The following is a 139,442-nucleotide window of genomic DNA, read 5'->3' on the forward strand; positions in this document are numbered from 1 at the left end:
TTTGAATTTCTTCTCCAAAACTACATAGTGCCCCTGTATGTACAATTTTGAGGTATTTGTACTTCCACTTGTATTTTTTACTTCACTATAATTATTTTGAAAACTTTAGTTACTAGTTAATTTGCAGATTACATGCTGCATCGAGCCAAAGAAGTGCATTTTTAAATTAATTTATTTCATCAGCAGTCGGATAAAAAAAAAACACGTCTGACAATCAGAAAAATGCTGAATATCAGATCTGATAATCAACCCAGTTGATAATCAGTCGACCCCAGTATGCAGTGTTTACATACTTGCAAGTATATGTATAATTTAAGAACATTTAATTTCAGATACTTTAAGACTTTCACTCAAGTCTCTTTCGTATGTGTGGCTTTTACCAAAGTAATGATTTAACAAGACATCTTTACTTTAACTCAAGTATGACTTGTGGGTACTTTATACAACACTGCACATTAGATATAGGTTTGAAATACTGTACTTGAATGTAAAATTGCAGCCCACTTAGGCATAATAACTATAATCAAGCATAATGTGAAAATAATGCAAATATGATCTGAACAAATAACCATACATATTATGCTAATATTATCTGCTGTTACACAGGAGGGTAGTGTAGTAATTCTGTAATTAATAATTAGCTGTCATACGATCAGTTTTGTAGCCTATCAAGGTGATAATGTTGCATTTGTAGCTTTATTTCTTTTAGAAAAAATGGTTTGAAATAACTAACTTATTTTAAAAAAATCAAAATAGTCAGATGGCTTTGGTTGTGGAGCCCTGATGAAAACCTGAGGGTCAAAACATGTTGGCTCTTTTAATGATTTAGCCTCGACAATAAAGGCTTTTTAATATTTCCTTCCTCGTTTCTTTATATTTTCTTTTTTGGAGCCGCTTTTCTCCTGTTTTCCAAGAGCACCCGACACAACTTTTGCCTACATTGTGTTAAATAGAGCAACTAGTCATCTTCTCCTTTTTCTAGTCAGATGGCAGGTTGAAATATCTTTTAAAAACATCATATATTCAATATAATCATATAATCAATATGGCAATTTCATACTTTACAAACCAAACATGTTGCCACCAACAAAGACATAAGCTCAAAGATACAGTATACATCTCTATAAGTTTGTAATGACTCTAATGACCCAATTCTCTACCGAATTATAGTAATAGTGAAAGGAGCAAGCTCACTTAATGCCTTGCTGCGTTGGTAATACATTTATGGATAACAAAGGAATATTTACATTTGTCTCTTGCCCACTTATAACTACAAACCGAACAATACAACGCTATATGGCAGCATTTGTTATCATTCAGTATTTGCTGCAACTGAAAATTACTGCAAAGGAGAAACTAAAAAAGGATTTAGTGTGAAATGAGCCCATCTATTGATTGGGGAAATGTAATCTAGCAGTATTTGCTTTTCACATAAACTTAGCAGTAATCAAGCCTTAATAGGCTAGATGCATTGCGTGGAATTCCTGCTCTTATGGTAAATATTATGAAATAGGCTATAGTTAATATTATATTATAAATAAAATGTGCATGTATCCTGCCTTCTCCCTGCAGAAAACAGAGCTGCGTCAAATCTAATCAGACCACAGCCCCAGAGCACTTTAATGGTGTATAGCATTTTATTATTGGCCATTCTGGAGTTGCATATGAGGTCGGTAATTAGATTACCTTTGAGCAACTTTCAAGTCTCTGCAAGATGATTTTCAAAGCATACAGAATTGTACAGAAAGCAATTGGTGCCTAGAAGGAAAACGATTAAACAAAGTGTAAGCCACTCCTTTGCTTTGAAAAATAATTGGCAACACTGTGTACATAATTTGTTGGCTGGTTAATGGTCCTAAAGTGCAAAACCACTAAGTAATTGCTGTATAAACTTTTGAAACAGAATAATCCAATAAAGAGGTCCAGCTACATGTATACGAAAGGTGGGACATTAAGAAGACATAACAGTGACATGCATGAAAACATATCACAGGTTACTTTTCATCAAGTGGTCCAGTGTCATCAAAATGAAGTTTTAAAGATCTTTTTTTTAATTTAAAGTAAATATAGCAACATGACAACAATGTTTAACAAACACAATACTGAAGTAAATATCATAAATATGTGTGTGTGCTGTTTAGTTTGCATGCTCATACAGAAAAGGGCAGTATAGTATCATAAAATGATGACACCTGGTGGTGACTTATATTTACTGCAACGTCTGTCCTATACGGTCATACCATCATTAGTTTTAGTCTTTTTGTGGTGCAAATAATCAAAACCATTGCATGAGAAAAACATGGAATGATAATCAGCTCTTAAGCAGTTTTAAGCTCTTTTGAGGTCCATGAACACTTGGATGGGAAGATATAAATAGACATGCAGCTTAAAGAATGAAACAGAGCTGAGAAAAGACATAAACACAGAACTATAATGTGCATACAAGTAGGTGGAAAAATGGGTGTATGTTGTACCCTGTGTGTTTCTGCGATTGTAAAGAATACATTAGCACCAGGGGCGCAGAGTGCAAGGAGTGCTGGAATAAATGTAAATAATTAATGTAATAGGTTACTTAATACACATGAAGTAGGTGGATACGTACAATATAAACATGTAAAACTGGCTGTATGCAGTATACAGGCCTACAGCATGCTTAGATTTAGATTTGAAATGGCTCAAAATGGTGAGATTTGACAATGATGATGATTATTTAGTATGTATAATAGTGACTTTTTAAAATATAACACATATAATTTATAACTGTTAGGTATGATGGATGCTTTGATGTTACAGGATTATTGCATGAGGATTGTGTTCTGACACTATATGACTAATTTAACTGTTCATCAGAGAAAGAAACACATGTAGGCCTGCTACTACCGGTATAACTATCCCAACATTTTACACCAATTAATCTACATGAAGATATTGTAAAAGTGAATATTACAACTTCATATACATGTGCTGGAAAACATGCACTGCGTATGAAATTAAATGAGATGCTGTAACTACTCCAAGCACATTTACTCAAGTACTATTAAGTATTAAGTACAATTAAGTACAATTTTGAGGAACTTGTACTTTGACTGAGTATTTTTATTTTCTGTTGCTTTATACATTTACATAACCATATCACCAGGGGACTATAATACCATACAAAGGCTGAGTAGATGCATTGAACAAATCAATGATGGAAATAATTATTTTTTTTTGTAGCCAAGGAAGAATGACTAAAAGTTTCTTATGTTGAAAAATACAAACCGAGCCAGAAATCTTGGTGTAATCATGGACTCAGACCCTAATTTCAGCAGCCCCACTAAGACAATTACAAAGACAGCCTACTATCACCTTAAGAATACATCAAGGCTTAAAGGACTTATGTCTCAGCAGGATTTGGAAAAAAGGCCATTCATTTATCTTCAGCAGACTCGACTACTGTAACGGTGTCTTTACAGGACTATCTAAAAAATTCATCAGGCAGCTGCAGCTGATTCAGAACGCTGCTGCTCGAGTCCCAACAAGAACCAAAAAAGTAGATCACATCACTCCAGTTCTTAGATCTTTAGACTGGCTTCCTGTCAGTCCAAGAATAGATTTCAAAAACCTGCTGTTGGTTTATAAAGCACTGAATGGTTTCGGGCCAAAATACATTTCTGATCTGCTGCTACGTTATGAACCATCCAGACCTCTGAGGTTGTCAGGTACAGGTCTACTTTCAGTCCCTAAAGTTGAAACTAAACATGGAGAAGCAGCGTTCAGTTATTGTGCGCCACATATCTGGAACAAACTCCCAGAAAACTGCAGGTCCGCTCCAACTCTCACTTTTCATAAGTCTAGGCTGAAGACCTTTCTGTTTGCTACTGCCTTTCATTGAAGCAATTTATTTCCCTATTTTCTAACTTGTTTGAATGTCACATTTCTTGATGTCTTCCTACTTGTTTTTAATGTATTTTAAATGCAATGTTTAATGTCTTTTAAGGTAATTTTATGCCCCTTTAAAGCACTTTGAGTTGCCTCGTGTCTGAACTGTGCTATACAAATAAACTTGCCTTGCAGATAACATGCTGCAAATTTACTGCCAGAAAATCACTTTACTGAAGTACTATTCGTATGTGTGACTTTCCTCTTCCTCTATATCCTCTATAAGTAATGATTTAACAAGATATCCTTACTTTAACTCAAGTATGACTTGTGGGTACTTTATACAACACTGCACATTGAATATAGGTTTGAAACACTGTACTTGAAAATAAAACTGTAGCCCATTTAGGCATTATAACTATAATCAAGCATGATGTGACAATAATGAATACAAGTGAAATGCTGTAACTACTCCGATCCGCCAGGTGGCGCTGTGCTGACATCATCACCGGCTGCGGACCAATCATCGGTGTGCATCAGTTTGAACAAGAAGCGGGGACAGCGGCTCGAGTCATGTCGGATTGAACGAGAAGCATAAAAGATAAAAGACAAAACTGGCAATTATGGACATTGGTTGAAACAGCTATTTAAATGGAGCCTCGACGTGTTTAAGTGATCGTTGTTAATAAGTTATAAAGGCGCTGATATAGTTAATTTCCTTCTTTGTTGTTAACGGTTAGCAAACGGTGTCCTCATCTGGGTTCAGCGCCCCTCCGCTCGTTGACGTTAGCTTAGTGTGGCTCGTTGCAGCTGTGTTGTCAAACATGAAGCCATTTAAGTCGTTATATATGAAGACATACGGTAAGCAGGGTCGAAAGGTTTCCGCCTGGATCTCTCCTGAAAACCGCAAGCAGGTCTTCGACAGCACAACTTCAACGGACGGTGACATCTCTGTGTTTGAACCATCGAAACCTGCGAGGCCGAGGTAAGGATGTGTTCAGGTCGACAGGAGAGAGAAGTCTCATGATTATGGTTGTCATTCTTCTCTCTGTCACCGTCTTCTGTCTTTAATGTTATATTGCGATGGTTTTCCTTTCCTTAGGCTTTACAGTTACTTAAGCTAAGTTTTAAAGGTGCACTATGTAGTATTTTTTAATCAGATGAGAAAGATCTTCATTGACTGCTTTTTTATGCCTAAACAAACCAAATTCTTTGTTTTGTATGAATAAACAACCCTTGGCGGACCCTGCCACCTTTCTAGCTTCAAACAGTGTTCTGGGGACCTTATTTTCCTCTGAGAACAGCTTGTTTATTCAGTCATGGAAAAGATAAATAGATTTTTATTATTACGTCATTAATATTGTAAATAAGAAAAATCTGAGTTTGAATTTATTCTCCAAGAACTACATAGTGCCCCTTTAACTGTACATGGCATTATATAGCAAAAGCATATAGTAGATCAAAGTTGATTGTAACATTTTGCGTTTACAAAAGCAGGGAAAGTATGTCAATAAAAAAAAAATGTCATAAAAAGGGAACTAATAATTGCATAACATTTTCCATGCAGGGATGTCAGAACTTGCTCACTAGATACCTCTTCATTCAGAAAGATTTTGGCTAAAGTTCATTGCTGACTGATACATAAGCAAGACTGATGGTATGATCTGATTTTTGCCTATTACTGATAACAGCCAAACTAGCACTGTATGTCAGCTGATAAGCCACACACAACTGCAGAACAGAAATGTCATGGATCTGTTTGTGGTCATTTAGAAACAGCAGCTTTAACAAAGGTTGCCCACCAGCATTGACAAGTCGGCTGATATATCGTTATCTAGATTTGATAGCTGTCAAAAATCAATGCAATTATCAGTATCTGCTCCTGGTGTTTTCATCTGTTTTTCATGTTGCAGAGGAAGGAAGAGAAGTGTTGCTTGTCACAGAGCGGCGCATCCTGCAAAGAGAAAGGCCCTGAGTGAGTGGACCATTGATGAGGACAATATCCCCTCTCCTCCCTGTCCTCAGCCTGCTCTGCAGAGCAAGACAAAAAGGTCTGTGAACAAACATGCAGCTGCTAATTTTAAGTGATGCTATTATTTTATTAATATGCATTTTAATGGATTTAACCATTTCTTTATTATTAGAGAGAAGAAGACTGGTGGGTCCAGTGGTAAAGCAGCCCGTCCTGCTAAGAGAAAAGCCACGTTACCTATGACAGATATCAGCAGTGATGACGAGAATGTCAGCAGGCCCTCTCCTCCTCGTCCTCAGCCTGCTCAGCGGAGCAAGACAACAAGGTGTGTTCACCAAATGAGCATGAGCAGAACACGTTATGAAAGCACAAAGCAGGTACATAGTTTTGTGGTTCTGGGTTTTATTACCACAAAAGGGTCTGATTTGGCATCATTGGCCTTAACAGAGATTTTTGAAAGCAAAACACAGCCTTTAAAACATTTAGTTTTCAATTATTTAGACAATGTTGTGTTGTACAACAATAATAGCATGATAATATATATCGTGAAACAATTATATCTCGTTTATCCTGTCATTATCTGTTGTTAATTGGATTCTATTTCAGACCAGATTTTCATAGCTGAGCTTTGAACTAATGGCACTTAAGTGTTTGCCTGGTATAACACATTTTCAGAAGTACGTTTTATATCAATGTATTTCTGAAATGATTGTTGTCTTTTTGCTTCAACAGGAAGAGCCGGGTTGTGTCTGTGCCAGGAACCTTAATGAGGCAGAGAGGTGAGCAGGTTCCAAGGACCAGCGAGAGTGAAGGAGACTCCAAGTCCACTGCAAAATGTCACAAAAGCTCGGTTAAAATGAAGACAGACTCAAAGTAAGTATTCAGCCAGTGAGTTTGTAGCTCCCCTTATTAATGAGCTGACGAGTGTCTCCTACCTAAGACCGACTTTGGCTCTGCATTTAAAAAAACAAAGCCCTCTCATTCATTTGGAAAGAGCCAGTCTGGTGGCACAGCAGGCGGTGAAAACACACGGTTGTCTAGCAAAAAAAGTTATTGGCTCAACTTTTATCTGCAAGGTGCTGCCTTGACCAGTTTAACATCTGATGGATTACTTTCTAACCTGAACAGTATTTCTACTGTTTACCTTGCAGTCGTTGTGACAAAAGATGAAACCGTTGCCCCTGTGATAAACGTCCTGCAGTTTTTGGCATCAGTTAGGTGTCTTGTTTTAACGTTGGGCTGTTTTCAGTCTGAATGCCTGCTAAATGTCCTCAATAATTACTGTAATCACCTGTCTTCCTCCTCCTCTTGTTCTTTTTTCTCAGTGTTCATCTTCCTTCTGCGGGACGATTTGTAACCCGCCGCAGACGTGCTGTTACCGCCAAACCCAAACTCCCGAAAGCGACATTCAGTATACTCGACTCTTCTGATGACTTTGCTTCTGGAGCCTTTGGTTCCAGTAAAATTCTTCAGCCTTCCAGGAGAAGGAGGGTCCCCCCACTATTTATGGTGTCAAGTGCAGAGAACTCATTGAATGCTGCAGGTGCTGCCAGCTTTGCCACCATCCCATTCCGAGAGATATCTCTCAATGAGTCGGCAGATCGCAGCCTTGCACTCTGCCCCAAAAAACCCATTTTTTGCTCTACACCATCAGCAGGCCCTTTCAGCAAACGACCACGCCTGAAACCCTTGTCTATCAATGATCAATCTGCTACCCCTCCGTCCATGTCAGTAAGCAGTATTGGCGTCTTGAGCACGTTCCAAGAGGACCTGAATTCACCAGGGCAGCCCTTCTCTCCGCCAACTTCTGCACCACCCGTTGGGCTTCATTCTGAGGAGAAATCACAGTCATGCCTTGCTGAGCAAGAACCTTCTGGTGATTTATTTATGGAAGCCAAGAGCAGCAGCGAGGAAGCCAAAAACCACAGTGAAGACATACAAACCAAAAATGTTGGGGAATTACCAAGTCTAAATCTGCTCTCTACAGAGGACAGTAATAGCAGCAGTCATTTTGTGTCAGCGGCAGGAGGTTTAGAGTGGCTGATAGAGGCTCTGAAGGAGAAATGTTTGACCGAGCGCTGCACTGTGCAGCTGGAAAGATTGTGTAGCCTCACTGTGACTCAGCTGTGCAGTCAAACAACTTACTCATCCTGTTTGGGACTTTCAAGCTCTGTCTACAGCTGGCAAGCAAATGAACATCCACCTTCTGTTGACCTTTCGCAGTCTTCAGAACCGTCATTTAGTCTTAATCTATTTGTGACTAACAATAAAACCAGTGGTTGTTTTGAGTCGGCAAATAGCTCTGAGTCTCCTGAACATGTAAGTTTAGTGACTGCCAGTCAAAGAATGACCAACAATTCACCGTCTTTTGACTGTACAAACTCAGCTGAACTGTCATCCTCAAAGGAACCAACAGAGCAGTCAGCATCAGTACTGCATGTTGAATCTACTCACAGCACAGACAGCAGCATTGAGTTTGTTATGGGTACGCAGTTACCAGCCACCAGCTTCCTGCCAGTGTTATTTACTGACGAGGAGGCTGCAGCATTAAAGGACGAAATCCTTACTAAGAAATGCAAACTCCAGCTCAAAAAACTAAAATGGTCCATACAGCAGAAAGAAGCGGATGCAAACAGGTCTGAAAATGACTGCACACAAGACATTGAAAACTCGGAAGATCTCACACATTCAGGAGAAATCGCTGAGAGAACGTCGGCGTCTGTGAGACAGCCAATAAACAACAGTAGTCCAGTAGCTCAGACACGGTCTAATGAGTCAGAAACCGAGGAAAAGGCAGCGCTGCTCACAACAATGCTGAAGGAGAAATGTCTAACTGACAAAGTCATTGTTGCGATAAAGAGAGTAACTTTATCCCAGTTGAAAGAAATTCTGCAACTCAGAGACAGAAAACGCAAAGTATCTACAGATGTATCAGCCAGTGAGGACCAGACTAAGAAGCCCCACCAGTCTGACAGTGACACTAATCACCGTTATAAAGACACATCTGTCATAGAATTCAATATGAGAAAAAGAGGCTCAATTAGCTCTGAAGAAAAGACTGCTTCAGACAAAGAAGAAGCTGTAAAGAATTCTTGCAACGTTCCCCACAAAAGAATAAAGACATCTCTGGCTCCTAAAGAAAAGAAAAGGAGGAGCACGTCCACAGACCGACCCGGGACCACCAGGAAGGCGTGTGTGAGCGGTCTGAGCGTGAGCCGCTGGAAAAACAAAGACGCCGCCAGCACACACGCGTTCAGGGGCAGGACTGCGCTGACGGGCAGCAACAAGGCCGTGGACTGCAGCATCAACGAGCTGATCTCTACAAAACACAAACAGCCAAGGGTGAGAGCAACATGCACACAAACGCACAGTGCTACTGAAACATTTTGGTTATTTACTTAATGTCTGTTGGCAGCTTTGATTATTGATGAGCCATTGTCAGAAAAAGTAAGCAACATGAAGACTTTTTATTAATGATGACATTTCTGAAATATTTTGATATTTTTGGTGATATTTTTGAGATATTCCTGGTTGAAGAGGACATTTAGCATCCCTTTCAAAAATGTATCACGAAATGAGAATGTTTCCTCTTTTGGCTTTCTTCAGGCTTCATGACATAAGAACATGTTTCAGCCTTACCTGATCTGTCCAGTAATTATTATTTGAGATAGTCCAGGGCTCCAGACAGACTTAATAATGGTTGCACTGGTGCGCCTTACATTTTCATTTAGGTGCACCAGCACATAATTTAGGTGAACCCAATAATGCCTTCTAATTTAATTTCTTAACACATTATGTAAATGATTGTGAACAGGAAAAAGGTGCAAACACTTATTTTTTTGAACAACAGCACACACAACAAATGCTGATAATTGTTTTTTTATTGCAGCCTCGAGCCCTTCAATCTTGATGTCTGTCCACTCTGTGCAACTGAAAGTTTTATCATATATCGTATATTGAGCCAATATTATCAACCTGTGGTACGAGCTCCCTCCAAGTTCATTTAAAAACATAATACTATTAAAATATTGCAAAATTTGAAATTAGAATACTTAAACTGTAAAGATATTTAAATAAGTTCTGCCTTTCCTGTAAGGTTTTTTTTTTTCCAGCCTGCTATGTAGTCGAGTTCATGTTGTTTATATGTTTATAAACCAACTTGAATGTCGAACACTTTTCTTTAAAGTGTGTGTTTTTGCTTCTACTGCAGTCACCTGTGATTCAGTGTTTATTGTGAGGAAGGATTTTAAATGACTGCAGTTGCAGCTGTGGCATTTTTGATGAACTATGATATCCATCCTGTGTGTAGGAGCTGTTGGGAACCACCATGAATTTCTCCACCCCGGTGAGAGTGAGTCGAGTCAACCTGTCATCTCTCTTGGCTGACTTCACTCCTAACACACACACCTGGAGCCGACTCAAAGCTGCCCTCTCTGTTCATCGCAAAGGCCTGGGTAAAACACATGGGCAACACTAATTTATCTTTTGTCCCCCAATTCTTCAGAACTACTTACATTTTTTCATTATTTTAATGCTTTGATCCACATCTTCCCTTCTATTGTTTAATGTTCCCCGTCTGTGTTTTCTTTAGTGCTACGCACGCCGGGGGGTTCAAGTCCGTGGGTGTCGGGTTCTCCTGCAAGAGTGGAGTTAACAGATGTCAGCCAGGATCTCTTTGCCACAACCTTGCGGACCCCGCTCCCAAAACACCTCCGGTCACAGTTGCTGAGCAGCAGTTCTCATGTACAGTATACACAGTCAGCCATGAAAGAATCACACGAGTGCACACACTGCCACATGTCTTTTGATAAGCTCCCATCAAGTCCTAGATTAATGGTTTTCAAGTTTGTACTACCTTTTCATCTTTATTTTGACTGTGACTGTTTTATTACACCCCTGAATGTGTATGTGTCACCTCGTCCATGGCCGCCACGTGGCGTTTTTGCAATGGCTCTATATCAGAAAATGTTCGGTTTACCTCACATTTTATCTCCTGGACAATTACAGGTCGAGTGTGAGGATGCAGATCTGTCGGACGCAGAGAAGGTGTATGCTGAGTGTGGCCAGCAGTGCCCTCTGCCATGGGAGGAGTGTATTCTCCCTCAGCGCATGAAGCAGTGTGTGAAGATTGGGGAGGGGACCTTTGGCGAGGTCTTCTCCACCACCAATGCCTCCGGAGACACTGTTGCACTGAAAGTATGTGTGTTTTGCATTGTTTCTCCTAAGATTTAACAAAGTGATGTAAACTGTATTTCATCTCAAGTGTACTGTTTTCAGTGGGAGTGACTTCCCTGCTGGACAAAAATACTTTGTGACAGAATCATGGTTCACTCACTAGCTTTTTCAGGAGGTTTTGAGTGTTTTTTATGGTCTTCTTTCAGTGATTGACACTTGCTCAGGTATCATTACATGATCTTAGTAGGGAATTTCAATTACATGATAACAAGTAGTTATAGTCAACATCCTGTGACGGTGTCATTTGTTGAAGAAGGCTGTGGGAAATAGTCGAAAGCCAGTGCATGTACCTTGACTTGAAAACATTTGAGCACATTTTCTGTTTACTGTTCAAGAGTGAGTCTCCACACTCAGCAATATTATGTTAAATTTAAAATGAGGCATGTCAGATTCCAATGAACCATGTAGTTGCTCAGTATGAATGATTTGTCATAAATCTTCAGTGTAAATTCTGCAGTGATTCAGTGGATTCCTGTCTTGACAGATCATTCCAGTAGAGGGCAGTGAGGAGGTAAATGGAGAGGACCAGAAGACCTTTGGAGAGATTCTCCATGAGATTATTATCTCAAAGTAAGTAGTACAAACAAACACTGCACATCAGAGTACTGCCTCACTGTGGTACTATGACATAGCCTGCCTCAAGTAAAATATATGCATTAAAGAAGTGACATGACAACCTTACGTTGGCTCATAAGGTCTGATAGTTTCAATTCAGTGACACTTAATGATGAGTTTTTTTGTCAGGGAGCTGAGCAGCCTGAAGGAGAAGAAGCAGAATCAGACTCGCGGTTTTATTGGACTCAACGAGTAAGTGCTCTTTCTGGTTGCTCTTTTTTTTGTCTGCTGGCATCTGTTCAGCAGTTTGAGCATTACTTTTACTTGACTTATTCCCTCGCAGCCTCCACTGCGTTCAAGGCGGCTACCCTCCAGATTTCCTCAACGCTTGGGACGCCTTTGACCAGCGGAAAGGCTCTGAGAATGACAGACCAGGTCAGTGAGAGAAAAGTTTAACTTTAACATTAAATATGAGAGAATTGCAGCGCAGCATGTAATTCAGGTTGCAGTGGATGACTGAACTTTTCTTTGTATAATCTCGTCTTTTTACCAGATGGTCTGCCTTTAACGGGACATAAATCTATCATCTACTAGGCTATGTATGTGTCTGTTTCATTAGGTATTTCTTTGTGTGTCTTTTCCTAGATTTCTTTGAAAAGGATCAGTTATTCATAATCCTGGAGTTTGAGTTTGGAGGCATAGACCTAGAGAACAGCAATGGAACGGTAAGCACTCCACATCAGAGTGATGGCAGCTCGATACCTCCCCTCTGCGCCATAGCGTGTTCTGTAGTGATGTCGAGTATTCATCAATCGTGTCAGTGACTGCTCAAAACATCAAACTCAGCACACTCAGACACACTTGAGTTATAAATTCACAGCCTCAAGTGCTACTTCGAGTTTTCTTTTCTATGGCCTGATATTCTTCTTAATAAAGTGCCGTCGAGTGCGTCTGCTCCTTAGCTTTTATGACTTTAAGTTGAAGTTTTTGCCAGTTTCTTTACCGTAGCCAGAGTCTGAATTACTCAGAACAGAAGTAAAACACTGTTATTACAGGAGCTGGCGTTCATTATATTTGCACAGTAGCTGTAAAAATATGCTCAATAAATAAATGAAGAGACTACATGCATAAAAACAGTAGTCTCCTGAATTGAGTCATTACAACTTAAATGCCAGTTTGATCTTTAATATTTATGCTGGAATTAATGCTAAAAGAAGACTGAAGAAAGAGCTGAGCATTTGCAAATGCAGTTCATTAAATGAATAATATAGATATATATATTTTCTAATCAATAGCCTATAAATTGATTGTTTTTGTGTTGTCAAGCTGACGTCTTTGGGGGTAGCGAAGAGCATCCTTCATCAGGTTACTGCTGCCTTGGCTGTTGCTGAGCATGAGCTACACTTTGAACACAGGTAGAGTAAACTCTCTCACACACCCTCACAAATGATTGCATATTTAATTATGGATGTGTATCAGGCCTTGAGCACACAGACGCCATGAAGATATAGTCTGAAAAATGTCAGGAAACAGAAGAAATGTCCCACAAACTATCTTGTTCGTCCGACAAAAAGTCCAAAATGTAAATATATTCAATTTACATAAAACAAGATAACAAGATATTCAGGCTTAAGGAGGTGGAATCAGATGATTTTGGTGTTTTTACGGTAGAAATGACCAAAATGAATAAATGGTTTGTCAAAATCATTTCTGGATAATTTCCCTGGTCAACTAATCAATTAATGACTAATACTGTAGTTTGAGTCCTAGTTTCCATCAAGGCAAAGCTCGTGATGGCCACCACAGGATTTCTATGTTTTAAGTAGACCTACAGAGCTGCCATGAGATATTGTCACCACACCTTTGTATATTTGTTGAATAAATACATACAAACAGCTTCCATAACACTGTTTTTTAGTGTTGGCTCAATTTAGCTCAAATGCATAAACAGATATATTAGACCTAGCAGCAGAACAAATACTTTTTCCTGTAGCAGGGTGCCTACAGGTCCTTATAAAGTCTTAAATTCAATTGAATAAGTATTAGGCCTTAAAAGTAATTAAAAGGGTCTTAAATTTGAAGGTGTGAGGTCCACAAATCAAAAACATAATACCTAATTACATTTATCCATTTTTAATTTCTTTTTTGTTGAGATGAGTTCTCTCTGCTTGAAAGTCCACATTTCTCTGCTTAGCATTTAGGCATTATGTCATAACAATGTTATGTGTTGAAAACTTGCATCATGAAGTAAACATGTATGTAGGCTGTGATCCTGCCCTCTCACTGAAGATACATAGTGCAGAAACAAGTGATGGGGGGCGGAGTGGCTGAGACAGAGACACCATTCACCCTATTTCAAGACACTACCATCAACATGATTTTGAAGCTGTTATTTTAAGGTAAAAAAGTTACATAATGTTGCTTTAAACCTTCAGCTGAATACTGAATTTACTTTATACTTGCACTTTCATTGCTACATAAAACCTGCACACGTATACCATTTACCTTTCTACTTGCCTTCCAAAAACCGGTTTTAAATTCAAATTACCAGAAAGCATCATAAAAAGCATCACATTTAAGTGTGTGATACCTGTAGACACCCTGTTTACTTGCGCACATTAAATTTGATGCCTGAGGAACTTAACCTGCCACATCATGTGTGAAATGTGGCATGCAGACTGGTGGTGTGAGGCGGCTGAGTGACGCAGTTGGTGTGTAAGTACTGTCAGTGTGATGGATGATTTGTTGGTGTCTTGTAACAGCAACTTAACCTGCTGTGCTGTTTACTGCAGGGACCTCCACTGGGGCAATGTGCTGGTCAAAACAACCAAGCAAAAGAAGGGGAGCTTCCTCCTGAACGGAGCGGCCCACTCTCTGGAAACCAAAGGGGTGCTGGTCCGCATCATTGACTACTCTCTTTCCAGACTAGAAATCGGTCAGACATGAATATATTTTTTACATTTTTTACCTCCCCACAAATGTTTCACTTTGTTAGAATCATAAACTGAGAAGCATGTTTTGTTCTCTCCAGATGATCTGACGGTGTCCTGTGATATCTCGAAGGATGAGGCGCTGTTCATGGGCCAGGGGGATTACCAGTTTGATATCTACAGGCTGATGAGACAAGAGAACGGGTCAGTGCATTTATGTGTCAGTGGCCAAATTCAGAAACAGCCAGTGTGCCCTGTAACCAGAGTTTGTGTGCAATGCAGGCGTCATGTGGAGAAGTTTAACAGTCACCTATCAAAAAAGCTCTTTCCTATTATAAACCTATAATAGATAGAAAGTGTAGGATAGCAGAGCCACCATAAGACTACTTATTGATTTGACTTTGACAAATCAATACGTCGTCTAGAAAAAAGTCAGCTGATTAGAAATTCTAAACACCAAGGTTATTCTTCTTTTACATCCTTAAAAAGATAGAGCCTACCATACATATCTTGTTTATATTACCATGAATGCATGCAGAGAAAAGGTTGAAGGAAGTTGTCAGTTTGGCAGTAAATGTACAGTGTAGGTTACAGGTAGCAAATAAAGGCTGCAGCTTTTTAAGATCAGAGTAAAGATCCCATGTGTTGTTTCCCAACTGCTTGAAAAGTGACAGGGCACGGCATCGCTGTGACAATCAGCTGAGAATGCCTCTGTTGATGGCTGCTATCTTCAGCATAAAATGAAGAAGGGAAAAGTGTTGAGCAGAAACCTCTTTGGAAAAATGACTTCAGCTAAGCTAACTGCCTCTCGGCTTTAGCTTCATATTTATTGGTCATGCAGTAAATGAATGCGGTAGTGATCTTCTAAATCTTCTAATTTTAATTTTTATAACAAGAGGATACTCAAAAATTTTAAACTATGGGGTATAATCCTGACCATTTACACTCTCAAACCAACATCTCAGAGGTATTGTGTCACTTATTCATTAATCTTCCACTGCTCGCTTTGTCCATCTCAGAAACAACTGGACTGAGTACCACCCCCACACCAACGTGCTGTGGCTCCACTACCTCTGCTCCAAGCTGCTTTCTATGAAGTACCGTGGCTCGGGAGGGAGGGGTGCCAAGGACACACGAGCGGAGCTCACTCGTTTCTATGGCAACGTCCTTCAGTACAGCTCTGCCACCGAGGCGCTGCAAAACTGCCCCATGTTTCAGTAGTACCACATGAAGTGTGAGGATGCTCACGCAGACAGTTTAGTTAGTATGAAGAAGATGCAGCGTGTCAGCCATCACTGATGACCTCTGACATGAAGAGACGGTTATTGATTTCCATTAGAGATGAAGCTCCTAAAGTTACCTGATGTACAGAACTGTCACTAACAAAGGTTATTAAAGTGACCATTTGAAAATGATTTATTTGTATTTGTCTCTTAACATTGTTGAGTTAGGTTTAATTAAGCCTCTTCTTGCTGCTTATTTTTAAATTTGATTAAGTCCACTGGTCATTTTTATGCATCCTAAATATTTATGCAGAAAATAATATTCTTAATAAATTTCTGATTTTGAACATTGAGGATTTTATGCATTTCACCCACCTCCGACATGTAGTCCATCTTGAGAAGGGACCAACTGTAATTTTTCTTTTCCGTTTGATACATCAGCACACAAAGAAGCACATACAAAAACAAAATATTTTATTCAATTTCTTCATTAAGATTATCATACATTTTTGCATTGAAACAAGCTTCATTTTGGTATGGTGAGTCGCGTGTGTCCGTTTTGACGAGGATCTTGATTGAATACGTCGAATGATTCCATACTCGAAGAGACACTTGGTTCGTTGATTTTAAGAAATGTACAGTTGCCTGGGGTAATCGTGTGATGAGATTTGTTGCATTTTTAAAAAAAGGAAGACTGCTTTAAAAAAAGATATGGAGACATTCCAAACTATACAAACAAGATCCGGCAGGCCTATGTTCTGAGAAGAGGTCAGGCATGTGTTTGAGAAGCACTTTTTGGTTGAGCTTTGAGGCAATGTTTGAGACGGCCTTGCTGGTGATGAGCCCATATGTCTGTTGATGTCGTCATGTCTGTTTTGTGTGTTTGTGTGTGTATGTTGGAAGCAAACGGATGTGTATAAGAAGCAATGAACTGTATATGAGGAAATGTACTTGCAGCTGCTGCAAGTGTGTGTGTGTGTGTTTGTGTGTGTTAATGTGTGTTTTTGTGCTCAGAAGGAGAAGTATTTGGTGAACCACTCCTGTTTTAGCCCCTCTGTCCCCCTCTGCTCCAGATATGGGCCCCTACAAAACACAAGAGACACGTGCATTTATTTACACACGGCTATCTCTCATAACTCAGATTCAACTTCTAAAGATTGACATTTCTTCAGAGGAAGATACTGACTGGTGTCTTTAAGACACATTTACATTTTAATTAGAAAAATAATCAAATAATACACAAAATAAAAACATAATGCTTCAAGAACAGTAGTAGGAAGGTAACTAAGTCCTTTTACTCAAGAACTGTCCTCAACTACAATTTTGAGGGACCTGTTGGGATTTGTATTAACTACAGTGGTGTTGCACTCAGAAACTGTGGGGATTAACAATACAAGATATAATCCAAAAAATAATAATATATTATTATAGGTTAAGCTCCCCAGCAGTATATGAAGTAGATAAAATTCGCTCCACCTTTACCAGCTACAACAGTAAAGAGATGATTACAATCAAGTAATATCAGTGATGGAATGTAACTAGATACATTTCCTCATGTACAGTACTTAAATACTGTTTTGAGGCACTTGTACTTGAGTATTTCCATTTTCAGCTATATTTATACTTCCACCCTACTACATTTATGTGATAGCTTTAGTTACTAGTTACTTTGCAGATTGCTGCATTTCAGCCAAAGGAGCAAATATTTAAATGAATTTGTTTTATCTGCAACTGCATTAAAAAAACACAGATTCTGATAAATTGAATATGAACATCGGATCAGATAATCGGGCAATCCATACATATATAGTATACCTGATTGATTGGGCCTGCAGGTGTGCATGTGGCTCCTGGCAGGAAGGCGACACGTAGCGGATGCCCGTCTGCGGTGAGGGGCAGACGGGGAGGGGGGCAGTGGGCGCTGGGGTCGGAGGGATGCAGGAGGTCCGGGATCTGGTGGAGCGAGGGACGGAGGGGGAGGACTGTTGGCTGAGGGAGAGGGAGGTGTGCTTGTGTGGAAGAGAGGAGGTGGAGTAATGGGGGGAGACCTGGGGGTGGGAGGTGGACTGGTGGGGCAGGGTTGAGGAGGAGTGCTGATGGACAGAGGAGGAGGAGGAAGACGATGAGGAGGACTGGGGTAGGAAGATGCTCCTGTCGTAAGTACCGGCGCTCGGGATGCTGGTGACACGAGGAGGAGACTCCACACGCTTCCTCTGTTGGGAGAAATCAGCAGAGTTTAGGTTATTGTTCCAAAAAAAGAGTTTTGTCCATTTTGATTTTTTTTTACTTATTAGTCTACAAAATGAGAATTTGTACCATGTCTCTAAAATTCTAGCCATATCATACAAATTGCCCCTTTAAACACGACATAAATTAAAGTCCATACTATGAAATTACTGATATTTTTCCACTTAAGGCTCGCAGATATGCTCCAAATGTTCTGCTACCAAACAATTAAAAAAAAACACTTACACTTCCATTTATTCAAAAGATAAGATTGTTGATATTTTTCTACTTCCACTTCCACTTCTAATTCCACAAAAACACAGAAACAAACAAGTATTGTCTGCACTCAAACCCTGATATCGCTTAATCCTCTGAGTGGAACAGTAGAGTTCCATTGTTGTCCGGATTCTGTTAAAAATTCATTAATGAGCCGCAGTTCCTTCATTGTGATGAAAATGGGCACTGTAGTTTATATTGAGTCAATCCCACAATCATTGTTCTGCTACTGTGAATACTAACTGGGGCACAAAATGTGTATAAATCCACAACTGAAAATAGTCCCCAGCAAATGCACCATTAACTCTTGTCTGAGCAACTTCATCTGAAACCTACAGTGCCGTGACTTCGTAAAGAATAACAACACAGAAACTGCCAATCTTCTTGCTGGTGGTCTCGTTTGTTTAAGTACATCATATAGAGACATCAGTTCAAAGTGCCTTGTAGTACGTTTATGCATGACTTTTACTTGTAAGAGAATATTTGGCCTTAGCTGCAGCAAGTGGCAGTGAGGGATGGACTGGAGATTTAAAGTGATACTCTGCCCAAAATACTTTAAAGTTGAGTATCAAAAATCACCCACTCTGTGCTGTAAAATGGAGAACAGCAGCTGCAGTCAGCTTGAATTCATAACAGTTACAATATCATTATAGAGACGCAGCATCGAAACGCTCACAGAGACATCTGAAAACCCTCAGCAGCATAATGACCGTATGCTCAAAACCTTTTTATGTGCCAAAAGTGTTTAAATGCACAACCTAAAGTTGAGTGTTCAGAAGATAGTGAACATAACTGAGGGGTAGGTTACACTGCAGGAGTGGTTTGTGATGTTTAAATAGATTTATTCCACTCTCAAAACTCACCGCCATGAATCCAAGCTGACCACAGCGTCCATTAACTGTCAAAACATCAATTACAAAGTTTTCGACAACCATCTTTGAAGGAGCATGTTTGTTATTAAAAAGACTTTGGGTGGAGTATCGGTTGAGTACTATGCTTAGATTCAGCAGCCCAGATGGTCTGTGATCACTTATCCATAGCTGACTGACAGCGAAAATGAACGCCGGCAAGTTAATCCACTCTGGATCCTTCGCCCAGCGGCAGCCTCAAATTATGATTAAAGATGCTTTTAGTTTTTGACATGAAAATCCTTCTCATTAAAGCTCCTATAAAATCTGCAGCTTACAAAAAAACCACAACAAACTTCAAGTGACTTTACTGCAGGTGAATAGGGTCAGAATATTACCATGAAACCCACGTTTAAATATGCAAATTAAGCATTATCTTATTAAAAATGTACTAATTTAAATTGATTTCCATTAAAGGAATCTGAAGTACCAAAACTAGAAAATGCTCCCCTGAACATTTATTACCTCCAGATGTGAGCTATTAAGCTCAACGCTAAGCGTGGGAAGCTTGAAGGCTGTGATAACGTTGTGCTGCTGTCTTCCAGGTTTAAAGTTATATAAACAAAGTGAATCTGTAACATTGTTATCACTTCATCACTTTCTCATTGATCTCATTTCTCATTGATTGAACTTCCTGCAAGGTAGGAATCTGAACATTGGATGAAGCCAGGTTCAAAATTACTGTTTGATTTTGTTGACAGAATGAGAGTCACTCCATAAATCAAAATAAAAAAAATACTGTTAGCAGCCTTAAAAAATAGTGTTTTTTTGCTACTATTTTTGCCTTGTTGTAAGGAATAAAGTGTTATAATACAGACAGGAGTAAAACTGGAACGTTTGGTGTAGTCTTACTGTCAGTGCGACTGAAGTGAAGATAAAAATACAATACTTTTTTAGGCAAAAAATTAATTATATCACCATGAAACTTCCCCAGTTCATTACTTACATTAAGACAATTCTTTTTTTATATGACAAGTTTTCTGATATTTTGTGTTTCAAGCCTTAAAATGTAACTTCCTGGAGACAGACTGTTGAGCTGCCAACACTTTGGCTTGGCAGCTCAAGTCGAACACCAACTCAGAGCATCGGCATTTGACCTGAGGATGAGACAGCAATCGACTATCCTTCTCCAGGAAGTGACTTGTTGTTGCTTTAAACATGCAAATAAGGCTATCTAATTAAATATGCAAGTATCTGCACACATTTCCAGAAAGAAATCTGAACTAGAATAAACACCTAAATGTGAATTTTAGACATTTTCTTTCTTGTCAGAGTAACAAAACATATTTGACAAGCGCATTGAGAAAATTGTTGTTTCCACCTGCAGTGATCAATATCCAAAGTCAAACATCATTAAACTCTTTTGTGTTTTGAAGGAGCCACATTTTTATTCCTTCTCACATGGCTGCATCTCTGCTGGCCAAATGTAATTTAAAGCAGAGTGATGGACACAGAGAGGTCGTGTCTTTACAACAGACTGGTGATCTGTCGGCTGAGAAGTTGGCCTCAGCCCAGTGAGCACTTTTGGCTGGAAGGAGGCTCGTTTCTGATGAATACATTACGTGCCTCGGCAGTGCAGACAAACTCACCCTCATGGTTGGCGTGACGCTCCCGGGGCGGGACTTGCTGTCACGGAGCCTGAGGGTGCTGTTGTCCCCGGAAACAGGAGGGTGGAGCTGCAGCTGATGCCTCTCTTCCTGGAGGGAAGGAGGATGAAGAAGGACTTTCATTGGCCTTATTCACAGTTGGTGTTGTGGCTGTTGTGTGAGCGTCGTGTCCGGAGGGTGTACTTGTTTGCTAAGCTGCCTCGTGCCACACAGATGGCAGACGCAGCACTACGGCGGGGGACACTTTAAAAAACGTTATTTTCTCCCACGCATGTGTGACCGCAGATGATTAATGAAGATCTGTTTTGAGTGGTTAAAGTCTTTATGTTTCAGTCTCTTACTTGGCTCCGAGAATCTCCACCTGTCAGGTCATTTTGCACCCTGACAGCTGACTACTGTTGGATCTATTCAGCAGCTTTTCCTTATTTTTAGCAGGGTTTAATATATTTGTTTGATCTCAACTCCAAGTCCACCTACTCGCTTGTTCGGGCCCATATCTGAACAAGCGCCAAGACTGTTTTTTGGTTTTTTTGGGGGCATTTTGCCTCCACTGAATAGCAACAGTTGACATTCAGACAGAAGCATGTGGGAGAGAGGAGTTCAACAACAAAATATTGCGTAGGGAATCAAACCAGGGATATTTTAGTCACCTATGCATCCTAACCTGGACACCTTTAGCATCCACATGCATTAGAAGATTAGTGGAAAGTTTCCCTGCATGATTTGGTTGAAAGCTGCACAGTAAGTGGATCTTGGTGGAGATTGCTTCGTCTAGAATGAACTTAAATGCCTGTTGGGCTTATGTGAGCATAATGTTTTCGAAGTTGGAACAACAAGGAGGAAAAGTTGGATGTTTTGATTGATTGTAACTTATAGTGATCCTTCTTTGATCATTCATTGACTGTGAAGACTATCTTTAAGCCTAAAAATAAGAAATTCTTGAAGGGGGATTCCTTCAGACAAAATCCTCTCAAAATTAGGTGTCAGTGCATCTATTGTTGGGGTCCACATTCATCGTATCGCAGGAACATATCAGCATTACTGATGACAGACTAGATCAGACTCAGTATAAGGGAGTAACTAGTTACACATCACTAGTTAAATGTAATTAAATAAAAAAAGGGTATTAATAATATTTTAAACACATTGAGAAAAAAGTAATTATATTACATTGACTAATCAAAATGTTGCCGATTACCAAGTGGTTAAATCTGAATATATTATTTTCAGTTGAAAGCTTGCATGTAAAATCAAACAATATTTCTTTGGCTTTGCATCTTTTTGCTAAGAAGGAAAGACAACTTTTTTCATATTTCCGGACAACGTGGGTCAGCAAAGGTCTTTTATTTGGGATTTATCGACAATAAGAACGATATTAAATATCTTCAGACTTATCCTTTAAAGGGGATCGTGTGATTATTAGAGTCTGTAGAGTGTGTGTGTGCGTGCGTGTGTGTGTGTGTGTGTGTGCGCGCGCTCTCACCACTAATCGTTTGATGAGCTGGTCTCTCTCGCTCAGCCTCTCCTGAAGTCTCCCCAGCTGCTGGTCGTCACACCGAGGCTCCCTCCTCCTGCACCGCTCCTCCCGCTCACGCAGCCTGCAGTTAAATCATATACACAAACACACACACTTTTCTCACATACCTGTCCTGTGTTTAACTATTTCTGAGTCTATCACTACTCTACTCACTCGTTCTCCAGGGCCACGATGCGAGCCTGCAGGTGCGTCTGGGCGCTGCTGTACTCGGACACCAAACTCTGCATCTCCCTCTTGTGCTCCCTCTTGATCTCCTCCACCTCCTCCCTCCTCTTCTCCTCCTCCCGCTCCTTCCTCTTCTCCTCGTCCACCTCCTCTTCTTTCACGTCCTCCTCCTTCCTCTCCTCCCAGTGTTTCTGCGACTCCTCCAGCTTCTCCATCTCCACCCTCAGTTTCTCCACTTCCTCCTTCAGACGGTTTGCTTCTTCCTCCAGCTGGGCGTCTCTCTTCTTCTGCAAGTCTATGCTCTCCTCTTCTTTCTCTTCAGGTGCAGGGTTCTTCTGTACTGACCTGGGACCAGACAGTAGATACAAGAAGAAGGAAATAATGGAAGTGGCTTGTTAAATACAATAAAACAATAATGATAAATTGTAAACACTTATTGCTTTTTGCATTTGATCTACTGGACGTCAGGGATCCTGAAAATGGCTAATTGAGCATGCTTCTTTCTGTGTAGTGTGTGTGCATGTAAGCAAAATAATACTGCAGTGAGCCTGCAAACTCATTGTAGTCTAGATCTGTATCTTTATATATTTTAATTAATTTTGATCAATCCTCGGCTTCTGAAATGGGAGGATTTAATGCTTTTCTTTGTCATTCAAAATATATTTAGTTTTGGACTGTTGATCGGATGAAACAATCAGTTTGAGTATTGTGTACCTTCAGCTTAGGGACACTGTGATGATTTTGCACTATTTTTAGACATTAAATCAATAAAAATGATCGACAGATTAACTGATAATGAAGCTAATCATTATTTGCATCCCTGAAGGATCTCATTCATTTTTAAAATGAATGGGCAAATGGACCATTTTTATAAAGCACCTTTCTAGGCTTACCGACCACTCAAAGTGCTTTACAACACAAGTCAGCATTCACCCATCAGCCACACATTCATACACTGTAGGCAGAAGCTACCACACAAGGCGCCACCCGTATTTTAACCAAGGACACTTTGACACATAGACCACAGAGGCCAGAGATCGAACCATCGATCCTCCGATTGGTGGACGACCGCTCTGCCTCCTGAGCCACAGCCGCACAAAAGAACTTGTTTTTTTTCATTTGTCCATTTCTTTCCTCACCGATCCTTTAACTGCTTCTTCAGCGCTGCATTTTCTCTCTGCAGCTCCATCATGGCACAGCGACTCTCATCCAGCTGTCGCTCAAACACCTGATACTGGTTCTGCTGCTTCAGATCCTTCACGCGCGCACACACACACACACACACACACACACACAGGCATGAAAACATTAGATAAGGATGTGCCATGTTATATTATTCACAATAACCCCGGCATCATTTTTAATAAGAAAAAAAATCATAGTGGGATAATGGCTGAAGATCAAAAGTAAAATGATCTTTTAAATTTGTGGCACAACTCAAACGGGATCAAAATATTATATATAATATTGTCTCTCCTCTTTGACGACTGTACAAATTTTCTCCATAGTAAGATCCCATGGGGCACCGGACAGAGCGGGACTTAGACAGTAGATACACATCATCAACATCTGCACTCATTACAAGATTCAGACTTCAGTTCTTGAAAAAGACGGTGCGGCTACAGACGGTAATGTCTCTATGTGTGTGTGTTGATGAATCCCAGAACCACACAGGATTTTATTCATGTGAACGGTAATGATCAGTTATGAAAAGACTGTGAGAGAGAGAGAGAGAGAGAGAGAGAGAGTGTGTGTGTGTGTGCACATATCTATGTGCTTGTTTATGTGTGTGTCAGAGAGGATTATATAAGTGAAAGACAGACCGCACAACACACAAAGACAAAGAGACTGAGGGGTGTGTTTCCTTGAGCACACTTATCCCAGTGAGACCGATACGTGCGCTTGTGTGTGTTACCTGTTGTAGAGCCATCATCTGTGTGTGTGCCTGTAGTTGAGCCTGTAGGTCTTCTATCTGCTGCATGTGTCTCTGGGTCATCTGTCTGCTCCACTCTGTGTGCTGCTGGGTCAACTCTGCACGCTGCTTATCTGATATCACACACACACACACACACACAGAGAAAACCACATACGGAAAACAAAATCAATTCGGCCCACTGTTACAGGTACCCTTCTGCTGTTGCCATGGTGAAGTGTATCCATGGCAATAGCAACTTCACTGTTGAATTTATAATCTCAATGTGTATATATCGCTCTATGTGTGAGAGTGAGTGTGTGCTCTCTTTGTCCATGCAGCTATGTGTTATACATGACATGCTGCTGTCTGCATGTGCTGTTTAGGCGAATGTGTGTATGTTCATGTGTGCATGTGCGTGTGTGTGTGTGTGATACCTAGCTCCAGGTGGTGCATCGTCTGTAGTCTGTTCCTCTCAGACAGCACGTCTTCCTTCGCCTGTCTCTCTAACGCCTGCAGAGCCATGGTGTGACTGTGTCTGTCCGCGGCTGAAGACTGGGTTTGTGGCTCCTCCAACACATCACAACACATGTTTTGTCCCTTAACAACAGCTGCACAAGCCTGTTTTCACTCTGCAGATACACTCTACTTAACTGTTTGTATGTTACAAGTATGAAAGCATGAACACTTCACTGCAGCGCCATCATCAAAGCTGTTTAATTATTCATCACAGAGACGAACGAGTTGATTTTTAAGAATACCTGCAGCAGCTCCCTCATTTTCTTGTTTATCTCCTTGGTGTCTTGGACCTCTTTCCTCAGCCGTTCAATTTCGGGGTTGACGTGGCCGTCGTCTCCGGGGCCCGCCTTCTTTTTCTCCGCCTGCATTGGCAAAAAAAGGGATTTTAAAGGCTTCGTATGCCGTCAAAGTAATCCTGAGTTGATGAATTTGCAGCAAGCACCGCATTAAATTTCGCTTTTGTTTTAAAATTCGCAGACTCAGACAGCTTCCTTAAAATAAATGAACAAAACACTGCAGGCTTCATTGTGCTCTCAAAACAGGCTTATGGAACTAATTAAAAGAGTACTCCAGTGATTTAGTATTGCACTTGTTTTGGGATGCAACTAAGGGCAAAATATCCAGACTTTTAGTCTCTGGTGAGGCTCAAGCTTCTAAAACGCTGGATCCTGCCACATGTTTAAAACTCCACCTCTCGGTTTGTAACGCAGGCTTTCTGTCAAAGTCAAGGCAATGCTGAGACGACCAGGTGACACCATCACGGTGATGTTTTTGCAGAATTGTCAAAGCTCACTTAGAGCGACAAAGGTCTTGGCACAATTGTAATTATCATGACTAGTAAACTGATCTCAATGAGTCAAGTTTAGCTAGGAATAACCTGATAACCCCATCGAAATGTGACACAGTAAATGTGATTAAGAAGGCAGCTGAAGGCTGTTTGAGATTGAGATTTATTGCCAAATATCTTGTTAATCCGTTAAAAAAGTCACCTCCAAAATACATTTAAAAGAATAAATACAAGGTGATTTTTTTGCTTGTAATAAGTGATCAGCCAGTGGAACAAGAGAAAATTCACTTATTTAAGGAACAAAAAATAACACTAAGTCATTATCTTCTCAACCTCATGCTGATCGAAAGTCGGCTAAGGTTTTGAAGTCCACAAAACATTAATGGAGCTTCACAACAAATGAAGTGTATAGGGACTTGTTTTAAAACGTTAACGAAAACAACAAAAGCAAACATGAAATAACTCCACACAGCTCGGCAAGTCCATCAAATATGATAAAAAATGTGAATATATCTGGGTTTTGGACTGTCATCATGGAGCTCTTGAGGGGTGTATTTCACTATTTTCTAACATTATTTTCAATTCAATTTGCGAACTCTGGGCTTCTGCAGACTTGGATTGCACTAGATGAGCTGTATGAAGCCATTTTATAAATAATTTACTAAAGTCAGTCAGATAATCAGATATTTATGGTGAAAACACAGAGAGGATCACAGATGGTCGCTGTGACTCACCTGTGAAGTCTCCTTGCTCAGTTCACTCTGCAGCTCGGAGATCTGGGTCTGCAGCTCCTGCTCTCTGTTCTGCCATCTCTGTTCGCTCTCAGCCACAGCAGCGTTCATCTCTATCCTGAACTCCGCTCTGAGACGATCCTCGCACTCTGCCCTGGAGGCATGCGGCAGAACAAGAAGTGAGGCAGAGTTAACCTACATGCAGAATTACCTTTTATTTCCTCTCACTACGCCCCCTAAGAGGACTATTGTTTTAAGTTTCTAGGTTTAGTAGATATAGTAGTAACCTGATTATTTCTCACTTCTCTTAATAACTTTATTTTAGAAACAACCATTTGAAGAGATGAGCTATTCCCTGGTTGTATTTCTCAAGCAGAAACCTGTAGACCTTCAGCTAACAGGTTTTGTAAATGTGTGCCTTAGTTTGGAAAATAACATCATGCAGAGGGGTGCTAATGATAGGAGAACACACTATTGTTTGTCGATTTAACTACAACAATGTCATGTCATGGTTAATTTTACTAAAAAATACCAGCTAATTCAACATTTAACTGGTATTGTAGAGTAATTAAACACACTTTCACCCTCATCCTACCAATTTATTTACATACAAGGACTAGTGACTGTAAACTACTGGGAGAACAACCATCATGGCAAAATGTTAACATATTTTTTCTCACTAATTATTATTATTTACAGTTAATTTGCATATTGTGTGAAACAAAATATATACTTAATATGAACTATCCACAGAAACAGAGACTCCACCTACTAAAATTGCATAGATGCTGCTTTTGACTCCTCCAGGACCACAACACACTTGTATTTTTCAAAAGCAGCTAGTAATACAGAAACAGAGAGCAAAGCTATGAAATCATTCAGATTAAATATGCTCGCTGTGTTTCTACCTTAGCCGTGCCGGTGGTTTTGTAACCACAGCAGTGCTGGGGTAAGTGGCTGATGGCAGTGACTGACATCACAACCCTACGGCAGTCCTGACGGCTCGTTCACTTAAGCTGCACTTAAACACACCACAAAGACTACAGCCAACAGCCAACTGGTTTGTATGTTCTGCACCTGCGTGAGAGGTAACAACTCTCCAAACCACCGGGTGGCGGTAGTCTGTATTTGTCATTCAAAAAGGGAAAGTGCAGATATACAATCTATCGTTATGATAAAGCAGCATTTTCCCATCATTTTCACATCACTCTTGCTAATATGGCCACTTCTAATCTGGAATATGTCTGATTAAAAAGTTGCTAATTGCACTGGCGTTGTCAGCGTGCACTCATCCACTTAGCTGAGCAGCCAATCAGTGTGATTTATCTCACAGAGAGGCTCTGCCGTCAATTCAACAGGCTCAGTCGGCTGAAAAGACGCCGACAAGAGGCAACCAGTGCCACTGGTCAGGCTGACAGCCAACCAAAGGTTACAGAAAAGTAATCAGCTGTTTTCACTGTACAGTAATCATAGTCAGTATATAACGAAAAGAAGCTGCTGAAGATGTTGTAAGACAGAACAGAAAACCATTACTGCTAATGCGTATTTGGATTGTAATATTGATTGAATTTTGATGTACTGACACTGTTTACTGTATCGGTTGTATCATCATGTCTTGTTTTCATAGCTGCAGCTTATTTCTTGCATGTTTTGTTCTGGTAAACATGTCGATAAAGCTCATTAAAGCTTCAACTCCGACAAATTGAAGGGAGGAAAAAAGTCGCTGTAGCTCGACTCAACTTTGATCTCCCCCAGTGATCTTTTAACCGGAGGGCACAGGAGGCGATTACAAGACTTTGTGTTGTCATCCTGATCAGTTCTGGCAGGTCGTGTTTATTCTGCTACCTGATCCGGTCCTCAGTGTGCCGCTGGCCCTGATCGAGAAGACTCCTCTCTGTGTTCAGTCGGCTCTGCTCCAGGACTTTCTCCTCCAGTCTGTGTTTGTCAGCTCTCAGGGAGGCGATCTCTCTCTGCTGCCTGTCCCGCTGCCTGTCTGCCTCCTCCTGCACCCGAGCCAGCCGACTGCGAGTCTGCTGGAGCTCTTCCTCCAGACGAGAGCACTGCGGCCCACACGAGGGTGCAGCGTCAGGGGCCACCTTCTCTTTCTTGTCTTGCTGCTGGATCACTGACTCCAGCCTACAGATCTGAGAGCACACAGACTTTTCACTTCACATTTAACATGTCTTATATATTAGAAATTTTTACTCACTCCACTAATTGACCTCTGACCTCATTGGTAGCGTCTCTCAGCTTTGTCCTCAGCTCTTCTTGTTCCTTCTCCAGCCCGCCGCGGAGCTCCTCGCCGCCTCTCCGCTCTTCATCCAAACGGGCACACACCTTCCAAGAAAATGAATTAACAATTTATCGTCTTCGTAGCACTTTAACCCGACCATACTATTATCTCCTTATTACTAAGCCTAATTAATAATTAGTCATGATTAAGTGCACATTATAAGAGGGCTCAAAGGGCAGGCAATTATGTGATAAAATCTCTTTGTATTTCTACATTTACTCTTCGTTCAAATATTCATTAAACATGCTCCTTTAGACCAGCCGATCCCGACCAGGGGGTGCCAACCCCTCAGAGAGATAATAAAGAGGACAGCAGATCAGACAAGAACATTTATGTTACACAAAATAGTTTTGATTCTCTTCCGATCTTTGCCTTTTTATGATAAAATATTGTATCATTTAATCTCTTCAGTCCTCTAATAAAACAGGATAAAAATCTTGGTTGACCTGGTTATACGTCGATGACATATACGTATTTATTTCCTATCAACTTAATTATAATGTAATTACTTCAGATATTTGCTTCCAAAGCTCTCAGCTTTTGAATGATGCGTACAATTGAATACAATTTAAAGTTGCACGTAATCTGATAAATTACCTCCAGTGATGTCACCTAGCTTAGTTGCATTGTGGGTAATGTAGGCACCAGGTTTTCCAAAGGAAGAAGAATGCGTGGAATAAAACAGGCGATATCTCTCGTTCTGCTGTATCGTTTTATATCATTTGTTTTTAAATTGTCCATTGGAGTCCAACAGTGTAGGAGTGAAATGTTAGACCAGTGGACTGCTTTTCAAAACCTACATCACCCACAATGCAACTAAGCCTCTTGAGGCAATTTATCAGATGACAATCAGCTTCCTCTGGAGCCACAAAAGACTTTATAAACTGAGTATCTTTGGGTTGTGGACAGAACATTTGAGGATGTCATCTTGAGCTTTGGGAAACACATCGACATTTTCCACCATTTTATAGACCAAAATAATCGACAGATTCATCAAAGATGAAAATAGTTGTTGGTTTCAGCCCTAAACAATAACAACCTTTATCACATTAAGAAAAATACAGTTGCAGAACAGCTAGCGAATCTTGATTTCTGTGTCTGCATAACAGAGTTTCTACTGTAAGCGCACATGTGCATCACACACAGCAGGGAGAGCATTACTGTTGCAGTTGTGTGAGGGGATGAAAGGGAAAAGGATTTCTCATAGCCGTTCGTCCTTGAATCCAAAATAATTAAATCCCAAGTCTGACTGAAAGTGAAACTAAAATAATTAAGCCTATATGAGCTGGCTGCCAGAGCTGAACAGCATGCTATTTTTAAAATTCAGATATATAAGTGCATGTTATGAAAACCTGGGTCCTCTTTTACTACAGAGCCTCGCCTCATGCTGCACTATCAGTCCAAACACTCTGACAAAACAAGAAGAGAAAAGGGAAGACATACACTAAAAACATGGTAGTAAAAAGTATTAAATGCTGGTTTTAGAGCAGTCAGCATGTAATCACATTCTCCCTGTAATCTGGTCTCTTGTCTGCAGGTAAACATCTCAATACTTGACTTATCTGTGCCTCAAACTGAATACTTCTAGTCATCACTGACCTCTTGGTTGGTCTTCTTCTCGGAGCTCAGAGCTTCCTGGACGCTGTGAAGTTCGGCTGCGTGCCTCCTCATCACCTCCTCGATGGCCTTCCGCACCTGCTCCTTCAACCGTTTCCTATCTTCCTCAGCCTTCTCCACCAGTCTCCTCTTCTCCTCCTCCAGCTTCTGCTGCACGTTGACTCTCTCTGCCTCTACCTGCTCGATGCTCTTGTCCAACTGCGAACGGACACGAACCCTCTCGACCTCCAGCTCCTTCCTCTCCCGCTCCACCTCCTCCTCCTTCTCTCTCCTCAGGCGCTCTCTGATCTCCTCCACTTCTTTGTGCAGCGCCCCCTTCTCCTCCTCTTTCTCTCTGCGCAGCCTGTTTCTTTCCTTCTCCAACTGATCCTTCTCTTGTTCTCTTTCCCTCTGGAGGTTTTCCCTCTCCTTTTCGATCTCCTTCTGCAGTTTGTCCCTTTCGTCGTCCGCATGTTTTTGGATGCGTCGCAGCTCTTCTGTCTGAGCTCTCACCATCTCAGAGCGCAGACTGGACAGGGCCTCCGCATGCTGTCGACACACACAATCAGCACTCAGTACTCTCTTCATTAGGTACACCAGTACAATCTAACGGTGCAGGACCACTGTATGCAACCAGTGCATATAAACTCGTGTCTGTCCTGCCTCGTTGGTAGCTTGTGGGCATGGGTGGGAGAATTAAACACTGAGTTGAGACCAACTGGAAATGGTTTGATTCACTTGAGCAAAATGATTGGACCTAAGACATTTGCTGAAAAAAATGTGGAAAAGTCTCACTTTCTTAATTGTACACACAGCTGCTCAGAAAGTTGCTAGAGCTGCAGCCTGATTCGCTGTCTTGGTGTGAGCAGTGTTTAATTCCCAGCATGCTTTCTGCAACGAATCAGCGGCTTCCCATTGACAATGAATGAGTGTGGGCATGTACCGTAATGCAATTTAATGCAACAAACAAATAAATACATTGTACTTTTATGACACTTTTAATGATCAGTTTGTTTGATCAGGTAGTTTGTACTGGACTACATTATATGGACAGGTGTTTGTTTTGCTTACCTGTAGTGCTTTTAATTAACCTAGATTGTTTTGCTACGAGTAGGAAGCATTCATCTACTCATGAAAGAGGCTAGCTAACTAGACTACATCTTAGCCAGACAGACAGACTCCATTAATGTTTACATCCTGTGCTGTAACAAGCACAAGCCTCTCATCCATGAGTAGGTGTGCGCTTCCCTCTGCACGGTGATTTGTTTGGCGGGTGTAGAACAGTCGAAAGAGATGAAACTGCTCTCAGCGAGGTCTCTGGACTATCTTGAGTAACTGGGTCACGACGCCTGGAAAGAGACACTCCTGTTGAGTTTTTCAAATGTAGTTTTTTGTGATTACTCACATGGACTCTAGTTAACTTCACTTCCTGGTTTATGTTGTACATTCATGCATTCCAGTTTGTTTGACTTCCTGCCATTGTTCAATTCCCCACCAGTTAATTCATCACTTGTTTTCAATTATCCAATCAGTCAAAATCAGATCAAAATCAATTTTATTTCTATCGCACAAAATCAGTCCTTTGCGTACTTACTTCTAGTTGTTCACTACCTGTTTGCCGGAAATTTCTCTGTCAATTCTCTCCATAGACTTCTATGTTCAGACGGCAGGAAAATATACGATTTGCATCTCAAATCTGATCGGAAATATCGAGTGTCAGCACTATTTTTTCTTTTTTTTTTTTGAGTGATCAGATCGGATTTTGGGGTCCAAGACATCACCAGCATATCTGCATGGGTTGCTATGGTAACAACAAATTCTTCAGTAACGCTGTGCGCTTGTGATTTTGGCTTCCCGACACAGACGCACGATCAATCATCTCGCTCTACAAACAATCAAACAAGTTGCTCTCTGTGTTGTCTTCCGTACCGCTCTGCTGGTATCAGTCTGGGTTCTGCTCAGCTGCTCTGATTCACTCTGCTCTGTGGATGCTGCCTTTCTGCCTGCTTCTCTTCTGCCTCGTCTGTTCTGCTGACTGTCACTTCTGTGAATTACTTCGAGCTGCTAAGTAAACTTCTGCATTTTATTTATTCAGACTTTATTTTGTGATCTTTGCATTTGAGTCAATTTTTTTTTGCTCTTGCCATCATGTTTTTCTTTGAGCACCACAAGCCGAGTGCCATCTAGTTCCATTATATTCAAGAGAAGGCAAACATCTCTACAGCCATTATCTCCCGAACTCAGTAACTCAGACCAAAACGATCTACATGGATAAACAGCACTACAGGTAAGATGAAAAATATGTATTTTTGAATTTGGGCTGAACTGTCCCTTTAATATATATATACGCACATGTCACTTCTCAGTATGATGTGTGTTTACCTGGCGTATCTGCCGGGCGTGGTCACTGTTGCGGCCACTGCTCTGCAGCTCCAGCTCTCTGTTCCTGCTCTGCAGACGGCTCACCTGGCTCCTCAGCTCCTCCACCTCAGCACACACACACACCTCGCAGCCTCCACGGTTCAGCAGCTCCTCTGATACACACACACACACACACACACACACACACACACACAAGCATGCACACACACAATCGTATTGATTGATTAAGCATAATAGAAACAAAATGGACTCACAGCAGGCCGACAGTGAACGAGGAAGCGCCTAAAACAAAAATCGTTCTCGTGCAATAAATAAAATTTCGAGGCGTTTCTGCTGACTGGGTATGATGACACTTTGATGAAACTGTTTGCCTTTGTGGAGGATGAATAATGTTGCAATTCCTGTATATATTATAATGGCGTGAGGTGAAAACTTAATTAACGCTGAGTCAGAGTGAAAATGCACTGAGCTCAGCTGATTTCCACCGATGTGAGCGTTCCTCCAGCAGACAGGTGAGACAACAGAAGGACTACCTGCTCGGCTCTGCAGCTCGTCCTCCTGCAGCAGCAGCCTCTCCTTGGCCACAGCCAGCTCCTCCTCCGCCCTCTTAGCCACGCCCTCGGCCTCGGACACACGCCTCCGATCCAGCTCCAGTTCCTCCTCGAGGTCCTGGATGAGGAGAGGCAAGAGGGAGTTTTAACGAGTGAGGAGGGCAGATGCGGAGGAGTGTAGTGGGATGGCAAAGAGGATTACGGGGGAATAGAAAAGCAAAAAAAAGATGAAGGAGAGAAGGAGAAAGCCGGCGGCGAATATGACACAGATAAGGAGGAAGGAGAGGGAGAACAGAAGTCAGAGAGAGAGGGAGAAAAGAGAATGGGATGAGATGTGGTGAGTCAGGGAGCTCTCTCGCCCAGCTGTGAGGCTTTAATGGTCTGCTGTGAGAGCTTATGTCAGCTCTGTGCCAGCTCTCGTAGGGTTTCTTAATGCTCATCCACGAGGTGGTAATGGTGGTGGTGCAGCGAATCTATCCTGCTCAAACTACTCATTAGCAGATAGCTGGCAGTGGGAATAGCACTCAGGGAGGGCAGCCTGTGGTTAGACAGGCAAAATCCCCCCTCTCGCTCCCCCTCTGCTCCCACCTCGCTCCCTCCTTTCCCATCAACACCATCATTAGCCCGGTGCATCAGAGACAGGAAGCTGCAACATTTCAATTTCCTTTCACCTCCCGTTTCACAGCATCGGATTATAGTTATAGTATGAATGGAAGGATTACGTGTGTGTGTGTGTGTGTGTGTGTGTACCTGTATTCGCTCCTGCAGTTTCATCGTGCTCCTCTTGCTCTCCGCCAGCCTCTCCAGGTGACCTTCCACCTCCGCCTCAGCCCTCTTCACTCTCTCCCTCAGAGCGCTGTGCATCCCTTTCTTCTCCTCTTCCTCCCTCTCCTCCCACCTCTGCTGCTCCTCCCTCCACTCTGCCTCCATCCTCTTCCTCATCTCCTCTTTCTCATCGTTCACTTCATTCAGCGTCTCCTCCCATCGCTCCCTCTCCTCTTTCACAGCTCGCCTCTTCTCCTCCTCCGCCCGATCCCTCTCCTCCTTCAGTGCCTTCACCTCCTCCGAGAGCGCTTTCACCCTTTCCAAGTCCTCCCGCTCCTCCGTTTCTCTCTCCTCCTCCTCTTTCTTCTTCACCTCGTCTTCTCTCTGCCTCTGCTCCTCATTGCTCCGTCTCTCCTCGTTGGCAGCTTCCTGCAGCTCCTCACATTTGGCGCCCAGCTCCTGGACCTGCTCCTCGGCCTTCTCCAGTTGTTTGCTCAGCCGCAGGCTCTCCTCCTGGGCATCACTGATCTGGGCCTTGGCCTCCTGGAGCTCTTCCTCTGCAGCCTGCAGCCTCTCCTCAAACTCTTTCCGCAGCTCTGCCTCAGTTTCACGCTCCCTCTCCTCTGCCTGGATGCGGAAGCACTCAAAGTCTGCCTGCACCTAGAGGCACAGAGGATAACACGTTACACAATGCACTTTCACATAAAGATTCAGTTTCCTTCATAACTGTATAAATTTCCATCTTTTCTTGGAGTAAATGTTGTGCCTGTATTTTCACGTGTTATTATTTGTTTTTGTTTTTTAGATGTTTACGTATTTGGAGTGCATATTTATGTTTTTTATGTTTTATTTGCTTAAAGGTCCAGTGTCTAGGATTTAGTGACATCTAGCGGTGTGGTTTCAGTCTCGTCCTCCCCCACAGTGGCAGCTAAAAAACCTAAAGACGTTAAATGCCCTCTCTAGAACCAGTGTTTAGTTTGTCTGTTCTGGGCTACTGTAGAAACATGGCAGTGCAACATGGCGGCAGTGTCATAAAACGTACCCAGAAGTCAAACTTGAGTAAGATATTGTGTTAAAATATTACTTTGGTAAAAGTAAAAGTCACCGATAATAATAGTACCTGAGTAAAAGTCTTACAGAATCTGATATTAAGTGTGCAATATGTAAGAATTTCAATTTAAAACATTCAAAATTTAAATAAAAGAATCTGACAAAATAAGAGTTCTGACATCATGTCAAAGACATCTATATATATCTGCTGAAGTTAGCATGCTAACTAGCTACCCCCGTAAAAGTATATCATACGTATATTTACATTTTCTGATTATCAGAATCAGATTTTTTTTTTTCCTCTTGCCGATAAATTATTTATTTAAAATTAATTTAAAAATGCACTACTTTGGCTCTGATGCAGCATGTAATCTGCAAAGTAACTAGTATGTGTAGTGTAGTAGAGCATAAAGTAGCAGAAATGGGATACTCAACTTAAATACAAATACCTCAGAATTGTACAATAGTACAGTACTTGAGTAAATGTACTCAGTTACATTTCATCACTGCATGGTGGAGTCTGTGGAAGAGGACTCGCTCCCTCTGTAATTATAAAGGGCTCATTCTTACAGACTGTGTTTGCAAAAACATTTTAAAAAAGGCGAGACTGTGTGCGTAACGGCCAATTAGCAGCAGTGTTTTGCGATATGAGACAAAACATCATCACCAGCACTGTTGAGATCTTTTATTCATCTTGTCACAAAACTAACCAGGATTCATAAGTAAATTATAATCTGCACTGAGGCGTCCTGAAAATGAAAGACAATTCTGTTACGCTTTATTTTGTAGGTGTGTAATCTCTTAATAACTTTGCAGGGAGTTTCCCTCGAAGGAACTCTGTGTTTAGGTAATTACAGGGAAAATATGAATTTCCTTGCAAGAGAAGCCTCATTTAATCCAAAGCGGATATTCATTTATGATTCAGTCAGAAAACTCCGTACGTGTAACATTATTTGTATGTTATTGTAATTTCTTGGCAATTTCAGGCAAAAAAAATAAATAAATACCTTTGTGATTAATAAAGTTCTGTCTGGTCTTGTCTTATCTTGTCTTGTCTTGTCTTGTCCTTTCTTTTCTTAAATTTGTTGGACTGTATCCTCTTCTGTTGACAAATTCCTTGCATATTGAACAGGCCTGCTCAGCACTGAGTACAAGACAAAGAATTTGTGTCTAATTAATGAATTGGAAGTGTACCAATTCAACGCTGTCTCTACTGGACCTTTAATTAGCACCTCATTACGTCGTTCTCTCCTCTTTTTTTCCTGGAAACATCTTGGAAATAATTACAAACTTACTTAGAAATCACAACCCATGAAATAAACAATTATACATTACCTGTGACAAGTATATCACTTTCTTTATCTGGTGTATTATTGTGCTTATACTGTGGGGAAGTGTGCAGAATAAAGAAAGAATGTCTGCCAGCAGTTTTATCATGTTACAGTGTTATAATATTAGAGTATATCAGATTATCCAGACTGAACGGTGGTTAAACTGTTCACTGGAACTGCTGTAGCAGTTTGGGTCAGTGGTTCTTGGTTGATGTAGCTTTGTTGGCATAGCACAAAACACACAGCTACACATGCCTGAGGTTTTCCACAACGCTTGTCATTTATCACTTACACATTAACCTGACAAAGCCCAGCTGTACGGCCACTACTCTATCATGCATGAACAAAACAGTGGCCTCACGTAATTTTAACATTATACCTGAATAAGAGGTAAAAGACAACAGGAGCTCGATAACAGGCATCTGTCCGACTAACTCAATGAATAACAAGGTGCTGTCTGGTGACGTTGCTCTAACTAATCAACCCAGTATGTCTTAAAGGTACATTTCACAATGCACAATTAGCTGTTAGGTTGTGTTTGAGTTTTGTTGATAAATGATTTTAACAGATGATGTTTACTGTACCCACTGAGGCAATGTGATTGATATTTTGGGTTATATAAATAAAATTGTCTTGACTTTCTGTAGACACAGCATCAATCCAAATTAAATTTAACTCTACAGTCTCTTTTTAAGCTTACTGCATTCTTGTAATATACTATCAGCAGCACCTTGGCACCACTCTGCTCCAGTTCTGACAACACGTTCCTCCTACAAACCTAACATTCATCGTGTTGTAGCCCTCGGATTGTGCTTATTCCTCTGATCACCAAAAACAGCTGTAAGTTGTGAAATGGTTTTCGCGTAGGGATGTATTTCCTGTCCACACTCCTGAGATAACATTCTCCTGAACCGGTAGCAAAAAAAAAACATCCCACAGCTAAAAATAGGAAAACATATGGCAGACGACAAGCAAACCAGACAGATGTGGTCACACATTTCAAAATAAAAGTTTAAAGTCCACATTAATGTTTCATCTTTTTAGTCGTTAAGATCTTTCCTTTTCCAAGGAGCTCACAACAAAGTCATGTGGGGTATTAAGGATTCATGTTGTGAAGTTTTATTGTGGAGCAGAGCATGTAAATTAGGCATGAAGTCGTTGGAGTAACGGGCTTTCTGAACGAGGTTGACTGTTGTAGGTCACATGAGGGGCGGCTTTGATTTGCTGCTCCCGCTGGGAGTTTACACATTAAATCACTGCGATACAACGCGCCCTTGAATGAGGTCGGTTTATCTCGTGATCAGGAGGGTAAGAGTGCACCCAACACACACACAAACACACACACACACACCTGGGCTCCGACTCTATGCTGCTCCTCCAGAGAGTCCTGCAACTCGAGGAGGCGTGACCTCAGTGCTGACCCCTCCCCTTCGTGACACGTCTCCATCAGGATGCGGTGCAGCTCCTCGTGGTGTGCGTGGCTCAAGGCCTGCAGAGCCGCCTCCTGCTCCTCATTCTTCATGTTCAGAGAGTAAATCACCTGGAGGATGTCAACAACAGACATTTAATGAGTCTTCATTAAATAAAAAATGTTGAGTAAAAATGCTTTAAGAAATGGCAAAGGGCGCCTTTTCTTTGCAGCTAAACAGGAACTGATCACCACCACTCGACTGTAAATTGATTTTATGTTCAGCAGCTATTCTTGTTGTTCACTGTGGCATGTGATGTCTGACACGGACATAATTACTGTTAATGTTTTTGTCATAATTGTCTTTTTTCTTTTTCTTTTACAGTAGCTCAAAAGTTGAGTCTTTGGGTTTTCTGTCCCTGAAGTGACGTGATTGAGGAAAAAGCTCTTTCGTGTCCTCTTCCTCCTATTTTTGGAAGGGACTGCAGAATAATTTAAAACAGAAACAGACAGTTATTGTTTAAGCAGCTGACACTGAAAGATTTCATTGCATACTGAGTAATAGATATTTCTCTTTTGATACGAAAAGATTCAAATTGGCCTCTCAGCCTTCTTATTTGATCTGTAAGCACACATAGAGTATAAAACTGTTCTTACGTATTTTGATTTTATTCACTGTTGTATTTTTCCTTACTGGACCAACAAGATTAAAATCTGTTTATTATTCTTTGATAATAATTTAGTTTTCAGCTCTTAAGGGTGAGATACATTGCTGCTTGAGTCTTCACGGCATTAAAGTCCAGTAAAAAACATGTCATTGTTTGTTAACAGTTAAATACCTATTAAGTAAAGTTTAACTGTAAATTTACCATTTATTAATGATGGTTATTATGAAGTGTTAGCAAGAGTCCTTATTTTAATTTGAGCTGAACTGGTTATAGTGTAACAATTAAATTATTATGTAATTAATTGATTAAATAGAGTTTAAAAAATATTAATTTATCAAAAAATACAGATTCTGAATATTTGAAACTGATTTAATACTTCTGCATAGATGTATAGATCATGGTATCGAATATCTATATTTTTTCAAAGTATTGTATCAAAGCTAGAAATTCCAGTATCGTGACAACACTCTATTACACTATTGTCTGAGACTGTCATGGTTTTTGGTTTAGTTATTTCCTGTTTTATTGTGTAGTCATTGTCTCTTTCCTCCCCTTGTTCTGTGTAAACCTGCATTTCTGAATTTTGTTTTTGTAGTTCTGCTCTTCGTTAGGTCTCAGATTTGCCCGTGCCTGTGTCTTTGGTTTTTGCTGTCTGCCATTTTTATTTTTGAATTACAGCAGCTTCCTTAATAAAGCTCTTTTTTTTTTCCCTGCATGGTGTTTCTGCCTTTGGGTCCTCTTTTGCCAAACTTTACAGAGATGATTATCATACCATGACAATCTCATACAGTTGCAACCCTACACATCACAAACAGCAGGAAACTGACACCAACACTGGTCCACAAACACAGACATTATGGGGCCACGATTGTTTGCTGGCACCTTTACGATAGCAAATATTAAACATCCGGAAACATCCCCAAACACAAATAAGAGAGGTTAAACAGCAGCACCGACAAACTGTGTGTATTCACTGTAAACAAAGTCCGGTGAGTTAATATCATCCAGGCATTACAGTGATTCTCTTGCCTGCCAGCGTGCGAGGAGTCTCTCCCCCCTCGTCCCGATATAGACTGTGACTAACACCTGAAATATGGCCCGTTTCTCCCCACTATTCACTTTACCCTCTATGCCATGTCTACAGTGTCATCATCTGCTCTTACATGACCCTGATGTCTCACTTACCCCCCTGCAGAGGTGTGTGTGCTTGTTTGTGTGAGTGCATGTGCATGGGTGTATGGTGGGGACACATAGGCTCATATTTTACTCAGACGCCTCCCTGTCTGCAGCACACAGCTGGCACAGCACTGCCGGACATTCCCTCTATGTGTGTGTGGGCATGTCACCACCTCACACTTGCACACACACTGACATGGTCCCAACACTGTCCATTAATCTGTGACGTATTTATTATAATTCGGCGTCGGACATCGATGATGGATGTGGCATCTTTCCAAATCTTGATCACAAAACCGACCCTTCTCTCCCCTGTCAGTCACTCGGACAGTATGTGACGCTGCCGGCTTTTCAATCACATCATAGTGCCTGAACTTTGGCTCACGAACTATAACTCATGACTCAGAGGAATGGAGGGGACTCGAAACGAGGGCAGGCTCTGAGGGTAGTTTGTGTGCGTGCTGTTCTTGGCCGACCTTAGTGGCCAGTTTGACAGTGAGAGGGAAGGAGGAAGATAATAAGATATATCAGAGGAGTGGGAGATTTAGCGAGGGTTCTCTTAAAGGATGAGTTCATTATCTACTCACCCTCATGCTGATGGAAAGTTAAGTGAAGTTTTGTAGTCCACAATACATTTCTGGAGCTTTACAGCAAAACAGAATGGCACCATTCTTCTTGCATTCTGACTTGTTAAAAAAACAAAAAAAGAAATCATAAAATGGCTCCGTACAGCTAATCCTGCAAGTCTATGTGAGCCCTAAGTTCCCAAACTGATTTGAAAAGATGTTGTTTACACCCTTTTTGAGCCAAAATCTTCACCGTAGCTGCGAAGCTAAAAGCGTTAGCTCACAGCCCATCTGAAGTGGGTTCACAAGCTCGACCACGTATCAAATATGTAAATAACTTCAGAGTCTTGACCTCGGACAAGCTGTATTGAGCCATTTTATTTTTCTTCATTGTTTTATTACTTTTTAAAGCAAGTCTCCAGCTACTTCAGTTATTTAGCAGAATGCTGCAACGCTGCTTTGCTGTGAAGCTCCAGAGCTGTTTTGTGGACTACAAAACTTCACCCAACTTTCCATTGACATGAGGGTGAGAAGAAAATGACTGAATTTTCATTTTTGCATGAAATTATCCCTTGTTTCGATCTAAACCAAACCTGGAGGTCTGGACTCTGGACCAACTAAGGGATAGCAAAATATCCAAACATTGTGGACATTGTCTCTCTGTCCCCCGCTCATGCAGTGAAAGAGAAAGATTTTCTGGTATCCCTGTCCACTTTATCCAATCAGGACGGATAACTCCATAATGAGGCAATCCTGTCTGCTCATCAACGCGCAGAGAGCAGGATCCTTCTGTTTGCTGCTGTGTCTGGTGATTACCGCTGCACATTCATGTGGCGTTGTAGGGAGGAGGGAGGGAAGTTAACTCAAACAACAACAACGCTTGCAGCTGCTTACAGCCTCCACTCTTCTGTAAAGGCTCTCCTCATGTTTGTAACTCGGCTGCAGAGATTTACTCACATTAATCTACAGGCGCATCAGTGAAGCTGGGCAAGAAGATGCTGGGAAAGAAGGCCAGGCTTGTAGTCAATGTCCAAACTCATCCCAAATGTGATGGATGGGGGTTAAGGTTGTGTGACCTGTTTTTTTTTTGCAAGGTAACGTTCACATTTTGAAAGACAGTTCCCAAAACTTTTGCCACAGCCATGTTTGCCTTTTGTCTAATATATAATTGCATGCTGTAGAGTTAAGATTCCCCGTAGTTTGAACAAAGGGACTTAAAACCATGAGACACGGTAGAAACGGTACATTTAACCCTATGATGTAAACTAGTGGGGCTTATTAAATGATACAAGATAGAAAAAATACGCTACATAAAATTCAGATTTATCTCCAAGCCTCTTTTTTTTTTTTAAATGTTGGATGGTTTCACATCTTCAGACCTCTAAAAATCATTTAAATGACACAATCGGAGAAAATAAAAATGATCACTTCAAAGTCGTGACAAGAAGTCCCCAGCCAGTCATTGCGTCATCTTAAGGAGTCACGAAACAGAGAGGTTGAGAACCACAGATCAAGTCATTTAATTATTCCTGCATTTTCACACCTAATGGCAAATGAAACGCTTTTTATGTCTGTCTGAGAGCAATCCTATCTTTACCAGTTAAACTTAAAGTGAGACTATGTGATATTTGAAAGAATAAATCACACACTGTCACTCTTAGAAAAGAAAAGTTGAAATGATAAGCTCCCGTTCAGCAGCCTTATTAGTTTGGTTATGCCCAGTAGGTTATGGTGGCTATAAGCTAAATAAAATAATAAAAAGATATGCTGAAATAGAGTAGGTCACCAAATGGCAGACGTTCACACACCTTGGCTCCCTATGTGTGCGTGCATGTGTGTGCGCGTATGACGGGGCATCGACTGACTGGAAGTGAAAGACGCTTGCTGAAGCAACGCCGCGAAACATTACAGATCTTTATGGCTATAACAAGTGGTGAAAAAAACATGGTGCAACAAATTAGACTATGGCAGGTTTCCAGAATCTCGTCAATTAATGGGAAACACCGGATGTATGTACATGACCGCTGTCATTTTGCGTGTTGTGTTTACATGCATGTTTAGCCAACATCCTGTTAGTATTTTTCCATACCATGATGAGACTTGCGTGCAGCGTCCAAGAATTTCTCCACATTTATTTATTGTTTTAGTCGTGTGGTCTTATTTTATTCATGTTTTATTTATTTAGGATATTTACTTTTTTTTTCAGATAGTGCATTGCTCTTCTCAAGGGTGTACTTGCATTATTATGCTATTATTACGTCATGTTTTCACCCGCGTCCGTTAGTTCGTTGGTTTGTCAGAAGGATTATATGAAAACTACAGGACAGATTTCCACGAAACTTGGATGGAGGATGGGTTTCAGCCCAGAATAGACCCCATACACGTTTAGAGTGTTTTCTCTCTTTCTTTAACATCGTGAGATGGGAACATTTTTGTCAATTTCCCAGAATAATGTATGGATCTTGATGGAAAAAATGAAGCGTATTTAGGTGGCTGGTTTCTACGAATGAGTACACAAGGGGTCTTGGTGGAGGTATGCGCTCTACTGAGTGCCATTCTAGTATAAATATCTGGCATAAACAGTCTTTAAAAGGCCAATACTATTATATATCTCAATTAATGATGAAACAATAAATCGTCTAACATAAAGCAGTTATCATGACAGGCCTCCCTCTGAAGTCTTAGCTTCCAGATTGCAGTGTAACAAGGTGTCACACTTTGATTCAGCATGTCGGGTGTAAATTCTGAAGACTCTTGGCATGGCGGCTTGGTCAGAGAGTGGCGAGGGCCTCTCGCTACTGTAAATCCTGTCTCCAGATCCCCATATTGATCCTGCCAGTCGATAATGTTATTCATGTAGCCTCGCGAGCCTTTGCTTATTGACAATAACTTCATAGTCAGCAAAGCATGAAATTAATATTCTGTCTACGGTGTAAAGAGGGGCCGAGACGAGGCTGTTGGAACAGGAGTGAGATGTAGAGCGAGTGGTTGGTGCACAGAGGAGAGGTTAGGCAAAGAGACAAGCGAGCGTGCACACAACACTTTTCTCTTACATCAGCCCCCCTCTCCCACACACACACACACACACATACCTCCACACATATCAAAGAGGGTACCGGGTGTGCTGGATTACAAAGCAGGGAACATTGTGACAGTGTAAGCTAGATAAGTACAGGAAATCACACAGACAGAATTAGAGCTGCCAATCAAAAGTGTGGGTGCATATGTGCACACAAACACACACTTTAATATGCTTTCTGTTGATCTCTGAGTCACATCAAGAGACTGCTCTCCTCTCTGTGTCGGTGTGGGGGGTGTGGGCGTGTGTGTGTGTGCACGTCTGTTCACGCACAAGCTTATGTGAACATTCACAACAGCTGGCCTGGTCAGCTCTCGCCTTCTTCCCATTGGCTCGTTCCGCCATGTAAACACACTCCGACGTGCTACTGGTTTATATTAAGCAGCACCCATTCAACCAGGACAGAGGGGAGGAGGGAGGGAGGGAGGGAGGGGGGAAGGGAGCTGTGGTGGAAGTCAAGCAGAAGTATGGATGGAGGCGTGAGGAGGTGTGTTGAGTACGTGTGTGTGTGTGTGTGTGTGTGTGTGTGTGTCAGCCTCCATGCACGCAGAGAGCAGGGGTTATTAAATATATAAGGTTACCACAGCTGACCCACTTCCTCTCCTCTCCACACCCCCCACCCCAAAACACTCAAATAAACCATGTGTCACATGCCCAGCATCCCAAAGCTCAGAGAAAACGCTTACGCCAAATATCCGATTTGATGATTCTTCTTATATTTCATCAGCTCGCCGGGTTTCGGATTTATTTACTGTGGTCATCAAACGGCTAAAGCACTCTGACAGGGCTTGCATAAAGTTTCAAGAGAGGGAGAGAGAGAGAGAGAAGAAGTCCAGGCTTCTTCTTTTTTTTTTTTTTATGAGGATGGAAGGAGCAGAGAGGCATGAGAGGTGGAGGAACTAGGCTCGCAAATTCCCCTAACAAGCACAGACACAAGTGCTGACCCCTCATCTGTGTCATCTTTGTTTGTGAGTCTGAAGAAGAAGCTCTCAGAACAACACACACAAACTGCAGCACTCATTGCATCCAACACACACACACACACACACACATACCTACAGTACAGGCTGCACAGAGGTGAAGCCGTAGAGGAGGAGTGGAACTGCACAGTCATCAGTAATTGTCATAGCTCAACAAGCGATGGGTCATGCCCTGCCTCTGTAAGCATTATTGTGCACAAGAGATAGAGAGGGAGAATCCCCATATAGCAACGCTTACTGTATGAAAAGCAGAGCGGCTGCTGGTGCTGCTGCAGCTGTCAGGCATCCCTGCTGCACACTGATGGAGGAAGATACAGCACTACATGTTTTTATAATAAAGAAATAACTGTAATTGTTGACAAGAATGCTTTTAATTGTTGCATTTTCATCACAAATGTGCTTCTTCAGTGAAGGATTCTGCTGCCTTTCACTTGATCAATTTCATTATATTTTCCATCTCTTGGTCAGACAAAGAAACATCACTTTGGGCTGAGATGTGCAATTTATTTATTTATATATTTTTACATTTAACAGTCTGAACTACAAATCGATGCATGTCGAAGATAATCCATTAGTTGGCTGATAATTACAGCGCTCCTAATTGCAGCTCGTCTAATAGATTTGTCTCTGAAACTGCTGTAGATCTGCAGCCTACACCTACTGATGTCTGATTACTGTGTCAGTCACGAAGACGAATGAACCCTGATCCAAGTTTTCCAATCATTATCCCAAGAGATGATGATGATTTATAACACAGTGCTCGTCTGTTATGCGGGTTTGTATCTCATTTTTTTTTACTCTTTGGTTAAAATCTTTTACTGATCATGTTTTATATTTTTGATATGTGTGCACTGATATCTGTCGGTATAAGGCATCTATGATCAACATGATCCCAGGTCGCCTCCTCAGTATAATCATGTTTCGATGGCAGCCATCAGATCATCCAATCAGCCGGAGACGCATTCAGTGGCAGTGCGTCCGGCGGCGGCGCGCCTCTCTCGGTGTCACCGGCGGGTCTTACCTTGGTGAGCTGGGCGATCTTCTTGCACATCTTGCTGTGCATCTGGTAGTCGTACAGCTCCTGTTCGATGTTCGCGAACTCTGCCGCAGTCCCGTTGACGGCGGAGCCCGGCCCGGGGGGCTGTGCAGCCTTCCCGGCGCCTGAAGCCATAATGAACCCCCCTCCGAAGGGAACTTTCCAGACCGGGAGGATAGTCACAAATGATCCCGCCGCCTCTCTCCCTCTCTCTCTCTCTCTCAAATGTGAATTCCCCACCAGAATCGTGTCAACTTTTTACTCGTGCATCTCATTCCTCTGTCGGTAGACCCCCTCCCGTGAACAGCAGCTCGCGCGATTCGCTGGAGAACATTTGGTAGTAGATCGGCGGGGCTCTCCTCGTGCGTTCCGGTTGTCGCCCCCCTCTCCCGCTATCCGCCCGGTGATCGCGGAGGTCACACGCTGGAAGTCCATCGGGGACGCGCTCGCGTCAGCCGACCCTTCCCCGCTGTCTACAGATATGTTGTTGTTGGGTTTTTTTTTATTATAAGAGGGAGCGCTCGAGGATGAAGGCGTACAGTCCAACCACCTGTCTCGCGGCAGGGGCGGAGAGGGGCGTGCGTATCCTGTGGTACATTACCGGAGACAGCTGGAGAGAGAGGCGCACTGCTGCAGTGCTGCCCCGCCCCTACCGGCGCTGCTGTATCAATGCCGATCACCGGGTGGAGGGGGGAGGAGGAGGAGGAGGGGAGGAGGAGAGGGGAGGAGGAGAGGGGAGGAGGGGGTCTCTGGGGTCCAGTCGTGTGATTTTTACTCCATCAGCCAGATACCGTAAACACAAGCCACTGAGAGTATAGGAGCTCCACACTGAACAGCAACACATTACAGGCCTGTAGGATACTCCTGATGAAGTACATCTTGTACAGTGATGGAATGTAACTAAGTACATTTACTCGAGTACTCTTTTGAGGTACTTGTACTTGAGTAAGTCCATTTTCTGCTACTTTATACTTGCATTTCACCACATCTTGGAGTCAAATGCTGTACATTTTACTCTATCACACTTGATTACTTTAGTTACTAGTTACTAAAGTAGCACCTTTAATTTTATTCATTTTTTAAATTATAATTTGTTTTTGGCAATCTGGCTCGTTGGCCTTTATGGATGCAGTCTATGAGGTACTTGTGCTTCACGTGATCGTTTTCATTTTCTGCTACTTTATACTTTAACTTTTTTATTTTTACTCTATTACATTTGATAACTTTAGTTACTAGTTACTTTGCAGATTTCAAGCTTCATCAGGGCCAAAGTTTGTATCTTTTTCAGCAGTCTGGCTCGTTGGCCTGTATGGATGAAGTCTCACCTATTTCAAATGTGGTCTGCACAGTTCCTCCATCTTAACACAGCCTCTGAGATGTAATGAACAGGATATTTGCAGTTTGAATGTGTCGCCCCAAACCAGATGTTGTTGTTTTTTTTAAATATAATTTGTATCTAGTTACTACTGCATAACTGCTTGTGGTGTTAACTTCTTTGATTAAACAGTTGTTATTGAGCCATCCTTCATTTTAACATTTTAACATTAATTACTGTAACTGTTCTGCTTCCTGGCAATTCAATCTTTGATGCCACACATGGACGTTGACATGTTGCAGTCAGTGTTTGTGTTGAAGTGAGAGGCATTAGGACTCCATATACTTTTTTTGTGTATTGTTTCATCTCAGTTCATGTCAAATGAAACTCTGATGCCACACTGTAGTGCCGTGCTACTGTTATCGTAGGCAACGCACATCATGAATGGCATTGTTTTGTGAGTTACTCTGTGAACTTCTTTTCTTGAGAACTTCTTTTTTCATTCTTCCATCAGTTTTCATTTATCCAACTGAGTGCAACACCATGAATGCCTTCGAGGAGGGACTGTCCAAAAGTGTGTGCTGTAGTGCCCATTTGTACGATTCATTGCATTCGTGACTAAAGACACTGAGTTCTTGGAGAGAGATTAGGGAGGCAGAGGGGTGCAGGGTGTTGTCTTTTGGAAGAGCTATAAACAGTTTTATCTCTAGATGTGGTCTGATGGCCCATCTTTTGACCTACTTTGTGTAAAGTATACTGAGGCCTTAGGACAGGACCACAGGACAAAGCAGGACCAGCCTTAGTATGTGTTCTTTAGTGGGGCATTTGCCCAAACTAATTTGCAGTTACTCAAATGATCACAAATTAAATGGTACATTGTGAACCTGCAGCTTCAGGGGACCTCTGTGGTGTCTGGGGCCCCTGGGCATTTGCCTACTTTGCCCAGTGTGTAATCCAGCCTTTGTCACAGCAAGATGTACAGCATATTATATGACTTTAAACGTCTTTAATATGTACATCGGCCTCTGTGTTTAATGGAGCAATCCAAACTATAAATATTGGGCTGTAAATGAGTGCAGGATAATGGATAATGAACTTTGATGATTGAATGTTTAAGCAGTTTAACACAGGGCGGTGTTTCTCTCTGGAAAGCATTTGGATGTTTTAGGTGCACCCAGTGTGTGTGTCCGTGGATTTACAGAAGCACTCAAGGCCGTCCTTTCACATTTTTTGGCTCATAACATTGCAGGTGTATAGACTAATGGAGAGACTTTTAGCCCCTGCTTCCACCAGCATAAATATTTAATATGATAATACACCTCTCAGATAATCCTACGCCCACAGGCACGCAGGTCTAGAGCAGAAGCCTGACAGAGTACCCTCTATATTAAATTGATTTCCAGAGATAGATGGCTCCTGTTGACATAAAACAAGGTGCTCTGGATGCCTGTGGAAATGGTTTCTTCTGGCCTTCCCATGGGTGAGCTGCTGTGAGTGCTCCACAGCTGCCTGGCAGCTGCTACCTTGGACATTACAGCACAGACAAAGGGGTTGTACACTAGTTCTCTATATGGCTGAAATATAGGACATGAAATATAAGCAGTATTGTGATTGCTGACTTCATTCATCCAATCAAAATGAAGCCACACAATTACCCGATTCTATGCTTTAAGATAACATATCACAATTACCCGACCAAAGCCAGTATATGTCTAATGTGAGCGTTGTAAACTACATGTTAATATAAGATCTCACGCGCGCGCTCTGTGCCGTTTCAGTGCCTTCATATAGTGGGCAAGCTTTTCCCTCAATTGATCCCCGTAGGCAACACTAACGCGTAAGCTGCAAGCAAACCATACATTGTTTTAAAAAATTATTTAAAAATATATTTTAGCAGTAAACAGTAGAATGAAAAAGCTTAAAAGAATCCATTTGAACCTTTTTAAAAAATAGGATATGGTTTTTAGGCTTGGGTTAATTCTTCTCATTTCTTTTCATTATCGATTAATCTCTCAATTGATATAGTGATCATTTAATAAATGAAAAGTCAGAAAATCGTAAAATCAGTAGTTTTCTGGTTTTGAGTGACCGAACCTATTAGCTATCCTGTTCACAATTATTTAAAAAAACAGAGACAGACAGTAGTACATCTTCAGTTGTAAAAATCATGGTAATAAAAGTACTAACACGATTAATTAATCAATTATCAGAACGGCTGATTAGTTTTTTTGTTGATCGGCTGACTGATAAATCAATGTTATGTTTCAGCTCCACTACATTTGCAGTACATTAATCAACCCGATCGATAAAGCCGCCTGGCAGGCTAAACTCAGGGCGAAACATAAATGTGAAACGTACACGTCATTACGTATACCCGTTTCAGTTCTCGCGAGAACACACTGCAGTTGAATTTGAAAACAGGCGGCAGTTGCGAGAAGAAAACAGGAAAAGGTATTTAAAACTTAAATTAAAACTGATAATAAATTGTATTATTCTGTATATTACAACGTCTGCTTTAATTCAGACAAGTTAAAGTGTCTCTAGGCAACTTAATCCAACACGACTTTGCTAGGTTACGTTGTTTTCCTGCTCGTTTCTGTGGGAGTTGGGTCGAGGTGGGGCTGGTTAGCTAATGAGGCTCCAGAGACCAGCAGGCTGCCGTCGTTAGCGTTTAGTGAACACGTTACTGGAAGTGTGTTTAAGTGACTGTGAGGGAAGTTTATACGACTGTTTGAGTGATTCTGTCTTTTATCTTGGTTCTGTGTGAAGGAAAGATGACTGCGGACAATGAAATAGACATTAAAGAGGCGTTTCAGCGCGCTCAGAAGGGCCACAATAACAAGGCAAAGCTGGTGGCGAGCCTGAAGAGCCGCTACATCAAGGTAAGTCCTGATGTATGAAGCTGATATGTCCTGTCTCTACAGTGTTTATCTTTTCCATACCATACTCACTCAGGGTTTAAATCCATGTATCTTAGATGTCTTGTTTAAATAGTCTTTTGTAGGTGTGGATGGCCTCACATTCCTCTAAAAGTTGGTTTATGTAGGGCAAATCTTTTTTTATTATAACATCATCATTCAAGAGGAAAAACAAGTTTATTTTTAGAGCATCTTTCAACAACAGGGCAATAAAAACATCAGACATGGTATGTCTTAAAGAGTAATAAGAAGAAGAAGTAGCACAACGTGTTATGGAAGGACACAAGTATGATTTAAAAGCAATCAAGAAGGAATAAACAGAAGAATATAAAATAAGGTTTGGGTTTGAATATGTTTCCCTAAATATAGCTAAATTACAATGGATGCCAAATGGAAAAGTTTTAAGCCACAATTTAAAGAACTTTAAGTTGGAGCAGACTTTAAATATCTTTATCATAAAATATAAATATTTATATCATGTGAAATATTATTTTCTCCTGTTCAGTATCATTTACAATACTAGGTTGAAAATATCAGGTGCAATATTTCTAAGATCATGTACAATATTACCTTTCATTACTCTTCTCAATATAATTGTATATATACTATCTCTTCTATTTTATTTTTGTTGTTACTGATGACATCCTCCTTCTCTTCTATCAGCTTGAGGACAAGACCCTGTTCCATGATGAGTTTGTCCACTACCTGAAGTACGCCATGATTGTCTACAAGCGTGAACCTACAGTTGAAAATGTCATTGAGTTTGTTGCGAGGTTCGCCACTAGTTTCCAGTCTCCACCTAAAACAGATGAGGAGGAGGAACAGCAAGAGAACGGAGAGGAAGAGGACGAAGAAGACGATGAAGAGGATGATCATCCATTTCTGAGTTTCATCTTCAACTTCCTGTTGGAGGTATAAACATTAATACACAAGTGTATGCATGCAAATTAGACTTTGTTTGTATGTGTGCTAAATGGTTACAGGTCAACTTTGTGACACATAAATATTTATCATTTGCGGCAAAGGTTTTTAAAAGAAATCTGTTAAGCTCAATATTTTTTCGACAGCAAAAACCTCTCGTGAACATTCGCTGTGCAGAGAAGCTCTGTTGTGATTGATGTCTCTGCTGCGCCTTAATCTTGTTTTGTCCTGTCCCATCTGTCTCCTCTCTCTTCATGTTTAACTCCATCTGTTTCTCACTCCTACACTCTCCTGTGGTATGCAACTAATTTTTCTCTTCTGCTCATCCTCTTTCCTTTGATTCATGTCTGCTCTTCTTCCTCTATTTTCTCCCCAATCTTCTGTCTCACTCCACTTCCGCTCCAAAACTGTTTGGGTTATTTCTGCCATCCTTTCGTCTCAGTCTCATAAAGCCAACAGCCATGCAGTGCGTTTCCGTGTGTGCCAGCTGATCAACAAGTTGCTGGGCAGCATGGCGGAGAATGCCCAGATCGACGACGACCTTTTTGATCGCATCCACCAAGCTATGCTGGTCCGTGTAACTGACAAGTTCCCTAATGTGAGGATTCAGGCTGCTCTGGCCATGACGCGCCTACAGCAGCCAAAGGATCCTGACTGTCCAACCATCAATGGTTTGTTTTCATTTTCCATCCTTCATACTTTTCTTTTAAAGTGACATAAAACACTCAACATTTTGTGTCTGTTAAGAATATGTTTATCATTGTTCAACTGTAAATACGCTGCTAAAATATGCTTATATTTCTTTGAAACTACTCTTTCATCCCATCATTGTTTAAACTTGTGTGTTCCAACCCAAATATCCATTATGTGTTGTGTTATATCTACTTTAAGACACTTGACCAGTGTGAGAAGGACTGTATTCTTGCAAAGGCACAGTGGCCTTGTATTGTTAGTATAATCTTTAATTAACAGTTTTTGAAGTAGTTTTTGTTTTGTGTTATTTGATATGCATGTTTTTCTATCCTTCTCCTTTTTATAGACCCTCTAACTGTTTAATGATCTTTCTTTCCACTGTTCAGCCTATATGTTGATACTGGAAAACGATACAAATGCTGAGGTACGACGTGCCGTTCTTTCCTGCATCGCAATGTCTCCTCGCACCCTCCCTAAAGTAATCAAGCGCACCCGGGACATCAAAGAGAACGTCCGCAAACTAGCCTACCAGGTAGCCACTGTTAAATGATCTGATACAAATATATGCATACGCATGCCCAGTATGTCAACATAATGAAGTTGCTGTCTTGATTTGACCTTCAACTCCTAAAAACTCACTTCCTTTGTTTTCAATTTCAGGTTCTGGCTGACAAGGTTCACATTAAAGCTTTGACCATCGCACAGAGAGTTAGTCTGCTGCAGCAGGGCCTCCGTGACACCTCAGGTAATAGTGGTTTCTGTGCCTTTGTGTGTGAGACTTTACATTTACACTGACAAACGAAATATTTGTAAGCAAAATTTAAAGCAACATAGGCTTATTTTTCCTATCATTGAATCCGTTATTTTCTTGATTAATTGTTTAGTCTATGAAACGGCATAAAATTGTTCGAATTTCATCACAATTTTCAGAGCCTACATCTTCATATGTTGTTGTCAGCAGTCCAGAATTTAATGATATTAAAACATATGGGCAAATTCTCACATTTGAATAGTATGACGCAGTGATTTCTGTCATTTTTGCTTCAAAAACAACAGAAATTACGACAATTATAAACATTAGGGTGGCAAATTGCAGAGCACATTTTGTTTCATATAAATAAAATGCATCTCTGTTTTAAATGAAGCATTGTGGTGCCACAGAAGACTGCCTAAGAAAACATGCTTGTTTGGTACAGACCCCAGCAAAAATCACATCATCATATATATATATTTTTTAATGTCTAAAATAGTGACTCACATAGCAATCAGTCAGAGTAATTGCAATATGATTCTTTCTTTTCTTTTCTGCATATCCTTCATTCCTAAACCAAATAGCTTCAGATTAGATTGTTTAAGCTCTAAATTCCATTGTGCCCATTCAACATGTCTGACTGGCTGTGTGTATATGTGTGTGTGTTGTAGAGGCGGTGAGGGAGGTGCTTTGTTCTCGTCTGCTGCCGGCCTGGCTGGTTCGGCTGGACGGTAACGTCATAGAGATGCTCCACAGGTTGGATGTAGAGAACTGTTCAGAAACGGCTCTTGACACACTGAAAGCCATCTTCAAAGGCACAGCCACTGAAGAACTTCTGCAGAACAGAGTGCAGCTCGACAACAGGTACACCTCACACTCTGTCTCTGGCTCTCACAGGTGACATGATTAATTAAATAAGCTGACGTGAGAGATTTTGTGTGTTTTTTCAACAGGAAGCTGATCCCAGTGGACTCACTTTCCTGTGAGAATGTGCTTTACTGGAGAGCTCTGTGCGAGTTCATCAAGGCTAAAGGAGACGATGGTGATGAAATGCTGGAGCAAGTGTTACCGGATGCTGCCACGTACGCCGACTACCTCTACGGGTAGGAGATAAAACTGGATTACACATGTAGTGTGATTGCTGTCAGCTGTTCTTTGTACAAGTTCATGTGATGCTCAGTTTTAACCGTCATCTATTCAAGGTTACGAATATGCTTGAATTTGATCCCAATTGCAGAGACAAGTTATCAGTTGCAACCTGCTCTACGGAATGATTTATTCTGGTAGTGAAAAGATGGGTTCACCATTTTCTTTAAAACTATCAGGCGCCCATTTGAACACTGAAACAGGGTTTTCTTGCTATAATCATAATGCTCTTTTAAAGTAAATGATGGGGGACAAAATCCTTAGCCCTTCTTCCTTACAAAAACACATTCTGACCTTTAAACAAAGTCAGTATGAGACTTTCGTAGACGGTCCAGATATTTAATGTCCAGTATAAACCGGAGGAATTATTACAGCAAGAAAACCGTGTTTCATAGATCACATGGGCAACTGACTATTGTTTTGAGACCAACTTATACAATTGTGAACCTACTCTTTAATATTAAGTTAGTATAGTTACTTTGTGATGCTCAAAATATTTGCACACACCTAATACGGTTGCCATAACGACCATGTTGTCACTCAGGTATCTGAAGGCAGGTCCGGTGTTCTCAGAGGAGCTCTTTCTGTATGTAACTGTGTGGCCAACTTACTGCTTCTAACCTGGCGAGATATATAAACTGAGATATAAGTGTGACGTTTATATTAATAGAAGAATATGCCAGCAAAAAAGGTAAAACAACAGCAGCTGATGCTCATTGCTCTTGTAAGTCTGTTGTTTTTCTTTACATGATCAGAGTCAGATACAGATCATATATTAGTACTATGAGGACTTTGAAATTTAGCTGCAGACTTTCACACTCAAACTACTTGTCTGCTCTTATTACACACTAACACATTTTGAATTTATTGTATCTGTGCTTTGTCAATGTTTTAATCTTAGAGATCTAGTTTTGCTTTTGATGACGAGACCATAATATTGATCTGATCATTGTGACTGAGATTAGGATGATTCTGCAAAGCTTTCTTTCATCTTCAAATTATTACCTTTCGAATAAATCCAAACTCCTCATTCTTACGTTTAAATCCCAGGGCTCAAATATTGTCCTTTTTATACGTCAGTGTTGGAGCATTCTGCTGTTTTACCACCTGCCTAATGTGTGTGATGCTGTTGTGTGAAATTTGCTGTAACTGAGTGGCACGCTCAACATTAATCTGCTCTTAAAACACAGTTTTAATTTGTTTCTAATAGGTTGCAGGTTTGTATAAATCCCTCTGGCAAGCTGATAGCCGTGTGTCGCTGTGGCTTGTGATAGTGCTCATGCCTACGCTGTTGCAGTATTTGCATTTAAATATAATTTTGTTATATATGCTGAGTTGTACCACTGTGATTCTGGCATCAGTCGACAGCCTGAATTTGGCCTTTGCTGTTATTGAGTGTGTAGCTGCATTATCTAATCTGACTGTGCTCTCAGAGCTGTCGTTATCTCTGACTCTTGTCTCTGACTGTTGTAGATATCTGAAGGCAGTGCCTCTTCTGTCAGAGGAACAGAGGGCTGACTTCAACCAGCTGGAGCTGGTCATGACGAAGGAGTTCATCTCCCAACAGCTCATTCATCTCATCGGATGTCTGGACACCAATGAGGAGGGCGGACGGTAAGACAAGAAGAGGAGTTGTGTCAGTATGTTTGTCATTTTTACTCATTTACTTATTATACTGTGTGTTTTTTAGAAAGCGTGTGTTGGCCGTTCTGCAGGAGATGTTGGCTCTTCCCCAGACTCCCTCCTCCCTGGTTTCCCTTCTCACTGAGAAACTCCTCAGCCTCATTCCTGATGACCACAGACGCATCCAGACTGTAAGTTACATCTTACACCTAAATTAGAAGTCTCTCACTGCTGCAAACTCAGTGTTCAATTAATCCAAACTGGGCTTTTTCCTCACATATCAATTATACCCTTTCATAAATTCAATTGTCAGTACAGTTCGGCGGGAATGGAAATATAAAAAGTTAAATCATTATTCATTGAATTGTCCTATGCTACTGAAGGTCTTTTGTGTGAGATCAAAATGAAACAGATTTTCCATTCAGTGCTGCTTTCATTACCACAGAGACGGGTGTCTGAATCAGCTGGCTTTGTGTTAAACAGGTGGCAGAAATCATCTCTGATGTGCGAGAGCCCATCATGGAGGCCAGTCAGCCGGTGGACCAGAACGAGAGCCGTCGGCAGCAGGTCCAGGTGGGGAACACTCTGCCAGCCGAAAGCACCCACGAGCAATTAGATCCCTTCCAACTACCTTTTGGATGGAGGAAAATATCACATATTGGCACATTACTAGGATTTCTATTTGGGTGAAAAGTTAAAATGATTACAAGGCTGCAGAAAGATTAATTCCTCCAAAAGGATATTCAGGTTTCCTGTATTAGGATCCAAATAACTAAACTGATGAAAGGTTCACATTAGGGCTGCAACTAACCAATTTTTCCTTTTTTGTTAAACATCTCTTGATTACTTTAAATAGCTCTACACATGAAATTCATGGATTATAATTATGTGAAGAAGAAACAACAACACATTAACTAACAAAAAAGAAAAGAAAAGAAAAAACTGAATAAATACATTACAAACAGGCAGATGGGACAGCGGTTTTCTGTATTTTTTTAGCTCTTTACATTCCCTCTGTCTACTTCTATTTGTCTCTGTACCTCCAGCTGGCAGATGGTTTGTATGTGGAGGCAAAGCATGTTTATGCACTCAGGTGGAAGGTGCATATTATGTAAGCCAATCTGGTCTTTGCCTGGTGTGTCCAGGTCCAATAGTTTTCCATTTGTTTATCTGTTTTCTTCCACACATTTAGTCCTGATTTAACCTCAAGTGAAACAAAAATAGTCACAGAAGGATTGCTCACAACAACGTTTGGCCTCAGAAGTGAATCTCAATCCATATAATAGCTCCATCTTTCAACAACCACTGAAATTATGTAAGGTACCCACAGCTACAGGGGAGTTTGATCCTAGCCCATCCATTCTGTGCACCTGCTCTCTGTCGCTCCCTTTTTCAGTAGGGAAAGTGACCTCTAGAGGGTTGTAACCTGTCCCAGAGCCTCAGGTGTTGTCGTTGTTGTTGTTGTTATTGGAAGTGCAGTTTTCCGTCTCAACAAGAATCCTCTGGAGTAAACTTTACCTGAGGAATGACTTTCCTCTTCTGTTTATGTCTCCACCTCCACTCCAGCTCGCTGAGGTGAAGGTGCGGATCATGGAGGCCAAACAAACACTGGAGGACTGTATCACCGCCCAGGAGTTCAACCGTGCTGCAGATATTAAGAACACGATCGCAGAGCTCGAGAACCGCAGGAACCAAATTATTCAGGAAATCGCAGAGAGCAGCCAGCCGGCCGACAAGGACATCCGCACCGAGAAGGTGCATAACAACACAGGAAGCACCACTGCTGTGTCTTCAATGACATTCAATACAATTTACCCTGAAAAGTTCAGAGATTTACCTCCTGGAGTCAAAAAGTAAAGGTCTTAACATGCCTTGTGTTTTTTCAGAATGACCCAGAGACTCTTCTGAGGTGTCTAACGATGTGTGCAGAGCTGCTGAAGCAGATGAGCATCAAGACACGAATTGGTCCCACCATAAGCGCCTTAATGTCCTCTTTGGTAGGAACCCACACTGCACACATCATATATTTCACAAGGGCTGAAATCGCAATATGGCCATGTGCATTATTTGTTTTGATTCACTTGCATTTTCTAACTTTGCATGATGTTTTCAAAAGCCTCTTTTACCCACTGATGAAATCTTTGAATCATCTATGATTATTTGCTTATTATTTGTATATGTCATCACATGTTGGATGCACAGACTGAAGCAAAGTCAGTCAAAGGTTGACCGATATCGCTGCTTTTCTCCATCTCAATCAGGTCCTGCCCAGTATAGCAAACGCTCACCCTGCTGTCCGTAACATGGCCGTGGTGTGTCTGGGAACGTGTACTCTGCACAGCAAAGAGCTGGCTAAAACACACATGGTCCTGCTGCTACAGGTAAATGTTACACGTGTGTTTAATCTACCTAAAATTCATCACATTCAAATTCAAGTTGCTGAGGTTTTGAGTTTCCTGCTGCTCCAATACAGCGGTGGTCAATTAACTTTCATTTGTGGTATTTAAAAACATATAAAACTATTAAACTCAACAGCAACAAGTCTTACTAGTAACGGCACCCTGAAGATAATCCACAGATCTGCGGCTAAACTGTAGCTAATTAAACAAATTAGATACTACTAGGGTTAAAAAGGGAAACATTTTTGTAATTTTGGTCCACTGACCCAAAAACACACATGAATCACAGATCACCAGTTCTAAAAATGGCCTGTGTGTGTATTTTATTTTCAGATTGCCCAGCTGGACGAGGTGAAGATCCGTATCAGTGCTCTGCGGGCCATCATCGACCTGCTGCTGCTGTTCGGCTTCCAGCTGCTCTCTGAAGCAGCTGCCAGTCAGACGGCCCCGCCCTCCCAGTCACCAGACAGACAGGAGGAGGACACACCGGTGACAGAGGAGAAGGGAGATGCCCCTGAAGACAGCGCACAGAGTATACTTGTGATGCTTTCAGAGTTCCTGGACAGTGAGGTGAGGGTTGAGGGTGAAAAAGTCATGCCATAAACAGAAGTATACATGTAGTTTTCTTAGTGAAACAGTTGAAGACAGTTTGATGGAATAATCTGTGTGTTCAACATGTTCAGGTGTCAGACCTGCGCACAGAGACAGCAGAGGGCCTGGCCAAACTCATGTACACCGGCCGTATCTCCAGTGCCAAGATGCTCTCCCGTCTGGTGCTCCTGTGGTACAATCCTGTCACTGAGGACGACATGCGGCTGCGGCACTGTCTCGGCGTCTTCTTCCAGCTCTACGCCCGCGAGAGCAGGTCACACAAGAACACAATGAGCACCCTTCTGTTATTAGTATGGTTACTTGCCTCGGTGAAGATATTAGTCATGCAATATAAACTAATAAGTAGCGTATCTTTGTGTGTATCAGGGTCCACCAGGAGGTAGTGGAGGAGAGTTTTCTGCCGACAGTTCGAACTCTGATGAATGCCCCAGCCACCTCTCCACTAGCTGAGGTGGATATTAGCAATGTGGTCGAGCTACTTGTGGAGCTGACCCGTCCAAGTGCACTTATTAAGCCCTCAACTAACACAGAGGTAAGCAACATCACTGATTAATCTGGGTTATCTCCATTGAGAAATTCCTCATTAGTGTTATGTTTTTATTGGTGCGCTGAGCTTTCCATCATATTGTTTTCTTCCCACAAATTAATTGCTTCAGCACAGATGAAGTCTGCAAAACAGATGAAGTCTGCAAAACAGATGAAGTCTCCAAATTGTCTTGAAGGCCTCAGTTCCAGTTTTAAATCAAATGTGTTTAATCTTAATTTGCTAAGAGCTCAGTCCATACTTCTTACAAATGTCCTTAGGAGGTGTGTGTCCATGACTACTTGGCGGTGCGTATTTGTGGGGAGATGCTGAAGGACCCCACAGCCCCTGAGGTGCGTCTCTATGCCAAGACTCTCAGCAACCTGGAGCTCAGCAGAGATGAGACTGTCAGGAAAGACCTGTTGACGCTGCTGCAGCAGCTTGTACAGGTACACACACACACACACACACACACACACACACACACACACACACACACACACACACACACACACACACACACACACTCTCAACAAGACTTAAGAATCCTCAGAAATGCTAACAGCTATGTGAGGCTGAACTGAGGCACAGCAATGCTATAAGCTCAATGCTAACATCAGCATGACAACATATGTAAGCTAATTCAGTGTTTACCTTATTCACTAAATAAATGATCTGTATCTGAAATGACCAGGGCTTGAGCCAGATGTGGTTGGTTCCTCAATCAGGAGTTGGGCATGACCAACCAGATGTTGACAATTTAAGCCTGAAACAGAGTGATGTAGGGATTACGCATTGTTGTTGACCAACCTGGAAGTTAGCCTCTTGGTGCTATATGAAAAGTTAGGGATTGCCAAACTTATTCCAATTCTTGCTGAGGGGTTGTGTCCCCCTCGGGAAGAACGTATGTACCAAATTTCACAAGAATTCATCAAATAGTAGTTCAGAGATTTCACTCCAAACCACAAATGCGAACTTGATTGTGACACTACAGAGAAAGTTGGGATCACCACAGTCAGTGGCATTCATGAATGGGCTCATTAATGTCTACAAAATGTCATGGCAATCCATCAAACCGTTGCTGAGATATTTCAGTCTGAACCAGAGACGACAGAACCAGAGATTTCCATTCTTAATAGAACCACATCACTAGTGTGTCTAAGAACAAAAAAAAAAAAAAACCACTCTTTCATGCATCTATACATCTGCCTCTCGAGTGTTTTCCAGTAACTTTTCTTCTTTCTATCTTCATTTTCTTCAGGTGGTGAAGGATCGTGTCTGTCTCCGCGCTCTGGAGAAGATGGTTTATCAGCTGTTGGACTCCAAAGAACAGGCCGAGCTTCTCAGTGCCAGTGCGCTACAGCCGTTGGATGTCAATGCAGATGGTAAACATTCAAACCCAGTGACAGCCTATATAAAAGGCCACCTGACATCCTACTGTGCATTCATAACAAATGTTACCTGCTCAGCGCCTGTGTCTTACTGGATTTACTCTACACATTTGTCACAACTCTTCCTGTAAAAGGATTATGTCTCATTACCTGAATGCTGCTAAGTGGATTAAAAATGACGTACTGCATCCTATTTGGTGTCTGTCAAGACAAAAATAGACGTAACAGAGAAACTATGAAAATATGAATTTCGGTGCCATGTTTCCACAGAGGCTGCAGCAGACGATCCATCTAAATCTGCCAAGAGAGCCAAAAGAGGTACTGCAGGTTCTGTTTACTCATCTAAAACTGCAGTTGTTCATATCGCCAATATATTTTTAGAGCTCTTCTTGTCTACCTGAGTCAAAGAATCGACTCAGCAATCTGAGTGTGTGTGTGTGTGTGTGTGTTTGTGTTTGTGTTTGTGTGTGTGCAGGTCAGAGGAAAGTCTGCACAGCCAAAGGGGGCAGAAAGGCGAGCAGGAGGTCAGAGTCATCAGAGGAGAGGTGAGTGTTTTCAGTCAGTTTATACCTATGTATAATATATGCTTCGATACCATCACCATTTTCTTGTCTCACATTTGTGTTGTTCTGCTGCTTTTTGCTTTGGCTATAGTGATGGAGAAAATGTTCCAGAGTCAGTTCCTGTGGTGCGTCCATCACGGAGAGCCAAGACTGCAGCTCTCGAGAAGACAAAGCTAGACCTCAACACCCTCATTAACCAGGAGGCCAATGTGTCGTAGAAGTCAGGTTATGAACAGTTCATGCAAAACTTATTTTTAACTAGTGTTCAAGTGCTCCAGTCTAATACTATTCAGATACTTTTCTTTTAGTACAGTTGAGGTCACCTCTTTGTATGTAGTCATATTTCCTCTGCAGCTTTGTTTCTATGTTTCAAGTTCTGTCATTTTAATCATTAAAGTGAAATATATACGTCAAAGTCTGTCCTCCTTTTGGCTCAGTGTGGTCATTACAGTACATGTTCCTTCTCAGATTGTTTTAATTTTACTTAACTAAGCTGCAGCTGTGTTTCCTAACCTGAAGTTGCCCATGTCAAATACAAAATCAGATAATCCTGAATGTGATCGTCTCAATGTCAAGTACAAGTATACATGTAGCAGGACCTTCTGTGGTTTGCATTTCACTGTATAATATAAATCATATTACTCAGTGGTTAATTCAAAAGACTTTTTATTGTTCCAATCAGACACCTCTTTGTTGCATCTGTAATGGACAGTATAAAAACACATGATAAAGAAAATATACAACAGATGTTTAGCACCAGGTTCTTCAACAGTGGGCTGATGGTTATTTTTCACAAGACTGAGCCACCTCTTCTCCATCGTGTTGAAATGGCAACCATAGTGACATACAAGGAGAGTCAGACACACAATACACTACAGGTTTAAGTTTTGACCTACAGCCAGACATCTTGGATCTTCAGAGGGCAGGAAAACATGAAATTGATCCAAGATTAGTGTTTATCGATCATCTGTCTGGCCTTGTCTATTTCACGGTTGATTAAGCAGAAGAGGAGTAGACCTAGCTGAGTCCCAGTGGAGGTAGGCGTCTCTCGCTCCAACTTGAGAAAAACAGAAACTCTAAGGAAACCTTAACAACATCACATTCCCACCTGCATTTAAACAGTAAGTAATGCTAGTACATTTATGATAAAACAATTTTTAATGCTATTATAACAAATAAGGATCTGTTATTTTCCTGCTTCATTGAGAAGAACAAAGCAGGTGGGAAAAACAGTTTGTAGAGCAATATCCTTTAAGATCACATTACATGGCTATGGAAACAAAACTGAAGTAACATCCCAGGCCATTGGTACTTGCGTACATCCATTCGTCTGTCAGCAATAAAATAATTACTACATACTGATAAATCATCTGGGTTTGTATTGCACCAAATATATTCTCTAGTTTTACAGTAGGGTTTGGTAGTGGGACATGGGATGTGCAAAATATGGGGGAGGAATCTGTGTAGTGGGATTAATAATCTCAGCTGGAATAGTGCAAGAAGTAGATCTGACACCAACATACAGTATATGCTTTGGGTGAAAACAAGACAATCACATAAAGGTAACTGAATTAAAACAAGACAGATCCCACAAACCGACAGATTAATCAGAATCTACCGTCTACAACTGCATAATGCCATTTTCTTCATCACTTCACATGTATCTCTGCACTTTGTTGGTGTTGGGACTGGATATGTAGTCTGCTAATTGCAGTTTGATGCAAATAATTGCTAAGTGCCAATTTAAAGAATTGTTTGAAAAATACTTGAAATGACAATGACAAAAATTATTTGGTTTAGTAAAGGCTGATGGCCAATTACCGTAGTTCACAACAATTTTTACAGACGGGGCCCATACAGAGAGTGATAGGGGGAAAAAAATACAAAAAAAATCCTTCATTTGAACCATGATTTTGGCAACTGATTCACAATACAACAGTGACTGCAGAAGAATGTTGCAAACCAGGCTGGGATTGTGAGAATGTCATTAAATTTCAATAAACTTTTCTCAAATCTAAAATAAAAAAACAGCTAATCATTAAATTAGAAATTTGGAGGTTTAACAGTGCCAAAGTATCTATAAATAAAAATCTTACTAGCATGGGGGATTTTACAACTGTACATTTTCAATGTTGAAGCAATAACTTAAAGTATTTAAATTTTTTTTTTTTTTTTTTACTGTTTTCAGATTAAGTTTTACAAAGAAAAGGTCATTGTCTGAAAGAAGTGGTGGCTTGATAATGAGGTATGTTATGGGGGAGATGGCACTGTCTAATGCAGTCAAGCTTCATCTTTCCTTCCAAGAAAACCTCTCTGACAGGGCTCATTGTATAAGCACTTATCCCATTAAAACTCTGTTCGACATAATGATTTGATCTACTATACACTTTCAGATAGACAAAGGCAAGTTGACCAAAAAAAAATCAAAAAAAAAAATCAAACATTCTGTACATACATATCCAAGGATAAAAATAGTGCAACATCAAGCTTTTGTTAAGTTAGACTGCTACATAATTGCTGAGTGTAAGACTGAACCATAGCGGGATGGTCAGTCCACGTGGTCAGCTCAATGTCCAAAGGCACCACGTTAAAACCACAGTCCCTTATCCAGGTCCGAGGAGGCCTCATGCTTCATTTAGTTTTCTGTCAGAAAAAAAAAGAGGGCACACAAGGACATTGTAGTGATTTGAAGCCTAATAAAAGTTGATGTGCTAAATGATATTACAGAAAAGATGCAGATAGTTACCAAATACAAAGTCGCACCACCTTGGCCCAGTCAGGCCCCTCATTCGCGATTGTCTCAACATTTTCGCTGGTGGAGGTTGTGGTGGTTCAGTAGACACAGCTCCAGGACTTTTGTATTTGACTTTCTGCCTCCCCACTGGCATCTCATCCTGCTCCTGAACTGATTCAGGTGCAGAACCTGCTAGCTCTCTTGAGGCAGTGCTATTCATTCTCCTTTTTCTCGCACTTTTCACAGCTTTAACAACTCCTACCAGTTTTCTCTCCCTTCCTGCAAATAGGTATGCAGAAGGTGACCCGTCATCCAGTGTCACAGTGCAGGAGTCCCACTCTTCCTCAGTTGATTCATTGTCTGGAGAGTTGATCTTCCTTAGAAACACCCGGCATTCCTTTAGCGTCTCAGGACTCCAGGCTTTAGAGCAGAGGTTCTGCTCTTTGTTAACATCCACAGGCTCCTGAGTTTGGTCAACAGAATTGGTGGCAGAACTGTTCTCCAAACAGTCAGATAACTGATATTGTGTTGATCTTCGTAATGCCTCACGTTTTGGTTGTAGCCCAGTCGCTACACATCCATTTGAAAAACTTGTAGCTACTTTTCTGTATTTTTTATTCCTCTGCCTCTTTTGCCACCTCTCCCTTTCCTTACGGTTTAGGAACCTTGTCCTTGCTCTTAATAGAGTGGCTTGGTATTTGCCAAATGCTCTGCTTCTCCTCCATTGGGCTCCCTGATTGAGCCTGCCTGTTGCAAACCTGGGAGTGAAAAGCTGACGCCTAATATCATGTGTTGATCGAGGTGCCTCATTTCTCTTGCTCAACCTTCTTTGAGCCTGTTGATGTTGCAAGGGACTTTTTGGCACCATTTTGGCAAATTTCTTGATGTGTTTGCGGAGTCGCTCTGCCTGAGGACTGTGGCAAGCACTTTTTTTATTGGCAGTACGAGGGAAGTGCATAAGTTCGTAAGGATTACGGGAGCTTGCCTTCTTGACAATAGCCAGAGACTGTGTCTCTGTGGTCTGCATAAACCAGGAGCAGAGCTGCTGCATGCTACAGGACCTTGGTTTGTTAGGAGGACAGTCGAATAGCGTTCTAACTGCAGAGGAATGTTTAGACTTCCTGTTGCCTTTAGTGCCTAGTTTAGAATCAAAAGCAATTTCTTTTCCTTGGTTCCCAACAGTATCTGAGACCCAAGTGTCAGAGATGACTCGTATTCGCCTGGCAAGCTCCTGGTTCATAGTCTTTTCCTCAGCTGATGCTGCCCACCACCTTAGCGTCTCTTTTGGGGTAAGGATTGAGTCTACAGACACCCCTGCCACTCTGCTCAGGTCCTGAGAGATGTTTTTCCTCTCTTGTCCACAGAGCTGTCTTTTCTCCCGTGAAGTTTCTACACTACTCTGTTGCTCTGCCTGTTTCCTTTCATTGCTGGCCTTGTTCAGCAGAAGTTGTTTAGAGCGCCGCAGAAGAGCATTACTGTGGCTATAGGATCTAGCGGTAGAGGTAGCAACAGCATGCAGAAAGTGGATTGAGGGCTTCCTCACTCTCATTGAGTGACGCACTGCTACAGGCTGATTTGGTAGTTTGTCCTTGCTTGCGTCATTTCTTTCTATCCCTTCTTCTGTAAGACTGCCTTTGCTTGTTGATTGATGACTGATTGTCCGCGGCTCTTTGGCAGATTTGAACTCTTGTAGAAGTACTTTCTTATGAATTTGTGTTTCAGGAGACTGCCGAGTATCCTTATTTATCTGAATTTTACGTTGCCGAGGTGAAACTGTGGTTACTGTAACTGAGATTCCAGAGATTTTAACCTTTGCAGGTCTACCTGGTTTCCTTGAGCGTATAGAGTCATCCCGAATCTGACATTTAATGTTACTGGTAGATTGAGGGGCAGACTCTTTCACAGGGCTGACAAATTTTAAGTCCTCTGACAATTCTGTAGCGGTTTTAATACTACCTGAGCTGATGTTGGAGTTGGGCATTAAAATGCCCAAGTCACTTTTAAGGCCCACTGCCTGCCAAGCATCATGAAATTCTGTTTGTAGCTTGTCAAATCCCTCAGACACTGTCCGTTTAATTTTCCTTGAACGGCCATATACTACTGTTATTTTGAGGTTCTTATTGACTTTCTCCTCTAGGTCAGATGGTACATTAGATTTTCCATTTACCGTTTTATCCCCCATTACTGGATCCACAGCCTTCTGCTTGCGTGGTCGACCAATGGGCCTCTTTACTTTTTGCTCCAGTTGTGGTCCCATCTTCTTTGGCCGACCAGGTCGCCTTTTTGGAGGAGTGGTTTCATGGAAAGATAGTAAGTCACCTGGTGATCTCTGGCCTTCAGTTCCAGCTACACGTTTCGTTGGAGTACCTTCATTCGACCTTCTGGGACTTATTTTAGGTGGTGAGGAAGCCGACTTGGCTGGCGAAGATTTGGCTGACGAAGACTTGGCTGGCGAAGAAGCAGACTTGGCTGGCGAAGACTTGGCTGGCGAAGACTTGGCTGGCGAAGACTTGGCTGGCGAAGACTTGGCTGGCGAAGACTTGGCTGGCGAAGACTTGGCTGGCGAAGAAGCAGACTTGGGTGATGAAGAAGCAGACTTGGGTGATGAAGAAGCAGACTTGGGTGATGAAGAAGCAGACTTGGGTGATGAAGAAGCAGACTTGGCTGGCGAAGAAGCAGACTTGGCTGGCGAAGAAGCAGACTTGGCTGGCGAAGAAGCAGACTTGGCTGGCGAAGAAGCAGACTTGGGCGATGAAGAAGCAGACTTGCGTGGTGAAGAAGCAGACTTGCGTGGTGAATAAGCAGATCTTGCAGGTGAGGTAGCTGACTTTAGTGGTGAAGAAACAGATTTTACTTGTGAAGAGGTGGACTCAGTCCGCTGGCTTATGTGTTTCTGAATTGTCCCTGACCATGAAGACTCTTCACATGGGTCAAAAGGTTGCTCTGCTTGTCCACTAGAGCCAGAGCCTGCTGATTTGAGACTATATCTGACTCCATCCTTATCCCTTACTGGTGATACAAACATGAGCTTAATTGGACTAGTGTACTGGACTTGGGAGTTGGGAGGACTCTCAACACAGGTAGCAGACGCAACGGTGACATCTATATTTGATGTGTTTTTGGGAGTTCCTGAAGCGGTCTTTGAGTCCTGTAGTCTTTGTAGTCTTTTTGGAGATGATCGTAGCCTTCCAAGAGGTTTGGCACCACAGTCACTGCCATCTGTCCCATTGTCTGAGCTTTGTTTTTCAGAACTCTTCTCTTTGGCAGCCACATTTTGTGGAAATACCTGGTTAGTGGAAACACTGTTTGACTCTTTGTCGGATGGTCCACATTGGTCTCTATGTGTTGATTCAAAGGCAAGCTTCTGTGTGTGCTCAGCTGAGGACAGGGATGTTTCACTTTTTGATTCAAGCTGGGTGTCCTTAGCATCTGGGTCTTTGGATAAGGCATCCAGTGTACTTGATGTCAATGCCTTGTCATTTCGTGTTCTCTGGTTAACGATGCTGTCAGGGAAACATGCATGAATAAACATGGGCTCTGTGACATAGGAGGAGAACCACTGTGGTAGGACTTTATTTCTCCTGGATCTCCTTGCCTCCTTGGAATGATGGGATTGACATTTCTGCCTTTCTCTTACAGGACAACGGCAATCTTTACCTTTACTGGGTCTATTGTCACTGTCAGAACTTTGACTTGATTGTGCATTTTCATGATTTCCATCACTTCCAGCACCATTACCCATTCCATCTTTACAGGGCTTGCTACACTGTTTTGCTGAGGCTGCAGTCACTGTCATCACCTGTGTTTGAACACTGTCACCATTTGAGCCTTGTTTACCACGTTTGCTCTGCAGCTCAGGGGTGGTAATTTCAGTGCCTGAGAGAGTAAAATCCTTTTCCTCACTAGATATCTCCTTTTCTTTCTCCTCTGCTTTAATGATCTGAATGTCTTCTGTTACTATAACTGTCTGTATCTCCTCTTTCACTTCATCCCTGTCACTTTCTTCTTGGAGAATGTTCAGTGGTCCCTCCTTAACTTTATGATTCTCTACAGGTTCCACATCTACCTCCAGCTCTCTTTTGGACTCCTCTTTAACTAGGTTTGAATCTGATGAAGTGTTTGATGTAGTTACAGTAACATTTTCATCTTTCAATCTTGCCTTCTTTGCTGGTGGCCCCTTTTTCCTGCTGTAAGACTGGTCAAGCATGGCAAGTTCTCGTTTAATCTGTAAAGTATGCCTTCTGGTTGAAGCATCATCAGTGGGTGTTGCCAGAGCAGTAAGGACTTCTTGGCGACGGCGAGAGCGTGTATTAGGTGACTTGGACTCTTTGCTATCCTGTCGATTGAACAGCTCACTGAGATTGTAGTCACTAGCACTGCCTGTATGAAGCACTGTGGTGATGATTTCAGTCAGATGGGCATCAGCAGGATACTTCAAGTTCTGACTGGTTGAGGGAGACTGCAGCTGCTCCTTTTCAGAGACATAAAGGGCTGTGGAAACCAAAGGTGGGTCTTTCTCTATTGGTCTGATTGTCTCCAGTTTCTCACTGAAGCGATCCACAACATCTTGCAGTAAAGTCCCACTTGGGTTCTGCTCAGCCTGACTACTACTTGGGGTCCTACACTCTTGCTTCTCTTCTGCAGCTGTATCCATATCTGCTTCCTGGTGGCTTGCACTCAAAAGACCATCTTTAACTATAAGGTCAGCTTCCTCCTCTTGTCTGTGGTGAAGGAGGGAAGGTGGCTTGTCATCAGTTTTCTTATTGATGTCTGAGGGGATAGGGGACAGAGGGGGAGGAGAGGGGCTCTGCTCTCTCTTCAAGATAGGAGGATCTCCATCTCCAACCCCTGTTTCTATTGTGTTCCTGACCTGCGTCAGACAGGCATGGTTTGAATAACAGGGACAAGAGTGGGGGTTGTGTTGGTTACAGCAGATCGATGAGGAAGGGCATAAACTAGAGGAGGGAGTGCACAGTGAAGGGGATTTGGATGATGAGGGAGAGGATACAAATGAGCATGAGTTGACACGACCTACAGCCAGGCTTTGGCAGGAAATGCAGCGCAGCCTCTTGGGGCAAAGAACAGTATAGGTTTCTATCCTGGACCTCTGCAAGCAGCAGTAGCATGAGCCCCTAGGAGCTTCACCTTTACAGTCTGTTAAAGGGTAGTGATGGACACTACACCTGGACTTGCAGTCTCCTGGATGATACATTGTGCTGCCATGACCTTGATGATCACAGTCAGTTAAAGGGCAGTATGGGCTGCTGTTATGGTCTTTACATTCACTAAAAAGGACTGCATCATGGGTAATATTATCCTGTGGGTTTACACCACAGTGACAGCAGTTAGATTCAATTTGACCCACAGGTCTGTGATTAAGAAACAACAGCATTTTTTCCTGGTGCATCAGCTTCAGGATCTGGTAGAGTAAGGAACTGTGTGATGGGCAGAGTGAGCTGAGAACAGCATCCAGCGCAGAGCTCTGACGACACTTAGTCCCTCTTTGTCCAATATCCCCTGGTTCTTTTGTAAGAGATGGCAGCAGGGAGCTAGATGCAAAAATATAAAGATTGGAGGTTTAACTTGTAGCTGAGCTCAGTTTTACATGACAAACAATAAATATGTACTCACCCAGAGTCTGATTATGTTTTAAGTAACACCATTATAAACATTTTGTGTTGATTCCATTACGGTCTGTTATACGATTTTCCACTTCACCCGTTTTTTATCATAAAAACTCAGAAATATATATATATTTTTTTTCAATAACTGAATAAACAAGTTGTTCTCAGAGGAAAATAAGGTCAGAACACAGTTTCAAGCTAGAAAGGTGGCAGGGTCCACCACATATAAACAAAGTGAAACAGTATGAAATTGTCTTGTCCCTTAAGTTTGTTTATCCAGTTTATTTAGCCATGAAAACGTTTAGTTTGTTTAGGCACCAACAAAGTCAATACAGATCTTTCTCTTCTGATTAAAATGTCTTCCCCAAAACTACATATAGTGCCTTTAAAGTGAGCAATATTATGGTCCTATCCATTTTTATTATTGCTGTAGTATTAAAGTTGTTTGTAGCCTGCAGCTTACTTACATAATTAGAAACACATTGTGATTCCTTATAACACGCACTTGTAATTAAATTAAAAATTAACTACAATAAAATCGTTCTCAGATATGATAGGTATCCTGTCTGTACTCATCATAAAATCAATGTTTAACATCAACAAGGAACAATAAAGGTTTTGAAATCCACATGTTGTAACTGCCTTTTACTGAACACACAGCTGTGAACTGGTGAAGGAAGTTTAGTGTTGGACAGAGCAAGTTGAACTTTGAACCATATTCTAGCCTGATTTGCCATTGTTAGGTTTGTCATGCCAGCTTTTGTCAAACCAGCATTTAAGACAGGTCCATGAAAACAGTAACAGTGAAAAAAAGTTGTTCTAGTAAACTGTTTCTAATATGCACTGGCACCCTGAACAAAGCATTATGTCAGCAAAAGAATTATAGCAGGCAACTGATTAGAGAACTGTTTTATTGATGAGTTGCTCAAGGCAAATGATAACATTCTGCTAAAAGCAGAAGGAACGATTGTAGAAACGCCTCAACCAAAATGTTTTTTGTTTTTTTTAAAATCAACAGCATTTTCTCCAACAAACTAACAGCTCAAAAAAACCCTCATGTTCAAATCATCTAACAGTTAAATCAGGGCCATGAGTGATTTATTTCAATATAAAAGCAGGTCATCAATTTAAATAACATTAAAATTGCTTCAGTGTTTGATAAGGGATCGCATTTCCAACAATTTAAGTACTGTATGTATCCAGACCTGTTTGACTGGGCTGGATGCAGTGTAAGAGTCTTACATTCTGTAGTGTTACCTTTAAGTTTGTTATGATAATCAAGTTATTATTTTTTTAAATCACTTAAATAATTTAATCTTAACAAAAGCACTAAACAATCACAATAACCAGGGGTGTCATTTCAGGACTAAATAAATTAGATAGGCTAACATTTAAAAGCGGTCATGCAATTGTAGCAATACACATTTCACATTGCATCAAAGTGCCCCAATACAAATCAAGAACTACAACAATCAAACTAGTAAAATCACAGTTTTGAAGCACAATCAATAAATAAGTATGCAGCAACAACACAAAACAGGTTTCTACAGTAAAATGCTTCTTGTAAATCATAGTGCAATAATTGATTTATGCATAAATAGCAGATTTCTGTTAAGTCGTTTTTAAAATTTGCCAGCAGTTCAGTCCAAAAAAGAAAAAGAGAAAAAAAAAGCCCTAAGCTCCATTTGAAAACAAGCCAAAGTTTGTTCGCAGAATATACTGCAATTAAACATACACAATGAAAAAACTGTCTTTTTCTATTTCTTAAAAGGTCTTCAGGCTTGTTTACAAACTGGCCTTTTGATATAAATCGCAGATACTTCCCAGAGTAGAGACATCATGCTGCACTATGCTGTAGCCCCAGACACAGGCACTGTGTACTGTTATGATCAGAAACATTCAGGAGCGGAGACATCAGTGTTTGTATAGTTTCCAAAGTTAGAAAAGTTGAAATGCCAAACAAGAAATTGAACAGGTTTACAATTAGCTTTAAAATCACAAATAACACAAAGATAACCAACAAGGACAAATGGCAGATCTCCTGTAAATGCCAACGGGCAGAATTTTATCCTTTTTAAAAAAAATTATTTCTCATTTAACGACCAAATAACTGTATAATAATTTACTTGAAGTTAAATGTTGTTGAGTGTTCCTAACCTAATAAGAGCTCATACCCCAGCAGATTCAGCATCGTAACACTGAGGCCTTGATGTGAAAACAGACATTGGAATATAGGCAGATAAAGTTCAGAGGTATATGTGGCAGAGAGGTTAGAAAGAGAGAAAGAGAGGCAGGCTGACATCACAGCAAAACAAAACGAAGCAGCTTTTTGTGGGTAACCCTGAACTGCTGCTTTGGTAGTAGCACTGTTAATGGAAATAGGCCCATCTCAAAGACAGACATGAGTGTAGACGCAACATTTAGCATTTCCCCAGACACAGACAAACAAGCCTGTGCGCCTTACACTGAATCAAGTCATTGTCACACTACTGTAGCCTCCAGTAGCCTTCACAATCATAAATAACCATATCCATGCACTAAAGTCTAGTTGAAATGAGCTTCTTTGTTGTATCTACCCTTCTTTGTGCTAGGGAAATGGTCCAGTAGCGTAAAGTTTTAAGCAGCAGTCATGTATGAGGTTTACAGTAATACAGCTACAGTAGCAGAGTTAGTAAATATCTGTGATAATAAAAGAACATCTTTCACAAACAGTACACATACACAATAACATACAGTTCCCAAGCTTATCAGTGCACATTTTAAAACATGCTGCACAGTTGCATTCCAACTACACTCAATACAATGTTCAGACTAGCTTGCACAAATGAAGCGGGGAAACTATGAGGACACAAAATGGCTTTCTTAAGCTAATCTCTTCAACAAAAACTCATAATGACAATGTAGCCACAACAGCAGTTTGTACTGTACAATCTCCCTGTTTGTAGAGGTGTCTACCCATAGCAATGAGTTTTTAATCTGTTATAATGGCTCTAAGTCACTTCAGTAGCCTGGGTGAAATACCCAGAGAGAGATAGAAAGCTGCAAATGACAATCATCAACGCTCCATTAACAAGGAGCTTTAAGAATTGAATCAAACCTGAATAACCTAATAACCTAACAGCTAGGAAACATGAGAGTCACACTTTATTTCTTAGCTCTAAGAGGTCCGCAACTGCATTTCTCACACTCGATCCTGGGCAATCTGGTTGACAATCAAATGTCAGTTTACTCCTTGAAGAAAAACCACATCATATGAATATGAAAACAATGTTTACTTCCTGAAGCTCTTAAAGGATAGTTCTGGTGTTATTTCATTCTGTTCCGACCAATAGATCACCTATGAAGACCAAAACCAACAATTGATTTATCCTTAAAAGTATAGTCTTTTTAGTCACAGACTGATACCAATGTGCTGTAAAACTCTACTGCTATCCAGAAAATACTGTGTATACTGTATAATCTGATGCAGGCCAGTGAAGACAAAAAGATCCATCCAAAAGGTAGTGAACCACAGCAAAAATGTCTCAGCCATGGCAGATGAAAGTTTAAGACAAAAACCACCCTTCTTTAAAACATTTTGTAGTTTGCACATCTGCCACTTTTCCATCAAAAGAAGTATTAAATAAATGAGGCCACTGATGATTTGAATACAGCAGGTTTCGGCCACACAGACAACACATTCTAGCAGGATAAAATTAATTCCTTAGTTTTGGTCTTTTCATTTGTTGATTTACGTCAACAGATAATATAATGCAAGTCATATCCTTTAAGATCTTTTAGCTTTACTGATAAAAAACTGAATCTATGACATGTTTGTTTAGTTTATCAGCCCCTGTGAAAAAAAGCTGCAATGAGGACCACTGCCTCTTGAAAAATGCTGAACCTTGTAGCTGCTTAGATCAAAGCCCAGGACAAAGCTTGAGAAATACAGCTTGAAGTATGACCATCACATTACAGACATAGTTGAAAGACCTGAATATCGATATCCATATATTTTATAAAGGCATGTGTTGTGTTTTAACAAGTGTCTCCAGAAAACATTTATCTTGTACGAGGTGATGAGTTCAAGTGTTGAGGAGTTCTGGAGGCGTTTCGTGGTCTAGAACCTCTTTGCGTCAGCAGCTGAGGAAAGAGTCCCTGAGTTGGTGGTACTGGTAATGGTACCAGAACCGGACGAGTTGGAATTGGATGAACAAAAGTTGGCAGATTTCTTCTTGGGCGGGTTCTTCAGTGTACCGGTACGCTCCTTGACTTTATATTCCAGTGTGCTATGGGGCACCCCATAAACCCCCTGGGCCTTGGACACACTCATGCGACCTCCCATAACCATGGTGATGGCCTCTTCCAGCAGATCATGGTCGTACTGGCGGTATCTCCCGCGTTTCTTCCTAGGTTGCTTGTCTTTATCCCGGCCACTTGCCCCCTCTTCTGAATCATCCAGCGATGACCCTCGTGGTCCCAGGCGATGAGGTGACTGGTTGGCAATGCCCGGACCGCCTTGTGGTAAGAAAGGAGGTCTGAGTTTGAAGAGAGATGAAGGTCTAGCACTAGCGGTCGATGAACTGGCAGTACCTTCTGTTGTTGAGGTTCGTTGGTGTAGGTTTTCAGCCATGCTGCAATTCTCAGCTTGGATCGACCTGTTATGGTCGGACATGGAACGGACCTGAGGAATACGCAGGGGTGTGGGCGGTTCCAGACTGGGGGTGGGGCTTGGTGAGGGTTGGAGAGCATCCCTGAGCTGGGGAAAGGAGTGTGGGAGGGTTTTCTGTAGACCACTCGGCTGATAAAAGCTAAGACAGGATGAAGGGAAACTCAAGTCTCCATTCTCCTCTGCAGCTCCTCCGATTTCTGCCCGCTCTGCCCACGCCGCCACCTTCTGCAGAACAAGGCGGGCTTCACCACCCAGCATTGATGACATCACGTTGTATGATGTCACTTCATCCCTGAAATCTCTGCTTCCTGGTGCGAGTTGATGTGGCCTCCCCTCAGCCCAGCCGTCCAGACCTCGCCTCAGAATGTGAAGAGGTATTCCATAAAGCAACGCAGCCCGCTGCTCCTGCAGCCTCCCTGAACGTATATCCTTCAAGGCCTTGGACAGCAACCCCTCAGACAGCTCCAAGCTCCTCTCAATGTACTCCTCCTTCTGCCTGCGCTGCCTCCTAGGGATGTGAGGACCAAACAGCAGGGTCAGGATGGAGGTGATGGAGGGGGTTTGATTTTGGCATAGGGGACAGGGGGGTTGCAGAGCGAGGGGTCCACTCCTTTATGCCTTGTGTTGGTAACATCACTGCGCCTGTTATGTTTCATGTCTGTCTGTTCTCAGTCTGTTTCTGCGCCCTCACACACACACATATTCTGTGTGTGTGGCAAAGCCTCTTCACGTCCAGGTGGGACAGTCTGTGAATGGCTGGGGTTACTTTGGCGTGCACACACAACCCCTGTAGTTTTGAGATATCCTTCAGTGACAGTCCTACATGCTTGAAGGTTGAAATAATCAAACTCATTACTGGATCAGTAAAAAAGGAGGTAAAATCGTTGTGAGGCACTGCAATATTCTCCTCAATGTACAATCCTGAGCTGTTGGCAAATGTTATAATAGGGTTATAATTGCTGTGACGTTACCGCTCAAGAGATAAAAGAGTCAACCCCATAGAATCAAAACACCAAACACAAGCTATCTCTTCATAATAACTACCAATGAAGTGACCCAAAGGACTGCCAAACAAAGGAGTACGCATTATCATTCAGGCCACAGAAGTGTTAAATCAAGCAGTGCTGGTGAAAATGACAGTAACACAACACAGTATTGATGCTAACCTTCCAATCGTAGCCATGCTATACACCATGAAGGAAATGCAGTAGACAATAGTACTGAAATGGGGATTTCCTCACATGCAAATAAAGTTTCAGTCATTGTGGGTTTGGACAAAAATGCCGTGGTCATATAAATGTATTACCATCTTTAAGAAGAACCCCCAGTTTTAACCAATAGTAATGACAGGGCGTCTTTGTGCATTTTGCTGCAAGGCTGAATACCAGTTAAATGTATAAACAGAGGAAATCCATGAATTAAAAAAAGACTCTTACCCTGAGGCTTTGTGATTAGATGAAGATGTTGATGAAGTTGCTGAGCAGGCAGAGTTCCTGTTAGAGAGGTCGAGCACGCCATCTGTTACAAGAGGAATTTATTTAAACTGGTTAGGGATTGAGTTGCAGTACTTAGGTAAAACTTAGAAAGCTCAAAAGATGCATTTATCAGCTTTGTATTCACAATATACCCGATGCCTTCCCCACCTGGTTCGCTTTCACCCTCTTTCTCCTCCTGGGTTCGGCTCACTGTGAGATCCAGAGGGGCATCTGATGTGTCTGACAGAGGTGATGAGGTCCTTGTTGTAACACCATTTGTATTGGTGTGGAGCAGGCACTTGGACGCGTACTCCAAGGCAAACTGATGTATCATCTTCTTCATCAGCTCCTGGGCAACCAGAGGGATGTTGGAATCACAGCCTGGGGGCACATCTGACGAAGAAGGCACAGATAGGAGTCAAAACGAGAGGATCTGACTTGTAACATTACAAACAAAGATTCCCATTAAACGTATAGGACAACAGAAGCGGAAGTTTTGGGGTGTTTGGTTCTCATGGAAAGGTTTACCTGATATCTTGCCATAAATACATCAGCGTGTGAGCAGCAAAAGTGTGTCCAAAATGTGTACAAGAAACTCTATTTAGGCTTTATATCAGGTAGTTAAGTATTGGTAAGTGTGAAACATAGTTTTAACTTAAAAATCTGCTTTTTGTTGTTCAGGCAGTGTGAGAATTTATACGGTCAGACTCTATAAATGCGCCTACTGGCAGAACATGAACAATGATGTAATTTAATGACCATGGCTGTTTATGGCACCATTGTCTGGTTATTTCCCACAATTTCCCAATTGGTGTTCCAGAAATTATTACCATTATTATGAAATCACACTGTCAAAATCGCCCCCTCCTACCTCTTAGGCTGAGGCTGAGCTGAAAATATGAAACTTAGCACTGAACTGAACTAAGATGAGTCATTTCCTCATAAATCCACTTTGGAAACAGTTCGCTGGTAATCACAATGAATTTTCTCTGAAACCGTTGGGATGACTTCAAGGACCACTTGAGGAGCCCCAACCACATTTTTGGTAGTGCTGACCAATAAATCACATTTTTATAGTCACTGCGATCTGAACATGTGCAGTAAACACGTTGCAAAAGACTGCCTACAACACCATGAACAAGAGAGATCATTTCATTTCTATGCCCCATGCATTCACCGCTCATGATACGAACGTTTGAACAACTGCTGATCTGAGCACTTCAGTAGTTGATTATCACAGCTCATGTTGAACAATGTTATCACACATTACAGATTTTCCTCACACTGCGTAGGCCTAATTTTAGGAACTCTGTGCTGGTATATCATCGGTTACTTGCAAGAAATTGTGTCTTGATAAACCAACAAGGTTTGGATTATTCAAAGGGATAAGACATTGTGTGTGTGTGTGACAAAGTAAATCAAATTTCAATTCACCTCCATTGTATTAGTGCGGCAGCGGCAACATTAGAGGAGGATATCTCGAACCTCAGCACTTATAACTGAAATTATCTACAAAGGAAGCACTTTGCAAAGTGCAAAAACAAGATCTGATAATTTGGCTATGGACACACTCATGAAAATCCCCAGACAGCTAGTGACGACACACAAGCGTGCTGGTGGCAAACCAGACAAACTGAAGCAGACTAATTTTGTATTGTTATGACTAATTCTTCTATTTGGATGGCAACTGAGTCACTGCAGGGTGAAAGCGGACAGCTGTGCGCCTACAACGGGAGCTTTAGCGAATCATCAGATGGAACTTTTGTGCCGTACCTGACTCACCTTTCTTGTGAAACACAGCTTGTAGGAACCTGTGTGCTGACTGGCTGCTCTCCGAGAGGGTTGGAGCCTGACAAGGAGAGTAATCAGAGGGGGAGGAGAGGGGCGACGTGGCTGCAGGTACTTGATCCTGCAGAGGAAAAAATTACTTTACCGACTGCTTTTACTATGATGAATATAGTATATCCTATAATATTCAATATCTTATGTCAAACCATTTAACAGTCAAGAGACTAAGGATAACTTAAAGTAGCCCGAAATAAAAACACTGTTACTCACACTGAGTTTATCCAGGGGGAGTTTGCAGAATGAACACTGAGAGCAGCTTGCTTCTGGGGACCAGTCGTCCGCCTCTTCGGGTTCACAGTCTGAAAGGCATAACATCACATAACCAGGCATTAATAAAGGAGAATACATCAAGGATCGAACAGCGTCTTACTGTGCTTACAATATAAAGAGCAGCAGTGGTTTCCAAGCTGCATCATCACACCAACTTTATTTAAGAGAACACTACATGCTGCCGACTATAGATTAGTCTTAGAGATTTTGCTGTATGAGCAGCTAACACTAAATACAAAGCTCTAAGACTCGCAAAAATCCTATAGACAGGTGTCGATTTATAAACTCTAATAAGGTCTGCAGGATGTTTTGTTTTAGTTACATTATTTAGACTAACGTAGCCATTTTTCTTAATATCCCTGGTTGCACTTATTACGAGCGAGTTAGTTGCAAATCCCGGGCAGGTCTGCTTCGTGACAATTTGGGACTTTTTCCTGATATCTGTGATTAAATCTGTACTTTTAAAATTAAAAAGGCAAACAAATTACTGTCACTCAAACAGTATTTTCACACAGCAATTCATCATGGCTGCCAGGTCTCTATCACACATCATCTGATTTAGTTCCCGTCTGGCCTCACTCAGACTCCAGATGGCACTGCTGATTGCATTGAGACGGCACCGATGGCGTCAAGCAAGCTGTGTGTTTTGGCTGCTGGTAGAAGCACCAGTGACCTGTGATAGCAAACCACAAGCTAATGGAGAAAGTAGAGCTATACGAGTTAAGAGCGGTGTATAATCCTACCAGATGTACATTGGATAAGTTTGCAATGATGCGATACACCACCATTTTGTAATTTGAATCATTTCAGTTTTTATATCTATTAAAATGATTTACCATTATCAGTGCCTGGGTTAGGGGTACTTTCTAAAAGTGTCTAAAATAAAAAGGGCAGACAAAATCTTTTTCCCTCGTAGCTATAAGGAGTCACAAGAGGTATTATTATAATAACTACCAGGGACCCCAAACAACATTTGCTGCCACACAATGAGCAGTGATGTATAGGGCAACATCTCCGCAGATGCATTTTTTACTGGAAAACTGCTGACTGGATGTTGTGTATCTTGTTTCTAGGGTCAGTTTCATCCATCTAAATCTAACATTCTCATGAATGCTGTGCAGGCTTATACCCTTGCAAAAAAAAAAAAAAAATTACTTTATTTTATTCATCGTCCTGCCTCGTACTGTTTGCGTTGTTTTTCCCTGCCTTGGGTTGATGTGAGTAAGCTGCCCTCTTAGTAGCAAGGTTGGTGGTTCCCTGATATAGTTTATAATTAAGCAGCATGTTTGATATACTGCAATTTGTCAGATGGACTGTGAGGTCATCATCTATGTAAAAATGGTGTTACAAGTTGCTTTGTTTTGAGAGGCACGGACGGGGAGAGGGCAGGCGGTATCTATCCTTAACTCGAAGCATAAAAAAAGATTGATCTCTTTTAAATGAGTGGCTGCAAAGTGTAGTAGCTGTACTTCAAAGATAACAGGGTTAATGTTATATAACTGTTAAGCAAGAGTCTTTAACGTGACACACAATATTGAGTACATGTTTCGGTGACTATCAAATACGAATCAACCCATGGCTGAAAATATCCTGTAGTCTGTATGTCTGAGCAATATCTGCTAAAAACTTCAGCAACCAGCTGTTTGGGGAAATTAATTGGCCTTTTAACAAAAATGAAATGTTTGTGACAAATTTCTAAAGATGGAGTCAGAAAGGATTAGGAGACAGATTAAGACATTGTGAAGTGTCTGTCATTTCATAATTTTTGCTGAAAATAAATATATAATGCACAAAAACAATAACCCACCATCAAATAAATTGAGGTCTCTCAGCAACATTTGGCCATAGATTCCCTCCAGAATACTTTCAAACCCTGCAAGACAAAATACAGAGAAAAAAATCCTTCAGTGCTGACATGAACGAGTTATGAATGTTAAAGCTGCTTGACAAAACGGTGATGTATGTTTTTCTCATTTTATGGCCCTGAGCCAAACCGGACCAGTTCGACGGCAACACATTTGCAATTGTCAACTTCGGGCTGACACCAAACACCTGTAATGATTAACGACTTCGTACGATCGCTTGACAAAACACACAATACATATGATCGGCGAAGAGGAGAAACATTAATATATCGATGTGTTTTTTGTTTCGTGCAGTCTGCGTTTGATGTCACTCCGATTATGTGTTATAAACAAGAACAAATCCAGCTACCATCAGGTGGGTTAGCCTGAGGTTACCGGCTGCTGTAATGTTAGCATGAAAAACTGTGTTCAAAATAGCAATCGGTACGTGGAAGACAGTTACCCGAGACCACAGAGATGTATGCTTTTCTCATATTGCACTAACATTAGCTGCCCTAACGTAGCAACAATCCCCTCCCCCTAATAATATCAACAGCTAAGTTAGCATAGCTTGTTAGCACGGCATTAGCATAGCCAACATAAATGTCAATAAACACATCTAGCTAACACTGCAACTGTCTGTTAGCGATAAATTACGTGATACGCCTTGATGCTACATGTTCGGTATCCCTTCAGTCGTATGAAAAAGATGCGAAAGAGCTAGCGCCGGTGAGTAGCAAGCTAGCTCTGAGAGACAAAGAAGAGGAGCCAACTGTAACGGCTAGCCAGCTGGTAAATATTAGCCTGCCAGCTTAAGTTAACCGCTAAAGCTGTGGCCACCTACGGTGCCAGGCTACTAGCTAGCGAGTGGTTAGCTAACATTAGCTAGCAATCTGAGATAGCTTGGGGTAGCGATCCCTCTGCAAACGGGCGAAATCTCTTTGAAAGCTCGCTGACTTTTGACAAAATATGAACTGCACATGGATCATACCGACGCAGTGTATCAGTTTGTGTCGCCAAGAATCAAGTTCCCGCCGAAACCCTTTCCTTTCTGCCGTGCATTTGGTGCACTGCACGGTCGCCATTCTGCGTCCGACTCCTTCCCCCCTCTCTCTCCCTCTGTTTGAACGACAGGAAGCGGCTGTGGACGGTTTTACCCTCACCCTGCCATGGCTGCGGTGCCCCCCACCGGCCACTAGGGGGTGGAGGGAGGCTGGAGAGAGAGAAGGGACATATTTGCCCTGAATTCAGTCTCACAGATCAAACTCATTCCCACTTTCTGTGCTGCTTTTGCAAAAATAAACCCTACAAAGGGCATGTTTTTCTGTTAGGTGCATGCTACAGATAGCTGGATAAAGATATAAACAACACCTCTCTTAAAGCTCAGTGTCATTAACCTTGTTGAAATGTGTCGTGGGAGCTGCGGCTGCTAAACCCTAAAACAATAAACTTTAATGCTCACATAAAACACAAGTAGATACAGTATCTATAAATATATATATCATGTGAGTAGCTGGTCACATGAACATGTATGCCATGAATAGCAATATATATATATATATATTTATGTGTCATCCCCCCATTGGCTGCTTTAATGTCTGTGTTGCATATGTGATTGGTTGACGCTGTGAATACTTTTACTGTTGGCATGTTGTGTTTGACCTCAAGGAAAAGCCACAGCCATAGCGCTGCAAATTACCAGCCTCATGTTTTTTGGGATTTTCTGCAACAGATGGACAGAATCACGGTTCAGTGAGCTGCCTGGACTTGTTTATCGTTTGCTCTTTTCTCCTCCATAAACCAAAGTTTTGGGGGCTTTAAAACAGCCAGGCTCGGTCCATACTTAGTGAAGTGCATGGTCATTAAAAGTACGCCGAATGCTTTGCAACTGCACTGTATAATGTGGTGCTGTTTGCTGCCGGCAGTGTTACATTTTCCACTATTTGACTGAATGACGCATCAGGTGAAGCAGAGCTCACACGTCCCAGCGCTGCACAGAGTAAAGGCTTTACATGTGGGCTGAGACAAACAGTTTGTGAAATCTTCTGGGCCGGTGATGCAGAACAACACTTGACAATGATCACACTCACTCCACAGCAGACACTGACAGTCTGAGTGGACTCAGTGTGGCCACATGAGGGCAGCAGAGAGCTGTAGGTTTTTCAGAGAACAACACTTAGGTCCAGTGTGCAATACATTTGTTGGGACGAACCAAGTGTTACATGTTGAACTTGATGATACAGTCTTAACTTCAAAGCTTCATGAATATAGTTTCTTTGTTTACATCCGGTCGACAGGACAGCCGAGGGGGTCCCCGAATAATCCCCAGTTTCAGTTTGTTTCAAATTGTCGGTAACATTGTTTTAATTAATTGCAGGGGCCAAGTAGTCTGGGCAAAATATAATTAGGATGTTATGTGTACTCTTCTGTCTGCACTGTACCTGAAGGAAGCGTTTGCAGATTCACTGTACAAAGCGTGGGCAGAACAGGGTTTCAACAGGGGCCCCCAGCTCATTTTTACCCCCGGGGGCCCCCACGATAGGTTAATCCGGCTATGGAGTACATCAGAAAAGTATGAGAACCTACAGAAACGGGGTTCATGGAGAGTGTGTCAGTGATTGAGGGGTGACAGAGGCACAGAGGCCGATTACGCAACGTAAGAAATAGAGTCATAAAGAGCTGTGGAGCAGACGGGGCGATGTGATTGGATGCTGAGCTCGGAGGAGGCAGCAAGTGTCATGGGCCCAGGTGGAATTCGTTGTCACGGTGACTTAGAGCTTGGTTGCCGTGGAGATGGTGATGAAAGACGGCGGTCTGGTGAGCGGCACTTCTGGGCCGGAGCGTGACCAACAGCATACAGCCCGGCGTGCCCTGGGGACAGAGGTGATTACGTGCAGGGTCACGATAATGCTCTCTGTCTGTGTGTGTGCGCGTGCGTGTGTTTAAACGACGTGTGTTCGAGTGGAGTAACAATGCGGTCGACAACGGCGCAAGTAATGTAGTGATCACGAAATGAGTGGCAGCTTAGCACCAAGGTGGTGGTCCCTCTGCTGCAGCCCCGAGGAACCTTTAACACCTCAGCCACCAACATATCTCATTACTGCAACACCGCAACGGTCCAAACTGCAGTGAGGGCCACTCAGAGGTGTGTGTGTGTGTGTGTAACACTGTGTAGGAACACACCTGGATCTTGTTATGTAGTTCAGAAGAGGGGCACAGTAGCTACACATTTTAATTTCCCTCAGTTTAACTGCCTCACACACAACAGCCAGAAGTAGACGGCGTTCACAAACTATATTAAATTTAGCCACAAGATGAAGAAATCACGAGATCTCATTACGCCCAAGAATAAAGCACGTCTTCAGAATAACCAAGGCAACGTGACGAACGCACCAGCCGTCTTACTGAGTCTAACTCCTTCCTCCTTTCTACTTTAGTTTCACCTCCACCCCATCATCTCTCCAGCTTCTCTCCCTGCTCCCTGAAGTGGGCAGCGTGGCCGGCGGTTGTTAAGAGGTTTTCAGTCGATTAAATTTACAGGTGCATTCCTCGAGCCCATAGGATTTTTAAGATGATTAGAACCGGTTCTCCCTATATGCCATAAAAGAAACACCTCGCACATTTAATATAAACAGGATTTAGCTGGTATTAGTAGGGTTTTATTGTTCACTCTAACAATTAAAGTGGCTCGGCGTGCAGGCTCGGTATGAGCTCGCCCTGCGCGCCCTCGAACTGACTGTGACGTATGTTTCCCCGTTGTTATTTACAGGTTTCATCTCGTCCCAAATTCAAGACATCTTGCTGAGTTTACTACATCGTAAGCGAGGGGGTAGAAACCTCAGTCTTTTTGCACACTTATGCACATGGCGTTGCATTCCCCCCCCCCCCCCCCCCCCCCCACAAAAAGTCTCAGAAAGACTTTATTTAACGGCCCTGTGCTGTGCACAAACCAGTGGGGATCATGTTTAATTAGAGGGAGCTCGATAAATTAGAAAAACACCCCAACAAGGCGTTATGAATAAAAGCAAGGCTCGCAGCCTGGCTGTTTTTACGGTGCTGATTTGTGACAGTTGATGGATCGAGTATGCTATTTGTGCTAATACTTGGATCCAATATGTTTAATCATTTGTACATCGAATGAATCAAAATGAGCCTTTAACTGGGGTGAAACCACAGTCGCACCAGATCGGGAGAGTCCAGGGCCTCATTGAGTTTCTGGCAGCTTCCTCCCGTATAATCTCTGACATGGCACAGACGCCCACCACACTTTGAGCGGGGCCCTTTTAAATGGGATTTCCAAAAAATCACTTATTTAACCCTGTTTGAGAGGCTTGGCATTGTTTTTATGAAAACATACGAAGGGGAGAGGAATATGAACGCAAAAGAAAATAAATATGGAAATGATTACCTGGGTGTTTTTTGAGCTTGTGCGCCCGAGTGTCTGTGCATGTACCGTATATATGCATGAGTGTGTGAGGTTAGAGTCCTGGGGATCGGTATTATGGTTGGAGCGGGGCCATTGTGATTACTACAGAGGTGCAGTATTCTCGTCCCTAAAGAGTCCAGTGTGAACCCTCACTTCAGCTTCCCATGTCCAAACACACGGCTACGCTCGCTGTTGTGCAAGCGAACGCATAAAGACATCTGTTTAGGATTCCTGGCTTTAAATGAGAGATGATGGTCGCTGTACGACATGCTGATGTTTATTTGTGATAGAGCCTTTCTCAGCATTCCTATCTAAAGCTCTGCTAATACGTGCTGGCTCACTCAACAGATATATCCTCACTTTTACAAGCTGATACGCTGCAAAATTGGAGGAATGGATGGGGAGGGTAAATATTAAGGAGGAAGGAAGGGCAGTAAGGCAAGAAAAGGAGAGTTTAATCTGAGCAGGAGTGTGTGTGCGCATGCATGCGGAGACCCGGAGAGCTGCACTGCTGTGCAGGGAGACACCGAGCCGCAGCCCATTTGAAGAAGCCTTTCATTACTTCTGCTCCGTCCAGCTGGTTCCAACTGACCCCCCTCACTCTCCCGCTCTGTCTGAGCTGTCTGTCTTTTGTGCATCTGGGCCGGTCTTTAGGTAAGACAGGGCTCAGCGAGACGTGTGTTGTTCTGGAGGTAAAAGGTAAAGAGGGGCTCTAAGGGCTTATGCGGCGCAGGAGCACTACGGGAGGATTATCATTAATTCTGCGCACAATAATGCACTTGACTTTGAAGAAAAAATGCTCATGCACGCACACAGACACTGAGCATTTGGGGAGGGCGAAGGTGCGCTGCTGAGGGGGGCTGGAAGGTGGAGGGTCATTGTAAGTGAAGGTGCATGGGGCCAGACCTTGCCCCAGGGATGTCGGGAGGAGGAGGGAGGTGAGGGGGGGACGGGAGGAAATAGCCAAACTAAAAACACATGCAAGGTCAAGTGTACTCCTTCATCTAGCATATAATGGTGGAAAAAGTCAAGAAAGAGCCGTGTTGCTGTGAGACTTGTCAGTCTGGATTTTTCTGTCTGCTTCTTTTCTTGCCTGTATTTTGTGAATTATATGCCTGGGGCCTCATTACAGAAACTTCTCAAGTCTGAAATCCCATCTTAACTTAGTTTAAGATGACATTTAGGATTTTTGGCAGCCTATTACAGAAACTGACTTCCTAACTGCGTCTTGGAAAAAATCGTACCTCTTACAGAACCATCCTAAATGAAGCAGCATTTCCTAGGTTAGGAATCATAAGTTAGGATGGCATAGATCCCGCCGTAAATACAAAATAACAGCTATCATGTCCTAGACATGGACGAAAAACACTGGTTCTCTTCTGTCATCAGTTTGTGGCAACCTCAGAGATGTAACCTCTGAATATGTGTTTGACTTGCTCCTGTTTTTTCCACTCGAGCACGTCGTTTCTCGAACCGAGATGTTGATATTTATCCATGCATTGATTTTGTTCCGCTCGGATGACTGTAACTCTCTTCTCAATTGTCTTAGAGGACAGCTAATGCTTTAGAAAGGTCCCGTAAATGGACTCTCCTACCACCCATCGTGATTACTTAGCATTGCCTTCCCATCAAATACACAGTCCAATTTACAATCTTTGTGATCACTTTCAGAGCTCTGCAAAGTTAGGCACCATCTATATATGTGATTTATACGGCATTATATCTCCAGTATTTTATTAGACGTGGGGTTATAACTATAGAAGATTGTGCCCTTAATATCATTACTCCAAAATGATGGCAGATGAAACAACTAACAGCTGCAAAATAACATGACAAATGTCACTTTGACCTGCTGTTCATTAAAAGCAGTTATAATCAGTACTTTTATGATGACAATGTCTCAAATGTCAACATTAACACAATGTGAAAGGGGTCACTCTTTGCAGTGAACCAATTGTTGTCGGCTTTATGGAGCTTAATAGCGAATTTCAGTTCAATGTTGTAAAGAAAAAGCTCCAAACAGCAGACACACATAGCAAATGACTAGCTGGTGAACATAGTGGAGCATTTAGCAGCCAAAGAGTGAGATGTTTCCCTCAGGAGTTGGTACAGGAGACCAAAGCAGAGCTGAAAGAGGCTGAATATTGGCCTTAAATTTAACCCTTTAAATCTCAGCTTGTTTCTGCTGCCCCCAGGTGGCTAAAATATGTTATTGTAGGTTTAAATACATTTTTAAGATTGGAATCAATTGTCTTTTCATTGATTTCCGATATCCTTTCACCTATAGCCTATGTTATGTATATATATGCTCCGTCTAATCAATAATGATGGGACTGAGCTGCATCTGACTGATGATCTGAAGACACTCTGAAGTAGGTCAGTCCCATCTGCTGACCCTTTGTTAAGGTATTAATTTCTTTGGTATTGTCCCTTTCGCTGTGTATTTTATTATTACATATTATGAAGCACTTTGTGATGTTAAGTCTGGTTTGGTGCTGCAGAAATAAACGTTCTTACTCACCACATTAGAACAAAACAAGCAGGAGCCTCCCCACTTTATGTTGTGAGTCTCCCTTCTCATAACTCACATGCACACACACTCACTCCCACCCCGACGTGCGAAAACTGGAAAAAGAAAAACTTTAATGCGTTCAGTGGTACTATGAGAGTAGCCAAAGCATAGAGCAAATATAATGTGAATCTTGCCCCCTGAGTGTAAGTAAGTATCTGTGTATCTGACTCACTTCTTTGATGTGTTTTCAGGAAGCATCAGCTGGCGCTGTTATTTACAGCCAGCTTATAAAATGGCCCCGTGGCTCGGGCCAGATACTGAATTCTCCACTGTCAATCGCAGAATCAAAGACAGGGCGTTTTGAGACGTCTGGACGAGCCCCGCGCTTATCTCTAAGACAAACTAAGACCACATTTCAACGTGGAGGAAGAAAGAGAGAGAAAAACACCACCTCCCTTATAATTCCAGTCTTCTCAGTCAAGTGTGATATTTATCTATTGATAGAGAAATGAAATAGTAGTTTGATATTTAAAGCTGTCACTGCTCACAGACCGCTCATAAATCCAGACAGCTGTCTTCCTGCGTGTGTGTGTGTGTGTGTCTGCTGTATGTAATGCAGTTGTGAATCTTCTGTTGGACTCATGTTTCTGCTTAGAGCTGTGACTTGCTGATAAGAAGCAAACACCAGAGAGCAGTGGGGTTGTCTCTCTCTCTGTCTTTGTCTACTAGCTTGTATGTGTATCAGCCTGCCTACCTGGGTTTAGCAAGATAAAAGGAGAGCTGGGAACTTATTCACACAAATAACCCCCTTTACTAATTGTTGATCATATCATTAAAGGTGAGAGGGGAAACATGGACCTTCAATCTCTTTCTTTTGTAAAAAACTGTATTTTCTCTGCCCTCGTTATGTGTGTCACAGCACACTGTACACAGCTATGATTTGCATATGCATTTTGAATAGGAAAAAAAAGACAGACGAAGGTTGTATATGAAAAGTTAGGGATCAATAAAGTCATTACAATTTATCCTCCTGAGGTGGACATGGATGCCAAATTTCAATAGTCTTTGAGACATTTCATTTGAGATACTTTCACCACAGATACCTGCCTCATGGTGGTGCCTGAGGAATAGTCAGCAAGCAAATTCACCAAGTAGATGCTGAGATATTTAAACTCTGACCTGCTGTTGACTGGGAAAGTCAGTTGATCACCAAAGTCCACTTGGCACCATAGATATCTGTTCCTGATTTCAGCAATCCATCTAAATGAAAGTGGTGCTTACCAGAGACCTTAGAAGAGAGGAGAGAAACCACTTCAAACATTTTGAATAGAAAAGTCTGTAATGCAGAGATGATGATGCCAGTCGTCTGCTTCATCACAGCAGAACCGGGAAACATTTCAGCAAATCAAGAGGCTGAAGAACTGAAGAAGCCTCTTGGATGAGAGGTGAAACGTCTTCAAGAAACTGAATCACGTCCAGTTGCCTACAATACAGCACTTCCATGTATGTAGTTTTTATGTCACAGTGTCCATTGACAGTGAAGTCATGACTCTCTCTCCATTCATTTAGATACTGGCCCGGTCTTGGTAGCCTGAAACAACGGCCCGGGGGCGTTGCAAAGATGGCGGCTAAGTGGCAGCACTTACCTAAAAAAGATGTTGTTATGAAAATAAAACTAAATTATATAGGTTAGCACAGGTACAAGAAACTGGATTCCTAAAAGTTTTACTCAAGAGAGCAGATTAGAAAATTGTCCGCTAATAGATCAACATTACATCCCTGTAGGAAATCAACACAGTAATTCATTTAGCGAACATACATGTGGTCCAAAACAGCAAATTAACAGTTACTGAGGGTGTTGTAGGCTAAAAGCAACACATTACCTTGGACAGCTAGCATAGTGGTTAGCTTGGTAAGAAGTAAACTGATAAAAACTTAAACTAACCATAACAAAACAGCTGGATGTGTCAGTAGGGGTTGCTGCTAGCAACAGAAAGGTCGCCTGAAACCAGCGGCAGAACAGTGTTTGTCACCTTCGGGGGACATGAGTCTTGGTGGTCACACCTACCATGTGGGTTTGCTGTTCGTGTCCTTGTGTGTACATCACTGTATTGTTGCTCAGAAAGGTGACTGAGTGTGTGTTGCCCTCACTGTCACCCGAGACCCAGATGGTACTGTCAAGATCCCCACGATGCAATGCTACGTCAGGCGCCTTGTGTGCTGAAGCAGCACTCACCTCTGACCTCACACAAATGCACAAAAAAGGTGAGCCCAAGATATGCACACACACATACACTCGCACAGACCTCTTTTTTTTTTTTTTTAGCTGACATCAACGTCAATCACAGTGTGTGTTAATGTCAGGCGAATAGGCGTTGTCGGTGATATACAGCCGGAGCGCAGGAGAGGAGGAGGGTCGAGACGGAGATGGAGAAGATGAGGGTGGAGGGGAAAGGCAGTTTAACAGCTGTCTTCATACATCATCTGCCCTTCTGATAACTCCTCTGAGCTCACACACACTTTCACACTTGACAAGCAGTAAATATACTGCAAGCTAAATTTGTATTCGTGCGCTAACGTATGTGTATGTGTGTCTGTGCAGTGTGTGTGTCTCTGTGGTGTCGTTCTTTTAAAACAAAGAGGTAAGTTTCCACACACACTCCCCTCCTTGCTACACTTTCATTGATGCCCGGCTGTCTCTGGTGTCTTTGGTGGAAACTTACCATTGCTCCTGTCTTTCAATTACACTCCTCTCTGCTAAATATATTAGAAAGGACCCCCACCCCCTCTCTCTGTCTCCCTGTCTTAGTAATAGGACGAGGTTTATAAGGCTCGGCAGGCCTGGCTAATCTAACCCACATGCCAATAGCGCTGTGCCCGTTCTCTCTCCTGCTCTAATGAAGCTAACACAGACTCTGAAATCTACGCTAGTGTGTGTGTGTGTGTGTGTGTGTGTGTGTGTGGGAACACCAGACCTGGCAACTCCACCTCAGTCTGGGCCAACAATGAGACACCGCAGGGAGGGAAAGTAGGAAAGTAGAGTTTCTCACTTTAAATCAGTTATGATTTACACACACCCACTCACACACATGAACATAAGCTCATCCACACACAGATGTTTCAGCTAATTGATTGCGAGTGTGCGCCGCACAGACTCATTGCTCGTGATTGGCTCTAAGTGTGTGGTGTGTTTGCGGCTGAGACTAATAGACCACACAGCAGTGCTCCGCTCCTTCCCCACCCACACAGATATAATTCAATCAAGAATTGAATCGAACGCAACTGCTGTGCACTGCTTTATATGGTCATATGAAGAATGAGTTGAAGTTGCTATCAGATGAGACTTTTTCTTTGTGTGTGCATATTCTGCCGCACAGCGCTGGAAATGTGTGAGAGGGAACACATGCTGAGGTTTAACGCTGGAAATGTCTGTCAGCGAGCGTGTGTGAGTGAGTGTGGTGACTGATGGAGTGTGTGTGAGAGTGACTAATATAGGCTATGTCATCTCACACATTCACGATACCCAGCGCGCCACCATGAGATCCAGGAAGGACTGCAGGAAACTAGGATGGGATGTTTTTGTGTCTTTAAGCGCGTGTGTGAATTCAAGAGTGAGATTTTTTTTATAAGTTTAACCAGAGGAAGCGAGGGAAAGGGAGGGAACCTCTGCGGAGATTATTCAGGCACTTTGTCCAGGCACGTTGAGTATCTGTGTGTGTTGCATGAACGTATGTATGAACAGCATGTGTGTGTGACAACTGCTGCATGTGTTCGTCACACAGTTGGCGAGACATCCTGTAGGGCTTGGCAGCACAGTAGGACGCAGCGTACCCTTTTGACTCCGCTGCGTGCGTGAGTGTGTATCTCTGAATGCGTGTGTGTGTGCGCACATGTGTGTGCTGACAGGATTTACTATTCGTCGGTCCGTCCTGTCGTCACCTCGTAACTCCTGGACGGGCCGGGATCCTTAAAAGAGACGGAGAACCAACAAAAAGTTTAGTCTCATGTTCGTCTCCAGTATTGCTTTAAGGGTGAGACGTCAAAAGACATCATGTCATCACAGTCCTGTTAGGTTTTATCTAAATCGGTAAGTCAGAGGTTAAGATTGAAAGATTTGAGATTTAACTTGGGAGTGGAGCATTATTCCAAGATGGTGATCCCTGCTCCTAGCCTCAGCTATACTGTTTAAGAGTACAGTATGTCATTTCTGCTGCTGGGGGTCGCTCAGTCAAAACAATGAAACCAAAAGAATTAGTTTGATGATGTCAGTAGTGTGGGATCATGGGAGTTTGTTGTCTTCACTGTCAAACAACCACCGAATGCATCTTTCTGATGTAGCTCAGGCAAAAATGTTTATTGATTTTATTCTTTTCAAAGTTTATCTTTCCGCTCTTTTTCTATATAAATAAAATGAACACGTAAACGAAACTTAAAAACACCAGACATCACCTGACAAAACACTGAAATAAAAATAAACAGACAACAATAGCAAAACAAGGAAAAATCGTAGTACAAACAATAAGTGACAACGTGTGTTTGTGTGTGTGTTTGTGAGAGCGTGGGTATGAGTGCTTGGGTGTGTGTGTGCATTAACATTACAAGGGGGAAAGAGAGCTGTCTTAATAAAGAAAGAGAGAAAAGAGGAAAAAAGATGGATAGGGTAGGAGATGAAAAATGCTCAATGATGAGGAAATTTATTACCTCGTGAAGTTTTCCTAGCCGACAGCCCTCCTCACTCTCTGACCTATCACCTGGTATTAGCTAGAAGTTATAGCAACAGGCGACCAAATGAAACGCACCGTACCTTGATTTCTCTGCATTTGAACGTTCTTGGAAACATTTGGGATAATGTGAGTACACAACTCAACAAAATATACAACAAAGGATTAGTTGTTTTTAGAAATCTTAATGTGGAAATGTTACATATTTCATCTTTAAATGCCCTCGATTAGCTACACTCGTGTTGCTAATTGGAAAGGAAGATACAATGTCAAGTTCCTTTTAACTGACCTGAATTGTTTCTATTAGTATTAAAGCAACACTATGTAGAAATTGGCATTTTGTGCGATTTGACGCCCCACACAGTCACTGAGTGCAACACCACTGTCGTGAATACAAATCTCAGGTCTGTGACAATTTGTCAGACGTAATGTAGGTGCTGACTACAAACAAAACTCACTACGTCATAACAATGTCATGTGTTGAAAACTTGTACCTTGAAGTAAACATGTGTGTAACACTGTGATCCTACCCTCTCACTGAAGATACATAGAGCAGAAACAAGTGACAGCTGTGGCAGAGACACCATTCACCCTGTTACAAGACACTGTACCATGATCATCGTTGAAGCTGTTATTTTAAGGTAAAAAAAAGTTAAATAATGTTGCTTTAATATTGCATTTTATTTAAATGTAACACTGGTTTGCTCAAGCTTCTGTAGTTCTTTGATAGAAAGAAAGAGAGATATGTCAGAAATTCCTGGAATCTCTGACTCAGAGGCTGACGTAAATATATTATCAGTCTCAATCATTTGGCATTTTATGTCGTGGCATTGTTAAAGTTCAAATTTCTCAACACTTTCTGTATATTCCATGTTGGATTAAAAGTTGTTGTTGAAAGTTTATTGTCGACTTTGGAATCAGCAGCGAACGATAATTAGAAAGTTTAAAGGTTAATGAAAACAGAGCGAACTCGCAAACAACTGAGGTTCACAATTCTGCTTGTTCAGTTTCTCTAAACAACTCGGTGTCTAGAAGCCAAATGATGCAATGTGAGTCCAATTGGCCTCAGTTACTCCAATACGTAACATTAATGAAAGCTGAGGAGGAGGCGTAGTTTTCACTGACATCAGAATGAGTATGTAAAATGATAGTAAGCTGATAATGAAATCTCATTTCGGCGTAAACTGTTTAAGAGATTTGGTACAAAATTGAAAGTGATAGTCTTATTACAAGAATCGATTTGCAGAAACATTTCAGCTGGTGAGATTTTTCTCTTTCTAAAGATATTAAACACAGGGATGAGGGTGATGTATGTATGGATGTTAGAAAGATGGAGGGAGAGAAAGAGTGCATCCATTTAAATGCAGACAACAAAACTTAAACTGTCGGTCGAAGCCTTTTCTCTACACCACCTCCCCAGTGTAACCTACAAGTGTGGTACAAGCTTTGGTTTTGTGTGTCTTTGAATGTGTGAGTGTGTTTGCCTATGTGCATGCCCGTGGATTCGTGTGTGTGCCGAGCTTTAACGATCAGAGTGACTTTCCCGTCTCCTTCTCTGTCTGGTCTTGGGATCATGATGTGAGGGCAGCATCAGACTGACAATGGGGAGGGACAGACAGACTGAGGGGAAGAGAGAGAGACAAGAGAGTCTGGGGCCTTTCAGTCAAATGGATGGATGGACAGACTGACTGACTGACAGTGAGTCAGAGGCATTGAGGGCTGTGATTGGCTGATTCCCTCAGGGAGGTGATGTGGTATTCTGCGGTCACTTTGGGCCTAAGCTGTTGTTGATCCCCTGAATGTCACCTACTGAATACATTACACAAGGACAGAATTTTAGCCATTCATTGTGTCCATCTTCATCACCTCATCGTGAATTTACTCTCATTTCTTTCTTAAGGCAGCTGTAATTTATGTTTTTACATGAACAATAGATCACATGACTACTTGTATGGGAAAGAGGGCAACCTGATTCTGGAGTTCTCCTCAATTCTCAATGTTCAGCTTTTTTTGTTTTCCAGCCCCCAAACCTCACTGTCTTGGTTCACTTTCACCATCCGCATCAGAGTCTTAGTAAGCAGCTAGCTGGTGAACACAGTGGAGCATTAAGCAGCCGAAGAGCCAGATATTTCCCTCAGAGGATGGTGGAGACCAAAAACTGAGCTAAAAGAAGAGGGTGACTATTGACAGCTGGCCAGAAATATGTCTCCAATTGTATGTTAATGTTTCTCCCTGATATCCCATATGGAAATGTAAAATGTCAAATACACATAAATCACATACACCCTTGGATATAAGGAGATACAGGTTAATAACATATATGAAATACTATAGTAGTAAAGTATTAGTAAATGTAAAAATGTGGATATGTACGTACATATAATGGAAAATGTGTATGTTTAATTATTCAATGGAATTATGTACTGCGGCCATACATGTTAAAGGCTGGTATGTAAGAATTTGAATTAAATGCATTTAATCAACTTAAATTATCAACAGAAAGTTGATTTTGATGGAATTTCATGTTGTTGCTTACAGGCAGGAAAAAAGCCTTTCTTTCCTAATTAGATTTTTTTGTTTCTTTTGTGTCTTTTGTTTAATTTCTTACAGGTTTTGTGCATAGTAGGAGCCAAATAAACATTTCAGACAGAGGAATGAGATGTAAATGTGTCATGGACCCACAGATTATTTCCATTCTTTCCTAATGCTCATCATCCCATTTAATCTCATCCCTTCTCCTCCGCACAACACAGACATCAAGTGCCCTCAGAGGCTCAGAGATGGAGGGCTTCTCTGTCTTAAAGGGGAAGCGATAACTGGAGAACCTCAATATGTTCTGATGGTGGAACCGATAGAGCTCAGAGGGGCTGGTTCAAACACATGGTTCTACTAATGTCCATCTGGAACTCATCTGAATATTATCTGCATACTTTGGACTTAAAATAGAAAGAAAGAGTCTGAGACTGAAAACGTGGAAGGTGAAAAAAGTAATTCAAACTTTTTGAGTGTTGACATCCTGCGTGTATATATGGTCTCACGTCACGTCTGCGACCTCGACTGTTTACATCAGAGATTCCCTGTTGAAATCCTCCACTGTTAATGTGTGGATGTTGCCGTGTAGGCACGCATACGTGGGTGTTTATATGTGCATGCCTATGCGTATTTAAGTGCTTGCTGGCAGTGGTGTTATTGATTTGCAAGGGTGAATTCATGTTGAAATTCAAGGTGGGCTTTCCGTCTCGTCCGTTCCCCTTGGCGGATGGAGCTCCCTGTAGATCTGCATGCACTCTACACACCCTCTGTTCACTAATTCATTAGTTTCACTCTCACACAACTATCAAACACCATCATCTGGCATGGAAGTAGCTGCTGAAGCAAGTTTGCAATTTCACCTTTGGGGAGGAAATGCACAATGCAGCATACTAAATGCCGTACAGATGTAGAAAGTGTAGAGCTCTTACTTTTTTTCTCTGTTAAACCGCAAACTACTGCTGCACTAATGGTGTGTCTGAGAGGACATGTCTGGAATATTGTCGTTTGTGTAATAGATAGAATTTACAACTTAATTTATGTTAGTCATGTTTTATTTGGTTTGCATATAGTTGTGCTAAGTGATATCAAGTGATTATAATGCATCACAGACACATCTAGTTCCCTTCCAGAAAGCAACAAAAAGGAAACAGATCCAATTGATTATGGTGGGTCCCAGGCAGACTTTTAATCTAGTGCCACGAGAAGAAGAAATGTTATGATCCCTGGACTTTGTTATCTAGCGCTACCATCTGGTCAAAGTTTCAATTTAATGTTTATAAAAGTAAGTACATTCCCATCAGCTGTTTTTTGTGTGTAGAGCTAACTGGTAAAGCAAAGATGGTGAGCATGGTAACCAGTACACCTGCTAAAACTAACATGTTAGCATTGTAATTGTGAACATGTTAGCCTGCTAAGTTAGCAATAGGCTAAGTACAGGCACAAAGACCCAATAGCATAGCTGTATACACGAAGTCTTGTTGTTATTCAGTAGCTACTTGAGTATCAAAGGTTTAAGGTCAAAAGAGGTTAAAGATTTATGTATTATTCATTTAACACCATTTTAACTCCAGGGTTGTAGAATGAAAATGAGTTTAAGTCCTGTTATGCTACATAAGAGAAACAAAAAAAGCCAAGAAATTTTATACAGCAGGGTGCGGAAGATGAATTGGAGTCTCACGGCCTGGTGAATGAAGCTGCTCTGTAGTCTGGTGGTACTGCAGCGGATACTTCTGTATCTTTTGCCAGATGGCAGCAGGGTGAACAGACAGTGGCTGGTGCGGGTGTTGTCTTTTAGTATCCTTTGGACTCTGTGCAGACATCTCACCTCACCGATATCACTGATGCTCTGTAGGTGGGTACCAATGATGTTCTGGGCGGTTTTAATCACCCACTGTATCCAAACATATTGTTACTGTGATTTAATTCAGGATTGATGAGTGAGTGTACTTCTGTCTTATTATCAGTAATGCCTTGCTTCACATTCGTTCATCGCAAAAACTCATTTCAAGGACTTGTTCAGTACAACCACAGCCGTCTGTGTTGGCCTCTGGGCAGATCTACCGGCTCGGGGCTTACATACTTTATTCAAGGGGACCCAGGTTATTGTTGAGAAATGAGACAGTGTTATTCATTTACTCATCCAATACACCTATCCCCCTATTGTCACCAGTGAGGGCCTGCTGCAGCAACTGGAGTTATAATAGAGCACTTTCAGAGTTACAACCCCCCCTTTAGCACATTTCCCCATAATTGGGGACACATAATTGACTTCCACATAATATTGCTTAATTTATGTAGATACATTTTCACTTTTGGTTTTGACCTCTTTTCATGACAAGTCACTTATATGGTGTGCTTGTTGTACAAGTTATGTTGTTCTCCAGCAGTGCTGCCACCACCTAAGATGTGCATAAATCTCCCAAACTGCAGCTCTATCGAGGTAACTGAACCAAGAAATATCATCTGCTCTCTTTCTCTTGTCTTCCTTCAGTCTCTCTCCTGCAAATGTTGTCACTAAATGCTTAAAAGGGCAGACACGAAGGAGAGTGTCTGCTTATTCATCCTCTGAAGCTCTCTGCCTCTCTCTCTCTCAGCTCGTGGTACAGTAGCAGCACCGCCCACAGTCCGGTGCTAAGTGACCTTTTCAGTGCTGACCTCCTTGTGAACAGTGACCTCCGGCCAGGTTCAAGAGTCACCACAGCAACATAGCAGGCCTGTCATCTCATCCACAGGGTTTGCCTGGTTAACCACTGCCCAGCAAGCAGGATGTTTGTGTGTGTGTGTGTGTGAGAGAGAGGGTGTGTGTGAATGTGTGTGTGTACTTGTTCAAAGTGTATGACTGTAACAGAAGAGCTTTCTAAGTGTGACCCACATAAAAGGTCTCAATGAGCCTCAGGACTCCAAACTTACATGCCTTACAAGAAGACACGGACACACACCTACACACACACACACACACACACAATGGCTGATGGTTCCCATGGTGACTGTGTTCCAGTGAGTGGGATTTTCCAGGCGGCGTCCGGAACAGCGGACACTCCAGAGTTTGTCCTGGAAGTTCGCTTTGATCTAAGTGGGTAGATCAGCCCAAAGGGAGGACAATTCCTGACCCTTTACACACACGTGCACACACACACACACACGCACGCACACACACGCGCGCGCACACACACACACACACAGATTTGTATTTCTATACTTGTGAGGAAGACTGTTCACAGAAAGCATTTCCTAGCTCGAACCCACACTGTAACCCTCACAGTTACTGTACTCCTTATTCCAGCTCTTACCAATAACTTAACGTCACTCGACCTTAAAGCAGCATTATTTGTTCTTTTTGCAGCAGAACAAGCTGTACACAGAATACTGACGCATTATTATCTTATAAAGTTGTTATAGTGAACATCCAGCGCAACATAATCATTCATTTGAAGATATTTGTCCACCTGATGACTCTCCTTTGTTGCTCTGCTTTGGTCTGCACCATCTCCTGAGGGAAATCTCAGGACCTTTAGCTGCTGAATGTTCCACTGTGATTACCAGCCATTAACTTGGTCTGTCTGTGGTTTGGGGTCAGTAGTTTTATTATTGAAAAGAGCTGCTTGATGCTTCTGGAAATGAGAGGAGTGAGAACCAAAACGTTAAAACCTGGAGGCTATAAAACCAAAAAAATGAGCTGAAAGGTGCTAAGCTTTGGAAGAACAAAAATGTCCTCACCCTCATGGTGTAAAACTCAAATTGCTCCTCACGAATAGAGTCAAACACAAAGCAGTCCAGTTTCTTTATGATGTCTGTAGAGAAAGGGTGGACTAGACACCAGTTATAAACCTTCTGTCTCCTCAGATTTTATAGCACTGGCACTGCTTTCTATGTGTGAGTGTGAGAATGCAGACGTAATGAAAGTTAGTATGTTTCTACTTCGGCCTACTGACACATTTAGTATCTGTCTGAAATCTGCTCTGAAAACTCAGACACGCAAGTCAGCCTGAAGTTCCCACCACATAAAGACTTGAGACTGGGAAGATGAAGGATAGTAGAGAGGACTTGCACACAAACATCTAGAAACCAAACCAGGTAAAGAAAAATGAGCTCTAAGTTCATTCTTGGCCTCAATTCTTGGAAATAGTAGTTTGACTTAATAATCTTAAAGACAAGAACCTCCTTTTAAAGAAAGAGATCAGCTGTCTGAAAACACAACACAGCAACAACTTTAAAGGGGTCGAAGTCATCGACCAGGAGTCACCTGATGACCCTAAATACCACAAATGATCCCGATTGCCGGGCCAGCTCCTTGCATGTCAGCTCTGTTGCTTTCAACTTTTTGTACTTAGATCACATGATAGCGAACGTGGGAAAAGGATGAATCAATAAAATCTGTCTCGATTGAACATCATTAGTCAGACCTTGTGACTTTTCATTCTCTTTTTGTTTTTGTTTTTTGGGATCCGAGACATTTTTTTTAATAATTTCGGTTAACCCCATTTGACACCAGTTGAGTCCTGTGTGTGGTTAGCTTTAGTCAACAAAAGTACTTTGGAAATTTCTGTTGAATAATAAAGTAAACATAAACCTTCAAGTCACTGTTGACTTTACAATATTAAACCACAACCACAATCTTTCCCTTCGCTTTAACCCGGTACTTTCACCGCCTAAACACAATCATACAAAACTGCAAATCATGCTTTAGTTACTATGAGCAGATAGTGTTTTGAAAAAGCAACATTTCATTAATTTTAGAGCGTATTTGCTGTCACGAGATTGCTGCATGGCCAGAAAATGTGTTTTTTCATCTCCATTTAACTTTAGTTTCACTCACAGTAACACGATGATCAACTAAAGGCAAATGAACTTCATGTTCCTGCCTGAAGCTACACTACATGAGTTTCATATGGAGTTACAAGATATCTGTAGAACACACAAAATCAGATTAATAAGAGCTATTATTATTGTTATTATTATTATTATTATTATGGGTTAAGTTTCATACATTTTGTCTCTCAGATCTTTTCTTCTTTCCTGTTTCCTTTTATCAACATAACTAAATAAATATTTGAATGATTAGCCAACTTCCACTACATTTATCACACATAATTCATCTGTCATTTTCATTTTTGCCAGCTGGAAAAATGAAACAGCCTTTATTTGTGCTTGGCTGGAGCCGGGGTGTGTTCAAATTACGGTATTGGACTGGCACTGATCTCTTGTGTGTCATAACCTCACTTTCTGTGTGAGGGGAAATTTCCTGTAACATTATCCTGAAATACACGCTTGCTGTCTGGGAAATGCTCTCAGAATGTCACAACTTCAGCTTTCTCTCTCAGACACAGATTCAACATCTGAAAATAAAACTGTCAACTGATCAAAATGACAGAGCTGAAAATATGAACGCGAGGTCACGACTATCTTTGTCTGTCTGTCTGCCTCGCCCTCTTTGTCTGTCTCGCTTTTTGTAAGAAAACACAGATTCCTCTCATTCTCCAAGTAGTAATTTCCTCTCTATTGATTGACGTGTCCTGTTGAAGTCATGACAAAAGAGCCAGTTAACACACGTTCACGTGGGGGGGATCAGGTGACACACACAAAGGTTAGTGCAGAGGTTGTGGAGAGAGGTGAATGAAGGTGGTGGAGTTACAGGTGACAAGGCTGCCAAACTGGTAAATGCAGCTCAAGTCTGTGTTTTAGCATTTGTAAGTGTTAAACAACTGGATGTTTTTGACAAGAGGCCACAGTGTTTCAACATTTGTAAGCGTGACATCATTTAATATTTTTAAGGAGACCTCGGGACAATTTCCAACCACAAAAACTGGATATTATCGATGAGAAGTTGGATAATCTCAGATCATGTTTGTGGTGACAAAACCAGGTGTTTTGAAGATCTTGTGACATTTCCAGCTGTGTGTGTGGCGACCAAAATATGTATTTCAAGGCAAATCATGATATTTTCCTAACTTCAATCAACTGTTTTTGTGCCAAAGGCAACTTCACTGCAAATCAGCACTGCAGCATTCTCCTAAAGACATTATTTACACCGTTTTTTTTTTTGTTTTTTTTGTTAAAATCTCCGCTGTAGCTTCTGAGGTAAAAGCGTTAGTGCAACCTTGTCTGAAGTGGGTGCATGAGCTTGCCCACGTATCAAGTGTGAAAATAATGTATTTTTAAATTAACTTGGGGCTTCAAGGGACTTGGATTGAGCTGGACGAGCTGTATGCAGTCATCAAAGTCCCCATCTACTTCAGCTGTTTAGGAAAATGCTGCAACTCTTGGCTTTCTGTTGGTATGGGGGTGAGTAGATAATGACTGAATTTTCATTTTTGGGTGAACTGTTCCTTTATGTATTTTCCAAAACTTCTGAAAATCTGCATAGAAGTCTGCATAGATGAAAGATCTGCTGTGCTTTGGGTGAACTGACCCCTTCTGTCTTCTGTTCTGCATACCAATTAAGTGAAACTATAAACAACATGACATCACATCGTATTGTGTTGTCCGTCTTGCCCTTTTCTGCTGTTAATTTGTGTTTACGGTTGAATTTTGTGTTTCCATTTTGTAACGGTTGGTAAAGCGTGAAAATGAGCATGTTTTTCCATTTAATTAGACTACAAATTGTTGCTCAATTTTTCCATGCATTTCAAAAACAGGGCTGCCTCGGCTGCGGAGCTGATCCTCTCTGTGGAGAGCCGGGCAAATGACCAAACTCTCCACTTTGATATTGTTATCTTTGCTGTCACTGCTGCTGTGTCTCAAAGTTGGTGCTCAAAGCCAGTATTGACTCTCTTCAATCCACATGGGAGCTTAGAAATGTTTCACTTCAGACACTTCATAATAGATTTTCATACCAGTCAACATCCCACACGGTCCCCCCAGAGTAGAACTCGTGCACATAAATCATCCAACAAGTTGATATGAACATGTAATTACTGTTGTTCAGTGTTCTGATCATGTTGCGGTCGTGTTCTGCTAATTTTTCTGTCCGACCTGCGCATGTTATGGATGTAATGGGAGACAGAGCCCTGAAGGCTTCTTATCAGGCCCATCAACAGGTGGGCTTTTACTTTATAGACGCAAACACACACACACACACACACACACACACACACACACACACACAAACCAAAACTTGTGCACAAACTCCTCCAGGTTAAATACCTGAGAGCCAAGAACCGCAATCCCTGCCACACTCCACCCCCAACAGAGACACACACACACACACACACACACACACACACACACACACACACATCCACTCTCTCTCAGACACACACACTCACTCCCACATACCTCGGAGTAAAGCGAGCGTAGCCGAGCACTTGCAGCTCAACCCCCCCGCCCCTCTGCCCGAGTTTAATCTGATTTCACATTCAGAAATACAGGAACACACACATGCCACGCACGCACACTACATATACTCCAAGCGCACACACACATGCACAGGGAGGAGGGAGGAGGGAGGGAGGGGGGGAAGGTGTGTAGAGTTTCTGCGTTGAATCCTTGTGTAAACACCTGCCAGTAATCTACCAGCTGAGATGAATCCAGATGAAACAAAACCTGTTCTTACAGTTCCTCTTACAGGCCGCTTCAGTCTGCTTCACATCTCAGTGTGAACCCTGTGAGACTCGGCGCAGCGCTGATAGGAGCCTGGCAGCCCGGTTGTGATTCTGCATATGAATGCGAGCCTTCATCGTTCCACATGATTGTTACATGATTGCAGCACTTCTTTGGCGCTGTTACCCAACCCTTGAAAAGAACTTGTGTAGAGGATCCAGCGCCAGTACCGCACAGGACGCAGGGTGGGGATTTTCTGCAGTGGCTACCACAAAAGACCGGAGGCCGTGATTATGATAAAAGCCTATTTCATGCTCTCCATGGCCCGATTCCAAGCTGCCAGTTCACCAAAAGTATCTCAGGAATCGTAGATACAGGGGCCTGCCTTTGGGTCAACAGATGAAGGTGCATGATCTTAAGGGTTTAAGGCCTCTTAATGGGAGTCATCCTCGTTTTCTTGTCCTTCTTGTTCTTGCATCTAGTCTACTTGTTGTTTCCCTCTTGAAAGAGCACACATTTCGTATAAAGTGACTTTAAAAAGCTTTTTGTTATGACCTTGTGTGGCTGGAGCTTCAGGGTCTGAAGAGTGAAGCCAATACAGAAGTGCCTTAGACCTGAATTCTTTCTCATGGCCAGCAGGGAGCCACTACACTGGATGCAAATAGAAGTCTGATTGTATGCAAGCTTATGAGAAAATGACCGTACTTCTCACTTAATTTATTACCTCAGGAAACAGTTTCCTAATGCGTTTATAGTTTTAAGTCTTCTATGGTGCAGCACGATGTTCGTTTTGTAAACTACAGTCCCCGTTAGAGTAAAAGAGCCCTTAAGTAGAGAGAGACATGTCATCTCCATGGACCATTTATTTTAAAGCAATGGCAGATTGTAGAGCCGACAAACCAATTTGACAAACCACACGGTGACGTCTCTTTGGGTTTACACTTCGTTGTCCCAAGTCACCAGTGATATTATTCAATAAAGGTGACAAATGCAGGTTGAAGTAATAAATTATGGGGTTTGAGCCTCATTAGATGTCAAAACACTGAACAGTGGAATGGGTGGAGGGTGGAAAAATGATGTTTTAAATCAGTAAAGTTGTCAGGTATCAGTGATACAAGGTCTACCAGGAATGTGTCCTGGCACATATTGCCGCATGAACTTTCATTTCGTTGCTGCAAAAGTTGAGCCACTTTAAACATTTTTGCAGAATTACCCTCAATTTTGCTGCTAGACCTTTCAGCCTCTGGACCTCGCTGTGCCAACAAAGTGCTCTCTTTCAGTTTGTGATGCAGCTCTAATGTCTATCTGAACATGCTCTTAGTCTGGTCCTACACCTGTCATTTCCTGTAATGATCACAGCGAATTTGCTGAAAGATTTTGGCCCCCCCATCTTCATATATTTGATATGTTTTATATGTAATTTCTGCTGTAAGAGGTCTCTATTTCACAACAATCAAAACAAAGGATGTAGTTTGATGACAGTTTGATGACAGCGTGTTATCACATTGTTAAACAACAACCATTGCTGATGGAAATCTGATGTGACTCAGGCAGAAATGTTCACAGATTTATTCAAGTTTTTTTCATGTTACAGTTTGTCACGTTCGCCTTCTTTCCTCACTCTTAAACGTATCCCCTAATGTTTTTTCAGAAGTTTTGCCAACAGGCGACCAAATAGAACCGTTAACTTGAATACATTTACAGATTTCTCTGGGTTTGAACATTGTTGGAAACATCTGTGATGTTGTTGGAGATTTTCAGATTTTCTGAAAGTCTGATAGCAGACTCAGACTTCATCAGACAGTTTTCATAGATCAAGAGCCATCGAGCGTGAGAAGACCAACACCTAATCAATGATTTCCTCAAAATCAGTGGCGACTGGAAATCTAATTTTTAGCTGATTCTCCACAATCTGAACAAGATTGCTTTTCATGATATCCATGACCGCAGTCAGAATGCAGCCAACAGCTCTGATTATTGAAGGTACGGTCTTCCAGCTCCACACCCTGTGAGAAAAATCCTGTTTTTCCTTCACTTTTTAAATGGAAAGTGATTTTTACATTCTTTCCTCAGACTGGAGGATAGAAGGGGAAGCCGCAGAGAGGGAGTGATACTCTAATGGCAGTATCAGAGCACAATAATGATAGATACAGGTTTCAGGCCTAATCCACAGGGATGCATGTGCGGGGCATGATGGGATTGATAGAACTATTAGCTTTGCTGCTATTGCTCCGGTGCTGCTGCTGATGAGGCTGCTGATTGACGGCCCGGTGAGCAGCAGCCTGTTGAGGTCAGGTTTCTGGGATGAGATTCATTTACCTTCATTTACATATCAATCTCCCAAACTGGAGACTGGGATTATGCAGGAATTGTCATTTCATTGCTATTCAGCGTGTCGTGTGAGTGTGTCGCCGGTTATATGTCGTCTACATGAAGAATGTTAATTTCCGCTGTCAAGTAGAGACTAAGTGTGTGTATGTGTGGGAGACACGAGAGAATATCTTCCTCCTAACTGATATGATGTTTGACATTTCATTTACCGCTCCTGACCGGTGAGGTTACTAATGCTACAAAAAGCAATCAGGGCGAGCCGCACATACACAACCCATGCAGAGATACAGTACATGCACACACACATACACACATTCACTCTAATGCTTTCCAATCATGTCAGCCGAGTTAAGTGGCCATAAATAAGATGTCATTTTAAACCAGGAATTTAAAATCCTCTCCAAATCTCATCTCCCCATCAGCATGAGCTCTTTCCCAGCTTTGGACACACACACACACACACACACACACACACACACACACAGGAGATATATAGCAGATCTACTGTATGTGTGTCCGATGGTTTGGATCCCTTCACTAAAGTTTATGTTTCTCATATACTTGAGTGTCACCTTCCAAGAACAATAACCACAGCCAACACGAACATGCCTCAGACGCCACAAGGGTTTTCAGTGTCGACTTCAACCGATGCATCGACTCGGAGGGGAGATGGGGGCGTTATCTTTGGTATATTAACTTGTGTTAAATGTGTGTGCTTGTGGTTTATTGGTTCCTAATTTTTTTTTAAGTATAGATATTTCTCGTTTTACCCTCAACGTTAACCCTCATGTATTTTCTTTAATAAATGGTACGTGGACTGCATTTATATACAGTGTTTTTCTGGCCCACTGACCACTCAAAGCGCTCTACAACACATGCCACATTAACCTATTTACACACACACTCACACACTGAAGGCAGAGGCTACACTGCAGGATGCCGACCTGCTCATTCACGAGCGATACAGCGCTTTCTATTCAAAGCAATCTAATCCAAAATCTCATTTCCAATTTTCACCCTTAACCCTTGTTTTCGAGTGCCCCCTTGTCCCTCAGAATAGAGTCATGAGGAGAAGGGACAACCCTTCGAGACCCTCATTCGTCATCAGTAGTTGTCAATGGTGTTTATGTAAACAGATTTTCAAGATGCCTTCTTCGATTATGGGCTGTGGTTTCTCTTGCTGTACTTTGGAAGTCCTGGTATTATCACAATGCCACTTGCCATTTATCTGATGGAGATATAAAAGTGTGGACAACCTCATTTCATTCACAACTTCACGCTATCAATCAAGTCATCAATTAAAAATGAACACTGCTTCATTACCTACCACTAAGGGTGCTTTATAAACTTACATTGGCAACCTGTGCTTCTACCCTGCCAGTCTGCACTGATATTAGAGGAGCGGTACCAAGTACAGCAACTTCACTGCTGGACTTCAGTTAAATTTTGGGCACCACATACCATCGAAGGGGAGAGGGGGGGATTCAACATAGAAATATGTCAAAATGCAGGTAGCTAGCTAGTTAGCTAATGGTACATTTAACAGAAATCATCAGAACCGAAGAATATGTTGTTCAGGTTTGCTGGCAAAGCGGTGACTCCCTATCTTTGAAGTCCTAATTTGTGTTCATTCCTCAATAATTTATATTCCTTTAGTCTGTAATGGTCCGCTGATCAAAAGCCACCCCACCCTACACCCTGGAATACACCCAACCTGCAAAATAAAGTGAGTGTCAGTTCAGTGCACCTGCAGAGCAGCCGTCACCTCACTAAACTCATGGATCAGCCTACATTGGCCTTGTGTTTTACCTGTAAGATCCACACTTTTACAGCTTTGTTCATCATCTGTGATGTTAAACCATCAGATTTCCACACAGAGAAAGTAAAAGTGTCCATGTCATAATTCAGCTCTACAGCTGATCTTCTCTGCTGACAGCGCTGTCAGCCGAGGAGTCAATCACACTCAACAAAAGAGGAGGTTCAAAAGTAGTTAAGTCACTAACATTCATCACCAGAGCCGAGAACATCAAAGAGACCGGATCGAGCTGCCCTCTGTTTCCATCAATGTTCTCGATTAGTTTTGTCGTGAGGTCAGTTTGAGACAAGACTTGGTTTTTAAAGCTAACATCCTACCATACTCCTGCTCCTGCATGCTTTATGAACAATTACACAGCTTTCTCAGCAATTTTCAGTTAACGATTCGACTAAGACGATTTGGGATCCTCTCAACTGATGACTCGAATAATCAACCTTTAGGGGGCGGCCATCACCACTATCTCTCTGTTAAACACACACACACACACACACACACACACATACACACACACACATGCTAGCACACACACTGGTAGATCAGCTCAGCCTGTGCGGTAGATGTGAACTCATGTGAGCAGTATGCAGGGCCAGTATAAACGGGAGGATTCCTTGTTGTTATAGTGTAATAAGGGTGACGATCAACAGGTGGAAATAATGGAGCTCAGTCTCAATGGGCCAAGGTAATCACACACACGCACACACACACACACACACACACACACACACACACACACACACACACACAGCACACACAGCACACATGCATCAATAAATGACATCGGTTGTATAGATTACTGCTACAAATCCTTTCCTCCATATCACACACTGTATGTCTGCCGCTTGTGGATTAATGTCTGTTTTTATCAGCATCCAAAAAAAAGCACTTTAGCTCTGAGCCCATGAGTGCGGAAAATGAGAAAGTGAGGTGGAAGATGGTGGCTGGAGCTTAAAGAACAAGAGTTTTTTGGGGTGTTTTGTGGGGCTTATGGTTTGGGGGAAGAATTGGAGTAGGAAGTGAGGTTTGGATTGAAGAGGTTGCAGGTGGGTTGTGTAGCCTGTGTGTGTGTGTGTGTGTGTATGTGTGTGCTGCTTGTGTACTAGATTGTGCTGGTTTAAATGGACATGTGCCAGCGTGTGTGTGTGTGTGTGTGCGTGTGTGTGTGTGTGGAGGGGCCCTGCATTTGGCCAGCAATGTACTCTCCTGACAGGCATTACATTTCCAACACAGATAGAAAACTGGAACAGCTGGACCTGAAGGCGAGGGCGGTTGAAGAGAAAAATTAGTTTCAAATGGTAAACAGGGAAACACAACGTGAGAAGGGGAAAGTAAATAAACATCCATAAATAGAGTGTGCAGTCCTCTGAGTGTTAATGTTTTTCTTTACTAAGAAAGCACAGAGGGAGACACGGGAGAGAAACTTCTGAAGGGTCTTGACATGCGGCCAGGGAAAAACACATCTCAACTACTGCACACGCTTTGATACACTTTCATGTGTATTGAAAACTAATTACTGTATGTTAAAGTCTGATGTCACTCGCTTGGAGAATCTCAAGACGTTTTTGAGCTCACATTGTACATCTGTTAATCTTTGAATTGCAAAACTTTAAATCACTAATTAGTCAGACATTTTGAGGATTCATTATTTGTCATTTGTTTTGAATTTGTGCTTTCTGTAAAAGAAATTAATTGAATTGCTCTGTTACATGAACATTATGCATCTTTTTAATCAGGCAAGATCTGAATCTAACTGAATCTGAACAGAATCTAACCCATAGTAACTACGTTTTGATTGAGACTACTCTCATATTAAAATGTAAATCAGAATCAGAATCAGAATCGCTTTTATTGTCAAGTAAGTTTTCACATACGGGGAATTTGCTGTGGTCTGTCGGTGCAAAACAGCAAACAATACTACAAATAATCAAAAGATATAATAAAGATATAAATAGACAAATATAGACAATAACACAAAAATGCACGAAAATAGAATCACAGAAAAAAAAACGGTTGAACAATATGTGTGTACAGGTGTAAAAATGAAACTTTCCAAGTCTGTCATAACCCTGTGATGTTTGCCATTTAAACATTTAAAGTGATTCTGGGGAAAGACAGCCGATTGTTGAGTCTCATTCGGTCGATGATTTGGGTTTGAGCCAACCTTCGGCATTGTCTCCTTATCTTTTATATTTACCTCCACCAAAGAGGTTATGCCTTTGCCTTTGTCTGTTTGTTTGTTGGTTGTTTGGTTTGTCCGCAGGATTACACAAAACAAAACACAAAATAAACCTCTGCATTAGAAATATTATTAGGTTTGTTCAGATGAATCCTCTTTCACCGACTATTAGCTTGGCTGCCAACACGTGAAGTTTTGTTTGAAGTATTGGGGGGCACGTTGACTTCTTCTATTGATGGAGGACTGTTTTATCCGCTGAGGCAGAGCAACAGATACCCGTGTAATCAAATCTGCTACGCTAGGGGCGCATTTCAGAGCCAAACCCTCTACAAGCCAAATTTCTACAAATGGGCCTCTTTTGTTCACAGGATACAATACAGCTGCTCAATTTACTGCTCCGCTCCGAACGGATGCAGAAGCACAAATGCAGCGAGGTGAAAGTCAGCGAACACACAAATACAAATAACACAGCTTCTCTTTCATTTTAATTTTAATTCCCTCCTTCTTTTTTCATTACACACACGCACAGCCAGGACAAATTTGATCTAACTTGTGCTGATCAAACCTCTTCGTGATAGCAGAGATAGCAAGGGCGGAGGAGGTGAATCAATGGCTGTGTAGAGAGGCTGCGTTCCCTATTAAAGAAAAGGCTGACGCATGCATTGGGCTCAGTCTGCTAACTGACAGCTGTAAAGATGAACAATGAGACTATCCTGCTTCATAACCTGGAAAGAGAGACCTTTTCTGGAGCGTGTTACCACATTCGTTCTTGCTGCCACCAAATGTGAGATGTGTGTTTTAAAAGAGTTTGCCCTCAGAGGTGAATACAGCCCAGAGCTCTTTATTAGGACAGTAAATGGATGGTGTTTTATCGAGGAGGCGCAACATCAGAGGAAAGGGTCGCAGGTGCTCCTATGCACATAAACCTGACCTAAAATCAAACACATGCACATAAAACTGGGGCAAAGGTTAAAAGACACCATATTTTTCACCTTTGAATCGCAGCCTTTGCTCAGAAGTGGAACGACATTGGATTCTGCACCACGCAGGGAGCCGATTTAAGATTCATGGAGTTCCCCTTTTCTCTGCAATTGCATTGTCAGAGCGTCTTGCTCAAAGCGCTTTGTGAAGCTACGAAGTCAGGCCTACAGGGCTGCTATCTACAAGTGTCCTACCCTTTCCTTCCTTTCTCCTCTCCCTCTCCTTGTCACTAGTTATCACTGTCAAAGTCCAGCTGCGGTGTTTACGCTGGGAGCTGTCGCAGAGATGTGTCACCGCGATGTGATGCTTCACACGCCCAGTGACAAAACCGCCAGCCGTTATTCACACATGAGGCATCAATAAGTCTTTCTCACACGCTCACAGACACAGACACACAACCATATGCACTTATCATCTACTACCTGTAGACACATTACTTATCCCTCAGGTTCATTTTTATTTGAGCAGACACCACAGAAATCAGTTCAACTTTTCCTTTTTCTTGCTTTCCAGGAACAGTTTTGACAGTCTAAAGGAAAAAAGGAACGCGGCTATCAGAGCTACTCTGGATTGCTTCTGTCTGTTCATACTTAGTGAAAACTTTGCTGTTCGCTAATGACTGTTTGGCAAGCTTGCTAATAGCTTCTTGTCGTCGCAGCTTTGTCATAAGCTGTCGCCTGTGGCATTTCCACAAGCTCACTTTGTGTGCTTTTTATAGCACCCGCAGCAATCTGTAGAAAGGGAGGGAATGAATGTGACCAGAAAGGACAGTGCAGACAGCGAATAATGAGACTCGCCATTAGCGCCAGTGTTAACATTCAGATGTTCTTGTTAATGAAGCTGCCTTAACCTTTATTGCATTTCAAGAACAGATATGACACTCACACATCCTCCATCGTATCCTTTCTTTTCATTTGTGAGGAAGAAATATGTTCAGTCATTAAAGTGAAACTAATTTAAAAAGTATGAGAATCAAACCTGTGTGACTGGATTAATGTAGATCAGTGGTTCGGGACCCAAGTGATAAATCTTAGGGGTTTCAAGATTTCAATTGTAAAAAATTAGGTTTATTTGTTTCAGAGTTTCTTCATCATATGCCATACTTATAACTCGATTTGTATTTCGTCTAGCCTCTTAAAAGTATTCAAATCTTGGAGAGAAAAATGTGTCTTTGGTTTAACTGCTCACAACCTATAAAAAGTGCAAACTGATGCGACATAGCTTCGTTTTAAGGGGTCAAAAGCCAAAACGGTTTCAGAACCAGTGATACAGAGAATGAAAGTGATGTGTTTCTTTTCTCACGTGTTTCTCAGAGCAGTTTGTGATTTGTCAGCAACCCTTTTCACACATAGGAGAGAAAACTTCACAGCATGCTAACGTCAGCTTGTTGGCGACCCGTGATATCATTTTCAAATCACAACCAGTGCAACACACAGTAGATCTTTGCCTGGGAGCATTTTGTGATAAATCGAGTTTCTCTATAAGCCAGGCAAATATTTGACAACAGAAACAGGGAGACGTTCCAGTGACAAGATTTGTTTTGCATTATACACTTCACTGCAGCTCCCGGTGACGACAGGCTGCAGCGGAGGTGATGGAAAGTGGGCTTCTTAACATCCTCTTCCCTTCGACTCGCTGCCAGCTTTACAACTGCAGTGTGTGTTCATCTTCCAGATGTTGTAGCACAAAAGGAAAGCTAAACACCTCCTCACACTGTAATGCCGTTGCTTTGATGAAGCTCACTCATTCTGCACTGCGTTTAAACGGATTATCAGGGGATTTATCTGTTTTTCTGATGTAAACGTGCAATTGAGGTTCTTCTTTGGATAGAGTTGTTGTCTTTATTGTTTGACTGCTGATGAAAATCTATCTATGTGACTCAGGCAGAAATGATCATGGATGAAGTAATGTTTTAAAGTTATATTTACATTACGTTTAGTCACGTTCGCTGACTCCCTTCCTCACTCCCTGAGTCTCACCTGGCAGGTAAAGCAACAGGCCACCAAATGAAACGGAGCGTTACCTTGAACGAACTTAAGCTTTTTTGTGGATTTGAACATTGGAAAGGTTTCTGATGATGGAAGTCATCTCAACAAAATATTTAGTACCCAATATAAAGGGTTATACCTAGAACCATCTGTGAAGGTTCCCCCCATAAGACATTCTACAGAGAACCTTTCTATCGTGTAATGGTTCCACCCAGCACTCTTTAAGGGGGGTGTACCCTGAACTTCCCCACCTTCTATGGGTGCTAACAAGAACCCACTGAGGTGGATCTATGGAGAACCCTTATACATTTAAAGGGTTTCATCAAGAACCCATCCAGGGGGTTCTACAGAGAACCCTTATACAGTATATTCCACTTTTAACAAGTAAAACGTTTATTTAAAAATCTTGGAACAATGATGGATAATGAAGGGAGGCTCTCTGGGCATAAGTCTTTGGATAGACAGAGTTCTTAATGGAACCTCAGTCTTACAAAGAACCCTTGAAGAACCCTTTCTCTAGAAGCTAATGTTTCTTGGTAGAACCTAGCTCCCTCAGGAAGAACCCTTAGTTGCTCAGTGACTGAGTGAAAAAGGGAAGAAGCCCGCCACACATGCACGCAAACATGCACACAAGCAAACCTTGAAATGGCCTGAGCGAATCGAGGTAAAAGTTCAGATGACTTGATGTGGTCGAGCCTGATGGGGTTTTCATGTGTGTGTGTATAAACGTAGATAATGAGCCAGCTGTTAAACTGTTACAATGACCAGATTCAAACACAGACACACTCAGACACACACTCAGACACACACACACACACACAAAGACATACTGCCAACATTTAAGCTATAACAGAGACAATATGTGCAATAAGGCACCATTAAATAAAGAATGTGGCTTTAAGGAACATTAAAAGAATACCTTGTCTGTTGTATTTCAGTCCCACCATGTCATGTGTCAGACTGACGTGTGTGTCTGTGTATTTGTGTGTGATGTATGAGCGGTTGTCGGGTGTATGAACTTTGGTGACGTGTTTGTTTTATGATAACGTCACACACTCTTTAAAGCACTGAAATAATATCAGAATTGTGTGTGTGTGTGTGTGTGTGTGTTGGCCACTATCCTCAGTCGCGACTCATTCCAGCCTGATGCCTCTGAACTTGTTGGGTGTTCTCAATGTGTGTGTGCACATATTTTCATCTGTTTCACTACGTGCACACCCTTGATTATATTTCGCAGTCTGGTGTGTGTGCGTGTGTGTGTGTGCAGTAGATGTACATTCTCAGTACGTGGCTCTCTGCCCACAGCTGCTTGACGCAAAAAATCTGGGGTTATTTCTCTGCCTGCAGGTCTGCATCTAGTTAGTCGAGTGCAGCGCGTCAAAGCGAACATCAACCTCAAACCAAACAACAACAACACCAGCCGCCACGCCACCACAAGTCCTCTGTCTCCAGCCACACACACTTCACACACCCCTTTAAAATGTCAGCTTGATCAAAGACAGACATTTGAAAAAATAGTCTGCGAGTTTTTAAGGGTAATTTAAGGTGCTGGCGGGGTGCACATGCAACTCAGTCTCTTACAAATTTTGTTTGTATGCCACTAATTTGCAACAGTAAATACATTTAGAGAGAAACGTAATGCTGGAAACAGCTGGAAATGTGGGTTAAGGTGTAGTTTGGTTTGGACACAAACAAAACTTGGTTAGGTTTAGGGAAAAAAGAATTGGTTAGAAAATCTCTCAGGGTTACAAAAACATTGAGGTTTGGATTGAAATGACTTTTTCATTAAGGATAGGGGACCTTTGTCATCATGGTTACAATAATAAACATGAAAAACTCCACGCTTACTGGTGGTTGGAATTTTGGAAGAAACAGTGGGTCTCCTGTGTTAAAGTCCAATGTTTGATTGACCCGTCCACCATGACCTTCCCACGTGGCCTCGCTCCACTGTAATGTCACTTGATTCCAAACTTATTTCATTTTACTAACACATCCCAAAACAATGTACCATAAATGATTGCTGGAGAGCATACCTGCCAGCATTAGGCTGTGAAAAAGAGAGATTTTCTGGGGTATCGACTTTCCTTTAAGACCCCTCTGTTAATATTGTGAGAGAGTGTGTGTGTGTGTGTGTGTGTGTGTGTTGAGAAGCCGTCACTGCCAAGTCGACCTTCAAGAAAAGAAGAGGCGAGATAAAATGATGCAGGCCTGCACTCTGCAGAATGGAGGCAAGAAGACAAGATGAGGGCAGCAGATGATAAAGGGGAAAGTCTCGCACTTTCACAGTGAGTTTCCTCTTCTTGAGACCTGTTTTATCCACTTTCAGCACAAACTAAGCGGAGCGGAGCGCTTAAGTGAGCGCAGGAATGAGTGACACACATCATGCAGGGTCGTTTGTACACACTCAGCTCTGCCTCTGGGTTGGGTTGCCAGGTACGACGACACATGTCCCACACATGAACTGAGAAATGCCTATTTGATTTGGGTCGCTGTGAAATCAGGAGATTATTGGGAGAAATTACCAATGGGGAGCACAGCGGAGAAAGGGTTAAAAAAGAACGAGACTCCTGCAAAAATCAGGAGCGTTGGCAGGTATATTGGAGAGCGGTCTCCTGGGTGAAAGTCTGGGTGTGTCTGTGTGACCCATCCATCCATCCCAACCTCCTCTTTATGCAAGCTTTATTGTTGTTATTCATACTATGTCACCCGACTTCCTCCTTTGCCATTGCCATAACTACTATGACCACTAGAGGTCACTGCCTAACGAATGCAAATATGGGTTGTACTAAGCTGATTGCACAGACAACCTATTCGGTAATTTTTCTGGTGAGGACAAGCTGTTACTGTTGACTTTTTAAAAAACTTAAGGAAGACTATGATCTTCTTCTATGCAAGGTGTGTTTGTGCGTGTACAGCGTAATTTGTTTTTTTATTTTGTAATTGGCTTTTTATCCTCTCCGCGAACTCTGGTCCCTGTTACCGTCCATCCTGACTTCTTCCTTCACGTCACAAGAACACAGCACCTCATTCACTGAAAGAAACGTTGCCAGTGAACACAATCCAGGCTGCAAATACATTCACATAAGTGGTGAAATAAGTAATAGTAGTATAAAGGTGATTTATATTAGACGAGGTTAGCATATGTGTCTGTTGAGTCAGTCCTGTGGCTGTATGAGTGTTTTAAGGATGTAGGAAACAAGTATGCAGCAGGCTGTGACCTCCTCACACACAAAAATCTTGTGAGCCATCAAACAAGTATTCTGATATCACTTCCTTGCCTAAATAAAGTTTCCTTTGGTCATTAGGCGTCAGCTCACGCCAAGTTGCAATTATCACTACATGGTGCAAGTGTAACTCTGGAATACCCCTGCTCTTATTTTCCAGGCTCATTGCTGGCGAACGCCTCGTCCAGAACAGGCTCATCAGTGACTCATGAGCAAGGGAAGACTCCCGTCACCCCCATCCAACTAGCAGTCACAGAAATCACCAAGAAGGGAAGGAGAGGTTCAGATCCTGTATTCTTTGTGCTGTTCATTATAGATGCAGTGTGCTGGACTCTGTTGTAGATGGTCTAATAATGGATGAAGCCAAGCAATCATCTCACATACACACTCTCTCCTGGCAGAAGTTGTATGAAGTATCTCACTGGGTTACGTCATCTGGCCAGCCCTAATCCCTGATGTCTGCCGTCACCAAGTTGACCACTGACCCTGGGCGACGGCATGTGTGTGGGTGCCAGGTGGCCTGTTGTCAGGCAGCACACAATGGCAGCAGGTTATTGTGTGTGCGTGTGTTAATGACTTTGTGTATGAGGATTGAATCATATTCACTTTTCCCAGGGTGGTTTCCAGTGTCTCCAGCCCCTCCTCACAACAGCCTCACCTCTCCTCCCTGCCTGCAGTGACTCACTGTGGTCTGTTGGCGCTCACACCCGCAGACCTGGACTGGATGGGTAGTGGTGGGTGGGGGTGATAGGGTGCGGTGTGGGGGTCAGTGGGTGGGGAGCGGGTGTTTCCTCTTATATTCTGGATGGCTACACATGGAGAAGTGTGTGTGTTTAGCGACCTCTGGAAGGCTTTTGTTAGGTGTGGACATTATGACTGGATTCAGCTGTAATGACAGTTTTAGTCCACACAAAAAAAGACACGCACACACACACAGACAAGCAGCTGCTGGAGCACTTAGCGGTGAAGCCATATTTGCAGAAATCACAGTGACAAGCGGTATTAACCCTAAATGTCAGCATCAATTTCACATAGAGAAGTGCAGCACGTTACGTGGCCCAGGCCAACGTTTGGCTTGGCTGGAACACACCGGGAAGGAAACCCTACTCTGCTTTTAAAACGCAATCGTTTTAATCATGTTTTAAGTTTCATTTTATTATGCATTTTAGGAAGCTTAGTTCCACAGCTGAGACTCTGTGTGTTTTACTGTAAACGCATGTGATTTATCAGTCTTAATGTGACTGTACTGTAACTGACTGTGGGAATAACTCACCTTTATGAGCCAGGTCGTGTGATACAGTTGTCACCTTGTTTGATTTACATGTTGCACACATGTCAGCGTGGTCAGGTGGTTCTCAGATCATGTCCACGCTAAGAGAGCTAGAGTTGAAAACACATCTTTGGGCGTCCAGGCGGCCTTGTAGTTACAGAATCTGACATGTTGTTGGGGCCCTTGTTGTAAATTATTGTCCTTACGATGGTTAAACAAAGGAGACCCAAACGCAGACACACAGGCAGGTAACTTAACAAAAGGCAGGCTTCATTTACATAAAGCTGAAGTCCAAGTGTAATAAATCCAAAATCCAAAAATGAGGCAACAAAAGGTAGAAACCAATACAGGAGAAAACCAACAAAAAGCAAACAAAAACAGCAAGGTACCAACCACAAGGCAAAGAACAAACCAGAAATAACACAAGGAATCAAGGAAGATGGGACAGGGAGACACAGGAACACAAGGGCAAAACAGAACAGGGACAGGAACAGGAGACGCATGACAAACTGAACAGACGAACTGACAAAGAGAGAGGCGAAGACAAGCCCTTAAATATGCAAGGGGCGATAGCTAATAGAAGTGAAAAGGGCATGAAATGAAAAGCCAAACATGACACATGAGGACAAAACTTCCAAACGTTCGAACCTCGATTAAAAAACGCCCGAACATCATTGGTATCCATCTGAGCATCAGTAATATTGATGAGATACCTGCGCAGAGCCCAAAGGACACTAATGGGGTTTTTCCACTGTCATTTATGGACGTATAGATGGATGGACTTTATTGTGAAGACAGGAAATTAAACGCGTTTGCCACTGAATTAGTGGAGCTTTGTTAGCCGCCATTCTTCAGTAGTACTGCAGGAAGAAGGAGTTTTTTATTGCAGCACCGTTGACCACACAAGACAAACACTTCATTAGTTAAAGACACACCTTCAAGCAGGTAGCCCTGTTGTAGTATACATGCAAATCCCTGCCAGGCTTGGCTGACGTGTGGAGTCAAACCGAGTATAGCCTTGCCGGCAGACCAGTCCCAGCCACAGCCTATTCATTCTGCTGCCGCCTGGCAAGCATTACAGATACACATGTAAATGGTATTTTCTGATGTATTCATATTTGTGTGGATATGGCCTCAGGTTGGTATCATAGTGACTCAATTAACACCAACAAAATACCACTTAACACTACCAAAGTAGCCAGAGGGCTACGACACACTGCTGAACCAAGTCCTGTTTACTCTGACAGATGACACAGTAACAACTGTGTGTGTGTGTGTGTGTGTGTGTGTGTGTGTGTGTGTGTGTATGAATATAGCGAGATGGGGATGTCAGCATTGCTTTTGTTAACAAACAGCCAGAGGGGACACACATGGCAGAGGAGAAACTATTTTCACCATCAGGGGAAACAGATTCTCCGCAGCAGGGGTGCTAAAAACAATCTCATAATCAAAACAGATTTAGTCACCAAACTGTGACATGTGAGACAAAATACAGCACTGAACAATTTATCACAGTTCACTCTGTAGTCATTTTATACAGAAACATGCAGGTTAACATCAATCCACACACTCATTTTGCCGCCCACACTTGTCAAGTTACACCAGTTTCTTTGTTTTTTCACAGTTCAGAGTTACAACAGGTGTATATTTAAACTGACTTGAATCTATCAACCCTTCATTTATCAAGCACTTTTCCTACAAGAAATACAGCTAGAAGTTATTTTCTGTATAATTAACAAAAACAGACAAATTACAACTACATGTGAAGACACCAGGCAGAAAATGTATGTAGAAAAATTTAAAGCAGATTTCTTTAAAAAAACTTGGCTCCTCATTGGAAAGAGGTCAAAAACAACTCAGAAGTATATACAAGTCATTAAAAATCTATGTGTTAACTTTTATTCCTCCTGTCTTAGTGTTCTGTGTGATACAGTATGTGTTGCAGTTGATCTGCAGGTTGTTAAGCACCACCTCGCAAGATTGTTGACTTCATCCTGATATAAATAAAAAAGAAAGTCGTTTAAGTCGGATTTACCTTGCGAGGCAGCTGGATTCACACAAAGTGATCTCGCGAACCCATCTTGCCAGGCTTCAAGTATGCAAGAGATGCGACTGTTAGTTTGAAAACAACAATGGCGGTCCCAAAGAAGTTAGCGTAGCATCAGTTATATGAGAACTGGAGAGTATATTTCATTGACAGTGTTCGATGGAAAAGATGTTTCCACTCTTCTTCCAAATGGCTTACGCAAGGGTTTGATTTAAGAACTGGCTCCACTGGTGCACTCCTGCTGTTGATCTGATTGGTTAAACTTAAGTCGTGATTGACAGATGGTTCCATCCAATCACCTGCCACATACTTTTTGAAGGCGCTTGCCTTTTTCTAAACAGTTTCCAAGGATGGCTTCCTAGATGGTTCTGTGTGGCGAACCAGTGTCAGGATTAAGTAGCGTGGGATGATGGGAGTTGTTGTCTCCATTGGTATACGTATGTAACAATATGGCCTAATATCCTTGTCTGAGTGGTGATCCAAATCTGTGCTAATACAATATTTCTTGCGATTCAGAGCACTGGAGCAGAGCAAAAGAAGAAAAAGGTGTGTTTGATTTTTATCCTGTGGACCATCTGAACTGTAGAGAAACCAGCCTCCTAACAGTGAACTGACAACCTGCTACACACATTGGCTTGTAGCGCGTCGACTTTCAGTTTGACATGTGTTCTCGAGTGCCCAAGGTCGAATAAGCCGTGTGTACACCATGTATGTGTGTGCATTGTTTTTGTGTCAGATGAGCTGTTAGCGGCGACAAGGCTACAGTGGCGAAACTGGTACACTAACGACATGTGACAAGGGTACGCAGAATTGACCCAGTCTCAAACTTTCTCTCCTTTTTCTCTCTTTTTCACATCATTTTCTCTGTCTGTCTCTGAGCCTAGTTGACAGCAGTTGTGTGGAAGGAAAACCCTCCGGCGTTGTTTTTCCATGTCACTGCGAAGCACTGTCATCCAGCCACGGCTGCTCTTGCCAATAGTCACCAGCCGTGATTCCTTTAACATGCTTCTGGTTAGCAGGGATTCTGCGAAATACTCCGGCAATGTGAATCTAATGATCTGCTGCTGCCACAGAATTTAAAGCCAGCTACGCGGCTTTTGCTCTGATTTGAAATGAGCTAATTAGCTCTATGTTCTAAGCAGAGGAATCTAAGTAAGGATTAGGAGAAAAGGGCAGGAGGGATGTGTGTGTGTGTGTGTGTGTGTGTGTGTGTGTGTGTGTGTGTGTGAGGGGGGTACAAGAGCTGAGTGGGGGAAAAGCAGGGAAAAGTAAATGGATGTGAACCGAACAGAGAGGGGGAAGAGGGTCAAACAGAGGGTGACGTGTTTGTGGGTGTCTTAGAGGGGAGAAAGAGCATGATAATTAGCCCATTAATCATCTGGTATGAATCACTGATGGAGCCCCAAAAGCCTTCAGGTTAGACACATCTGTGTATGTGTGAATTTGTGTCCAGGTATGCTGAGTACCTCTGCACAGTTGGCGACCCCATAAAGTCATGCCTGCAGGAGAACAGCCCTCCACGGCCGTAACTCAGCATCTCAACCAACCTTCACCAAGGTCCTGACAGAGTGCTGATCTACGCCGCTACAGCAGGCGGGAGATTCATGCCCGTTCATATTCTACAAAGCAGCGATCAACAAACTCCATAAAACAAGCTGACGGGCCGTCACTGGAGAGTTTTGAGTTCACTGTCATCTCAGTAGCAGCAGTTTCACCTTATGTGGTCAAAAGTGTCCTGATGTTGAGTTGCAGCCCCTTTTTCACAATCAGCATCTTAAATGTCTGAACTACAAGTCTGTTCCTCTTTGTTTGCACGTCTCCTCCTCTGGTTTTGTGATTTACTTCATGCTCGATGATCAATTAAAACCAACAATATGTTAAAGCTGCTGTAAGTGATATGTTCTTATTAAAGCAAGTGTTAAATACCTGCATTACATTTTCAATCAAGGTTTGATACTTGAATGCATTTAAGGATTTTCTTGAGTAAAGAAAATAAGTTGAATCAGTGCTTGTACTTTTACCAAAGATGTATTTATTTATTTTTTACAGTACAGTATCTGTACTTCTATGTGAGTAAAGAATATGTGTACCTCTGCCACCTGTTATTCTTACTCTTATCCTTACATATTGTAAAATTGTTTTGTTTTTTTGTCTTTGCTTACATTCATTAAAGCTTTGTGCCACTTTACATCTTACATCACTCTCCGCAGTGCAGCCCTGTACAAAAATCTGATGGCTACTCGTGTCTGAATAAACACCCTGATCACTTTTTCTCATTCTCGTGTTCTTGAATAATTTCTATACATATTGTATGAACATTGTTGGAGGGAGCCTGAGAACAAGAATTTTATTACCATCAACTGCTTCACTGTAATTTGTTGAACATATGAAAAATAAAGAACTTGAAAATACATAACAGTCACGACAACATCTTTGTCTGAAAAAAAAAAAGGAGAAAAAAACAACTTTGACCCAGGAACAGTTCGTCTCACTTTCAACGTGGCACAAAGTCTGGACTGAATACTGTCAGATTTAAGGTAAAGGCTGCAGCAGCACAAGGTGAAACATGCAAAGAGAGCCAGACAGCGAATAATGGACTTCTTGTTCTGTCTTCTAAGATTACGGCAATAAATTTGTCATGTCAATCTTCATCTGTTATGCACAAAGAAAATAAAATCAGTCAAATTACCATGAAACAGCGTTCTTCTCAGATCAGATCAGTCTGTGAAAACAAGTTTCCCCTCAGGGTGGACCGGAGTTCAGGTTAAAAACCCCTCATACAACCACAGACATAATCTGACCACAATGTGTTTTCAGCACGGATGCTGGAAGTCAGTCAGAGTTTGGGGTACTGAGAGAAACTCTGTCTATATAATGATGTCATACTACAGTGAGTACTGAGTGACATTCAAAGTCTTTGCTTTAGTTTATCAAACTATGATTAACAGTTATTAACATATACATACATACCAACATATGTCAGAGCACTTCTAAAGCACCTCAGATTATTCGTACCAGAAACAGGTTGGTCGTTATTAAGAAGAATTAAATGCTGCTGTAATGTGGAGCGCTGTGTAACAACTTAGACCCAAGTTGCTGTTGCTAACGTAACGTAACGTAACGTAACGTAACGTAACGTAACGAAAAAAATAATAATCCGTCTAACAAACTCGTATTTTTATTCCTGACCAGCAAGAGTAGGAACATTGAACCAACTGACCGCACACATCCCTAACTTTTATGATTTCTGGTGTTAGGGGGTGCAGCAGGCCCCTCAGCACCCTGATTTCCCACGTCCATCATTTTTAATGGTTCTCTAACGCCAATTTATGTTTTCACCCATGTCCGTTGGTTTGTTGGTTTGACAGCAGGATTACACACAAACTGCTGGATCTGGATGAAGGGAATGATCTAGGATTTTTTTTCCTTATTTTCTTTAACGTTGTGAAATAGGGCCTTTTTCAACATTTTCGCTAATTTCTCAGGGACTAATGCAAGGATCTTGATGAAGAAAATCAGACATAATTAAGTGGCTGGTATCTTTGAGTGAGTACAATTTGATGCAGATCTTAGATCTGGTAAGCTTAATTATGTTTATGAACTTGTGGGTGGTTTTAAATTGAGCGAATTTGATATTGAATCTGGGTTGATTGAATTAAAGACGACTGCTTTGCCTTGGTGGAGGTGTGCTCTCTACTGGGTGCCATTCTAGTTACTGGTGAATTCACTACGAAAGGAGGGGGTGAGCGTCCCTTGCAACCACTACGGTCATTGATTAAGGCTTCAACGGAAAACTATGTTTAAAAATATCACATGTCTAAAGGGTTTGAAGGTGCTTAATGTTCGTCAGACTTCAACACATTGATGAAATGCACAGCCGACAGAAATGAAGTACTCTGTATTTGAAGTTTGGCAGCTAAACAACTGCAGGTGATTGACTGTGGTTGACCACAAATGCCCGGCAGCAGCTGTGTCAGGTGTGTCAGGGTGCTCAGACAGAGGCGAGTTATTTTAGTATCCACATACTCCACCTCCCCATCCCTCAGTAACAGTAGCTATACTATTAGCAGCTGTAATGTTCTGACCAACATGAACTTCTGTCTTTCACATCTGGAGCCGCCTCAGGACGTGCACTGAAGCTGACTGGTGTTGGCAGGCCTCTTTGACTGGTCATTGTGTGTGTGTGTGTGTGTGTGTGTGTGTGTGTGTGTGTGTGTGTGTGTGTGCCCTCACCTTGCTGAAGGCAGGACGTTACAGTGAGAGTTGAAGGGGCCCGCTGTGAGGTCACACGCCCACACACTCACGCAGCTCCTCCTCGAGGCATCTTGAGGTCAGCGGCAGTGTTTCCCTGTTTTTTTGACGGCTGCGAGGAGACGGGAGGATCGTACTCGGAGAGGCATCGCAGAGACTTGACGTAGGTCTTTGAGGGGAGGAAGGCGAGCTGGAGGGCACTGATGCAGGTATGAAGGGAGGAAAAGTTTAGCGGAGGAGGTGGCGAGCGAAGCCGGGGTTTCAGGGGAGAGTTTGTTTAAGATGGATGGCTTGTTGTTTATATGATGCCAGTGGGAACACCTGTGGCTCGAGCGAGACGCACAAACAATTTGAGAATAAGCCAACCTGGGTTATTAATCCCGCAGCTGTCACATGTCCTTTCCAAACTGAATTTCTCATTTGCTCACAACAGAGGTGAAACTGCTTCATATAAGGACGTTGTGAAATGAATCGGCATCAAACACCTGCTGATTCACCTGGGAGTGTTCGCTGAGTTCGCTGTAACCTTAAGATAGCAGTGTTTAGCTTTCAAGTATAAAGTGTAGCATGCATGCTAATTCAGACGGTCAACGCGAGTCCGCTGCTACACTCACAAGGCAAACTTTTCTCACTGCAATACATCCAGTGCACCCTTTTGATCATGACGCCATACTTTTCACAAACCCCCACCTCCACCGCAGCATCCACATTTACGTCGCGTAAATAGGAAGTTATCAAGCCTTTTCTCACCGGAAAAAGGACCCTATGGTTCATTTGTTCGTATATAGTGCAAGCAATATTACGAACAATATTTACTTTTATTGTAAGGTAAGGACCTCTAGTGGCTGTCGTGATTATGAAGGAAGCAAAGGAGGAAGTCAGGTGACAGTGTGTATAGATTAACCAGCCTTTACGTCCAACAAATACAACATAACAGCGGGCCTCTTTTTTTAGTTTCTCAGTTCAGAACATTTTAAATGCAGCTCAGTCGCCTCCTCCTCCTCTCTCTCTGCTCTCTAGATCTGTTTTCTCCATCACCCCGTGTCCTGTAGGAATCTGACAAGGATATTATTAATGCGATAAAGACTTCTCGCTTCCTCCTCCTCTGGTCTGTAATAAAAAACTCTGCGTAAACACAGCAGAGTGGTCCAGATCAGACACTATGCAGATCCCTGTCTTGTTCCCTGATTAACATCTCTGGCCCGTACTGCGTGGTGGAAACCAATAGGCCCAGCAGTGTTTTTTTCATCGTAAAGAAATGCACGGATGAATGATGAGCACAAAGGCTCTTTGGAGTGGATTTCTGAAAAAAATGCATGCCTGCATCCATGCACACACACACACACACACACACACACACACACACACACAAGAATGCACACACCTGAGGACACTGGCATGGAAAAGTGAATTAATGCCAAATATGAACCACACATGCCCTCAGATACACACACAGTCACCTTTAGCGGTTCAGAGGACCATCTGTGACAACAGCAGAGGTCTTCTGTGTATAAACTGTAGACAGACATGTGTGATGCTATTCCAGTGAGACATACCTTCACAGTCTGGATCAAAGCTTGTCTATTGACTCATTTGGGTTAGAGAAAGTTAACAGACCTGATAATAATGTTTAAAACTATTGCGGTTTATTTTCCATTTTTCTGTTCAATATTCTCTGTTTTGCCAGGATCCTCTTCCTGCAGCTGGCAAAATTTTGACCTTCAAGCTCAGTGCTCAGAGATGTGACTGATGATATTTTAGGGGATTTAGGAATGGGATCGCTCTGTTTGCTACGAAGCCCCAACATTCCTAAATGACACCGTTCCCACAACTTTGCCCAAAAGACCAAGCGTCATATCCTTTCTGCCCTTCTAAGGACAACTCCTCACTCTCAGATGAGCGGGTGCAGACGTGTAAATGTAGAACTTAAAACAATAAAGATGAATTTTATGGGACAAAGAAACCTTTGAGGCAACAGAAATTCTACGAGCCTGAAAGTTGGAGGGGAAAATGTTTGGGTCATGTCAAACTCTGTGTTGTTTTCTTTCTCTTACTTCATGACTTTACCTTTACATTTTGATCCAAACATCACCTGATCAGGTGAGTAATGATAAGTCGAGAGGATAAACTGACCGCCTTTAAAAATCACTGCTCAAGGGAGGAATTCATATTATTATGTGCTTTATTCTCATGTCCCAACACAGTTTAGGCATTTCTTAAAATACGTTTTTTTCCAAAGATGGACTTTTCAGTGAATGTATTTATAGTTCATGTATCTTGTTAAATGTTGGGATGTAACATTCTACTGCAGGCTTGTTTTCAAATAATATTTTGATTGGTTCACTTACTTATTTATGTTTTATAGTGTGGTATTACCACTTTACCACTATAGGCGGCAGCTTAACCGCTTACTGCTGCTCACTATAGTCATTGCTGGAGCTATCTTTGGCTGTCACGACTAGTAAGTAGCTCAGTTAGCTGTTGAGCTAAGTGGCACTGTGAGCTGGGAGTCTGCCCGCACTGCGGTCAGCAGGGTTCAGCTCAACCGGCCCCCCAGCGAACACAGCTGGACACCAGACTGGGACTGAACACAGCCTCTGAGACTGACAGAGGTCACTTTGACAACATGGGATGCAGTATGGAGGTGATTTACAGCAGCTCAGACCAGAATGATGACTCTGGTGATGAGAAAGCAGAGTAGACGAAGACATGAGAGGCATGAAGGGCGGAGGACCGAGACAGAATCGAGCATCAGTCGGAATATTTTCTCTTTTCTCTAACTCACCAAAGGTGATTGCGGAAAGAAAAACCAAGAATGTTTGGTGAGTTTTATTTTGTTTTCTGTTGAGTTTGTATGAAGTGTGTTTTACGATGAGTTAATGAGGCGATTGAGTTAGTCATAGTTCGGTAAATGAAAGAAACTTGAATTCAGAAGGTGCAAGCAATTGTATTTTTCTTTTTAGTAAGGAAAATAGAAATATTTCCTGTGGCTGTAATGTTGAACTATTGCCTCTTGCGGTACAAAGTGGTTACAGGAGACAGGACGGGCTGCTGCTAGGAGGTTAGCATGCTAACTTCAGTAAACATCTCTGCAACACAATACACTGTTGTTTCTTCACACTCTGTTGATAATGTCAGTTCATTTTTTAAATGTTTTAAACTGAACTTCTGGCCCATTTCATCTTTAAATTAATATGCTAGTTACACATTTGGGAAATACAGGTTTGCTTACAATAGCTTAACACAAAGACTGGAAACAGGGGAAGCTGTTACCAGCCACCAGCTCAGTTTAACACTCACACATTTGCCTACCTGCACCTCTCAAGCTCAATAATGAACATATTGTATCTCCTTTGTTTTAAGGGCAATGTAAAGGATCAGAAGGCTTCTTCCACCACGGTATAATTTGATGTCAATGAATGAATGTATAGTGAATGTGTTAATGTTTGATGGATGTACAGTATGTTTACATGTATGCACCTGCTCAGAAAATAGCTTTTAAGTCCCCTGGGATCATCCTGTGTTTGTCCAAGGTCGAATACACGATTTTCTGTTTAGTGCTGCTCAATATAAACTCCTTTTTTACTTTCTCAATCAGTTGCTTTTATTTTCAACTAATTTCGACAGGCGGCCGTACATCACTTTGATTTCACATCTATGTAACGAGACAGTATCATTTAACGACAGCATTGAGTTCAAACAAATAAAGCACTTAAATATCCAATGCAACAAGAATGCTGCATTTGTATTGGTGACTCAGGCAGAAATTCCCAAATGTGTAATTTTAGAAATGTATTCCAATGCAGACAGCACATTGAAAATAAACAATGTTCACGCTGGGAGGCTTTTAAGGCTTTGCTGAGGTTGTTAATCTAAAGTAACGATTAAGTTGTTTTCCCCTAAAAATCAAACCGTATCACAGCATGCTGCATTACCTCCCTGAAAATAATACTTTTTTCTTCTCAGAATAATCGTTAGTCGTCTCCGGACTTTATTGTAAAGGCAGCTGTTCTTGAGTGTGTGTGTGTGTGTGTGTGTGTGTGTGTTACAGTGGCAGCAGATGATAGCGTTGTATAACGATACCCTTGTGTACCTCAATACGTGTGCGCACACATACACACCCTCTCTCTCACACACACTCCCATGCATATTTTTTCCACCCTATGTGAGTGTCCAAGTGGTAGAAGGTGCCAATAGCTCTAAAACCACAGGAAAATTGCATTTCAGATTCATAAATTCAATCGTAATATGAATAACAGCAGATTGGAGGCAGGGAGCGGGCTGTGTTCCCATCGACGGCAAAAAACGAACTAAATGTAAAGATAATGACTTTTTCCACAGTCTAACTGCGCCTCAAATTGCATCTCAACTTACCAGACAAATAAGCAGTTAAAATAAAGTTGCACTTGAACCTTACATGGTCATTTCATTTTTAATGGTTTACTCCCAAGAGTGTCTTCAAATTATTCAGCGGTCAGTAAATGTGAGTGGTGAGGAAACGTACACAGGGCAGGCTGTTTGTGGCCCGGTTATTGCCCTCAGTTTTGAGGCTGAGCAGTGACTTTGCGTTTGCAGCGTCTGTTCCCTGTTCTTGTCTGAGAAAGTGCACATCCCCATGCATGCGTCCACACACACACACACACACACACACACACACACTTGGAAAATGTTTGAGACGATCAGTAAGTGACTTGGCGGTGGTGGTTGTTCTCATAACAACGTTTCATTGCTGGCATTTTTCTGTGGTTCTAAATCTGGGTCCATGTTTGTTGATGCAGAGGGTGGAATGGAAGAGTGTGTGTGTGTGTGTGTGTGTGTGTGTGTGTGTGTGTGTGTATGTGTGTGTGCGTGCATGTGTGCTTGTGATGAATGGGACTCATCATAGGCCGGCTCTAGTCATCCCTAGTCATGCCGTCTGTATTTATTTGAACAAACTAAACCTTTGATTTACGGGAACTTTTATGGATATTGTTCCTTGTATGTGTTTCTCCTCCACCCTGCTCACCGCCTCTCCACATTTCCCTCTCTCCCTCAGCTCTCTGCTTTAATCAGGTGTCTGTGTTGAGCCCTTAAATGGGGGGATAGAACAGTGAGAATCCTACACTTGCACTTAAAATGCATATCTAGACTTTTTAAAGGAAATGTTTGACATTTTGGGAAATAAGCAAATTTGGTGTCTTGAATGAATGCAGTATTTGTAGGCAAGAGACAAGATTTTAGTATTGGAAGTGTTCCCATTCGTAGTCTTGAGTTGTACTGAACAATCACGTTTCAGCAGGCTTTGATTGCATGTAGGTAAACAGTCCCTGTGGAGAACAAAAGAGGCGAAAGGTATTGACAGAAATGCAATCTGGGAACCTGTGAGCTTTCATCTAAAAAGGATTTACTGTGCGTTCATGTGCTGTTAGAATTGCTGGAAAAAAAACATTTTTCTGACTGGGAACTCCGAAGTCGGAACAACTCTAAAAGTCCGAAAGTTTTGGTACATGAGTTGCTGAGTTGACGTCATATGACGCTGAAACATGGCAGACGAGAGTAAACGTTGTGTTGATTGTAAGAAACTCTTACCAAAATCATGTATTGCATGGTCATTGTATTGTTTCCTTTGCTCTTCCTTGTCACTCAAATACTGGAAGCAGCTGTCAACATGTTATTTAAACACAATAAAATGCAAAATAACTTCTTGTTGGCGTCAATGTCACTCCCACAATCCGACATGAACACACCAAAGTCAGAAGAACGACTTCCCGACTCAGGAAATGGGACAATTCGAGACACGTGAATGCAGCATCATCTTTATATTAGCTTAAAAAAAAAATCTACATTTATACAAATATATCTGTTTAAAGAGATTAATCATCTCTAAACTCCAACTCCATTCTCGTGTCTTATGTTGCTAATTGGACTGTAAACAGTGACATGGAAGAGGAAGTTTTGACCCAGATATCTGTTATCTGGTGTCCTGATATCAACTGGTTACACCGGAAGCCTTGAAACATTGGCTGTTTCCCCCCAGAGGCTGAATCATCGTCAGATAATAGCCAATGGTTTACAAGATTAGCTCAGAGTTAGATAAGATTGATACCACTCTCATGTTAGAGCCAGGAGGTGATTAGCTTAGCTTAGCATAAAGAAAGGACGCATGGGGAAACAGCGAGCTGGACATGGTCCAAAGTTAAAAACTACACTTAAAAGCACCCTAAACATGATTAATTAGCACGGTGTATGTTTTTTTTCTAATTAGTACACAAATCAGTGTTTATCAGTAGAATTTAGAGGTGTTGCTGGCTATGTTTTGTTTTGTGTTCTTGTTATTGAATGTATGCATTCCCTCAGACCCTCGATATACGCACACACACTCACACAAAACACACACAGATCTCCCATAAGTTCATAGGCCAGTCCCCATATCTAATCCCAGGCCTTTACTGAGACAAAGGACTCTGTTCTCTCTACGGCCACCATGCTAATCTGCCCTCCACACTACAAAGGAGCTGCAGCAGGCTGCTCCCTGCTTCTACAGGGATTATCATTCACTTATTGAACCAGCTCTTATGGGCTTGGAAGAGAGCGAGAGAGATGCAGTTGCATACAGTTTAGGGGGAGCAAAAGGCATGAACCCACTTGAGTTTATTTTCTTTCACCGAGCTAAAAGCGTGATTGAAATGTTAATATAGCAGAGCCTGCAGTCCCATATTCTCCACTCAGATAAGTTTCTCTGTCTGTGGAGAGAGAGAGGGAGAGACGGGGATTGTAAAAGAAGGAAAGAATGAGAAAGAGCAGCAAATAAAGAACAAGAGTTTTAAAAAAAAAAAAGTGAGACAGAGAGGCTGGAATGTGGGAGCCGCCAGTAAAAGCGCCCCATGTAATCGCCAGCGTAATCCTTGTAAAATAACCCAGCAAAGGTGGTGTGTGCATGTATGTGTGTGTGTTTCCGGGGCATGCGCCTAATTAAAGACGACAAAAAGAAAGAGTCTATATCTTCTCCCACTTAGTTATTTATCGGGCCAGTTCCTTAATATTTCATTTGAAATTCGTCTTTGTTTACTTGAGTTTCAAGTTGATTATCAGGCCATTCGGTTTTTGCGGTGGGATTTTGCAATCCCCCTCATAAACCCCTCGACTCACCCGTATCACTCCCCCGCGTCTCTTTCGTCAACTGTTGGATTTAATTCCAGTCATGCCTTCATTCTGGAACAAAGCACGCCAAAACTGATCATTTACATGGTGATACTTTGCCTGTCTGCTGCAGCAGGAGGACAGTCAAGGGTAAAATCTCACAGTGCAACATTAATGGGATGAGGTTAATCTCCATAAACTTTACTAGATTAGTACTCAAGTCTTGCTCGAGGAACAGGCCTTACATGAGATTTACAGCGTTGCACAAACATCTCATTTTTAACCTTGATCATTGTTCCTCTTTCGTCCTCCCTGTCTCATTGACCTTTACACAGAGCAAGGCTGCCGACGACGGCTGCATCAAAATACATTCATAAGCGTCTAAACACACACACACACATACATTACACACACCACACTCACACACATCTCCCACTCTCGGATGCGAACACAAATAAACATCCTGATTGGGGCATTAATCATGCATGAACGCCCACATGCATTCACACATACACACACCGCCACCGCCACATACACCACGCCCCTTGGTTGTTTAGCAAATTAATTAGGCCAATGTTCAATAGGCTCTTAGCTTAAATGAATAGAGCTATAGAAAAGAGGGAGTGACGGCAGGAGAGGACCAAGAGGGATGAGCAGCCTGTGAAACATCAGCAGACCGGTTATCACTCGCTCTGGCCGGACCTCAGAGGTTAATGACCTTTCTTGGCGGAGCAGCACAGACTGTGGCTTGAATATTTCTCTCATAAATTCAGTGAATATTGCTTTTTCACTTGGGAAAAGTCTCATTTGAATAAACACTGCTCGGAAAGGTCTGTTGTGACAAACAGGAATATAAATCTGTTCTTATTAACCGACACGTAATGATTCTGACATTTGTTCCTCAAAACAAGATCTTGCTTACGGGGAGGTCGCTGCATGCTATATAATGTCAATTTCAGAACAGGTCAGGCTGCTCGAAATTGTCATTAATGGACATGTGTCTTAAAGTGATGGCAATATATTTGTTTTTCCCTTTTAAAAAAAAGTTTTAAGGACTTTTAAGTTGTTGTAAATTTCCCCCCTGTATCTCTAAAGGTTGAAAATGCCGTGCAGCAATAAGGAAAACTCCGCCGACACGTTGACAAGTACATTTCACGATCAGATTTGGTCTTTCTACGTTTCATGAATGAGGTGCAATAAGTAAAGCCCCTCTCAACATTTAATGTAATCAAGTATCAGCTACATTACCATCTTCATATGCCATTGTATGCTGACTTGTCCTTGGTAGTTGTTGTGGTGTTTGTCACACAGTATTGGATGCTGTGAGACCAAATTGATGAGGTTTTCTCCCATTCATTGGTCAAACGTATATATCCACAGGCAGAAATCCTCTGACATCGAGGACATCTGAATATTTTTTTCCCACCATGATTTTCCGCATCGATGTGCATACATTAATAAGACCCCATAAGATAGGTTTTTATAACATTTTTGTGCCAATTTTTCTGATGAAAATCTGTGCTTGGTGTCAAAAGGCTTTTAGTCTGACTCATTAAAATGGCTATAAACCTGCCATTGGCTGACTAGTTCAGTTAACAGTTTCCTCCCCTCTGCTATCTGTGAATTAGCGTTTTCCAGTTGCAACTGATATCTTTTCTTTTATGGGTATCTAGCCATTTTAATGCCGGGCCCAGTACGCTTCAAGGGAAGTGCTTTAAAGATCACTAACATTGTCTAAAACTCACTTCCACTACATTTTCACAGCTTTGGAATAGAGAGAGCTGCCTTTGACAATTTTTGTAACTTTCCAAAACTGACAATCCAACATGCACACCCATTTCTTTCAGCCATTGGCAAGGTGTGAGAGGAACTTTTCTCTCCTCAGATACCTACTTTTTCACTTTGCATGTGCACCATGAAAGTCTGCACCATTATCATCACTTATAACGAGAAAGGAAGCTTTTCACCTTCTGTGGCTGACATGACATGTCACACAAGCTAGTACACTTCAAGCGCAGCTGTATAACACCATCGTATATAATGCCTCAGCAATGTCTACAAGGGTATTGATGGTATACACTCTTTTGGCACTGTGGTTAGTGCAGACATAACAGACAGTAAGATGTGTAATTTTTGATGCTACACTGGGAAACCTTTCTTTGGACACGGCACAGTGATGGCAAAATGTGTGGAAAACGTCTCAGAAATGTGGATTTGCTCCTGTGGATAAAGTGTACTGGCTGACGGCACCTTTCTGCTTAAATACTCCTTTTGTTTCTGCCATTTCTGCCACTGACCTGCTTGCAACCTCTCTGTCTCTTATTCACTTTGGAGAGCAATGATTACTGTGCTGCTGATTCATTGTGGATGGCCTACACCACACTGACGTAGGTAGCTGCAATATCACAAACACTCCCACTCACATACACTTAGAGACAGACTCAATAGTAGATACAGCCCAATCGCCACTGTGTATTCTCCTTCATCGCCTTTCTCTCATCCATCTGACAGCGCACGTCGGTGTCTGTCTCTTGCACGCAGAGAAATCGTGCAAAGGCTATGACTCCATTAACATTCAGGGATATTGCGTCTCTTTCCAGAAGTATGTATCACCTAATCCACGTGTAATTCATCCCTGATGAATACAAGTTCCTGATCAAAGTTCATTTGGTTTTACTTTGTGTTTTGGCTTCATCCCTCACTGATAAATTTTGTTTCTTGCTCCGCAGTTCCAATTTCCTGGAAAGAAATGACCCTAATGTAGAGCCTTTTAAAGTATTTGCTGAGTACTTGGCTCTTGATATATGTGTGTGTGTGTGTGTGTGTGTGTGTGTGTGTGTGTGTACGTGTGTGTGTGCTTGTATGCAGATGTATGTACTGCATTTGTCTGGCAGTGCAGAAGCATCTAACAGGACCTGTGTGTGTGAATGTGTGTGATCAAATGTCCATTTTGCATGTGCGTAAACACTTTCATACTTTGTGTGTATATCTGTCGCGAATTACTGCCTGTACTCTGTGTGTGTGTGTGTGTGTGTGTGTGTGTGTGTGTGTGTGTGTGTGTGTGTGTGTGTGCGTGCGTGCGTGATGTCAGGCCAATATGTGGTTTACATTAGTTCTGTTTGATGTCTCCATCAGAGGCCTCCCTCCTCCTACTTCAACACTACTGTTTGATCTGCATCAATCTGGTCCTGATCACTCTGCCTTTGTTTACTTTCAAAGACACTTTTCATTTCTCCTTGTTTCTCTAACCCCCGCTCACCCACTCTCGCTGTCACTCCCGCTCGGTATGTGTTTGTGTGTGTGTGTGTGTGCGTGCAGGTTTGAATGCCTTTTGTTCTCTGAGCAGATGTGTGTCAGAATAAAATGCAGAAAAGTCAAGGGTGTTTTACATCTGCGTGGCTGTCCGCTGCTCTGGGTGTTATTCCGTCTTTCAGGAATGTGCTTTTTTTGTTACATTCGAGCGAAGACAAAACTTCTGCTGCGGACATTTTCGCGAGGTCTTGATTAGAGATTATGATTTTTGATTTGAAGGCAAACATTTGCTTGAGTTTGAGTCCAAGTGTAGATATTGCTTGCTTAATCAAGTGTTAGCAGTCCAAGAAGGAGCCTCACTCCCACTGCCTGTGATTCAGTCCGTAGACGACAGATAAAGACGAAAGTCTGTGCTATTGTCTGTCCACACACAGCCTTGACTTTAAATGTGTTTAAAAATGGATTCCAGTATTTCCCACCCTTAGTTTCTCCTGCAGTCGATGCTGTTGTGTTTTCTTCAAACATCTGACTCCTGAGACACCTGTGGTCTGGACACCATTATGATGTGTACCCTTATGTGTCCATAGGGACGCATTGAAGGTAGTGTCTGTAGCTTTTGACCACAAGAAGAGCTAGAGAACAACATGTTTATGAGTAGGTCCCTGTTTTGTATTTTAAATGCACACAAGGATGCACATGCACATGTGTGAGCATGTGGACAGTGCAATACTTATTCCTGGCGCTAGTTCCACACTATAGTATAATACCACCACTTATCGACAGTTTGTATCGCGCAAGCTAGTGACTGGATGTTCAAAAAATAAGCTTTGTTTTATGTGAAAGGAAAGGCATTGAACATGTTTGCCAGACATCAAGGATTCACACACTTTTGGTGAGAAATGATAATGTATTTATTTTGTATTTGTTTAAAGGTGCAATATGAACCTGCATTTCACCAGAGTAACCTCTAACTGCTGCTAACAGTAGCTGCCTTAGCTAGTTAGCTCAGTTAGCCATGCAGCTAGCAGTTCGAACTGGAAGCTCGGGGACCAGCGGGAGCGGGACGAGACTAAAATTCTTACATATCACCCCTTTGACCTTTATGTTATCAAGAATGTTCCTACTGAGATTCAAAGTCTCTTTTGCAAGCGAGTCCTGGCCACAAACTCAAAACAAACATTACATTTCACATAAAAGAAACAAGAAACAGACTTAAAACAAGCAGCAAATTATATCTACACAATGCATGTACCAATGTTCAGTAACAGGACATTTGTATTCAGTGGTCAAGTGGTCCTTCACCCTATGTCAGTAGAGAACAGAAATAAGGTTGCAGTTTGTGCAATATGGCCTTAATGTAAACGTAACTTTGTTACAAGAAAAATGTAAGTGTCCCATCACACTAGAACGTGACAGCAGCAAGACTACCATTGATTTTGGCCATTTTCTTTTTGTGGTGAAACAATACAAAGTGGAACGAAAGCTCTACAGGGCAGGGTTATATATTATTGCATATTGCAACAATAATAAAACAAAAGGTTCCTCCATTTCGTCTATTTCCTTAAAGGTTGGCACTGTCAAGACAGTTTAATTTTGTGCTGAAGTTGAACTTTTGTAAAAGCACCATGTGAATGTTCTTCGTCTCTGCAAGAAAATCCAAAGATCACATCTATTTCATCTCATTAGTGTTGTAAAAGGTAAAAGAAAGGTAAAAGTAAAAAGTACCCGAAAGTCATATTTGAGTAAAAGTAAGAATATAGTGTTAAAATATTACTCTGGTAAATGTGAAAGTCACCCATACAAGTAGTGCTCGATGCATAAATGTTTATACTGTATACAATGGGTTGAGTGATTATCAGTTCAAATATTTAGCATTTTTGGCTCTGATGCAACATACAACCTGCAAAGTAACTAGTGACTAAAGTTAGTAAATGAATGTTTTAAAAAGTACAATATTTGCCTCCAAAATGTAGCGTAGTGAAAGTATAAAGTTGCAAGTAAGGTACAAGTACCTCAAGTTTTACTTAAGTAAATATACTTAGTTACATTCCATCAGAGCATTTGAGTGAACTGGTCTCGGCATGAAATGCTCGCAGAGTCTCGCAGATCCCCACAAAGACCTTTCATGGATAGATACGGGTCGATCTTCCCATATTCATTGGTTTTTTTTAACCATATGTCGGTATCTTTCACAAACCTCCACACTCATCTCCCCTCCTTTCTAAAGAGTTTAATGCGAGCCTTACATGTCTAAGATCCATTAATACAGAGGGCTGCAGACATGTAGTGAAATTCCTCTTCCTGACACAGAGTAATTCAATACTCTGAATCATTTATCTTCCAACAACGCCTTTCTTAGTCCGTCCAACTCAGCTGGATGCTTGTCTCACATCCACAGACAGATATGGACAGAAAGATTTTACAAAGAGTGGGAATTAATGGTGCAACAGAGGGAAAAGATATAAAGTGGATGAGCGAATAAAGACGACCTGCAGAGAAAAAGCCGAACGGAGCGCTTGAGCGAGAAAACTGTGTGAGACACCGACCCTGTTTACATAGTTATAATCATGCAGGCGTGTTCAGATGCTCATACATGAACATGTTACTGACTGTGTCGTAACCATGACAACCGTGAGGCTTAATTGTTGTTTACATGGGCGGACGGCTTCTGTCATGACCTCAGGTTTAAGGTTTAATCTAACCAACTTTTCCAACTACTGAAACTCTTGAATTCTTATGAGATGAAAATATTCATTTACAGACTGTAAAGTGAAATTCTTTCCGTCTGTGACACTATCGGTACAAATTAAGCAATCAGTGTGTAATTAAGTAATTCTTCTGAGTCAGACTTTGCGCTCTTAGATGTTTAAATCATCACTGTCAATCATCTTACCACACTCTGTAATGGAAACCACACAGTGGAGGACTGAGTGCTGATTAGATATAATTAGGTCATTGGAGTTTGACATAATGAAAGTCAGCATTGCTCTGCTGTCGTCCCATGTGTTCAGGGTCCTGTGGGACCGAAGCAGGCCTGTTAAACTTTATTAGAGTGAACAGGCTTCCTGAGTCCACAGCACACTGAGCCTGGGAGAAAAACCCACAAACAGAGACCATAAACACAACACAAAACAACAGCCTATTGTCTCTGCAAGTGGAGGAATGAATGAATGACAGCATGGATGGATGAATGAGCGGTCTGTTCTCTGCTGCTCTTAAGGGTAGAGTTAACAGTTAGTGTGCTGATGTATGTTTGTTTTATTCAGATATACAACGTTTAATCTTTGCAGGTTTTAACTGCAGGTGATTCAGACTCATATCATTTCACGACTGTTGCTAAGTAACTTGAGATTAAATGCCAGCAGGCATTACGTATGTTGATGTTGACAGTATTGTGAGGAACTATACTAACAAGCAAACACAAGTGACAACACACAAATCACACGTTTAATTGACTGTTAAGGGTCAGACCAAGAAGTTTCCACTCACACTCCTGTTAATGGTGAACCTTGGTTGTCTATAAAAGTACATTTTAAGCATTTTTTTGTCAACATATAAAAACTAAGTTAGAGGGAGTCTTAAATCTCTGTAGCAACCCATAGCTCCTGACAACATAAAGCTTCAGTTTCAACAACCATCTTCAGCAAAGACCACAATGTTTAAAAAAAAAGATGAAAAACAAGTCTAATGTCCCACCTATTCTCAGAACCACCAAACTAAACCAATTAAAGAGACTCAGCTGGGATTTCCTTTCATCTTCATTTATTAACAGTTGAGGAAGTGAGACAACTGTCCGCCCATCTGGCTTCACCAACCGTCCTTTGCCGACTGTCACCTGTAGCTTTCGCAGGTGTGTTTGGCTCTACTCAGCCATTATTAACAAATAAAACAAGTCATAGCCCTCTGACTTTAAATTGCTCATTGATTTCAACCTTTAGTGTAATTCCTCCTAATTTTTCACCCCCTTTTCTATTTCTACAAGCAAATGACCACAGAGTGACCAAGCAAAGCAAAACATTTAACCTTGACCTCTTGGTTATTATCGTCACTGTGATGATGAAGCTCCCATCACCTGAACAAAGGTCTATTTTCACCCTATGATATTTCCTTAAACTTAAATTACCAAACTGTCACATTTTCACATCACAAAGTAGATTTATTTTCCAACAGTACTTACCAGTCAACACCTACTGACACTCACTGGCACCTATTGTGGTGAGTATTTTGCAAGGAGTTTATATGTCTGTTTGTCTGTCTGCCTGCCTGAGGGCAGATTTTTGTCAGCGTGACAGTGTCACATGTGCAAGAGACACGAAACTTTACAGCTGTGTAGTTTAAATCAAAATCAAGGCCAAGTTTGAAGATGGGTGTGATCTGAGCAAGGAGGTCGGAAGTAGGGGCTTGGCCACCCAACATTACGCCACTGGCCCACATTTATGGTCCTGGAAACACCAAATGTTGCAGGAACTACCACCAAAGAGCCTTTGTATACTTTGCCACAAGTTTCTGTCTTTCTGCCATCAGGTGACGTGAGCCAGTACAAGGGGATGTAAGGTGCTGTGAGGTGGAGATGACTTGGTCCTTGTCGTGACTGGTTGCCTGAGGTTACTCGGTTCATTACCATACCTATCAAAAAAAGATATAGTATTTTGAAACAGATTTCCACCCCAGACCTAGAACAGAGAAAAAACTGAAAAATATTCTTCTGAGCAACTGCAAATACATTCATAGTGAAATACAGAATACTGAATCATCAGAATGAGTTTTATGTGGCAGTAAACCAGCCGTCAGGATCTGGCTCACAGCCTCTTCGGGCTGTAACAACATCACCGTGTGATCACTGTCCTGATTAGCTGCTGCATCTATCACCGAGTGTTTAGACGGGACGAACAGCTCGGCTGATGGACATGAGGTCACTCCTCTGTGCAGGTGCTGAGGGGGTGGGAACACACGCATACATTACTACACACTACTATTGCATGAATACAATCACACAAAGTTGTAATCAGTGAAAGGTTTATTTTTGGCCACATTATAAATTATAAACAGTCATTGGGCTGCCAATACTGTGATGCATTTTCCTCTGAGATTCTGTTGATGAGTTTCTGTAGGTGTTACTGTTTACTTTGTCTCATCAGTCAGGGTGGCTCTCAATACCCAGCATGCAATGTTTTTTTCTCATACGGCTCTCCAGGCTCGTCACGCCCTCCCTTCATTTATTAGAACGTACTCCTCCTCCCCTTCTGGTTTGGTTGACAAATGACACGTCTATATTTCTTATTTATTGCTGCCTACATGCGTGTCCGTTCATAAGGAGTACACTTGAATAGAAAACAACGCCACCATTGTTTAATAAAATCTCTATGGAGAGTTTACACTGCTTTTCTTTTTATTCCAAACAGTTATGATATTTGGGAAACACATCACAACACTTGCCAAGAGAGTTTTCCAGAAGAGGAGGTGGTGAGAAAGTTTTCAGATGTGACATGTATTTTACATGAACATGTTCAGATGATTATTCAGGAGACTTTTAGTGTGTGTTTGAACCAGTAAACTGTGTGAAGCAGCAGCAGCAGCAGCAGCAGCAGGTGGAGATCTGTGTGTCTGCAGCCTTTTGGAGCTGATGACTCCCCCAAGCATCAGACTGATGGCTCCACTCACTCTCCCTGATCTGGGAATAATCATTTCCTGTGATTTGGGAATACCGTGTCATAGACATTACACTCCGTCTTTAGTTATTAATCATGGACTCTGGAGTGTTTTGTGTGTTGATCTGAGAGGCATGGAAGTCGTTTTCTTGATACGTGCGAGGTGATTGTTTTTATTTTGTCTCCTCCGTCTGTCTCGCTCTCTCTCTCCTCTCTCCTCTCTATCTTTCTGTCTCTGCACGTTTCTCTCTCTTAATTGTTTCCAGAGTGTTTGTTTGGAAATTTGTTGAGTTCTCCATCACACGCAACCAGGATCTGAGCCAATGCATTCCCCTCTGTACACACACTTACTTACACACAGAAAATACCACAATAAATCCTTAACTGTGTCACTGTTCAGTGTGTGTGTGTGTGTGTGTGTGTGTGTGTGTGTGTGTTTGTGTGCATGTTGCTGCACGTACCAGTTCCTATTAGGTATGTATATGAAGGGAAATATTGAGATTCCTAATTCTGAATGTATATAATTAGACAGGATTTTCTCTTGCGACACACACACACACACACACACGCACACACACACTCAAGTTGCTGATGTTTGTGTTTGCGTTGTCATGGCGATGCCACTTGCTCTTCGTGTCTGGGCAACAGCAGTGAGAAAGGTGAGAGCGCCTCCCTTCCCTTTTCTCCCCTCACACTGCTGTGCTTTTTTCTTGGCCATTTCCTCCACGTTACATCCTCCATTTTCACTCTGCCTCACTTTTCTTACCTTTATTCTTCGTTTCTCTGACTCTCGGGATCATCTCAGGAGACACCTTCACCGTCTTCCTCCCTCTCATCCTCCCGTAGCCACACAGAGTAAAAATATTAGGGTTTCTTTCATTTACATTCCTTACCAACTGTGCACTCCCTCACCGCCTCTCATCATCTTTCACTGAGGCAATAGGTCAATAGGTCGCATCATATACTCTCAGCAGGAACTCAATTTCCCATCATCCACTTCACGCTGAGCTGAACCTGTCCTCACGCTGTGGTGGGATAAAAGCTCCTGAGCGAGAGATGAGATCTGACAGACGAGAAAAGAGACATAAAAAGATACTGGATGAGATGTGGTGGGAGATATGAGGTGGTATACGGGGAAGGAAGGGGGGAGGGAGGAAAAGGAGAGGTGGAGGGAGGGAAAAAGGGAGAAAGGGGGGAGGTAGGGAGGAACTGTAAGGTGCTTTCCCAATTCTACTCTTGAATTCATTGTTTGAAAAACATGTGGTCTGAATCTTTCTTGAGGAGAGAGAAGGACAAGATCACACAGCGGTGCTTCACACACACACACACACACACACACACACACACACACACACACACACACACACACACACACACTCTACTTATAGCAGTCTGTGAAGTCATGTCCCGCTTCTAGTGGGAACAGACAATGCAGCAGAAAATCCAAACCAGTGGTGTGTGATGAAACGGGCAATTTTTTATTGACTCTGTGTGTGTGTGTGTGTGTGTGTGTGTGTGTGTGTGTTTGAAAACCAGCTTGATAAACACACAAGGAAACATGTTTCAGCAAAGCTCAACTCCATTAAAAGTTTTTTTTAAACCATAAAGCTGTGATAAAAAAAGTAAAGTTGTACTGTTTCAAATTAATCACCCAATCAGCTGTCTCCTATAATCACCTATAATGAGGTTGTCAGGTATAAAGCCCTCTGATAGGTGGAGACATGGTTGTTTAGGAAAGCTAATTAGTTAATGGTACCTTTCCCAGATCTTTCATCACCCCCAGTTCCTCATCTGGTTTCAATCGGGAAATGAACTGCTGCCTCAACTTCTCGCCTCTTCTCCTCTGTTTCTTTCTTTCTTTCCTTCTTTCTTTCTTTCCTTCTTTCTTTCTTTCTTTCTTTCTTTCTTTCTTTGTTTTACTTTTCTATCTCTCTTTTTTCTTTGTCTGTATTCGTCATCTAAAGAAAAGGGAAAAACCCAGAAGTTGTGGCGTTCACGTGTATCCACTGAGGTTTCTTGAAAGAACACACAAACCCACACTCCCTTGGTCTGTCAAATAAATTTGTTATTGTACCCAATTCAATAATTTATTACATGGGAGGAGCCAATAATGTTCTTAAATCTCTGGTTGTCAGTGCAGCTGTCAAACTGTACACGGGCTACCTATCTTTACTTTTACTCTCCCTGACCAGTCATAGCCCACCCTCACCAACCAGCTCATTCTCCAAGAGTGCTGTTGTTAGGGATACAACTGCTTTTCTTGCAAGAAGCCCCCATTCCACCTCTGACTGGTTGCCTTCGATGGTTGTGTTAGTATAAGTGTAGAGACAAGTGTATGAGTTGTAATTTTCCTGGTAAACCCACCAAACTCTTTGGCCTGTTTGGACTACTCGGCGGTCATTCATCCTCCAGAGCCGCCCTTTGCTGCCAGAGTGTCTCTAGAACCAGCGGCAGGGCAGCCCGTTGGATCTCTGCCCTGTCACTGCAGCTGTGACAGCCAAAGAGGTTGGTGTGTTTACCAGGAAACTACAGTTCACAACCCACTGTATCAGCTCCGCCGCTGACTGTTTGTTTTTTTCTTTTACAAACTACTGTGGCAGACACAACCTGTTAACACCAGACAACCACTGAGCATACATTTAGGAAACACCATACCAACTATCAGTATTCCTGTCTCATTTCTGGTGTGTTTTAACAGTAAATTCATTGTGGCTCATATACCTCCCTCCCTCCCTCTTGTTATCCAGTGTACTACCACGGTTTTGAAAATATGTGTCACAGTTTTCTTTGACAAGAAGGCACCTTTTAGTTGAACTCAAATGGAAGTGGGCATGGTTTAATCATGGAAAATAGATAGACACAGGCCAAGCTATCTGTCCATCAGGAAACTGTAAATCATGTTAATGTTGTCCATTTTTATTTGCAGTCTTATAAATGGCAAATTCATCAAAATCAGTGCCCCACATCAATCTTTTCCAGTGTAATA

General features: G+C 41.9%; 4 protein-coding genes across 7 annotated transcripts; 2 read left to right on the plus strand and 2 right to left on the minus strand.

The window, feature by feature from the left end:
* Positions 1–4,413: 4,413 nt before the first annotated feature.
* haspin (histone H3 associated protein kinase) lies at positions 4,414–15,968 on the plus strand. Its single transcript, XM_073470485.1, has 16 exons — positions 4,414–4,846; positions 5,775–5,912; positions 6,006–6,158; positions 6,566–6,706; positions 7,159–9,175; positions 10,143–10,287; positions 10,425–10,576; positions 10,841–11,029; positions 11,553–11,638; positions 11,813–11,875; positions 11,967–12,058; positions 12,269–12,348; positions 12,950–13,038; positions 14,416–14,558; positions 14,655–14,757; positions 15,573–15,968. Exons 1-16 carry the CDS (start codon positions 4,686–4,688, stop codon positions 15,772–15,774), a joined length of 3,954 nt encoding a protein of 1,317 aa, XP_073326586.1. The 5' UTR covers positions 4,414–4,685; the 3' UTR covers positions 15,775–15,968.
* An 818-nt stretch (positions 15,969–16,786) lies between these two features.
* On the minus strand, positions 16,787–45,460 carry fam184b (family with sequence similarity 184 member B). The gene is made up of 18 exons (XM_073477269.1): positions 45,311–45,460; positions 37,764–37,952; positions 34,017–34,691; positions 33,249–33,384; positions 32,716–32,867; positions 30,337–30,882; positions 28,674–28,781; positions 28,290–28,588; positions 26,448–26,598; positions 25,169–25,288; positions 24,845–24,977; positions 24,411–24,541; positions 23,635–23,750; positions 22,484–22,840; positions 22,277–22,391; positions 20,776–20,883; positions 17,592–17,989; positions 16,787–16,859 (listed from the first exon to the last, which is right to left on the minus strand). Exons 1-18 carry the CDS (start codon positions 45,458–45,460, stop codon positions 16,787–16,789), a joined length of 3,957 nt encoding a protein of 1,318 aa, XP_073333370.1.
* Positions 45,461–49,022: 3,562 nt separating this feature from the next.
* ncapg (non-SMC condensin I complex, subunit G) lies at positions 49,023–60,602 on the plus strand. The gene is made up of 22 exons (XM_073467195.1): positions 49,023–49,091; positions 49,410–49,522; positions 50,222–50,470; positions 50,922–51,150; positions 51,559–51,704; positions 51,833–51,917; positions 52,595–52,787; positions 52,877–53,026; positions 54,543–54,683; positions 54,760–54,883; positions 55,176–55,265; positions 56,259–56,447; positions 56,579–56,689; positions 56,954–57,073; positions 57,425–57,661; positions 57,775–57,956; positions 58,070–58,235; positions 58,508–58,675; positions 59,488–59,611; positions 59,888–59,935; positions 60,093–60,162; positions 60,272–60,602. Exons 2-22 carry the CDS (start codon positions 49,415–49,417, stop codon positions 60,396–60,398), a joined length of 3,057 nt encoding a protein of 1,018 aa, XP_073323296.1. The 5' UTR covers positions 49,023–49,091; positions 49,410–49,414; the 3' UTR covers positions 60,399–60,602.
* Positions 60,603–60,829: 227 nt separating this feature from the next.
* Positions 60,830–79,715, minus strand: lcorl (ligand dependent nuclear receptor corepressor-like). Of its 4 annotated transcripts, none has more exons than XM_073467166.1 (8): positions 79,618–79,715; positions 78,590–78,655; positions 76,723–76,811; positions 76,447–76,573; positions 74,833–75,057; positions 74,626–74,707; positions 62,927–68,463; positions 60,830–62,823 (listed from the first exon to the last, which is right to left on the minus strand). In XM_073467166.1, exons 1-8 carry the CDS (start codon positions 79,709–79,711, stop codon positions 62,816–62,818), a joined length of 6,228 nt encoding a protein of 2,075 aa, XP_073323267.1. In that variant the 5' UTR covers positions 79,712–79,715; the 3' UTR covers positions 60,830–62,815. The 4 variants fall into 4 exon arrangements, with proteins under 4 accessions (XP_073323267.1, XP_073323259.1, XP_073323283.1 ...); XM_073467158.1 differs by having other exon boundaries at positions 76,438–76,573; XM_073467182.1 differs by lacking the exons at positions 60,830–62,823; positions 62,927–68,463 and adding an exon at positions 69,433–73,697.
* Between the last annotated feature and the right edge of the window lie 59,727 nt (positions 79,716–139,442).

This window comes from Pagrus major, chromosome 1 (assembly GCF_040436345.1).
Source record: "Pagrus major chromosome 1, Pma_NU_1.0".
Lineage (NCBI taxonomy): Eukaryota > Metazoa > Chordata > Actinopteri > Spariformes > Sparidae > Pagrus > Pagrus major.

Bases quoted from the DNA above. Each gene is read 5' to 3' on its own strand.
- ncapg (XM_073467195.1), top strand. From the start codon at position 49,415: ATGACTGCGGACAATGAAATAGACATTAAAGAGGCGTTTCAGCGCGCT. The intron at 50,471-50,921 runs GTATAAACATTA...CTTTCGTCTCAG, and splicing joins TCTTCAACTTCCTGTTGGAG to TCTCATAAAGCCAACAGCCA. The intron at 51,705-51,832 runs GTAGCCACTGTT...TTTCAATTTCAG, and splicing joins TCCGCAAACTAGCCTACCAG to GTTCTGGCTGACAAGGTTCA.
- lcorl (XM_073467158.1), bottom strand. From the start codon at position 79,711: ATGGCGACCGTGCAGTGCACCAAATGCACGGCAGAAAGGAAAGGGTTT. The intron at 74,708-74,832 runs GTGGGGAAGGCA...CTCTTGTAACAG, and splicing joins AGAGGGTGAAAGCGAACCAG to ATGGCGTGCTCGACCTCTCT. The intron at 68,464-74,625 runs GTAAGAGTCTTT...TTTTGCATCTAG, and splicing joins TCTAATCACAAAGCCTCAGG to CTCCCTGCTGCCATCTCTTA.
- haspin (XM_073470485.1), top strand. From the start codon at position 4,686: ATGAAGCCATTTAAGTCGTTATATATGAAGACATACGGTAAGCAGGGT. The intron at 5,913-6,005 runs GTCTGTGAACAA...CTTTATTATTAG, and splicing joins CTGCAGAGCAAGACAAAAAG to AGAGAAGAAGACTGGTGGGT. The intron at 12,349-12,949 runs GTAAGCACTCCA...TGTGTTGTCAAG, and splicing joins TAGAGAACAGCAATGGAACG to CTGACGTCTTTGGGGGTAGC.
- fam184b (XM_073477269.1), bottom strand. From the start codon at position 45,460: ATGGCTTCAGGCGCCGGGAAGGCTGCACAGCCCCCCGGGCCGGGCTCC. The intron at 28,782-30,336 runs GTCAGTGATGAC...TTTTCTTGGAAG, and splicing joins AGAAGAAGACCAACCAAGAG to GTGTGTGCCCGTTTGGATGA. The intron at 24,978-25,168 runs GTATTCTTAAAA...GATGTGTTGGAG, and splicing joins AAATGAGGGAGCTGCTGCAG to GAGCCACAAACCCAGTCTTC.